At 38.2% G+C, this 107,042-nt stretch overlaps 3 protein-coding genes across 3 annotated transcripts; 1 reads left to right on the forward strand and 2 right to left on the reverse strand.

The window, feature by feature from the left end:
• Positions 1–43,129: 43,129 nt before the first annotated feature.
• RabGGTb (geranylgeranyl transferase type-2 subunit beta) lies at positions 43,130–57,246 on the reverse strand. Its single transcript, XM_089238214.1, has 10 exons — positions 56,880–57,246; positions 56,515–56,622; positions 52,130–52,327; positions 50,516–50,621; positions 50,327–50,379; positions 49,837–49,947; positions 48,157–48,268; positions 47,379–47,467; positions 45,082–45,156; positions 43,130–43,341 (listed from the first exon to the last, which is right to left on the reverse strand). Exons 1-10 carry the CDS (start codon positions 56,880–56,882, stop codon positions 43,198–43,200), a joined length of 999 nt encoding a protein of 332 aa, XP_089094340.1. The 5' UTR covers positions 56,883–57,246; the 3' UTR covers positions 43,130–43,197.
• A 187-nt stretch (positions 57,247–57,433) lies between these two features.
• Atg14 (autophagy related protein 14) lies at positions 57,434–84,507 on the forward strand. Its single transcript, XM_089238215.1, has 10 exons — positions 57,434–57,682; positions 63,582–63,644; positions 64,301–64,343; positions 64,439–64,520; positions 67,072–67,309; positions 72,065–72,231; positions 73,130–73,286; positions 81,480–81,656; positions 82,627–82,843; positions 83,404–84,507. Exons 1-10 carry the CDS (start codon positions 57,477–57,479, stop codon positions 83,485–83,487), a joined length of 1,434 nt encoding a protein of 477 aa, XP_089094341.1. The 5' UTR covers positions 57,434–57,476; the 3' UTR covers positions 83,488–84,507.
• Positions 84,508–85,063: 556 nt separating this feature from the next.
• On the reverse strand, positions 85,064–103,197 carry LOC149081399 (uncharacterized). The gene is made up of 6 exons (XM_089238216.1): positions 103,082–103,197; positions 102,869–102,985; positions 86,821–87,029; positions 86,611–86,693; positions 85,358–85,426; positions 85,064–85,175 (listed from the first exon to the last, which is right to left on the reverse strand). The coding sequence occupies exons 1-5, from the start codon at positions 103,152–103,154 to the stop codon at positions 85,405–85,407; spliced, it is 504 nt and encodes a 167-aa protein (XP_089094342.1). The 5' UTR covers positions 103,155–103,197; the 3' UTR covers positions 85,064–85,175; positions 85,358–85,404.
• Between the last annotated feature and the right edge of the window lie 3,845 nt (positions 103,198–107,042).

Here is a 107,042-nt window from a genome sequence, read left to right on the forward strand (position 1 = left end):
ATAAGTATGGACTTAAATAAAAATTTATTGATAAATTTAATTCATAATTTTTCTCAAAGGTCGTGAACTGCAGTATCGTGTAGAGGTCGCTATCAGTGGACGACGTCAGAAGCCCACCCACGGTCGTTGGACTCAATGCCTGCTGTTGCCACTCACGTAGCTTGCTGTCGATTCCAGGGGACGACCGGCCCAAGAATAGATTTTAAAATTTTCAAGCCGATTCAAAGTATTCCAAAAAAAAAAAAAAAATCTCAATTTTGCATCTTTAGCATCTCAATAAAATCTGCATTTCCAAAATGAAGATTTGTGACGGTCAAGACCGGGCGTATCCGTGAATGTAGGTGGCGCGCCCTAGATTCGCTCTCGTAGATTTTTTTCCCCCCTTCAAATGACTCCTCGGAGCAGGTTCTATATTTTATTAACAGGAAATTTTTGAACTTTTATCAATTTTTTTTGCAGGTGTTGCTGTTGTTCTTTAAAGGTTCCTCCCCCTTTACCACGGAAAAAAATTATAACAAAAAAAAAAAATGCCAAAAATTGCATCTCATTTGAAATTTTTCTTTTTGTAAGGCCGGTATTACACTATAAAAGTTTGATAAAAGTCCTATTATAAAACTTGAAAAATGCAGCCAATAAGGTCAACGGTTGCATTTTCTAGAATGTAACCAATAACCTTATCGGTTAGATTTTTCAAGTTTTATAAAATGGATTTTATCAAACTTTTATAGTGTAATACCGGGACTGCGCTGTAAAATTTTGATAAAAGGTCTTTTATAAAACTTGAAGGAAAAACACCAACCAATTAGCCTTTTGGTTACATTGGCTTGAATGTTGTTTGAATTCGCTTTTATTAGTTGTTTTTGTTTGTGTTTTTCCAATTCCAAGTCCATTTGCTCGAATGTAACTGATACGCTTATAGTAGTAGTTTATTTTATATTTTTATGGTGACGGTGCGGTCTCGGGAGAGAGAGCGCTCATTTATTTTATGTCGCTTCTCAAATTAATTATTAATTCCATTTATTTCTTGATTTTAATCAATTTCTGCATTATTACTTTTATTAATTCTCAATTTTCAATAGTTCTGGAATTATTTCTTTTCTGTTAATTCTAAATTTTAATCTATTCCGAAATTATTTCTTCTATTAATTCTGAATGTTCATTAGTTTCGGAAACGGTTTCTCACATTAGTTTAAAATGATCTCCATCGATTTTTGTGTTAATTAACATTTAATTGTGTGTTTGATTATTTTTTTTTTTGTACGGATATTTCTCAGCGCTAACCGGGACATTGAGAATGAGTGATTTGAAATTATTATCGTAATATACTGCCGAAGTTTCGACATGTAGTACAAGTTTCATGGCTTTCACATGAGCTTAAAAATATTCCCTTTCAGACTAAACACCCCTCCCCCTATTTAATAGCATGTAGCAAAATTGCGTTTGGAGTTTTTTATTAAAATAATAATAGAATAATGAACTTAAATCACTGTGTTTCACACTGTGCGAATGTGTTCAATTCCCAATGCTCCATAAATAAAACACTATTTCGGTTCGAACATGCATTCGATAGAGAATGGCTCAAACTTTTTTTACCGTATATGAAAATATTGGAAACATTTTAAATTTAGTACTTACGCAACATGAAAGAACGTGAATCAGAACACGCAACATGCTTCGCTATATCCGACATGCCCCCCCCCCCACCACACACACATGACCCCTGGGCTGGGATCTTTGGTAGGTTTCCAGATCTGGCTTTTTATGGGGATCCTGTGTAGTAAATTTATGGAGTGAAAAAAGAGATAATAATCGTCTTAGTTCCCGGGGCTGGTGCTCTGTCATCACTCCGCCACTGAATACTATTCGGTGCTCTGCCATCTCCTCCCTTGTGAAGGCCATGACATCGGACATTGCTGTTCAAGAGACTGATTTTGGCAATAAATACTTTAAATTATCGAATATTGTTATGCAAACGGAAAAAACGCTCTGGGAGACTAAACACTTCCAACGATTTCCACTATATTTGTCACCAATCGCAATGTGCAGAGGGGCGAATTCTGGGTTAGAAGATTCTACATACGTACACAAAGTGGGATATGCTGTTTCCATGTAATTGTGAGAAAGGGTAGTACGTATACACCCACAGCTGGGGTCTTATCGGAATTTGACACCATCTGCCCCAACAGATGACTGCTGATTCTGAAAAAAAGAAAGGAAAATGTATGTGTGAGGAAGAGAGTACTCTCTCCACAGGTATTTTTTACTTTTTCAGTGTCTTTTTTTCTCAATATATCTCTCCAGGAAATTATTCCCTCTCTGCCAACGGCATATAAACAAAAAAATATGTATACACAGTCAAATAGCACCTGCCAGGCCATCTCTCTTCCAAGTTCCTGTTTGGTACATACAAAACAATTTGGTGGAGGTTAGTCCAAATTAAAAACACCACACAGAGACAGAAGGAGAAAAAAAATTGTATGCATATATGGATGGATTATTTACAGTAGGAGTATTTACTTTATTCATTCCATACATTAAATTGTTCTACACATCTATTAAATATTTTAGAATTTACATTTAAAATTGAAAACCCAAATAAAAAACTTTGCAAAAAAAAATAAAGATTTTTCTTGAACAGTTTCTTAATCTAAAATTTTCAAGTAAACAATAATTTCTTATTAACGCCTGGATAATCTCAAATAAATTATGGCCTCATAGCGTAGGGAGAAGATTATATCACAAATTGAAAATGCAAAATTAATTTGATAAAATTTTATCTGACTTAAATGGAAGCGTAATAACTACACAAATTTTAACATCTTATCCATGAGACATTTGTATTTTTATAAAATCTGTTTTGCCGTCCCAAAAAATTGAATTCAGTGCAATAGATGTGATTGTTAATAAAAATATTTTGTATAAAACCTTCATTTATTTGCCCCAAAGCACTCAATGCAATAACTTTTTTTTTTTACCCATTTTTTTTCCTCGATTTTGCATCTTTTCTTTTCAAATTCTCCTCTTCTTCTAACGACAGGGCTATCATAGCCAAATCACCATTACTAAATTTGCTGAACAGTTTTGAACCGCCTACGTCAAAATCTTAAAGCAAACTGACACGGTTCGATGGCCAGCATACGGTGACGGCACGGGCTACACGCGGAAAGGTGTGGTCTGAAGGGGGACGAGCCGAGTCACGGCCAACTGATGCCCGAGCTACGCTCCTGGCACGGTGCGGATATGTGTGTCCAGACCTTTAAGGGATCAGAAAATTCGGTTGTGGATGCTCTGTCGCGAATTGAGGAAATTACAACACTATGCTCCATCACAACTACACTGAAATAGCGAAAGCCCAAGAAACAGATGCGGAGCTAATGGACTTGTTATCGACACAAACTTCATTGGACATAAAAAAAGGTGGCACTGCTCGACTCTGTATTGTATATCCTCCGGGAAAGTCAGAAGACCGCGATACGTTCCGAAGGACTTCCGATACCAGTTTTTCCAGGCGGTGCACAACTTATCACACCCGAGCCACTATCAAACTCGTCGCCGATCGATTCGTCTGGCCCTCGGTCAATAAAGATGTCACCAGATGGGTCAAGTCTTGTATTCCGTGCCAGAAAGTGAAAGTTCGCAGACATAGTATCAAACACTAAAACCAGCAGTTTAAGTTCATTTGAACTTCCAACCGAACTCTTTGCACACGTGCACCTTGACATTATTGGTGCGCTTCCAGAATCACAAGGATTTTCATATGCACTCAGTATGGTGGATCGCATCACGCGCTGGCCAGAAGTGGCACCGATCGTGGACATTAGTGCTGAGACTGTAGCGAAGGCATCAGTTACGTCAGCATCATCTCGTTCGATGATGACGTAATACTTGAACGGCCCCTTACAAAATTTTATATTTGTAGCTTCAATGATTTCGGCTCGGTGTGGATTTCTCTGTGCAACCTTTGAACCCTCCCAGTGATCGAATTTCGAAAATCACATTCTTAGTGAGTCTTTACATCATGAAATAAAACTATTACCAATTTCATATTTATAGACTCAGCGGTTCTTGTTCGGCGATGGTGATTCAGTGAATTAGTCAGTTAGTCAGTCGGTTAGTCAGGATATGTCATTATTAGGGATACGTAAATAACTAAGCGATAAATGCGAAATTTGCCAATTTTGACGAGCAAATGCTAAAATTTGATTGTTTTACTACTTTTCAGCGAAATCTAGGTAATTTAGACTTTTTCAACTGGGAAAGTCATAATTTTGGTCGGTACTTGTGAACGTGCTTGAAAGAGAAACCACAAGCGCCACCTCTTTCCCCTCTGATATTGTGTTAGATGTGAATACAGTCAATTTCGGTTATAGCATAGCCCCTAAGTGATTCGAGAAGCGTTTGTAATAATCACTGTGTATGCTATAAGCGAGGCGTTGAAATTAGCAATAACATATATATGAATTTTTGAGATTGTCATAGACAAAATAAACTTATGCGACACATAATTGAAATACGTAATATTATAATAAATAACACGGTCGAATCTCGTTTTAACGAACACTTTTCTAATCCCTCCCCAGATAAGTTTACACAGGAACAATGCAAAAACCTGGAATTCCTTTATAACGAAATTTCGTTATGACGAAGGGATTCCTCCGGTGTGTTGGAGTTCGTTATAACGGCACTCGACTGTATAGCATGAATATAGTTTTTGACTGATATCTGAAAAGTTTTAAAAATTTATTAGAAAACGCAAGCTATACAACAACATGCAGACATTTTTGGAAACGCTAATGAGAGATTTTCTTGAGTTTATGAAAGCGGTTTTTTCCTTTAAAGTTAACGGTATTGTGTAATTTGTAAAGTTTAGGAAAAATAAGCCCTCTGATGTTTATGAATTTTGTATCGCCAATCAATAATACACTTGAATTAGCAGAGCTTTTCAACGGTGAAAGAGCTGGTGTCAAACAATTTTCTTTAATCACCGCCACCAATAAAAAGATCACAAAGTAATAAAAACAAGTGAAAAATTCAATAATTCGAAAAGCATAGACGATACACTTTTCACACAGAAAAAAGATAGGATTTTATTAAATGCCAAAAATTTTTAATTGCCAAAATAGTTGCATTTATCATCGGCAGATGGCGCCAAAGTCCCACATTCCATGCCATCCGTTGATGAGAGATATAACTATCCCGGCAATGTGAAAAAATTATTGGAAAAATTTTAGGGTTTTTTTTTGCGAGAAAACGTTAAGATATATATCATAACCCGTATACAATAAATGTTGTACAAAAAAGGTCTGTTTTTGACTATTTTTCGAGGGTTTTTTTTTTTGCAGTATGTTATATCCGGATTATTTCTTGGTTGAGACCATTCTTTTGCTTGAATACAATACAGAGATGGTGTGTCTCTTCATTATAACTTTTTCTTTGACGTTCTTGATTATGGTTATATGACTGATGCTGGCTCTACGCGCACTGCCAGCATACATACCAAGAAAACTAGAAGTGCGCGTCTGCGCGGTGGGAGCGATGACGAGTTCAAACCGGCAAGAGCCCCAGTCGAGGGCGTAGCGGGGGGGGGGGGGGGGGGACTTGGGGGTCTGGTCCCCCCCCCCCCCCCCGAACGAAATTTCTGGCTACGCCCCTGGTCCCAGTGATTGATCTTAAGAGGAAATATGATCTTCGACCACGGCGGCGTCAACAAAAGTAACCGATAAATGGAAAACAGAAGCAAGTTCACCTGCAATGAGATGATCAAGTCACTGATAGCAAGGACGAATTAAGTGCTATTTACTCGGCTATATAGTGAATTGTGCTGATCTTAGTTCACCCGGTGACGATTCCGGTAACGACTTGCGGCCTAGACGATGATGATCTGCGACTAATTCACCGTGATTCGAAATTTTATATTCCAAGATTATCGGCAGTCATTCGATCAATTGGCGATTACTATATTCTTATGGGATGGACGGCTATACACCGCCATCTTATAATCCCGTTTATAATTTTGATTGCCCATTGGCGTTGATTGTTTAGATTTTATTTATTTGTTATATGACTATCAATTTTTATGTAAATTATTTTACTTTGCTGCCTTCGTCTGAGGTGGTCATGTTATGTTGTTTTTAATAAAACTTTCCGGACACACCTATCCTTCGGGAACGCTTCGATATCTCTCTGAGATGGGAAGCGGTGTGTGCCCGGTCTTCAAAGGTTCTACAATGTCTGTACTGCTGATTGAACTTGTTTACACAAAAAATTTTGTCATGAACAAATCTTTTATTGATTTAAACATCTCTGGTGTCTCTCGATTATATAAAATTTTATAATGTTTGGGGTTTTTGGGTAGCATGCCATCAGCTACTTCCCTTATGACATTTCCCCTTTATTCTTCGATTGTGTTGTGTTTTAATTGATAGTTTTTGTCGCAGCACCATGGTCATTTTCTGCACACGAGGGCTAATTAGACCGGGTCCTACAATTTATTGCCGATTCCGAACGGCAGGTTTGTTTTTTCATACTCGTCGAGGGGTTGGTGCGCTAACCCCTCGATGGGGGTGTTTTATTTTATCCGGATGAACATTCATTTTGCTCTAAAGATTTGTAAATAATACTCTCCTGGCTCTTTCATTCTCTACACATACGTACACTACACACCTTACACACATGCACAAACATGTCTTTTTCCCTTCACATACCACCCCTGGTGATGTGTAAGTCACCACACAGCCTGCAAAGGCTGGGCAGCGACGGAAACGTTCAATTCTGGTCTGGTCTGGACCATTATTTTGATTTGTTATATCCACAGTGCTTTAAATAGGGTATGTAGTGGGTGCAGTGCTTTAAGTAGGGTATGTGAGTAGGGGTGTGCTTTAAGTAGGGTATGTTACAACAGAGGTAAAAATATATAGACGTGAATAGGCCAAATTTTGATTATTTCACATCCGTATGTTATATCCATGGTTTGTTATATCCGGGTTATGTTATAAGTGTACTAGAATATATATGCAACTTTTTGGAATTTCGAGGAAAGGATGCTTTTAAAGCATTTGAAAAATAAGGTTAAATTAGGAGAAAGTAGAGATATATATTACCACAATGTTCCACTAAGTACTTTAACACTTTCCAGTAATACGGTCGGTTTTTCTTTAAATGTGAAATTTTTAATTTCAGCTGTTTTATGTGTCCAAGTTCTTTTTTGGGTGTGTGTGTGTGTGAAATTTGCCATTTGGAATTCGTTACCGCGAATAAATTGAACATTGAAGGACCGGACACGCCCCGCTTCCGATCTCAAGGAGATATCAAAGCGTTCCCGAAAGATGGGTGCATCCGGAATTTTATTAAATATGTATATGTATATATATATCTATATAAATTTGTATAACAGAATAACAAGTCCAATTACAGGAGTATAAATCAACGGAATAATTAGTCACTAGTCGTGTAAGCCGTACAACGACGAATCGATGTCATGTTTTCGTCGCATGTCCTGGTCCAAGTGTCCAAATCAGCCAATGTTCGGACATCCAGAACCGCGAATAAATGCGAAATTTCTGATTTTGAAACTTTTTTTGCGAAGTTTTCGTATCTCTAGTCATTATATTATGTGACTAGCTGTTACCAGCGACTTGCGCTCGCGTGGATTTGTTTATGTAAAAATTGCGCGCTGAGTGATGATTTTCCTCCCATATAACATTTGAACCCCTCATTATATCCTTGGGGGGGGGGGGGTTGAATTGCCAGAAATCCCGCCTCGGCGACGATTGCCCCATACAACATTTGAACCCCCCCTCCCCCATGATACCCGTAAGCCCCGTTCACATGTGCAATAAAATATCCCGGGAAGTTCCCGGTGACGGGGATTTTCGCTACAAACCATTCACATGACGTTTAGTTTTCATGCCGGTAATCCCGGAAGTCGTTACTGGTTACGTGAGTTTAACGGAAGTGTTGATTCAAGATGGCTGACGAAGGAGCTTACAGTAGTTTTCGCGGCGCAAAGGATTATGGGAGAGAAGGCCGATGTCGACCACCAATCCACCCCAAAAAAGATGGGCTTTTTTCTTTTTGATGAGCTTCTCTCCCACTTTTTTTCCCCTGAAGCCCCGTTCACATGTGCAAGATTGGGGGTCGCTTTGGTGATAATTACCGGCATGACAACTTTTTTCCCCTCGTAGGGAAGAAAAAGGTGGGAGAGAATCTCATAAAAAAAACCCATCTTTCTTGAGGTGGATTGGAGGTCGACATCGACCTTCTCTCCCATAATCCTTTGCGCCGTGAAAACTACTAATAAGCTCCATCGTCAGCCATCTTGAATCAATCACTTCCGTTCAACCTACGTAACCAGTGTCGACTTCCGGAGAGAAGAGGGAAAGAATTAGTTCATGCCGGAAAGAACCGGCATGAACTAAACGTCATGTGAATGGTTTGTAGCGAAAATCCCCGTTACCGGAAACTTCCCAGGATGTTTTATTGCACATGTGAACGGGGCTCTAGAAAAAGTTGTCATGCCGATAATTATCACCAAAGCGACCCCCCAATCTTGCACATGTGAATGGAGCTATAGAGGTTGAATTTGAAAAATCCCTCTCCACTGAGTCACTACATTACAAAATAAAACTATTAACCAGATTTCATAGTTATAGCTTCAGCGATTTCGCGTCAGTGGTGATTGCGGAATATAACCTTTGAACCCCCCCCCCCCCTTATGACCTCCCCCCAACGGGTCGAGTTTCGCGGAACCCCTTCTTACTAAGTCTTTATATCATGATATAAAATTACTGATCAAATTTCATATATATATATATATAGTTTTAGCGGTTTAGGCTCAGCATGATTTCTCTATTCAATCTTTGAACCTCATTATTATCATCCCCTTAGGGGTTGAATTTTAAAAAAAAAACCCTTAGCGAGTCCTTACATCTTAAAATGAAACTTGCTGACCAAATTTCAGATTTATAGTTTCAGCAGTATCGGCTCTGCATGATGCCTGTATAGAACCTGTGACCCCTTTAGGGGTGGAATTTCGGAAATCCTTTCTTTTCATCTTAAAATGAAACTACTGACCCAATTTCATATATTTGTGTTCACATCATAAAACGAAACAACAGACTAAATTTCGTATTTATAGCTTCAGCGATTCTTGTTGCAAATTTCGATTCTTTTTCCGGTGGCAATGGCACGGAGTCATACGCATCCCGTTGATGCTCGTAAATTAAAACAATAACAAAAAGTTAAAATTATATATTCAAACAATTAAATTCTAGTCAATATACTATAATTAGTAAAGCTTGTCGGGGTTGCTACACTAATCATGGCGTACAACAACATTCAGATGTGTTTACCATGCAGTACATCTATTCAATCTGATGAAGACAAAATTGTGTGTTCGAATTGTAAGGCAATGTTTCACTTTTACTGTGCTGGACTTGCAGAAAAAAATTTCAGAAAATTAACAGTGTCGCGTAAATCGGCATGGAAATGTGGCAGGTGTGTTTATGGTGCTCCTACAACTTCTGGTGTTTCGACGGTAAAATCAGTGGCAAGTGATGTGACTATTAATACAGAATCAACAAGTGTCGCTGAATTGGTGCCGCGTATAAATGAAAATCTCGCTAAAGAAATTGGTGAAATTATAACCGATTCATCGCCGGAATCTACCAGTGTCATAAAAAACGTTATCGCAATATTCGAAAAGCAGTTTCAATCTCTGATGGTCTATATCACCAACCAATTTACAACTTATTCACAATCTGTAGATTCATTGAAATTGTTGCTTGAACAAAATTGTAATGAACTGAGGGAATGCAAAGAAAAACAGCTTCTCTTGACAGAGGAAAATTCAAGCTTAAAAAATGAAATAAAACGATTGCATTCCGAAGTTGTTGAACTTCAACAATATTCTAGGAGGTGTAATGTTGAGGTTTTGGGTCTGCCAGAGACAGCTGATGAAAACATAGAAACGATCAAGACAGCTTTGTTCCAACACCTAAAATTACATATAGCTGAGAGCGTTACAGCCATTCATAGAGTACCAACTTCAAGAAAGGACAAGATTAAGCCTATCATAATCCAATTTGACTCAAAAAAAACCCGTGATATGTGTTTAGCTGCGGCTCGTGAACTGAAATTATGTGCTTCGAAAATTAATTCTAGGCTGAGACCGAATACTGTTTATTTCAATGAACATTTGGCTCCTTATTTAAAACAGGTATTGTATCACGCTAAACAATTCAAAACGGAGCATGATTACAAGTTTTGTTGGGCAAAAGGAGGTAAGATATTTTTACGTCAATCGGAGGGTTCCGGAGTGTACAGGATAAGTACTATTGAGGATTTAAATAATATCGTTCATTGATAGAGAAATAGATTGTCTTGTACTGTGCACTCTGGATGATCTCCGAAATTTTTTATACCCGAAATGTGATTTATCTTGCCCAAAACTACAATTTAACATACTCCATTACAATATACGTAGCCTACGAACAAATTTTGACGAATTAATTTTAACTTTAACACCTGTGTTGAAATATATAGATGTTTTGGTTTTGAGTGAAATATGGGTTTATGAAAATGAGATTGCTTTGTACAATATCCCCAATTTTTCAAAATTTTTTCAGTGTCGTAATGAAAATAGATCTGGAGGGGTTATGGTTTTTGCAAAAAAATCACTCAATTTCAATCAGATCACCTTTGTAACTATGCAAACCGCTGAATATGTTGTAATTTATAGTGATCTCTTGGAATTGTTGGTTTTTAGTGCATATAGATCTCATGCGTTCTCCTCTGACTGTTTTGTATCTGAAATTAGTCCGATTTTACAAACACTTAAATATCGGAATGTTGTTCTGATTGGTGATATAAATATAGATTTATTGAATGTTAATGATAACGTTGTCATTGATTATCTTGATTTTCTCTATGGTATTGGTTTCCAATGTTTCATCAATAACATAACCAGATCATATTCTAATGGCAGTGGATCATGTATTGACCACGTTTTCATCAGAATGAGCAGAAACATGGAATGTGTTAATTCATTTGTTTTCCAATCTAGTTTGACTGATCATTATGCAATTGGTTGTAAATTAAATTTTATTAACAATACTTACAATTCCAATAAATTGAGAAAGAAATTTATGTCTGTTGATTACCAAAATATTACTGATTACTTAAACAATTATGAATTTGCATATGTAGAAAGTGATCCCAATATTTCATTTGACTCTTTTCTCAAAACTCTTGAAATTATCACTATGAATCATACTAAATGCTTTAATAAACCGAAAAACAGAAAAAAAAACAGTTGGGTTACAAAGGAGGTTTTGGATCTTGTAAAACTAAAACAAAGTCTCTATTTGAAATGTAAAAAATTTCCATTTGATGTCTTGGTGAACATTGCATATAAATCGGTTACTTCTTGTGTTAAAATGAAAGTTACTGAAGCAAAAAATAAATTTTTTCTTCATGAATTTAATAAATGCCATACATCACAACAACAATGGAAATTTGTAAATAAAATATTAGGTACCGATGGGCCAAAACAATCTTTGCCTATGGGAAGGGATCCAATTTTAACTTTAAATAATATTAATACCCATTTCATCACGATGTCGGGTGGAAATAACTCTTCATATCAAAATTATGTTCCTGCCTATTCAATTAACAATAACTCCCAATCAATGTTTTTTTCTGAAATAAGTTATACTGAGGTCTCGAATATTATATTTGATATATCTCGAGGTAAAAATTGTTCTAACATTATTAATTCAAAGATACTAAGAGTGCTTCCAAATAATGTGGTTTCTTATATGACCCAACTTTTTAATGACTGCATTAAATACTCTATTTTTCCTGATGTTTTAAAAATTGCAAATGTTACACCAGTTTACAAATCAGGAGATGTGAATGTTTTTAACAACTATAGAGCAATATCTGTTCTTCCAACATTTTCGAAAGTGTTTGAGACCATCATAAAAATCCGAGTATTTGACTTCCTTAACAAAACAAAATTCTTTTCTGATAATCAGCATGGGTTTCTACCTAAAAAAAATACTGAAACAGCATTATTAACTTTTACTCAATTTGTCTATGAAAACGTTGATAAATCCCACAAAGTAATAGCAATATTCTTGGATATAAGAAAAGCTTTTGATTCAATAAATCACGATATTCTCCTTTCGAAAATGTATTCAATTGGCATCAGGGGTGGTACACACGATTTGATGAAATCATACTTGGAAAATAGAATCCAAAGAGTCAGATGTTCAAGTTTCTACAGTTCTCCTTTAATAATTAAAAGGGGAGTCCCTCAGGGCTCAGTTTTAGGTCCCTTATTGTTTCAAATATTCATAAATGACTTTTGCGACATTGATATTTTTGGTAAAATTATCTGCTTCGCAGATGATACGGTGGTCATGTATGCAAGTAATGATCCACTAGAGGTATTGAACCAAAAAATAAATGAAGATCTTTTAAAAATTCGGAATTGGTTTCTTATTAATGATCTGGAAATTAATATTGAAAAGAGCAAATACATGAAATTTTCCCTACGAGATAATTCTCCTGACCCTATTCAATTGATATACCATACTAACCAATGTAATCTCACTTCATGTTCATGTAACTGTCTTAAAGCTGTCAAGAGTATTAAATATCTCGGCCTCTATTTCGATAATAATTTAAAATGGAAATCACACGTAAACTTTCTACATAAAAAATTGAGGTACATGATTTTCAAGTTTTTTCATCTCAGAAGTCAGGTTAATAAAGTGTTCATCAGAAATTTGTATTTTTCGTGGTTTCAATCACACATATATTACGGTCTTTGTATATATGGTGGAGATTACAATAGTAATATTCGTCCTATAATTAATCTACAAAAAAAAGTAATTCGACTAATATATAATGACTATAACACCCAGTCTAATATTCTTTTCCGTAATGCTGACGTCTTAACTGTTCGTCAGCTGTACTTGCTAAAAGTTACAATTACTCTGTACAAAAAACAATACCATTTGCCCATGCGCACTACAGTAAATCCACGTAGACCAAATTGTATTTTTTCTATTCCACATGCACACAAAGATATTTTGCAAAAACACTTCATTTTCATAGCGCCAAGGTTCTTCAATTCAATACCTTATGAAATGCAAACAATTACAAATCTGCCTCATTTCAAAAGAAAACTTAAAGAATATCTTCACTCAATAAATGATATTGAAATTTATTTTCACATAGCTCCATAACTGCAAATCTTATTAATCCCTTTTTATGTGTAATTAAAGTAGCACTCCGAAAGCCAGCCACAATATGTACATGTATATACACACACACATTTCTTCCCTCCCCCTTTTTCTTTTTTACTTCAATGTAATGAACACATTATAAATATTTACTAATTAATTTCGAAATACTTGTACTACTAATTAACTTGATTTTGTATTTATGATTATTTTTGTGTTTGAATTTATGTATATATATATATATTTTTTCCCATGAAACGTTGTATCAGTTTTTAATTTTTTTTTTTTCATGATCATAACCCCAGTATTGGCAGCCATTTGCCTCTTGGGTAGTGTTATTTTTGCGAATGTAACTGTTATTTAATAAAATAAATTGAAATTGAAATTGAAATAACCCATGAAACCACTTAGGGGTTGAATTTTGAAAAATCTCTTTCCAGTCAGTCTCTATAAAACAAAATAAAAATACTGACCAAATTTCATATTTGGGGCCGTTCAAGTATTACGTAAACAAATTTTTGGCCATTTTTGACCCCCCCCCCCTCCGTCAGCAAAAGTCAGCAAAACGCTGACCCCCCCCCCCCCCGGCAGCAAAATTTCGTCATCAGCTCTGGACCTCTGAATCCAACTCATAATTTCATAAAGGGTGGTTGATGACGTCAGCATTATCCAAACCGCCCCCCTTGTCATCAAAAGTCAGCAAATCGGAAACCCCTTCCCCCCCCATCGATGATGACGTAATACTTGAACGGCCCCTTTATAGTTTTAGCGGTATCGGGGTTCTGTGTAATAACCTGTATATAACCTGTGACCCCTTTAGGGGTGGAATTTCGGAAACCCTTTCTTTAGTGAGTCTTTTCATCCTGAAATGAAACCACTGACCCTATTTCATATTTGTACCTTCAGCGATTTCATCTCTATGTAACCTTTGAACCTCCCTTATGATCCCCTTTAGGGGTCGAATTTTGAAAAAAGCCTTCTTAGTTCGTCTCTATGTCATGAAAAAAAACCCACTGGCCAAATTTCATGTTTAAAGCTTCGGCGGTTTTGCCTCGGCGAGAAATTTTGAGTTCTTAGCCTTCGAATAGCATCGAAATTAACAGAAATTGATTATAATAACATATAAAGGGATTTTCGTTCGAAATTTTAATTTTTTTTAAATATATTTTTTGCATTAAAAAAATAAATTTTTGATCCTCGGGGGGGGGGGGGCAACACGGGTCCCCCATGCCCTTCCCCACGTGTACGTCTCTGATCCCACCAATATGCGTTAGGAGGTAGGGGACAGAGCTGACGAAATTTTGCTGACAAAGGGGGAGGGGACTCAGAGTTTTGCTGACTTTTGCTGACAAGCAGGGGTCAAAAATTTTGCTGACGCAATACTTGAACGGCCCCTAAAGGATGTTTATAAACTGTTTAGAAAAAAAATTGAGGGGAGTGATAGTACCATAAAGACAGAAAATACAATGGAATCAGTGCCGTCTCGACACATGGGCCCACCCGAGCACAACCCGAGGGCCTCAAGTGCAGAGGGGCCCCTCATTACGATGAGATCCAGTTTAAATTTTCGAGGATATGTATGCAAATAAGTAGGCAAATACTTTTGGCCGGTGAAGGGGGCCCCCAGAAAAAACACCTTGCACGTGCGAAAGGAACGGAATAGAGAGCGGATGAAACAGAACTGATATTTCTCATCTCAGAATGAAAAGTCACTATTTCGTTGAGAGGATGAATCGGGACATCACACTCCGCCATTGCGAAAATTATCTTATTCAAAATCTCTGAAATTGAAGTTTTCTTCTTAGATGCGTGCTATCTCTCTGAGAGAGCGCGATAGCAAATTTTCTCAACCACAATAAATTTAACACTTTCACGGTGATGGCATTCCACGTGGGCGGTTGTTCTCAAAAAAACCCCTGCCCTCAGGGTCTAATATCACATGATAAACCTCTCAGTTTGTTTTCTCCCGGATTCTTCAGAAATAAAAAAAATCCCAAAAATTTTTTTAATATCCGGTTGAGAAACGGGAACTCCAATCATTCGAGATTACATTAAAATTCGTATATTAAAGTCTTATTCGTCTTCCCCCTTTTTTGGTTATGATATTAGCATGAATTTAATGCCGGGTGGGAAACTAATAATCCAGTGAACTGAACGAGTTCATTATCCGTAAAACCGGAGTCCTCAGGCACACATGTAAAGGGCGTTTCAAAAGATTTCGATGGGAAATGAGAGATTTGTTATGTTCAGAAGAAAGAGAAAAGGCAGATTAAATTATGGTCTGACGAAATTAGAAAAGTCATATGCATTTGTTGAGGAGTATTTTACGCCTCATAAATGGTGGATAAAAGGAATGCTGAAATCCTGAGACGATGAAGTCGTGCATGGCATTCGTGATCGTTGATAGCCGACCAACTTGATGCTGAATTTATGCGTATTTATGACGTGAAGTCATTTATCTCTTTACCATAAGAAGGGTCTAATAATATCTTGGCTTCTGAGTTGATGCGGTTTCTTCAAAATCATTTTTCCCTTGGATTTATGAAGAAGTGGAAGAAGTGGATTCAGAAGTGAAATCATCCAGATATTCACGTATTGAATATCCGGTTGATTTTACTTCTTTAGTAGGCTAAATCAGTGGTTCTCAACCTTTTTTTGTCCATGGCCCCCTTTCAACCATTTCTCGTTCCTGTGGCCCCCTTGCGAACATGAATAACTTTCTACTCCCCCTTCCTTTCTCCCCCCCCCCCTCCCCCGTTTTCCCATTAGAAGATAGTTATTCAAAAATTGTCTGAAGTATAAATATTTTTGAATTTAATTTGATTAATTTTTAATTTATGAAAATAACGAAAAAGCAAAATAAACATAATAGAATACAGTAAAAATAGAATAAATCCCTTGGGGTCACAAAGGGTCTGTATTATCGTAATGTTACTTTTTGTGAAGTTTATTGTTTTGTGTTTTTCTCAGTTTGATTTGTATGTTTTATGCGTTGTGTCAGTTCAATTAAAAAAAAAAATATTTTTAATCAATGTAAACTCTGCGCTTGAAGACGGCACAATGTCATCAAGTTACTCTTTACTGGATGGAATTTTTATTATTTCAAATTAGTTTATCTTTATGTAAATGATTATGGTTTCATTGAGAAATGTCAGTTGTAGCTTCCAAAATACGCATTCTTATAATGATAAAAATCGCAAAAAGTAGTAGCAAGCAGTTTTATTAATGGCCAAGACGGGCTCGGTTGTGCGTAAATGCCTTGAAATTCCACTTGTGCGCAAGGGGATTCGTGCCTCACTCTCAGTTTTATGACAAAATTTCACATTTATGATACGTATGACTACGGGCACGAGATTAATCTCTATATATATAGCTTTCAATATTAAAATATTTCATTTATACCAAGCACAATTTCAATTATTTGACATTTTCATTTTGATTCGAACTCCAAATCTTTGGCATTTAGACATTTCCAACTATCAAATTCCAAGCAGTTTTTGCAGATTGTGAAAACGCGTCGCTGAATTGGTTTTGCATGTGTATTATCAACACTAAAAACCATAAATTTTAGGTTGACAGATACAGAGACGCATTGAGGGGGTTATAGGCATTTCAAAGTGAAGACTTACGTGAGAATTTATTGCACTTTTCTTAGAAATCAGCAGATGCAGAGTCTCTAATTAACGGATTTAAATTGCTTTAAATGTAGTCATACGCCTTTTAAGAATTTTTTTTCTAATGCCCACAACATTGTTCTTGCAGGATAGGAAAATTGCATTGAAATTATTTAGGATGCTGCAGGCCAGTTAAAAGGAAGCATTACAGTATCGATTAAAAAAACTTTGATGTGGTGTCAATCTTGGATTAAGTCCCAATACAGGGGCGGCTCGAGCTTACCTGCCGCCCGGGTGCGAAGCCTCATGTGCCGCCCCTACTGACGACCCTGCCAGGAGGCTGATAGGGATTCGGTAAAGGGCACCTGGAGATAAACCTGATTTTTTTTTCAGAAGAAAGCCGCACATAATTGTTTACCGAGCAAAATGTGCGTGACCATACGTCCCGCTTTTGAAGTAGAAAAAAATTTGTTCTAGCATTATTTTACCCTTCTTAATAAATGCCAGATAACTTAATCCTTGAAAGAGCACTTATTTTTGTGAGCCGTCATCACTTATCCTGTAAAGATGATATTTAACCGGGTAATTTTTATTAAGAAATTTTTTTCAAAGGTGTTTCTGGTATTCCAGGGGCTGGACAAGTGAAAAACCAAAATTTTCCTTTGCCTTCATTTGACTATTGTGGATCAAATTCTGAGTGAGGGTATGGGCCCCTAGGCTGGGATCTTTCGCAGGCCCCGTCCCAGTCAGATTTCTCAAGGCCCCTTCTATAGTTGATTTATAGCCTGAAAAAGCCAAAAAATTGTGAGAATTATCCCGGGCTCTTGTGGGGGCCATGGGTGAGGGAACTGAAATGGCCCTTGTAATAGAGTACAGGGGTGGCGCTTGGCCACGCGACCCATTGCGGCCACACGGGGCACCGCTTGCTAAATCCGGGGTGAATGGGTAAAAAAAATTAAATTTGCCAAAAAAAAAACAAACTGTCGGCTCTGGAGGGGCGCAAAATCGGAAATGAAGGGCCGAAAAAATGTTTTGTTAGGAATTGTTTGGATAAATTGTGAGGGAGGGTCATGACCTTCCAAGGGTAGGGCTGACAGGGCTCCAGCTTGAGGCCCGGGACTAAATCTTATAACTTTTCTTTTTTCACTCTATAAATTAACTGTAGAAGGGGCCCCGTGGAAAATCGGGCATGGGCCCTACGAAAGATTCCCTGACGCAGGAGGTAGGGGCTATGGAGGGAGCATTCGGTAGGAGGTGCAAACAATAAGTCCCACACGGGTACAGGTTTTGTCTCGAGCCGCCCAGATAGCTTACATTCCTGTTTCTGGTATTACGATCAGAGGCCTCGTCTATTTTCTCAACGTTTCCGTTGTCGAGGTATAGTAACACTCAAAAGCGTGATGTCGTGAATTTTTACTGTGTTAAATTTTGTTGTCGTAAGTAAAGTCTACGCTGCCGCCCCTTACAACCTGCCGCCCGGGTCCCTTGCACCCTCGCTTAAGCCGCCCCTGTCCCAATACATTATCACAGCAATGTAGTTTTAAAAAATTTTTAATTTCTCGTGTATTTTTCCCCATGTATAATTTGATCTCTTGGAGTTCGTTATTACTGAATTCGACTTTATTTCTTTTCAGCAGCGGCAATGTATTGGCACCCCCCCCCCCCTCAAAATTCATAAAAAAAAATACCCCAGTGCAATCATTCTCTATTCGATTTTTAGAAATATATTCCCCATCAGACCACTCAGTGCTGGCTGAAGATAGCTTTGTGCTAAACTAGATGGCTATCCGTCTGTAATTGCATGAAAACGATGGGTTTTTTTACAAGCTTTCATTTTTCACCCATCTACGTCTTGGATTACATTTACTATCAGCACTCTCAAAAGAATATCAATGAATGGTCAAAAAAATCTTTGTTTGTTTTCTTTATGGCAGCCCTCTTTGAATGAAAAGTCTGAACACACACAATTTTCTGTCTTTACAGTTATTCCATTTTGCTTAAACCTCTTCTATAGTTTGTGTCAGGGCCTACTATCACCCCCAAGCAGTGCCGTCTTAACGCATGGGCCCACCCGGGCACGGCCCGGGGGCCTCAAGAGAAGAGGGGGCCCCACAAAAATTAAATCTGGTTGAAATTTTCTATAATTAACCAGGTGAGGCCTCAAAAAAATCACTTGGCCTGGGGACCCATGATGAGATTACATGAACCACTTTTTTTTTTTATTTCCTTCTTCCTCATGTTAATGTTACTTGAATGGGGAAAAATTACGAAAAATATATTCTATGCATGTGATGTGAATATTTCTAAGCACAGGCATTTTGAAAGTCTCTACCCCTCCCCTTTTTTACTACTTGCAAATTCTTTGATATCTCCTGAATTTTTTTTCTTCTTTTTTTTGGAACATCGAATGTTGGATGTTTTTGGATTTGATTTTTCGAACATTGGATGTTTTTGGAGAATTTTTCTTCCATATTTTTCCGAAAAGATGGATTTTTTTTTTTTCAAAATATTTTGAAATCCCATCGACTACTTGTGAGGATCGGAATGAAGACATCTTTATTCCCATATTCTATGTGGCTCTAGATTGAACCACCAAAGAATGCCTCTAGGCTGCCTATGGCCACTGAATCAGGGGTGAAGGAGAAAAATAATTGCAAAAATTGCGAAAAAACAGTTTTTATGCACGAATTTCGAACTAAAGATGCGGGCGATTCGTCCGCATCTTCAGTGCTCGTTTGAAAGGGTATGCGGACCCGCATCCGCTCCGTGTGAAAGGGGCCTAAGGTCCCAAAAAGATCCCAGCCTAGCGACCCCTGCTGCAGGATGTGGGTGCGATAAATGCATCCAATCTTCCCGACTAGGGCAGTACGTCCTATAGATATTGTATCTGGGAAGTAACAATTTTAAGGAAATTAAAATTAATTTAGTACTCCAGAATACTTTAAGACCTTCATTTTTAAAAATATTGTTGGTGCTGCTATCTACTTTCAAAATCAGAAGTGCCTTATGTAGTAATGACGAAGCTATAAAAGGTTTACGGAAAATTCACCGCCAACAATTCACCGCCGGAAAATTCACCGACAACAATTCACCGCTAGGAAAATTCACCGACCAACGATTCACCGCCATGCAATTCACCACTAGGAAAATTCACCGACCAACAATTCACCGCCATGCAATTCACCGACGACATTTCGATGCGAGTCAGTTAGCGAGGGAATGAGCGATTGAGTTACTGAATGAGTGACCCAGTGAGTGACCGAGTGACCGAGTGAGTGACCCAGTGAGTGACTGAGTGACCGAGTGAGTAAGTGATTCAGTGAGCGAGTGGGTTACTGATTCAATGAGCGAGTAAGTCAGTCCGTGAGTGAGTGAGCGAGCGAGCGAGCTGCTAAGTGAGTGAGTGATCTATTGAGTGAGTAAGTGCCATATCCTAAAGATATGGCGGAAAGTTTAAATAATGACTTTATGAGAAGAAACTCAGATGATACGGATTCGGGTTGCTGTATTTTTGAAATATATGACATCCATATTTATTGTGGGCATCTTTTTCTCAGTCACCTCGCTTCATGCAAACACATATCTATCTACAAACATGTACACATTTTCTTCTTCACAGGCCTTCTTGGCCAGTTTTTATGCCGGCAGTTGGCCCTCGCGGGCTGGGAATCGGCTTAAAGTTCAATTCTGGTCTGGTCTGGTCTGGTCAGCCACCTCGCTGGGCGTTTTGCCTGTTGTGGCCTTGTATTTGTATAAATTACAAATTGCTGTTGCCCAATACAAGATAGTATATTCAACAAAATTCCATTAACTCTGTTTTACTCAGAAACTTCTAATGGAATGTTAAAAGGGATAATAACAGAATTAAAAGATAATAAAGTAAGTGGATACGCAATGAATTAACTTCCTAAAAATGCTTAAAATCATCTCCTGTTATCACTTTGATGTTATAAAAAACATCGCTGCTCATCAGTAACCAATGGATTTTTTTTATGATGAACTAGCTGTTACCCGCGATTTCACGTGATGAACTTTCAGAAATCCCGCCTTAGTGCGTATCTAGTATATGTACTCTATATTTACTATATACGTATATATATACTTCCTATGCAACGGAAATTAGTGACGATTTTTTTATTACTGGAGTCGGTGACGTTTTTTGAGTGATGGAAATCTGTTACGATTTTGGGATCAAGTTTTCATTTAACTCTTGCATATATCGGGACCCATTTGACACATCGGGACCAAGTTATGTGCATGTACCCAGAGGTTCCCACATCCTACAGCAAGTCCCCTAAGCTGAAATAGATGGCGGGCCCCGAAACCAGCTTTTTTGGGTCCCCGTTACTGGATGTGGGTCCTGGATTTTATTCGTTTTAAAATTGATAAAAATTAAAAATTTTCGTTTCCCCTCACCGAGGAGGTGTCCGACAAGCCTTCAGGTCAGAGCCCCATGAAAAAGTTGACAGGTTTCATTTCGGGTGTCCCTGGATGAATCTCATTGATTTTTGTTGTTTAACATTGTAAAATTTGCAACACATCGGTAGCCCGAGATAAATCCAGTCAGGGCCCCCACTACAATTCAACGAATTGGAGTTTGGGGAGCCCCATGGGGAAGTTTTCTGGGGTTACTTGATGAATCACATTTGTTTTTTGTTGCTTTATTATTATAAAATTCGCTTCTTTAGTAAGCTGGTGCTTTCACGTGTCCCTTTCCATAGCACGCTGATGAAGTAGGACGAAATAAACAAGATATGTTGTGAAGAGAAAAGGGGGGGGGGGGGGGGTTGGCCGCCAAAGGTGGTAGGGGGCAGAGCCCCCTAGTACTGTATATAAAATACCATGTCCTGACTGATTCATCATCGCCGAGCCAAAACCGCTGAAGCTGTAAATATCAAATTTTGTGAATAGTTTTTTTCACGACGTAAAGACTCACTAAGAAATGGTTTTTCCATATTCGATAACCTAAGGGCGTCATAAGAGGGGGGGGGGTCAACAAGGGAGGGGGGGGTCAACGTTGAAATTATGCCGAGCCGAAATAGCTGAAGCTATAAATATGACATTGGATCAATATTGTAATATAGACTCATTGAGAAGGGATTTTTCCAAATTCAACCCCCTAAGGGGGGTTTCAAAAGTTATATGGAGCAATCAGCACTGAGCCGAAGTCGCTAAAGCCATAAATATGAAATTTAGTTAGTATTATATTTTATAATGTACATACACACTAAGACAGAATTTCTGAAAGTTCATCTCCCATGGGGGTTATGAGGTGAGAGTAATTTTGAGATTGCAAAATCCACGCGAGCGAAGCCGCGGATAACAACTCGTAATAAAATATAATGCTTACTAAATTTTATATTTATGGCTTCAGGGATTTCGGCTCAGTGATGATTACTCCATATAACCTTTGAACCCCCTCTCTTTATTAGGGGGGTTGAATTTTGACATTTGACTTACAGTCTTAGACTTAAAACGAACATTCGATTATGTTGATTTAAATATTCTAACAAATAAAAACACTTCTCAGCAGGCAATGTGCTATATTGGTTTAAAAAATATTACTACAATAGGAAACAAGCTGCCATAATAAATGGTAAAATCAGCACATTTGAAATATAATGAAAGGAGTCCCCACAAGGATCGGCCCTTGGGTCATAATTATTTCTAGTTTATATTAATGATTTATGTAAAATTAAGTAGAACGGTAAAATAATTTCATTCGCAGATGACACAAGCCTATATGTTGAAGACGGGGGTGGATTTAGAGCTCGCTGTTGGTAGGGGTGATTTTAAAAATCTTTAAAAATCTAGTCTAAGCATCGGTGACCACATGTCCTGCATTTTGTCTCGTATTTTCCGTGACAGTCCGGTTTTTCTGTTTTTTCTTCTCCATCCAGACTTTTTCAAAAATGTCACGGTTTTACTCGTTTATAGTCGAAGTTTTCTTGAATTTGTTGTTTAATTTTTTGTTGCAATATTACCATATAGAAGTTTCGAAAATTTCATAAAATATCACAGTATTTTAAATACAGTTAAACTCGGTTATAACGACATCGAAGATTCCGCGGGATTTCGGCGTTATAACCGAGTCTGGCTGTATTGCTTTCACTTTTAGAATATTGTTCTAGAGCTCTTTTAGTTATTTTCTAACATTTACCGGTGATTATGTATGATCCCCACCTCATATTAGTTCACTACGACGCAGTTCGTTTTGTAGAGGCCATATAATATAGAGGTCCTACTACTGATGCTGGAAAAAAAATTAATGGAATAAAGTGAATATAAAGATAAGTTTGATTTTCTCCATCAGCAAAACTGGTAAAATAAAGCCATAGCCTCATATTGTTTAAAATTATATGCGTGAGTTCAAAAATCGTATGAAATTATCTCGTTTTAAACATCCAATTCTTGGACATAAAACCTCTTGGGTGACAAATAACATTTTCGAAAACAAACTCACGGAACCACAGCTTCAAAAAACGATATAAAACATGGCATTCTTTTTGGGCAATGTTAGAGGAGTATTTTAGAAGGATAATTTTCACACAGCTTTCATTACATGCATATTTAATTGGTAATTTTCAATCAAAACCTACAACATTTAATTAGTAATATCTGACATAATTTTCATTCAAAACATACAGTATTTATTTAACAATTTTCGACATGATTTTCTTCCTTACATATTTATAATTAAAGGGTTCCAATCTACTAATCTAGAAAAACAGATAACACGGAAATGTAAGGAAAAACGGGAGAAAAATATTCATTTCTCACAAATATTGATATCATAATTAAAATGATACATTATGAGCTATACCTCTCAAATAGTCTTAAATGTCACATCCTTGATGATACTTATCAACTAAATTCTTTAATCTCTGCGTCCCGGTAATCTAATTAGTCCCGGTATTTCTTTCTCCTAATCAATGTGATGTTTTTGTCCACTTACAATTTGCTCCATCCGAACTTCATTCAAACTCTGTCCTCTTTTTATGGCACCGATGAACTTCCATATATCTGGGTGGTGAGCAGATAATTGCTGTTGCAACGCTCGATGCCATCCTTCTATAGAATTGTTGGTATTAGGGAAATCGTTACGCGATCAATCACTTACTCACTCGGTCACTCAGTCACTCACTGGGTCACTCACTCACTCAATCACTTACTTACTCGGTCACTCACTCACTCGGTCACTCAATCACTTACTTACTCGGTCACTCACTCACTCGGTCACTCAATCACTTACTTACTCGGTCACTCACTCACTGGGTCACTCGGTCACTCAATCACTGACTCTGTCACTGGATCAATCACTCGGTCACTCAATCACTGACTCTGTCACTGGATCAATCACTCGGTCACTCAATCACTGACTCTGTCACTGGATCAATCACTCGGTCACTCAATCACTGACTCGGTCACTCAGTCACTCACTGGGTCACTCACTCACTCGGTCACTCAGTCACTTACTTACTAGGTCACTCACTCACTCTGTCACTCAATCACTTACTTACTCGGTCACTCACTCACTGGGTCACTCGGTCACTCACTCACTGGGTCACTCGGTCACTCAATCACTGACTCGGTCACTCAATCACTTACTTACTCGGTCACTCACTCACTGGGTCACTCGGTCACTCAATCACTTACTTACTCGGTCACTCACTCACTGGGTCACTTGGTCACTCAATCACTGACTCTGTCACTGGATCAATCACTCGTTCACTCAATCACTGACTGTCACTGGATCAATCACTCGGTCACTCAATCACTGACTCGGTCACTCGCTCAATCACTTACTCACTCGGTCACTCAGTCACTCACTGAGTCACTCACTCACTCGGTCACTCAGTCACTTACTTACTCGGTCACTCACTCACTCGGTCACTCAGTCACTTACTTACTCGGTCACTCAGTCACTTACTCGGTCACTCACTCACTGGGTCACTCGGTCACTCAATCACTGACTTGGTCACTGGATCAATCACTCGGTCACTCAATCACTGACTTGGTCACTGGATCAATCACTCGGTCACTCAATCACTGACTCGGTCACTGGATCAATCACTGACTCGGTCACTGGATCAATCACTCGATCACTCGCTCAATCACTTACTCACTCGGTCACTCACTCACCTGGGTCACTCGGTCACTCAGTCACTCACTGGGTCACTCACTCACTCAGTAACTCAATCGCTCACTCCCTCGCTAACTGACACGCATTGAACTGTCGTCGGTGAATTGCTAGTCGGTGAATTTTCCTAGTGGTGAATTGCATGGCGGTGAATTGCACGGCGGTGAATTGTCGGTCGGTGAATTTTCCTAGCGGTGAATTGCATGGCGGTGAATTGTCGGTCGGTGAATTTTCCTAGCGGTGAATTGCATGGCGGTGAATTGTTGGTCGGTGAATTGCTGACGGTGAATTTTCCGGACACGGCTATAAAAAACTAAATTCTTCTCTCATTCAGTTTTGCTCCTTATAAACAAAGCTTATAAATTGACCTGAAAGATAAAACTTCCAGTTCAATAATTTCTTCAGGACCCAAGGAGACATCCAAAACAAAGGAAAAAACACTCTCCACACCAGCAAACGACAGGTAAGATCGTAAAAAGTGAATTTTTCCACACTACACTTTATAGTATTACACTTTACACTATTACTGTGCTGCCATCTAATCCTAAATTTAAAAGTTCAATCAATCAATCAATCAATGGTTTAGTTTTAGCAGGGTTTTTGGCTACAGCAAGGCCCTCTCCCTGCGGCTGGTAGAGATTTTCTACATTAAAGAAAAAAATATATATATAAATCATTGTCGACTGCTCCCAGAAATTAAGAGCAAAGGAAAACAAAATAAAGGGAAAGGAAGAGTGGGATATCTTCAGCTGCATAGGGCAACGATGCAGCACTTCTAAAGCTAGAGGCCCTCTATTTTAGTCATGATAGAACAGAAAGAAAAAACAAACAATCAATCAAAACGCTGGGATGCCCAAATATATTTTTGGACCAAACAAGAAATAATGTTGGGAGGAAGAGAAATCAGATCTGACCACTCTAAAATGTAGTTTTTTGAAACAGGATCAATGAGGATAAACTTGCGAATATTTTGATAGAAAGGACACTGGAAAAGGAAGTGATAAGCAGATTCTTCCATTGGACAATTGAAACAGTAGGGGTCTCTATGTCTTTTAATAGTGTGTAAGTACTTGTTGAGCGGAGCTCGCTCGCAAATGAGTTTGTAAAGAAGGTTTTCAATTTTTCGAGATGACATCTTTCTGGAGATTTTTTCAACAAAATTGAGGAAAATGGAAAATTGAGATGGACAAGCCACTTGAAGTTGATTCCGCCAAGTTGATGTGAGAATGTCTCGGGTTCTGACTTTGTAGTCTTCAATGAAGAAACCTGCTGGAGTTGTCAGAGGAACAGAAGTGGTGGCTAAATTATGGACTGCTTTATCAATAGTTTCATTCAGAGAGATGTTGACATGGCCTGGAACCCATACAAGAGTTAGCGAATTTATCTGAGAACAAATATGAGCAATAACGTTATAGAGCAACAAGATGCCAGAATGTGAGTGGATGCTAATATTATTCAGGGCAAGGAGAACTGCTTTTGAGTCTGAAAACATTGTGATGTTTGGGTTGTCTTGGATGTTGAGACAGTTGAGGCCATATGCAATTGCAAGAGCTTCAGCGGAGAAAACAGATGCATTTGGATGTGCAGTACATGTTTTCGTGACATTAGCCTGGGGGAAAAAAGCACCAAGAGTTGTATATTTGGCTTTTGAGGCATCAGTAGCAATAATGATGTTGTTGTTCACCGATTCAAAATATTCATTGAAAAGAATTGAAGAGAGGTTGCTTTTAGGCGTTTTTTGGAATTCCCAAACATCAGTTTGAATGAAGACATTGTTGACAGACCATGGAGGAACCTTGTACATGAATGGGATAAATGAGTGCAGATTTAAGAAAATAGATGAGTTGGCGCATCTATTTTTCCAAAAAGCAGTATTTCCAAAGACAGAAGAACGATTCATAGTAGGAAGAGTAAATTTTTGAGATGGAGAGCTAACTGCGGTGATGAGAGCCATATAAGTTCTGTTTAGAATAATGTTCTCCAATGATGGAATTTGAAGGAGGGATCTCATCTTAATGACCGAGGTGCTTCTGGGAAGACCAAGAATAGAGCGAATGGCTGAATGATATATGGGATCCAGAGAAGATAGAAGGGATTTCGAGCAGTTTGCCCAAGCAATTGCACCGTATCCCAAGATATTTGAAATAATGGATAAGAAAATCGGTTTTAACATTATGTAGGGTATGGCTCTAGCTGACCGTGCAACAGAGTGGCAGATGTTATTTGAGAAAGCTCCTGTAGATTTGAGATGAAGAATTTGTTTCTTCCAGTTCAAGGTTTTGTCGAAATAGATTCCCAGGATTTTGATGAAAGGGTGGTAAGGAATCTGGGAGTTATGAATTTTAAACGAAGGATGGTGATTAGTTTTTTTGCGAGAGAAAATGCAGAATTGAGATTTGCTAGGTGAAAGTTGAAGACCATTAGTTTGTGCCCAAGAATTAAGAATGCTAATATATTTCTGAAGAAAAACTTCTGCTTGGTATCCTTCCGGAGAGCTGGCATATAAAATCAAGTCATCTGCATATACAAAAAGTTTCACAAAATTTGGAATTAACGGGATCAGGTCTAGTGTAAAAACCGAAAACAGGAAAAGCGAAAGGCTAGAACCCTGTAGCAGACCTTTACTAATATGAAACCTGGGCGACGTATGGCCCCTCCAATGAATGTGATGATTTCTATTAGACAGATATGAATGGAGCCACTTGCAAAATACAGTACCAAAACCAATGTTGTAAAGTTTACGAATCAGAATATCATGAAGAACATTATCATATGCGCTCTGTATATCCAAACCAATCAGATAGCCCTGGTGGCCTTTCGAGAAACTTGTATAAATACAGGCAACTATATCTCTAAGACAGCTTTCAGTGCCTGTTTTAGGACGAAATCCATAGATATTATGAGGAAAAAAGTTGTGCTGAAGAGAGATCCATTGAAGACGAGAGAGAATGATTCGTTCGAACAGCTTTGTAAAGGTATTGATCATAGTGATGGGTCTATATGAATTAATATCAGTAGAAGGCTTTCCTTTTTTTAGGATGAAGATGACTTTTCCTTCTTTAAAAGATTCGGGAACAGAAGATGTAATCCAAAGAGAGTTGAGATTTTGGAGGAGGAATTGAAGGATATCTGGAGGAAGTTGTCGAATGGCTTTGTTGGGGATATCGTCTGGACCTGGAGCAGAGTCTTTACCTCTTTTGATTGCTGATTGCAGTTCCTTAAAGGTAAACTTCTTTTCCAACTGGCTGTTAAATTCTCTAGAGCAGCTGGAGACTTGAGAACTTGTATATTGGGGTTGTAGGCATTGGAATCTGGACATGAATGCTTTTGTTTGCACGAGAGGGTCAATGAGCGTTTCACCTTGAAAAAGAATGACTGCATGTGCCGAGTCATAGGTATGGGAACCAATATACTTGAATTTTCTCAAAATCTTGTAGATATGTACTGAATTGTTGTTTTGTCTGAGTTGGGAGTCAAAAAACATAAATTTGAAACAACGAAATTTGTGTCGAAAAGTAGCATGAGCTCTTTTGTATTCAATCCAATTCCCGACAGTAGGTGACTGCCTATATCTCTTAAAGGACTTCTTTTTTTTAACAAGGAGTTGTCTGCACTCTGAGTTTAAAGGCAACCGCTGACTTTTAGTAGCGTCACAGATTACTCGAGCATTGTGAAATTGATCTTTGATAAAATTATATAAGTGATTAAAGGAGTTAAACACAGGAAATCTAGTGTTTGCTATGCCTGTGCTGAATTTGTTCCAATTGATGAAGTAGTGAGAACGTTGATGCGGGCAATAAATCCCGCCCAGAAAAATCTTAATGGGAATGTGGTCACTACCATAAAGGTCTGACCCAGTAAACCAGGTTATATTGCTAAACAGATTAGGGCTACAGAGACACAGGTCAATAAAAGAATTCCTCTCAGCAGAGAAGTAAGTGGGGCTGGATGGAATAATGAGGGCAATATTATTCAGATTGAGCCAGTCATAAATTTTATTGCCAGAGGAGGAAGTTTCTCGAGACATCCAGGCTGGATGGTGAGCATTAAAGTCACCTGCCAGAATAAAAGAACCTCCCATTTTTCCTTTTATGATACTGAGGTAAGAAGTGGAGAAGGAAGATGAAGGAGGTCTGTAACAGTTTGTAATATATATAATTTTGTCATTAAAATAGACTGAGATGACGAGAGCTTCAAACTCGTCGTTGCAATATTGGAATTCCAGTTTTGAAGGAATGTGTTTCTTGATAGCAGTGAGAAGACCTCTTTTATTTGAAGAATTGTCTTGACGATAAATATGGCAACCAGGCAGGAAAAAATTTTTCATTGGATTCAAATGCGATTCTTGAATGAGAATGATGTCAGACTGTTCAAGCAAAAATTGTTTCACAGAAGAGATTTTGTTTTTTATACCCCTGGCATTCCATTGTGTGATAGAAAGACCAGATGGGCTATTAAGTCTATTGATTGAAGTGTTGAATGAAAAAAAAAATTGTGAAAGGACAAACAAAAAGCCAGGGGAGAACTTATCCCCTAAGATACACTAAAATTACTTTTTTTTTCTTCACTTTTTCTTTCCCGGACGTGAAGAACGGGAAGAGGACCTTTGATTTTGTGATGGGATGAGGTCAACTTGCTCAATTTCACTCGAATCGGTGATCTTTCTTTTGCCGCCAGATTCTTGAGTAATTTTTGCTGGTGGTGAAGAAAAGGGTTGTAACAATGCTTTGATTTCATTTATCAATGCTTCCCTAAAAGCACGAAGTTCACTTTGAAGAGTGGAAGTAATCTGAGTGTTTTCAGGAGGAGTACTTTTGGATGTAATCGTGGCATATGATTCTGTGTTAATAGATCGTCGTGCCACAGCGATAGAGACATGGCGCTCTGCTTTGACCTGTAAAACTTTACATTCTGTATTGTATTGGGCACACGATTTATCAAGCGCTGAGTGAGAGCCTTTGCAATTGATACAGGAGAGTGTACTAGCTGTACACACTGATACATGGTGCTGCTCCCCACATTTGTCACAAAATTGGGCCCTTGCTGGGCAATATTTTGCAATATGTGTGAATTTGAAGCATAGTTTACATTGTCGCGGTCTATCAATGAAAAGAGAAATCTTCTGGCGAAGGAACCAAAGCTTTATGTCCTCAGGTAGATGTGTTCCCAGCTTTGTTACTAACACAGTGGAGGTTGGAACTCCTTGCTTGATAAAACGCCGGAGCTCAAGAGGGATTATATTATTCCCTTGGATTTCTTCTGCTAATTCATTCACAGGGATGTCTGATTCTATGTTTCTGACGAGGAATCTCGTGGAACAGTTTTCCAGTAGGAATTTAGTAGATACTTTAGTTCCAAAAAGTTGGTTGATCATGAGTGCCTCCAGTGTTGACTTCGCTGTTGATATTGTTAGAATGAGGCACTTTCCAGAGCGAGTAAATTTCACCTCTGAGATATCTTTGCTTTTCCTGATGTAGGTGTTTAGCTCCTTCTGCAGGGCCCGAGGCTTCGAAGCTGGGATAATTTGCGGGGAAATCACCATCACTTGGAATGATGAGCAGCCAAGAGCGGCCGCTTGAATGGCTTTTTGACCATCTGACATGGTAGAAGTGAATACATTATGTTCGTCAGATTTTTTCTCAGAACCACTAACTTCCATTTTCTCGTGAGACAGAGACTGTGTAATGTTATCCGATGAAGTCGATGCAATAATCTTCATACTGTCAGTTTCAGAAAGACTTGTCATGTCCGAGGTTAGGCTTAAGCGCGCCACCCCTGGGGCGTGCTATTTAATTCTCGCCACTGCAAGAGGGGAAAAAAAAAGAAAAAAACCACAGACAAAACTATTCCGGAATAAAAAATAAAAAACCTGACGAACTTGTCAGCAAAAGAAAGAGATGCAAAAGGACAAAAAAATTGAAAATATTGGACACAAGAACAAAAACACAACCAACCGCAGGTCGACCGAACTACTAACTCCCAAATTTAAAAGTTACTCACGTGGTGATGATGAAGTTTAAAGTAAAAAAAACTATCTTCTGTATTCCGCTCAGTTCCTTATAATCAAACCTAATAAACTGAACTGGAAGTTTAAACTAAAAGTTCGGTTATTTTCTTTGAGCATAAGGAGCCGTCCAAAACAAAAACATCTCCACGAGCAGACGACAGACATTTTGTTCGGTTCCCTACAAGCTAAGCTCACGAACAGAACAGGCAGTTTGAACTTCCAGTTCAGTAATTTTCTCAGGACACAAGGAGACGTCCAAAACAAGGAAGCTGGAGAGAAGCAGACGACAGAGATTTTGAGTCTTGATTTATATACTGTTGGTGCTGCCATCTAATCCTGAAATTTCAGACAACTCATGCAATGATGAAAAATAGAGAGATATAGAGAGTTCTTTGTTAATTTCTAGCATAAAATTTTTTTGAGACGAAAATTTCGGTTACAAAATTCGTACATTGGCAATAATCGATTTTCTTAATGCATAAAAAATAGTTATTTCGTTCCACAAAGAAAAAATCGAACAATATGGATTATCGAACAAATAAGTGAAAATACGGATTTATGTGATCTTCAGATAGGGTTACCAGATTCAAAACTGAAAAAGGAGGACTCCTGGTGCGAATCTTAGACAGTGCCGTCTTCATGCATGCCTTCCCCCTTCCACGGGCCGTGCCCGAAGGGCTTCAGAGAAGAGGTGCCTCAGAAAAACGAGATATACAGTCGAATCCCATTTTAACGAATACCGTTATTGCGGAAATCTCGTTTTAACGAACGTTTTTTTCTAATCTCCGAGATAAATTTACATAGGAAATGCAAAAAACTGGAATTCCTTTATAACGAAATTTCGTTATAACGAAGTGATTTCTCCGGTCTCTTGGAGTTCGTTACAACGGGATTCGACTGTAGTTGAATTTTTCGAGAATTTTTTAGGTAGGGTCTCCAAAAAATCCCTTGGCTCGGGGGCCCATAACGCTCTTAAGAAGATCCAGCCTGTCAGCCCCACCCTTGTGGGGGTCATGGAATTCCAGTACTTGATTCCTTTTCTTCCATTAATTTACATTAATTTTGCAAAAATAGCAATAAAAAAATTCTAAAAATGATCAGTTATCGAATTGCAACGTATATTTGATAGAGATGATGAAGCGCTTTTAAAAGTGTGACAAAATTTTATGACTGTTCAATATGATTCGAGCCACGATGAAGTGTCAGCAGATGGACCACGCAATAATTATTATTGATAATTTATGAATTTTGCAAAATTAATTTAAATGCCATTCCCTTTCAATGGATCGTGTTTGATTACGATCCAGATCATCAACGTATTCCTGAAATAATAAAAAAAATTAGTGTAATAAAATGCGTTCTTTCTGGAAAAAAACTTCCTCTTTTCATGATTTATGTTCGTAACTCGAAAAGCTTGTAAGTCGGGGAAACAACTGCAGAAACATTTTTTTAGAGGGGCCGCAAAATGTTTTTTTGCCATGGGCCGCGAAATTCTCCTAAGCCCGGACCTGTCTCCGATTTCTGAATTTAAATAACTCAGGGAATGAATGAATTCATGAAATTGAAAAAAAAAATAAATAATAATAATAAATAAATAAATAATGCAGTTACAAACATGTAACTTGGTTTGTTGGGCTCAGAAGAGAAAGAGCAACAACTATATCTGATTGGAAGTTAGAGGACGCGGGGGATCGTATAAGAATTTACATTTTTATATTTTGTGTACACGATTTTTTATTCTGTGAAAAGCTAACCGAAAAACTCAGCAATAATGTGAAGTCTAGTTTGCAATGTTATTAGCAGAGCCCGGATTATATGCAATTTGCATATTTTGGATTTTTTTTTTTTTTTAGCATTAATGCATATAAATGCATAAAATCGAAGAATTTTTAGAATAAGTGCATATTTTTGAAAGTTCATTTAAGCGTAATCACTTTTTATGATCTTTCAAATAAATATTGCTAACAGTTAAACCTCTGTTTTGCGTTCATCGGCGGGATAGAAAAATTCGTTCGTAAAAGCGGGGCGGCCGTTGATCAGGGATTTGAAATGAATACTTCTGTTATACAAGGAAAAATATTATTTGGCCGTAAAAGAAGGGTGACCGCACCTGGGGGGGGGGGGTGTCCGTTAAGAGTTTCAGGGTTTCACTGTATTTTTATAACATCGGTTTTTCTGCCGCAGGTGGAATTTAGTGAATTAATACACTGGTGTAAGAAATTAAGAGAATTTGCAGACTTCGTCTATTATCTCCAGAACTACTGTACCGATTTTAATGAAATTTGATATGTACATACATTGATACAATACAAAACAAATAACCATTCAATAATTATAATACACATGCATGATCGTGTGTAACACTCGTTGGAGGCGGAACGTATGAAACAGCGGTTGCAGAATAAACAAAAAAAAATGGGTTAATAGGGGGTATGGTCCCCTCTTACAGATATACAGGTCTAGCAGCGTGATTTCATACTTGAAATAAGGCAGTTTATCATTTCCTGTGGCAATTGGTCCCCACTCGTTCAGCAACGCTGTTTTCATTCCCTGGATGGTTCCCGGAGGGGAGTTGCGAGTTGCAATTGCCCTCCCCAGAGCGTCCCAGACATGCTCTATAGGGTTAAAGTCTGGAGATCTGGCTAACCAATCCATCCGGCGAATATCCTCCCTCTCTAGAAAATCGTCGAGCAGAAGAGCTCTATGTGGCCTCGCGTTATCGTCCATTAAAATGAACTCAGGGCCAACTGCACCCCTGAAAAGGCGAACATAGGCCTCCAAGACCTCACACCAGTCACAGTGCCTCTTTCAAAGACATGGAGAGGTGTGCGGCCATCCAACATGATGCCTGCACAGACCATTAAACCTCCTTCGCCATAATGGTCGATTTCGCGGACATTGGAGGGTAGGTAGCGGGTCCTTGGTTCTCTCCATATGAACGTACGGCGAGAATCGGTGCTTAGGCTGAACCGGGACTCATCAGTGAAGAGAACGGTCACCCATTGATCCATACTCCAATCTCTATGCTCTCTGCACCATGATAAACGGATTCTCCTGTCCGTAGAAGTGAGCGGGACGCAAACAGCAGGTCTTCTTGCAAACAACCCTCTCTCATGAAGTCTTTTGGAAAGTCTCCCTTGATACACGGGTTCCTGTGGCTGCATACAAGTCACAAGAGAGCTGAGAAGCTGTAGTACTCCTGTTATGCCTCACTATAATCAACAAATGGCGATCTTCTCTGGCCGTCATGGCTCTTGGACGACCTTGCCCAGGCTTTCTCTCGATGGATCCGGTATCCTGGAACTGTTTCCATAAGTTACACACGACGCTGGGCGTTAAATTGAACTCTCTGCAAATCTGGACTTGAGATTGGCCTGCTTCTAGCCTCCCCACAATTCGCCACCTCATTCCATCGTCTAAACGTTGGTGGTTACTCATTTTTACTGTTACAATTTGAAATTAACCGATTACTGCAAAATAACACCAAGAAATTCGCCGAGGTGTGCTAGCGAACGAAATGCGTCTTAACTTACGCGCGCTTATAAAGCCTGTTTCTCTACTGGCTCCGCCAACACACACGTGTACGCTCACGTATTTGACGTATAAGATTTGCATTTTTGTCTAGAAGCAGTGGTTTTACATTCAGTTCAGCTCTTTTCGTGAAATTCGATAAAATATGCAAATTCTCTTAATTTATTTCACCAGTGTAGAGATGTTCGTATTTTGCAAATAGAAAGTGTTTCATTGTTCAGGCTATTTCTAGTAATATGTCAAAAGCGTTCAATTTTTTTAGAAATACGGTTGATATCTGGTATATCGTTACTGAGCAGGTACAACAAACGAGAAATCAAAAATTTCTAAATAAAAAATATGTAGAAGTTTTTTGCAAATGTAGGTATATGTGGGGATATTTTTTGTAAGTTAATATGCACTAAGGAATAGAAAATTTTCATTTCTCTGCTTTATTTGCATGGTAATTTTTTAAATGCATATTTTCTCATTTTTGATTAATTTTTAACTTTTTCATGGTTTTTGTGTATATTTTGGGTTTTAATGTATATTTTAGCATTTTTAAGTGCATATTTCGGCATTTTAAGTACATATTTCGGCATTTTAAGTGCATATTTCGGCACTTTAAGTACATATTTCGGCATTTTAAGTACATATTTTGGCATTTTAAGTACATATTTCGTCACTTTTTAGTGCATATAATCTGGGCTCTAGTTATTAGTTTCTCATCTTTTGTGCCACCTTGTGATAACGATCTTCAACTGGAGAAACTGGAGAAACCGCGAGACACCCAGGCTCTGTCGCAAGAAGCAACGTAAGCACTTCGCCCCCCAGGGGAACAGGGCATCTCCGGTAAAACCAAAATTTATTGATACGTCAAAGATTACATATAGTGCAAAGAAATCAAAAATTATGTAAATCGAAGAATCAAATTAATCAAGTTAAAGTAAAGTGCAACGGGCACGGATAATAAATAATCATGGAAAGTTGTATAAAAATCGTATCGCAAAAGGCGCAATCAGAAATTTGATTGATCAAGGATTGTATCAAATGACAAGAAGGGCAGAGCACCTCATTGCACTCCGGCAGTTCAATACAGTCAGTCTAATTTCTCCGAGACGTCATTAATTAGGTTTGGGATTCATCCTGCTCCTCGCTCGCAAACAGTGCCACCAGCGCACTGTCAGGGTGAAGACGCGGCGATCTCCTTAACGGCGCTGGTACTGGAGTTGCAGGAGCTGGAGGAGACGGATCCCTTATCTTCTCGGGATGTTCCTCAAGGAATTTCACCATTTTTCTTATCTTTTCCTTTGATTCCTCTCGACGTAGTATGCCAAGCGCATCCATGGTCTGTGTAGATGGGCAGCCGGCGAACGGAAGTGATAGGGTGTCGTTTCTGGACAGCATGTGGCGTAGTGCAGGGGCGTGCCAGGCTCAAGACAAGAGCATTTATCGCTGGCAATCACTTTAAAGCGATGTAAGGTTGCCGGGAAAGGCCCATGACCGGTGACAAATAAGATGAGCTCTCGTGACCAGCCCCTGCTCCTAGTATCTACTTTCTTCATAACTTCATGAGTTGATCTTCCTGACGCCTCCGGCATATCCCAATGCAATTGCCAATTTGCTATCATGTCTCTCCAGAGGAGTGATTTTGCGTGAGAAGCTGGATATAAGAGTTCGTCGTAAAAGACTCCGGTATTGGTCGTTTCTTTGGCCGCCACATCCGCAAGCTCGTTTCCCCACTGGCCGTTGTGGGCTTTTACCCAGGAGATGCGTATTGATGGGTGAGATACAAGTATACTTCAACTATACATTCAAGCGTTCTTAAAATTTTAGGATCTTCTATCGGATGATCGATGTTGAAAAAAAAATTGTACATTTAGAACAAATCCCCCTTTGATATGTTTTTGTGGTGCCCCCCCCCCCACTTTTGTACTGATACCCTAAGCACTTATTTTGCTTAATGGTTAATCCGGCCCTGCGGGCAATATTAACTATACATGCACGACATACGGCACAGTTGTGATATCTATACCAGAGAATCCAATACGTTTTATGTTCGCTCGCGGTGGATTAAGATAGTCATCTTTTGGAAGACAACTCGTAAGAAACCATGGATTCTCCTGCCAATGTGAAGGGTGCCTTATAAATTCGTAAATAGTTAAAAATTTCATTTAAAAAATTAAATGAATTGGTATATTTGAATGCCGGTTCGCGAAAATATGGTGTTAAGACGGGGGGGGGGGGGATTTTTCTTTTGTCAGAAAAAAAATATGGTTAAAATTTTTATCGATAGAGGACGCTGCATGCGAAGAGTGATTGTACCTGAACCTTTCTCAAATCTCTTCTGTGTCCGAAACGTTCGTAAAGCTTCAACCAGTGATTCGTGGATGAGGTTAAAAAAAACATCACCAATAGCGTTTCATCCACCAATGTCAAGACCACAATGAAAACCTTATGTAAGCGCCAGTAACAGGAAAATATTAAGAAATGAACTGTTAATCGTACACCCTGCATTTTATAAGACTCTGATTTGCTTATTTCTTTTTAGTGCAGTGTTCTCTATCGATAAAAATTTGAACTAAATTTTTTAACTGTACCTACCAAAAAAATTCTCCCTTCATGAGAATAATATTTCCGCTAACCCCTCGTACATTCAAATATACCATTCACTTCACTTTTCATGAATTTTTACAATATTTACGAATTATAATGTAATATTGGATAGCTTTCTTTCTTTCAAACGAGCACAACTCAGTTCTATCGCCATGGGTAATTTACCACCTAGTGAGTTGTGCCGGAGGTGTAAGTATTGTGTCGGATTTTTCAGTGCTGTCATCAGTGAAATGTAATGATTGAATATTTTTACTGTTAATAGGCCTATTGCTCTCTTTAACGAGGCTTTTTAACGGGGAGACTGGCTCGCATTCACCGGAGAGCCTCGGAGCTTGAGGGATTTTGTCCCTTCTGTTGTGCATTGCCGTCCACTCAGTCGTTGAGGAGAGCTTGAGGGATTTTATCCCTGCTGTCGTGAATTGCCGTCCACTCAGTCGTTGAGGAGAGCTTGAGGAATTTTGTCCCATCTCTTGTGCATGGCGTCCACTCCCGTCGTTGAGGAGCTATTGGTAGCTCAACGATGGAGTAGAATTCCTCAAGCCAATAGCTTTGGCTATTAGCTTGAGGAATTTTGTCCCTTCTGTTGTGTGCATTGCCGTCCACTCCGTCGTTGAGGAGAGATTCAGGAATTTTGTCCCATCTGTTGTGCACTGCCGTCCACTCCGTCGTTGAGGAGAGATTCAGGAATTTTGTCCCATCTGTTGTGCACTGCCATCCACTCAGTCGTTGAGGAGAGCTTGAGGGATTTCGTCCCTGCTGTGTTTGTTGTGCATTGCCGTCCACTCAAACGTTGAGGAGAGCTTGAGGAATTTTGTCCCATCTGTTGTGCATTGCCGTCCACTCAACCGTTGAGGAGAGCTTGAGGAATTTTTCTCCTGCTGTTGTGAATTGCCGTCCACTCAGTCGTTGAGAGCTTGAGGAATTTTGTCCCATCCGTTGTGCATTGCCGTCCACTGAGTCGTTGACGAGAGACTCTTCGACTCACTTGCTCACTTATTTACGCACTTGATCAGTGATTCACTCCCCTGTTCATCCACTCACTCATCATGTCACTTGGTCGATGAATTGTTCGTCATTGAATTTTCCTAGCAGTAAATTTTTATGTCGTTGAATTGTGTGGCGGTGAATTTTCCTTTCAGTGAATTTCGGGGCAGTGAATTGTTGTCGGTGAATTTTCTCACAAGTATTAGAAAATTTTAAAAATCATTCGGGGACATTGCAAAATGACCAAGCTCTTTGTAACAAGTCGGATTTTTCGATTAGCTTGCGGCACATATATTGGTATTGCCATTATACGATCCTCCGGGAACTAATTTGATTGATAATTTATTTCAAATCTGTATCATCGGGGGATGAAAAGGATCACTTTGAATATCAAGCGTTCATTTTCTAGATTTCTCTTGAATCTGGATTCTGATTCTCTTGATCCTGACGTTATTCGTAGCAAAAACCCTGAATACACCCACGCTGTGTCCGGTTGTTAGCACGAGCTCTAGTTTGTTAAAACCTATACCCCACACACGCACATGCTTATATCTCTCTGAGGAAACCTCTGATGCTTATTAGATACTGAAGTGACAGCAAATAGCCTCTCACCCAGAGTTTTATTGGCAGTTCCCCTGACTGTCGAGTGGTAAAATGTTATCAACGCGATAAATTATCTAGATGTCTGTGGCACAGGAGCTGTCGTAAGACCATCGGAGTGCAGTCATAAGTGATCGTTATGCCATAAACCAGTGATTAGAACCGGGCAATAAAATTGCGCTTTCGAGCAAGTCAGAAGAGAAATGGCGCGTCCTTCGTGATCATCTCCGCATGTTATAAAAAAAGACGAGACGTTCGTGATTTTTCTCTCTATATATTTTCCAATGTCGATTGTTACCCGAATTTATACCATAACTAGCTATAATACCCGGCGCTGCCCGGATTTTTCGCTAAGTATTTGCTAGGTATTCTAAGTATTCGCTAAGTTTCCCCCCCCCCCCGAACTTCAAGTTATCCACATCTGCTTGTTGCATGTCCCTCAAAGAAAGTGGTAGATATCACGTCTTTCTAACAGCCTCATTGAAGAAAACCCGGGCAGCGCCGAGTATTATAGCTAGTAAGTTATAACTGACAAGCAAATATGCAGCATTACAGCTGTCATGGCAGTTGAAATGATAATTTTTCAAGCACTCCGAATATAGTCATTGATAGAGGGAGATGGAAATAAACCTTTTTTTTTCTTTTGGGGGGGGGGGGGTGGGGGGACAAAACTATAACCCATGTTCCAAATAAAAACACAAAAACCATAGTTTGACGACATAAGTGTCAGGAGAACGCCTCTATTGCTTCCTTTGTTATTACACTGTTATTACATTTAACTTTTTTGCAAAATAGTCCACTTTTCTTCAAACGATAGAATAGTACTCCTTGATTTTATTCTGGCTTGAATGAAGCTTTCACGACTCTCGGTTGTTGATACAGCAAATAATGCTTCAGTTACGAGTCGTACGCACCGTTCAACTGCTTGTGTGTGACACGGAAAATTCGGTATAAATGGAAAAGCAGGTTCAGATAATTTTTGTGGGTCCATTCCTGATTTTTTATTAAAAAAATCAGGTGGTTCAGTCACTCGCACTTGATCCCATGCAATTAGTTTCGAATAGTGCTTAGCAGAAAAATTTATTTTCGGAACATGGAATGTACGGATTTCTGCTTCTGATACTCCTTCCTTTCTAATTTTCAGAATTCTCTTGATTCCCAGTTCTTTGTAAATAAGAGTCTCATCTGAGAGTAATGAGAACAATAAATTCTCTGGGTGGGCATAGAAAGCGTTCCTTTGAATAACTGGGTCAATGATGCATAATATTTTGTCTGGTAAAAGCCTCGTTAACTCCACTAAATTGAACAAATGTCTTGCTCCATCAGCACACGGTGACTTTATCTTAATGTTGAGAACCACATTGGTGCATAAACTTTCGTTATGTACTCAGTCAAAATGCTAAAATTTTCATTGGGCTTTTCTGTTGCAGAGTATAACCGTAAAATAGCGTTAGCTGTCATTAGCCACCTAGCATGGGAAAGTTTACCTGGATCCCGATGTGATAACGAAGCGGGTAAATCACCCATTTCCATTGCCCGTACTATTTCCACAAGATATCTCTGATCCGCACTTAAATCACTGTTGTCACTTTCCATTATTGGAAGGTTATTAGAGATTGGTTTAAATTTTACAATAGGTAATCTTTCACAATTTTCCAAACTTTTCCCGATATCAGTCAGTGGGAACTGATGGAACATCCATCTAGATCAGTGATTCCCAACGTGGCCGTTAACGCACCCTTAGGGGCAATGGAAAGTTCCAGGGGGGCGGTAGAAGCTCTACGGGTATAACATAGGATCCTATGAATTATATTGCGTTGGGGGGCGATGGGAGAAAAAAAATTCTGAAGAGGGCGATGGGACAAAAAAGGTTGGGAAACTATGATCTAGATCAGTGTTTCCCAACCTTTTGGAGTTCGAGGCACCATCAGGAATAACATTAGAAACGTGGGGCGTCCTTCCTTTTGAATACATACAAAGTAGTTTACTACAACAAAAATCGCCGAGTAAAAAAATATCAATAAACTTTTGTTCGATTAATCATTAATATGAAACTTGTGATTGATGCTTAGAGCACAGATACTTGAAATCAAGCCTTATATACAGCAACGAAGCCCGTAAATTGGCCTCAAAATCTTGTAGTCTTATTTCTTTGCGGATGGCAGCACTACACGTAACAAGCGTAACAAACTTCACGTTACATTCGCAACACATACACGCACGTTCAGGCATGTACCAATTCGTTAGAAATTCCGTAGAGGAATTTGTGCGAGCTGCATGTACGCTTGAGTAGTAGTCTATTTCTTGCTTTGTATTTTATTGTCGCCATAGCAGAGAAATCTTGCTCGCACAGACATGCTGTTGCTTTGTTCATTAGATTATGATGCTCCTATCTCAGTCCAAGCCATTAGTCTTGGTGAACTTACCTTTGAGCGTGGAATAGGAGCAAAGATCAATAAATTCATCTCGTTCGTAAGCAGTGAAATTTATTTCCTCCACACTGTCTGCGAAATCAAATGGTGAGACAACCCAGTTGAGATTCTCAGTAGAAAGAGATGGAAAGTACATACCTATTGTATCTTGCAATCTTGATAAATGTTAAAAAATGAGGTCTTTCTGATTATCCGAAGGTGATGTCACTCTCCGCAATTACTACGACGGTTTCGACAGCTGGCCGATGTGAAGATAAATCCAAGAAAGAAAACTCAACTGGCTTTGCTGGGAATCGAAACCACGTCCTTCCACTTGCCGGGTGAGCGCCCTGGGCCAATAAACTACAAAACCAACGAATCCTCTTTTCTTAGAGCTCGTGTGCGCTGACCCAACACCTGTAGCAGAAAGCCTCCGCGCGAAGCTCATGATGCCACTGAAGAAGTCCATTTCACCTGTAACTATTGGGTATGGAAGGCCAACGCATGCGATATCTTTACCTTTTTTTTTGCAGTATATCCAATGATTATAGGTGGAATGGACTTCTTCAGTGACGTCACGAGCTTCGCGCGGATTCTTTCTGCTATAGATGATGTTGGCTAAACGAGGCCGTACGTGGACAGCCAGACCAAACTCAGGCCAAAGCTCACATTGCTGACATTTCCACCAGATGGTGACTTATCGGATGAGTCTGTCATGAATGAGAGAGTAATCAATTTGACTTATTTTTATTTTAAGACCTTAAGTGGACTAATTAAATTTTTTTTATCCCCATAATATCTCGCGACACCCCTTAGGCGATATCGCGGCACCCTAGGGTGCCGGGCACACCGGTTGGGAAACACTGATCTAGATGATTCACAAGATACCTTAGAGGTAACTCATTAAAGTGAAAAAGACAAATAAGCTATTGCAAGGGATGGAATATTGATTTGTTCATTAATCTGATAACACAATTTTATAACCAGTATTGGTAACAGTTCCATCGCATATGATCGCCATCAATTCTTTCATATCAAAATCTTGTTTCAAAAAGTCTAGGATTGATGACTTTATATCCCTTGCTCTGCTGCTTGGAGTTGTGTGACCGAGATAAATTGACCCGAGTTCCTGCAATATAGTTATTTGTTCTTCAGATATGGTTCTTCTATGGAAAGAATCACCTTCTTTGACATTAGCTAAGGTTTTGTCTTTTCGACCATCAAAATACATTCCTCGCACATTTTGTTCTAGGAATTTTATCTTACAAAAGAACTCTCTGTGATGCTCTTTCACGCCTTATTTTCATCCGGCCTATTGTCATATTTGGCTTCTCTTTCGTCAATAACCAAACATCTTCCAGCGCAGCATTCGCAATAATTGCAGCTAATTGATCAGACACACCAGTTCTATCACAAGCAAGAGCAACATTTGGTAATTCAGTTCTCATCTGTGAGGATGATAGTAGAACTTCAAAAGCAAATGGAGTACTTGCTTCGGTACCGATTGATAGACCAGCTTCAGTACTGGTAGATGGAAATGCTAACTTCAACGGTAAACTGTGTTTTGGCTCATATAGATCACTTTTCTCAGAATCATTGGATATCGAGAAGTTTTTGGTGGTTGATGAACTAGTTTTTGTCATTTCTTCTCGAGATGACTTCAAATGGGATACCATTTTCATTTTCCTTTGTTCATTGTTTTTCGAATTTCTTTGTTAATTGGACATCTACTCGACCAATGGCCATCTTGCATGTACTTCTTTGATCTTGCAAGAAATCTCTAAATTTGGGACCTCTCTCAACTTGTCACACTTAAAGTCTTCAAAATCACATTTGCATGCTGTAATGTCGAACAATTTCCACCAATTATGTGCTAATGCCATGGATGGTGTTTCTTCAAAAATAATTACTGGCAAATAATGCAAATGAAAAATTTCCTATTAATAATATGGAACTGTTTCCCTAATTTTTCAAAATATAAAGTAAGAATCCAAAACTAACTGTACAAAATAATTCATACTTTATTAATGGAGACCAGCTACACAAAAAAGAATTAAATATCAGTTCATACTCTTAACATCTGAACGCTGATTCCATGCCTTTGAATAACCTTTTGTGCCATGCAAAACACAGGATTGACCTCTTTGATCTTTGTGTCACCAAGTAATGATAAGCCAGTAAGGCCAAATAGTGTATGGAATGGATCGACCTGTGAAATTTGGGAAAGGGAGGGAAAGAGATAATTACAATATAGAAAAGATTAAACTCTACTAAATACACATGCTAGTAGAATAAAATGGTTTAATTCAACTTGATATGTGTTAGAAATGTAATCGCACTAGTTTATGTTATATATGTATTTGTATAGATGACGCTGCATGTCCATGAACCAGTCGTTTCTAGTTATTTGCATAGGTGTGTGTGTGCTCGTATATTGTGTCCTCTCTTGTATAATAAATAATCTTCTTCCTGACATCGACTCGTTCGCACCTCTCTCTTTAACAATATGATCATTTTTTCAATGTCTCCCTCCCTCAACTTGTATGCCTCAGCATGTCCGCCATTCATGAAAGACATACTGAAACCTGTTTTTTTTATCTGACTCTCAAACCCATAATGTTCTTTGAAACTGTCGCTATTGAGTGAAACCATTAGTCTTACAACTCCGATTTTATTCAAGGAAATAGAAAAAAAAAGTCACATGAAGAAAGATCAGAACAACTACTACTTAACCATACATGCATCTTGTAACATTCCTCAAGGGAAATTCCCAACAAATTGGTAAATGTTGAATGTGTGTTGTGAGCATGTATATGCATGGCCCTAGTGTGTCCACATTGTTAGAGTTATGCTTGTTTCTTGTTATACTGTTGAAGCCATCTGTCTTCCATATTTTTGAATTGAAAACGAAAAATGCCAGAATTTTCATGTTATGTAAGTATCGTTTTGAAGGTCTGGCTGTTCTCTGCAGGGAGACTTTTTCGAATGGGAGACAGGCTTGCATTTCCACCTCAAAGTTTGAATCAACACTGCATGAAGAGGGGCATGATGCACATTCAATGTTTTTCTGAACCAAATATAGGGATTAAACTTTAATAAGAGTTGCAAGAACCAACTATTTTACTCATTAGCATTAGTATTGTTACCCATATCTTCCCGTGAAGACTTCCACAAAAACAAAACAATTGTGTGTGAAGTCAGACCTTATTCCGTAATAACAAAAAAGCCTTACAGTACCAAAGCATAGAGTTCAGCTACCAACTTTTCTAAACATCACACCAAGCATCCATATATAGCAACTACTGCTATCGCCTAAATCAACATGCTCAAAACAGTTCCTTGACTGCTCTTATCTCAAGATAATATCTTCCCCTTCTTTTAACTTTTCTGCCACTCAATAAATTCTTACAGTACCTCTTTCAAGTACAACAAATACACTAGTAGGGGCACTAAAATCAAAGTTCATATAGGCCAAAATGGACATGAAAAAAGAACAGAATGACCCTACTAAGCCAGTCTCTAACTAATGTCTTCAAGCAATTAATCACTTTCATTCTTTTTTTACTAGCCTTCTTATAATCTAGTACCACAAATAAATTAGAAAGTTTGATGGACTTTCTACAGTGAACATCTGAGACAAAGCTAGCCAACTTTTTCAAATTCAATATCACATTGCAGCGTTTATATCGAGAAAAGTTTTGAAATGCTAATAATTTTTGTGTTCATGATCATGTGGCATGATTTTTTTGAGGGGGTTTGGAGGATAATTTGGAGCACAAGTTGCATAGATGAGAACCATTGATACAATATGAAAGCCCAATTAAACCACTATCAATCATGGAATTTGCTGTGATTCGTACATGCTACCCACCCATGCCATCATGCTATTGGTAACTGGCATGCAGCAACTGATGCCATCTTTTACACACAAGATAAATCTTTTACTCACCATGTCACCTGGTCTATCAGAAAAGCCACCTGTTTCTTCATCCTGAGCAGCCAGAATGAATTTCACCAACTTGTCCTGAAACAAGATATTAAAAATTTTGACTTTAAAGTAAACATTTTAAGACCCCGCAGAAGTAAAATCTCATCACACAGAAACTAAAACAATAAAAAAAATTTAAAAACTGATATCACAAATTCGACAATTCAAGGATTTTTCTTCTGAAACTTGGCTTTCTCTATGACACAGAGAAATTACTGATAGATATCATTATTTTGTATACATGTGCATATACAGCAAAAATCTATGATGCCCTAAAAAACAATAATCACCTGCAGTGCCCTAACTAGCCATTCCTGTGCCCTGTGCAAAAATTTGCATTTAGGCCCCTTCTGCCCCCCCCCCCACCTTCCAAATGGGCCCTGTGTGCGGGTGCACCTGCCCAGTAACAGCACTGATCACCTAGATATCAATCTCTAGTCCAATGCCTTTTTCATAGCAGTAATATATTCCACCCATAATAAATTTTTCCGGTCCCTTCAATATTGTTATAGGGGCCATTCAAAGTATTACGTCAGCATCGATGGGGGGAGAGAGTTTCCGATTTGCTGACTTTCAATGACAAGGGGGAAGGAGGTGTTTGGGTAATGTTTACGTCATCAACCACCCTTTATTGAAATATAAAATATTTTTAATGGCATCTTACTCGGTGCGCCAAAAATGAGAAAAATCTTTTGATAGTTTGTGGGCACCTTGAAATAACATTTCCCCCTATTGATAAGTGCCTTACACAGCCACTTTAATGATCTCTAAATGTTTTGCGGATCCAAGCGTTCTGGAAATGTGCCATGCATCCCTCAAGTGATCTGTAACTATGTGTCATGGATCACTTAAATAATCTGAGAATGTGCTGCGGGTAACTTGAGTGATGTAGAACCGCACTGGGGGGGCCACTTAAAGGCTCTAAAACTAAGTCACATGTCACTCAAGTGATCTCTAAATGTGTCACGGATCGCTTAAGTGTTCTGGAACTGTGTCCCAGGTCATTTAAGTGATCTGAAAATGTGCCACGGGCTGCTTAAATGCTCTGGAATTGTACCATGAGACACTTAAGCGATCTGTAAATGTGCAGCTTAGTTCATTTTTACAAAATTAAGTTTGAGGAGGGCAGGCCGCATCAGATAACCCCAGGGCCATATTTGGTCTGTGGGCCAAGGGTTTTTATGCGATTTATGATTATATGGCTTAGCGGGTGGGTCGCAATGAATTTATTAAAGATAAATTTTGAGTTCATTCGAGGCCAAAAATGGAGTTCTCAATCAATGATTTCAAATGGTGTGGTGGATTTGAACAGTAGTGGATTTCATACAGTTTGGCTGCAGTTCTAATTGTTTTTTATGACTTTCTGCACCCCTTGGTGATATATAACTTTTCTAAATGATAATACTTTATATTAAGGAAAATGAATTAACATTATTCAGAAGAGGTTTCATTTAACTGACCTAGCTATGATGTCTGTGGACCAATTTTGCATTTCTGACTTTTGTTTTTCAATTCTAACGCTAATATACCAGAGCTAGGCAAATCTATTGCCTGACATGCCCTCATGTAAAAGGATGTTTTGACCAAGAATATACTATGTTAAGCAAGAATATGCATGTCAATTTTTGGAGATTTGTCCGCAGTCCTGGTATATACGCTACCTACAAATAATTGTCTGGACGCATGCAAAATATGTGGAGGTTTTTGTTATTTAAGTGAAGGATGGGTCCATGAAAGAGTTGACTTGAAGTCGCAGAGAAATTAGCAGTTGTTCAATAATCAACTAGCTCACCTGCTCAGAGGAACTTATGAAATATCTCGCCTAACTTAATGTTTTTTTTTGGCAATCCCACTATACCTCACCTCTTTGAAACCCTTTTATTTTGCCAATGATGAGCCTAGTTAGTTTTTATTGTAGGCTTCATCTCTGAGCATGTTCTTCTACCCCCCCCCCCCCACACACACACACACACACACAACCTGTCGATCAGATTGATCAGAAAACAGTAGGCAGAGTAACCTTTTGTTAAAATTTTTATAAAAGAAGGTGAGAGGAAGTGTTTGAAATATAAAATTTTTACATTCCTTTTGTTGAAGGGGGGGGGGGGAAAGCACTATCACCTGCACAAAATTGAAATTATTTTTGTTGAAAATGAAAGTGTCATTTTTTCAGAGGGTTTAGTCAGTTACGCTGTGCGAGTTATAACTTGAACCAGTGAAATTTACAAAACTGCAAAGTGAGTTTAGAAACGGCTTACCTTGTCAACCCAGTGGATCCTCCCAAGTATCTTAAGCGATGCTAAAACCCACCAGGAATAGCAAACATCTGGTAACTTCTCTGGTCTACCTGCAAAACACAGAATAAAAAATATGATTGTACAATTAATTTATCAAAGTATTACCGATTGAATGAAATAAAGTTATTCGGAATTCAGCACATTGTTCATGAATCCAATTTAATTTCCATTTGCTATTGAGCGCTATAGTTTATGCTGTTCTTTTCTTCGTCAATGTTTGCTTGATTTTTGAATTCTCCGCAAATATTGCACTTGGAAACATGAAATTTTTTTCTGGTTGGCCTCAAGAGACACAGGGCAACAACTTTCTAATTAGAAGTTGGAGGATAGGGAGGGACTGTGTAAAAAATTAGATATTTTTTTATTTTATGCAACACCATATTTTCCCTCTCAAAACTGGCACCAGGTGATATCCGAACACATTTTGAGCATTTTTTAAATTGGAACTATACCTTGATGACAAACGGTTGATGAAATAAAGGCTGCATTAGGACTTACAGGGTATCCTGTATATGGCATATGATCAGGGCTGAGCTTAGGGATTTCATGGCCCGGTGCAAAAAATGTTTCACTCTTCGACTAATAAACTTTTCAAGTTACGAACAAAATCTTAAGAAATAAATCTTGAAGAGGGAAAAAATCGTTCAGGAAAAACACTCTTCAGCTACTTTGCAGCAGACCAACAGATTTGAGTTTGCAATCTAGGTTCAAACATTAAGAGTAGAAATCAGAAATTTACCATTAAGACCTCCTGAAGGCAATTGCCGTTCACAAAGCCACCATCCCAATAGATCCGCTTTGACATTATGCAACTGCCCAGTTATAGATAATGTGCCTAGGCAGCAATAAATCTAGAATAAAAATGGAAGAAACTTTTACCATCAAAATATGAAATAAAATAAACTTCAGATAGCCTAGTGTCAACAATTATCTGTCCCTTAAGATTGCAGTACAGAGCATGAGCCCCCTCCCCCCTCCCTTTTGAGCTTTGCTAGTTCTGGCAATTACAAGGAAATAACTAAAAACCAATATTTAAATGATGTCAGAAACCGCTTTGGTAAAAGAATCGACAACAAAAAATCCTTTGAGGGCCTGAAGCCAGGGGCAGATCTTGGCGACCCGTGTAGGGTACCAAATCCAAGTTGAAAGAGAAAAAAGTTTTATAAACCAAACAAGTGTGGTTGGGGGGTTCCAAAAATAAGTCCCGCATGGGTAGATATATTTTTCTCAAGCCTCCCCCTTGCCGGAAGGAATGGGAAGAACCTTTTGCACAAAGATAAAACTTTTGTTTTAGTTTTATGAATAAAAAAAGAAAAGCGCAATGTAGTCTTGGCTTATATAAAAAAAACCTACTGCACAGCCCAAAACGACCAAAACAAACTTCTTATGGCAAATTTTGGTGAGTTGTAAGCTCAATTTTCAAAGGACTAAAAAAATATTAGATGGAGAAAACCCAAAAATGTTGTCTTTCAGGATAGGCAAGTTGTTAACTCATTTATCTAATGAATCCTTTCATTCCTTTGCTGGTGTCTGTCGTTGAAGGCCAAAATATTCTCTGGTCTTTTCTCTCAATGATCTTCAAGAATGGTACAATGGGGCCTCAATAACTCAACATCCCAAAAGTATTGATGTACACATCGACTTAAGTGGATGTCAAGTTAACAAGGTTTCATTTGATCTCACCCTACAATTTTTTAATATAATTTACGTCACATACTTGCACATGCAGTTAAACAATTCCATTCTATCATCTGTAAATTAACAAACAAAAATTATCTGCAATTTCCTATGAAAAGTCTTCAAATAATCTTGAATTATGGTGGAGAAAAAAAAAAGCATAAATTATTTATGTTTTAGGCGCCAAAAAAATTTTGAAAGTAATTTCAGAATTGTAAAAGTAATACATGTAATTCATGAAAAAAAAATGAAAGGTGAAAGAAATAATTTAATACTTATTGAAAATTTAAAATTAATGAAAAAGTAATTTCAGAATTATCAGGAAAAATTTCGGAATAAATTTTAAAAATCTTGGAACAGATTAAAAAAATCCAAGAAATTACTTTAAAAAAATCAAATTTAATGAAAGAAATAATTTTAGAGTAAATAAAAATGTTTAATAGTTTGGGGAATACCATAATATGATTTGGTGGGCCGCAGGCTCCATGGAAAGTTTTAATTTGGCCTGCAATGTCTAAAACGTTGAAGGCTCAGAGTTAGATTGTATAATGAGCTATTATTTGATTCTCTGAAAGTTCATTATGATGAGATTTGGCTCCACGGCCATCATTGCACACAGAACGTTCACAGTCGATAACAAAGACAATATACATGCAATATTTTTATATAACTGATTCTTCAAGAACAATTCAATAAAGATAAAGTATATATATATATCAGAAATAGTATTTTCAAATCCTACCTGGCCTGCGTGAGTTTCAGAACCTGGTCGACAACCAAATCCACCATCAAAATTCATGCACGATAGGACAAACTCCACTGCTTTGTTTACATCGATAGCATCAAGCTTTTTCTGCAAGAATTGTGAAGAAAATATTTGAACATTATAGTCGAATACTGTTATAGCAAAAATTTTGTTTTAACGAACACGTTTCTAATCCCCCCAGATAGGTTTGCATAGAAACAGTGCAGTAAGCTGGAATTCCATTGTAAAAAAATTGCGTTATGATGAAGTGATTTCTCCAGTCTCTTGGAGTTCGTTACAACGGGATTCGAATGTATAAGTGCAACTTTGCATAATATTTCATTTCTTACATGAATGTCAAACATGGAACCAAATAAGTGTTTGCACATTTTTCATTTTCTCATGTGTTGAAAAAAAAACTTATGCACATGCAACAAATAGGAATTCGTATTAAGTTAATGAGGTTTGAAAACAGATTCACACTCACCAAAAGGGCCAAGCAAGCGACTGAGCAGAATGTGAACCTTGTATCTATTTCACCTAAATGCATACGAGAACAATATAACCTACATTATGCTTAAAAAAGTGGAATCAAAGCATTCATGGGTTTTTCACACATAAAACATCTATATATATCGTAACTTAGATTAATCACAAGCAAGCATGTGCAACTCACCCCATTTATCACCCATGAAACTACCATCAGGAAGTTGTAGTCCTTTGATGAATTGCACAGTCTTATCAACATCTATCACATCTACTGAATCATACATCGTCAGGATCTGAAAAAATAATAAAGAAACATATAGGCGGACCTTGACTTTTGCGAAATTTGCTATCTCTCACATTTTAAAAATTCAATTTTTTAAAGATATTTGTCGATAATGCAAAAATTGTTTGCTCAAATGCAGTTGCTCCCACAGAGCATGGTATAGCTTGTGCTCACTCACACATTACCTCCTAGAGTAGTGGCCTTCTTATTACTATTGTTGTGACATCACTAGGGCTCCAAGCCCCAGTGGCAGGGCCGTGAGGCTGAATGTTTAACTTGTTTAGTCTCGCATTAGAGTGTGTGTCGATGTGTTGTGTGTTTTGCCAATTGATTTGTTAATGTTTAAATATTTTGCCCTTATAAATTTATAAACATGAGTGAGAAACTGCAGTGTCGATACCAAAAAAAAGAAAATAAGAACTCATAAACTTCACAGGAATCAAGACAAAGATGGAAATAATTAGACATTCTGAAAACTGTATCTTTCGCTTCAAACACCTGTTTGTATGACATAAACAGGTCTACAATATGTTCAATTTTGAAAAACAAGAATAAAATTAAGGAATACATTCAAAATTGACATATGTTCATTAAACATGTCTCAATAACCTAATTATGTATATTGTGCAATAAATATTTCAAAATACATGTACAATTTTTGATGTTTTTTTACATCCCTCTACTTTCAAACATTTAACATTAGCACACACTTTCAGGAACCAATTGTGTGCAAAAGTCTACGGCTATCTGTATCTTCAAATATTCCTTCATGCTGAATGGTTAATCCTCTTGTATACGAGGTAATTAAAAAAATTAAAGAACTTTGTGGCGACGAAGAAAAAATTTACAAAATGAACATGCTTGGTGTGCACTAAGTAATATATATGTCTTTGCACTGAAATACATTCATCTCTTTGAAAAAAGTTCTTGATCTCTCTCCTTGCTGAGCCAATCCATAGGATTCCATGTTTTATCTGTAGCATCCCTATTCTCCTATGGGGGGATATCGCCTACACTAGGGCTTGACAAATCAGAAAAAATATTTAGGCACCAGCTGAATTTCTTAGGAGTCAAGCATATGGTATTTTGCTCAAGAAAAACAGTCTTAATGTCTTCTTTTACTTTTCCCATGTTAAAAGATGTGGTATAATGAAATTAGAAATTTTTGTGTCACCCTTAGACATTTGGAAACCACGTTTAAAAACTTTAAACGCCAATACTGATTTTCTATTTAACCTGGCACCTTAGATTTGTCCAGTCCTGGCCTACATACACTAATTTAAGGCATCAGATTCATTGCAAACAGCTCTTACCGATAGATTGTGACATTTTCTGGTTAAATGTACATTGATAAAATAGTAGTAAATTGCCATACAGTGATACAAGGTGGCTACACACATAAGGAAATATGATTTCATAGTACTGAAAACTTTAGCTGAAACAATCAAAACACAGTCAAGTCATGTTAATGTGACTCTGGAGAGTTCCTTGAAAAAAAATGTGTTCACTTTCACTTACCTGAACAGCGCTTAGTGTATACAGTATATGAGGATCGTGTCCTACACTAGCACCAAATCCACCGCAGCTGTGTTGACAGCTTTTCACAAAATCTAAAATCTCTTCTTTATTCAGCTTGTCCAAGTGACCCATCAAGTCTAGAGCTGACAAACCCCAGTACATTCCACTCATACGTAAGTATTCAGTCATACAGTACTCCTATAATATTAATAAAAGTAATAACGAAAAAATTCATTAAACCAACAACGTACCTTACCAATAGTAAAACCTGTAAAAGCAAACATAGCAATGTATAAAATAAACCAATAAATTTGGACAAAAACTAAAAATTCATTGGGGGCCTGATACCAGTGTTTTAGCTGCCATGAAACACATGATTTAGCTGCCATGCTGACCTATCAAATCAAATTATGCAAATTATGCTTTCTATGGAATTTTTGTTAATATTTCATAACTCAACAAACTTAAATTTGCACAATATTTTTCTATGATTATATAGTTGAGCCCAGATATAATGAAGTCGCACACAAGAACGTGATAAACATTAGCCATATCCGATACTCGTTATAACTGACACTATAAATACTTGAGTTTAACGAGGGTGTTCTGTTTGCATCTGCAAAAGAATAAAATTCTGGGTTTAAATGAAACAAAAAACTTTATTGAACTTCGAATCGATCAGATAAAAATTTAGGTGTCATGCTTTTGGAACAGCGGTAACAACAACACTCTCTTGAGTGCAAGGCTCAAACATTCCAATGACAGAAAATTAAAGAAAAAAATATATAAAAAAGGTGAACACAATGCCATCTGATGGCGCGTTACCAAACTGTAAACATACTCCTTCCTAATTCCGGCCTCCCAAAGCCCTCCAAAATGAGGAGAGGAAGGTGGTATCATGTGCCACTGAATGGAACATTGGTTGAGGAAATATGAGATTTTTGAATTGTTGTTTATCTACTTTGCAAACAACATTAGTTCATAGAGCTCATGCCATGCACCAATGAAGGTCATTGCATTATCGCAGTATATATTCAATGACACGCCACACCGAGCATATAATCTCTTCAAGGCCTCAATGAATGAATCAGATGAGAGATCACTCACAATTTCGAAGTGTACAGCCTTAGTTGCCAAGCATATGAAAAGACCAACGTACCCCTGGGCGAATTTGGATCCACGACCCTTATTAAGCTTTAGCTCGATAGGGCCACCAAAATTTACACCACAGTTCATGAATTGTCTGCTCATGGGGACTTGAGGACCTGGTAAATCAGCCATCAGCTGAGAAGTTGATTCGCAATGGAACCGGAAACACACAATGTGTAACAATAGTTAGGAACCCTTGGGGAATTTGCCAAACTTGCCTCAATTTTGTGAACTCGAAAAGTCAGCAATATTTCAAATATATCACATTGTGGTTTGGGACCAACACCAAGAATCGAATTCAAAAAGACTGAATTCTTACTTGCACACGAGCCGTCAAAAATGACTCTCGACTTAGTAGTTGAACTGGAATGCTTATGCACAGCATGATGAGGGAGAAAAAAATTTCGATCATCTGGGGTCATCGAGCAGTCATCATCAGCAAAGTGCATGTGACCCAAATCCACGTATTTTTGCATAAACAATCTGTATTTCACAGAAAATTCTGAATCATATTTGAATTTTTTTTGCATTGACTGCAGATGCGAGAATGCAGAGTCATAAGAATTTCCCAATTTCACATCAGGTTTATAGATTGGAAGCTTCACAATAAAACATTCATTCTTGTTGATCATGACATTTTCCTTGTGTGAAATGTCTTTCACAGAATTCCTCCTCAGGAGTTAGTTCAGGAACCTTTTCACAAGGAATTGATTTGATCTCCCAAAACTGTTTCAGTTCATCATTCATGCTGAGATTTGTGCCTGTCAATTCACCAACCGCTGAACTGACTTCCGTTGATGTACAGTCCTCCAGTGATGCTGCAAAACTGGCAATGGGAGTCAGAGCAGCCTTTTCTTGTCCTCGTAGCTTGATGATTTCCATCTGAGTTAGCATTTTCAGGCAAGATGATCTGATTCAGATTCAGATCCTGGCTAAGCCCCCAAAAAATTTTCTGTTCGCGTTGAAGAGTTCTGAGAAAGAATAGAATTCCTAGTTTAAAAGAAACAAAAAACTTTATTGAACTCTGAATTGATCAGATAAAAATTTAGCTGCCATGATTTAGGAACGGCGGTAACAACAACACTATCTTGGACACAAGGAGCACCGAGGCCTAAATATCTCAATGACAGAAAATTAAAGGAAAAAATATATATTAAAAAGGTGAACACAATGCTATCTGGTGGCATTGTGTTGGCGATGTGTTGACTGTAAACAGGGGAAAATCCACTTGAGCCAGCATTTCTCAACCAATAGTCTACAAAGATTATGCAGATGGTCTGCAGACAGACTTGAAAATGAAAATTATTCAAGTATTTCACAAATAATAACAATATTCACATAGGTTTGAATTAAATTTGATATCTATACCAATATTGCAGGCCAGTGACTCTCAAGATGTGCGTCATGGCTCCTAAGGGCATCGCCAACCTTTTTGTCAGAGGCAATCTGTCAATATTGATGTGTGTCTGTTCTATGAAGAGTTCTTGTTGTATGCTTTCAAATGATAATTAGACTTTTCTGGGGAGCAGCATGTATGCCTGAGTGGCATGGTGGTAAGATGGTCATCTGCCACCATGAAGGTTGCTGTCAGCGCCAAGGTTTGATCCGGGGAAAGAATATAGATAACAAGATATTTTCTCTCTAAGGAGTTTGAGGCAACCATAATTTCCAACCTGTTGATAGATAGTAAATTGAGTAAAGCAATATGGTCGGAGTTAGTGGGTGGTGAAGTAGACATTTTAATGGCCCCAAAGTTCACGAAGACTGCGAAATTCTACCGTGAATGAAACTGTAATTTTGTAATTTACTTTTATTTGTAATTACGTTATTTATTGTTACAGATCAAAATCTATGATATAGATGACGCTAGAACACACTCATAGCCATTCTCGGAATGGTACAGTAGTAATTACTTCACTTTGTTTCTAAAGGAAAATTTCTGATCTTAAAAGGCTTAATTGTATAAAAAAATGATTTCCTTGCTAATAACTTAGTTATATCCACCATTTGTGAATATGCCAATTCGTTATAAGCGATATTTTTAACATCATTTAGCTATTGCAGGTTCACTGGGATAGACAAAAATTCATCACAACCGATACTCTTATTAATATTTTATTTCATTATAAGCGGACTTGCCTGTACTAAACCACACACATGCACCTCTTATTCGAATTCTCCAAAGAATTTCTAATGATACCTAACATAAAGATCATTCTTAACAAAAGAATGTTATATGTTTGAGAAGTGTTATCACCTGCCTCTCAAATTCAGAAACAATAAGTTGCAGGTTTTAAATTAGCCAGTATCTTGTTTTCTGCAACCAGGCAAAAAAATCAGTTTTTACATGTTGCCAAATTTTTTTCATCATGTTTTTGAATTCTCTCAAAGCAGCGCTGTGAAGCATGACGATGAATGCTGGTGAAGCACGACGTCATTCAAGAACCAGCATTCAAGTATTGAGCTGTGATTGCTACACATGAATGCACTTGCACTCATGCTGCTAGCTAAAGTGCTTGTGCAACTGTGCTAAAGCATTCTTACTCTTAGGGCTTGGCAAATCTACAAAAAAAATTTAGGTGTAGCCACATTTTTTTAAGAACCAAGAATTTTTTCCAAGCAAACAGCCCGAAATCATCAAATCTGTAGACTTTCTGGATATTATGCCAAGGTGAACTTGGAAAAAAAAGTAGAGTTGTGTCTTTCATGAATGGAACCCAGGATCACTTGCAAACCAGGCAAATGCACTCACCATTATAATCCAAAATCAATTTCTGCCCTCACTCGAAGCCTCGCCGCAGAGAGCAACAGGCCTACAATGTACAATTATTCAATCATTACACTTTGCTCGTAGTTAGAAAAATTTATGGCAGGTGGCAGCACTATACATAACAAGCATTACACAGAAACAAACTTCACATTAGGTTCGAAACATGTACCAATTAATTAGAAATTCCGTAGAGGAATGTGTATGTACAGTTATGTTGTAGTAGTGGCTACCTGAAGCATGGGATTTTTCAAGCAATGACTTACAGTATTGTGGCCGATGGCCCTTCCATCGAATTTATGATGCTTCATTATTGTTGTTAATTGAACCATAATTGTTAAGTTTTAATCGTCAGCTGTGTCTATTAGAGTTAAATTAATTGTCAATGAATGTGAAGGTGTTCAAAAATAACTAAAATGGGTGTTCCTTTGCCTTGCCATCGGGGCACCTAATTTGTATAATGACTTACATAATCATCTTTCTTTTTGCCATAAGTGATAATGTATTCACAGTGCTTATCGAGAAATAGTTTCGATGGATGCTTGTCAGTTATCATGACATCTTTCATCAGCATGGCCTAGAAGAAAAAAAAAGTTGATAATACTTTAATTAAGATAATACTTTACTTGAAGGATTCGCACTCGCAGATTCATCCCTGTCAATTGTTCATTGACAAATGAACAATTCAATGAACATTGAAGCACCTAGCTATCCAGTGCTTCAATGTTCAATGCCCCTCAATCTAACGATGAAAGTATTACAACTACATATGGAATAATTTGTTTACTAATGAATTTAATTTTTTGAATAATGTGCATTCCAGTGATTACTCACCATATTCCTCCGTTATCACTAGCTAAGATTTCCCAGAGTGCAGTGAGATAAATATGAAACTAATAAGATAAATAAGAGATTAATGATGACTCATTTAAACGTTGGATTTTATGCGGCAATAACCCAAGGGTGTTCTTCCTATTGTTTACAAGCTCCTCCGGACGGCCGTGATTTACATTTAACACTACTTCCTTTCTCAAATATTTTGAAACAAAAACTCAATACTTTTGCATTAATACGTGTATTTCAAAAATAATCTTGATAAATTTTCATAATAAAATTAACAATCAGTACTTTTTTTTAATTTTATAAATTTTAATAGTTTTTTCAATTGCAGTTTATTTATTTGCTGTATGGCAACAAATTCATTCGGACGACTTTGACTCGCATTTGATATGACTTTTTTTTTCACTTTGACACAAAAATTTGATACTTTTTCCTCCTAAAACTGAGATATTAATGAATAATATCATCAAATTTATAAAATAAAATTCACAAATAACAATATTTTTGATACAATCTGATTTTTTTTTTCTCAATCGTAGTTTATTCTTTAGTGTGTGGCAACACGAACTCCGTGTTATTTGGTGTTTGTTTATGGCGAACATAAGTAACTGTGGATCTTGTAACTCAACTCCCGAAGTTATTTTCAATTACATCAACGAGTTCGGAACCAGCGAAGAAAGAATAGAAGCGCCTTACGGCTTGTGCCCACTTTGTTTGAGGGCGGAAAAATGCTTCTATTGCACTGGGTGCATACGCAATGGCGCATTCACGCATACCAAAGACAAATCCCTGGAGAGGTAACAAACCATTTTGTGTGTGCAATTCACTCTTGTTTTCGATCCGAGTTTATTTAATTGAAATTCATTCCTTTTCCCTATAAAATAAAAGGGAACAGGTGCTGTATAATCCAGAGATTGGCGATTTCTGGCGACTTTTTTTTTCGGCGCCAAACATGTCCGACGACCCGACCAAAAGTCGCCAAGGCCGTTAGACACTGCGGACGCCGAAAAAAAAAATCGCCAGCATGGAAAACAATAATAAAAACCCATTCAAATATGAAAAATATCATGAAACACAAATGAAACATAATAGTATATTTAAATAAACAAGGGTCATGCATGGTGTAAAAATAAGCATATTCTACGTAAAAAAAAATTTAAAACCCGGACTATTTCCGGGTATCCAGATTCTTTTAAATAAATAACAAATAAAATAAAATAACGAATATTAATAAGAAAAATAAATAAAAAGGATACAGCCCTACCGTTCGACGAAAATGTAATCCTAACGCTTGGAACGAAAAACACTAAATGACTATTCAAACATTTGAAAAGACACGCTAAAAACAACTAACGAAAGGTAATCGCATCGGGAATAATCCAAGACAACGACGCTACTGCACAAAGGAAAAAAACGCTGTTATCCGTTTGAATCGCCCGCGCTTTAAGCACCATCTATAATGGATGAGTAATGGAAGCTACGGAGGAACAATCTAGAACAATGACAACCCGGCAAAGCAAGTGAGAGCCCGATCGGCATAACTGAGAGCGCCGGCGTTGGCGACTTATAGCGCTCTTGGCGATCTGGATCATATTGGATTTGGCGGTCTGGATTATACAGCACCTGTTCCAATAAAAGTGTCCCTATAAAAAGGTATCAGTATTTATAGCACCCCCCCCCCCTCTTCCTGGCGAAATGGTGTGGGGGAGCACCAGGGTTGTTTGGTTTAAACCACGTTGGTTTAAACCATGGTTTAAACCTTAGTTTTAACCAAGTGGTTTTTTTAAAAAAACCAGTTTGGTTTTTTTCAAAAAATCAAATAAAAGTTGCCTCAATATAATTTTTTTTCTTGAAAAATATCATATTGGTTCATTATTAGCCAAAATGTTTCATTTTTACCACATTTTATATCCTTGGGTACATTCTGATGGTATATCTTTAAATGACAAGATTTTATAAGCGGGTTTTTTCAAAAAGTCTCATAAAAGTGGCCAGAATATATATTTTTCATATGAAGTATCTTAGTTATTTAAAGTTATATACAAAAGCCAAAATTTCTCATTCTTACAACATTTTTTACCCTTTGGCTACATTCTGATGCTCTATCTTTAGCAAATTCATGAATAAGGATTGCATCACACATCAAAATGTAGTGGTGTATTATCTCACAGGGTTTCTTTTTCCCTTCATAAAGAAGCAGCAACAGTAGTGACACCATCATGCTAGGGGCAGGTGGTCCTATAATCCAATAAAGACATCAGCTCACACACATTTTCATTTTCTTTCCCATAAGAATTAGCACGTCTCCTACTGTATATCTCCCAGTTTTAATATTCAATAGTAGTTTTTTTTATTATTTCACACTGTTAAGCCCAGTTAATCAGGGTTCTGCTGAATAATAATAACAGATTTATGAAAAATAATCAGCTATATACAGGGAGATTATAATTTGAATTTTGATTCTCCAAAACTATACAATAAGTACTGATCAGAATGACTGACTTGAAAATTTGCATGGATACTCCTGAAGCAATGGAAGTTTCTTTCGCAAAAGAAAAAAGTGCAAAATGTGCAAAGAGATGATGCTGTACTTGGCCAGCAGTATAATCTATTTTGTGCAACCACATCATTTCAGCACTTCCACAGCATCAGTGTGTGGATAGAACAATTTCTATCAATATGCACATTGCAATACCAGCAAAGCAGCTGCTGAAGACCCATTTTGACAGGATGCACCTTAACCCTTGCAACTTCTGGCTGTGGGTGTAATAAACAGTGGTCAGATTGCAAACTTTGAATTGCAATCTCCAGCACATTCCCTATATGTTAGAAGTTCCTCAGGAATATTAACGGGGGGGGGGGGGGGCATTTGGTTTAATACAGCTGAATTGCAAGCACATCCACATCATGACCATGGCATACTCCGATTCTGTTGTTGAACAATTTTTGTGCTTTCAACCTCAGGTTGGACAACATATTTAACATTTCTTAAGTAAGTTGTAATTATTTGTTCAATTACTTCGTTTTTTGTGATGTTTCCATGAATTATGAAATCGTGGAATGCTATAATTAAGGTATCATTTTGACATAACTGGCTATCGTTTCCATTCTGCGAGCAAATTTCCCACATGTTGGATGATGTAATTAATTTTACATTTTTAAGTATTTTTTCCCCTTTACCAAATAAAATTGCATTTTTTCATGAATATTCATGTCAATTTTCAAGTCATTTTGACAATCGTTCTTTTTTTACAGTGTTTTGAAATCAGAACCTTAGTTATAATCACCCTGTATATCGTAAACCATTGCTAATTAATCTGCATTATTTATGCTTCATTAAATACATTATATTCACTTAATTTTTATTACTTTTTTCAAAATAGCTTCCTAATTAAGCATACTGAAAGTAACTGGAGAAAAACCTTTATATATTATATGATTAATAATAACATTGAAAGAATTTTCAAACACACAGTAATCCATTGAGTTGAGCAAAAAATAATTAAATTGCAAAAGTTGGTTTTTGTTAAAATGTAAGAAATATTTATTGATTAATTAGTATGGGAATAGTGCTAATTACATTAATAACCATTTCATTTTAGTTAATTATTAGAAGTTTGAATGATTTTTCAGAAATTTCATTGTTTTTAATGTTAATACTATTTGAAACAAAAAACCTGGTTTAAACCAAAAAAACCCGGTTTTTTGGTTTTTTTTAAAAAAAACGGTTTTTTTACCAACCCTGGGGAGCACTGTATCTGCCTACGAATTCGCATAGGACCGTTCAAAGTAGCAACCTTTCTTTCTTTTAAACCGAGCACAACTCAGGTCTGTCACCATCTATGGGCAATTTACTACCTGGTGAATTGTGCCGGAAGTGCAACTGTGTGTGTGTACCTAACAGTCTGAATGGGTATGTAGCGTTGTGTTTGATTTTTCAGTGCCGCCATCTATATTTCAGAAGTGAAGTGAGTGATGTGTTATAATTGAATTTGTGCTGTTTGTAGGTCTGTTGCTGTCTGTGGCGAGACTTTTTAAAGAGGAGATCAGCTCGCATTCGCGCCTTGAAGTTGCAAAGTAGCACCCTGATTATCATAGCTAATGTGTAGACTGGACTTAACACAAAAATACAAATAATTGTCTTGAAACAATACATGCTCTAACAAGAAACGGCCATTCCGCAAGCGTGAAAATACCATTCCTGATTAAATTTATCGGGGAAAAAAGAACACCCTGCATGCGTTCCTCGCTATAAGTCGCCAAGACCGTCATAATGGGGCTCTGGGTTGCCGTATTTTTTAACATCTTTCCAGTTTTCGCTGGGTGATACCAGGTGGCGCCGGCTTTGCCAAACAGGGGTTTTCTTTTGTTCACCGTGTTTTTTTTTTTCAAAAATGCAAAACAGCCGTTGTTCCATTTCCAGCACGTCTCTTGAATTATTATTCCTCCCTTCTGTAGCTTGCGTCATTTGGAGTTTTATCTGCTGCTCAGGTTGTATCATACCGTTTTATTATTTTATTGTATTTATTACTTATTCATCATCTTATCGGTTTATTATTTAAAATGAACCTACCAAATTTTTGAACCAAGTAAAAAGGGGTCCGGGTTTTAGTTTTAATGCATAGAATATTTATTTATTCAACATGAACGGAATTCCTTACGCCCCGATCTTTTTATTGTTAAAAAAATGGTCCAGGTGTAATTTTTTTTAACTGATATTTTTTTGTATTTTTATGCTTGGTGATTTCTATTATGTTTTGCATGCTGATGGTTTTTTTTTTCATCGTCTGTAGTGTCTGACGGCCTTGGCGACTCTTTGTCGGGCCAAAGGCATGTTTGGTGCCTAAAATCGCCAAGTGGCGGACCATACGACAGCTGTTCCCATTTGCCGCTGTGGTGGTCGAGTGGTCATAGTAACGGGCTCGCATCGCTGGGATCCAGGTTCGAGCCCCACCGTCGCCACAGTGGTGGTCGGCTGAAGTTGGTTTTCTGTGGTTCAAAACTTCGAGGTGCAAATGCGAGCCAATCTCCCCGGTAAAAAGTCTCGCCACAGAGAGCAACAGGCCTACAAACAGTACAAATAGTCAGTCACTACACATCACTCACTTCACTTCTGAGATATAGATGGCAGCACTGAAAAATCATACACAACACTAGATACGCACTCATGATTCCGGCACAACTCACTAGGTAGTATAGACCTGAGTTGTGCTCGGTTTGAAAAAAAAAAGCTGTTCCCATTTGCATGCATGGTGTTCTTTCTGTCAAAATAAATTTCAACAGAAATGCCATTTCGAAACACGTTTGCATGTTTCATGTTAAACCATACATTCTTTAATGTAGACCTGCGAACTCTCTGGATTTAGGCTGGAGACTCCGGATTTTTCATCCTTCCTCCTGCTCTCTGGATTTGTTAAAATTTCTTCGGATTTTGGCAGAAAATTAGACTTGACTTGAATGATTAATGTCCTCTATACCTGCTAGGGGCTTTAGGACAATTGATAAATCACAGGTATTTTATAACAAAGAACTTAGAGAATAAATAAAAAAAATAGACTTATGAAAAAAAAGACAATTAGATTTTACGTTAGCTTTCACGTTGTCGTGACGTCAATGACTACCGTCATCATTAGGGAAAAGACCCATAGAGGACAGCTGTGGTCATTTCCATTGAGCAGCTGTAAAAAATCTTGGTGGCGGCATTTAAGCAACTGGAAAAGACATGACTTTGTTTGCGTAGCGTTTATCGGCAATCGTTTATCAGGGGCATGACCTTGGTTGCCGAAATTCCTGTATAATCTTTTTTGTATTCCATTAACAGCTGAGTGGCAAACATAAGTTTTTTTTCATCAGTAGCTTTGTATTTTGAAGTTTTTTAAAGTTTCCTCTGATTATATAAATGTGTCTTCAGAAAGAAAATATAAAACTTTAAGCTATATAAAGCTTTTAAGAGTTCATATACCCAAGATTATCAGTCACTGATAGCATCCACGAAAGTAAACTTATGTTTTATGAACAGTATGTCAATGTGATTTCTCTATTCTGCATGGAAAGACTGACATGGAATTATATTCTGCTCAGGGGCAATGCAGAACCTGCCTTTGGGGGGGGGGGGCGGAATGTAACTTTTTCTTAATTGATTTAAAAAAAATTCTAATTTTTTTTTTATCGAGTCTTGAGTGCCTGGGGGTACCCCCCCCCCCTCGGGAAAATCTCCAGATTTCTTGTTGAATTACGATATTTTGCCAACCTTGGCGGTGACTTGTCGACCGAAACATGTAGTACCGCGTAGTACATTCGCTCGTCAGTCGAGATCTGAACTCGCGGAGTCTGGGTTGTGCATGTGCTAAGCGTCATGTAATATTTGTTTTTTTTATTGTTTCACTTTACTATTAATTAAAGTAATAATTATCTATGAACCACTTCGTAGTACTTTACAAACTCTGTTATCAACTCTGCTACACCTTGCGTCTGTATAAATCGCAAGATTTCTGGATTCCAAAAGTTGGCACGTGTGTTTAATGATAATTGTTTGTATTGGTGTGTACTATCACCTCAAAGTTTTTCATCTCTTCTGATCACCCTGTATAATCGCATAAACTGTAAGAATTGTGATTTCTCTGGATGGAATTCTTTGAGTTTCATGCAATTTCACCAGACTGATTTTTTCCTAAACTTTTTCTTTTTAAATCTAAGGTTTGCTGACAAAAAATTGAAAGCTTACAAAATCAATGAGAAGAAAGAAAGAATCTTGCAGAAGTGAGTACACGAATGTCTTCTGTATGTATGGTCGCTGCTTGATTTTATAAACTACAGTAGGCTCTTGCTAATCTGGTGCATAATAGACCAGGTTGTGCCGAAAGCCAAATTATTGAAATCGCCAGATTACTAGAAGTTAATTGAAAAAGCCCATTCGAATAATACAATAGACTCCATTTATTAGAATCACTAAAAATATAACGGGGGGGGGGGAATCATTTATCAGTATTTCAGTGTGTTTATAAATTTTTTTTGCTCGAATGGTTTTTTTTTTTTTTTTCATATTTTGATGCTGAGGCTAGAAATTTTTTTTTTTTTTTTGAGTCCAGCTGTGATCACATTAAGTGGCATGCACTGTATAAACTTCTGCGCACAGACTTGCGTTGCTTAAAGAAAAAACGCCGGATTACTGGACAGGCTGGATTAGCAAATGGTCAGATTATCGAGTCCACTGTAGTTCACTGATTCTAAACAATGTTCAATCTCTTGTATTTCTCATTTACAAACTAATTTTCCATCTGAAAATAAGTGCCATGTGCAGGTACATATTTTTATTGCAGTGACAAGTTTTCCACTTGCTGGAAAAATGTTTCACAGGTTTTTTTTATGTAGTCTCAAAAATATTACTTTAATGTTTTGTTGTTTTTTCCTTTCAGGTATGATAAGTTCTTGGCATCAAGGATAAAAGCTGAGAACTTGGTATGTGCGGTTTTTTTATGTATGAACAGCTTTTTTTGTTTTTTAATTTTATGCTATTGCCGATGTTAATGCTGAATTAACTTTCATAATTTCAGAAGCTTGAAATCAGTCAGTGCGCTGAAAGAAATCGATTATTGAAAGAATGCATCAAGCAAACTGCAGAGAGGGTGCAGAAATGTAAGATTAAAACACTTTTTCTGTTCATAAAACTTTTATTCTAGTTTCTTTTTTTATTTGATTTTTTTGTAAAATTTTTGTGGTCAGCTGAAGTTAGTTTTCATTGGTTCCTAACTTCAAGGCACGAATGAAGCTGAACTTCCCGTTGAAAATTTTGACACAGAGAGCAATATACCCACAGCAGTCAACCATCTTTTACCCTTTCTTCACATTTTGCCCCCCCCCCTTTCCCGTGCTACAACCTTGTATAGAAATCGTCTCAAAGTATGTTGAATCAAACTGAGGTAATGATCAAGAACAAACTCAAAAAGAAATACATCATTTTAAATATAAAATGGGTAAATTCTGGTAAAAGAAACAAGATCAATCGTTCAAAAATGCTTGAAACTGAAAAGAACAAAAGCACTGCTTAGACTTGCATCAGCGGCAAAAACAAGAAAAATAATTAATTTTGTGATGAGTGTTTCAAGCCTCTCCTGTAGTGATTTTTTTAAATTAGTGATTACCATGTCTACACGCTTAATCTAAAAACACTTTTAGCCTCTCATTTGTTGATACCTTAGAGAATGTAAAAATATAAAGAACAAGAAATCTCTCAATTTTTTTGATTTAAAAATTAAAAAAAAAAATTATTTCTTCTAGAGAAAATCTCTATGTATTTTGTACCTTGGGAGTGGGGGCCGCCCCTTCTTCTGAGCTGAGATAACACTGTTTTTTGAAGTAAAAGTAATACTCTGTACACTACCGCATATGTATATAAAACTGTATTTTATTTATTGCCAAAATTTTAAAGTGCTGCAAAACTGATTGCTGCTACGAAAATCAAATTTTCATTTTCCACCCCTAAAATGTAGCTATATACTAAAAGTGTGTATGTTAATGAAATCATGTCTGCTGAAGCGAAAGCAGAACTGCACATCACCTCGAATAGAATTCAGTCTGACCCCTGAATCGTGGTTTTCGCACCTGCTGTTTCTTCCCCAGTTTTCTATAGTTCGTTTCAAGTTAACTTTGCTGTAAAGGGGAAGCTACGAGAGAACCACATCACACGTTGCTATAACAACGAAAGCCTTTCAACCAATGTATTGATGTGTGGTCTCGGTAAGGTATGGCTAATTATCAACAATTTCACTGAGAAAAATCCCTTTTTTTTACGTATAATGGTAACCAATATTTTTTCTAATTTAAAAATTTTAAACTAATAAAGATCGCTTAAGAACGATATTTTCTCAGTATTTTTTTTCAATCATTCAAAAAATTGAAATATTCTACATAAATGATCATCGTAAGCCTCTGATACATGGGAACTATATTTTGCGGTGAAGGAATACATTCTCTACCTTTCTCTGCACTGCAAAGTTAACCTGAAACAGACTATAGAAAACACTTTTTAGTGCTAATTCTCATATCGGAACAAAATATAAGTTGTATGTGTTATAAATAAATGATAAAAAAGTTTACCTGGTGCTTCTGAAAGTGTTTCTACAAGACCATGCCATGTCCTATTATTACAGTATCAAAGAATGTAGTAAGATATTTTCAAGCAAAACTACTTTAAATTTGATCAACTTAAAATTCTGTTGCTTTAGTTGCACCTGCTATTATATAGCCCTGGATCCATGTCCCTCATGTTGAAAGTTTTTTTTTCTTCTGGATTGATAAAAAAGTATGCAAGTTATGTATTGAATAAATTGTGTACTATAACTGTCATAATTAAATTATTTAGTACCACCTGATCATCAAAAGTGTTGAAGTTTTTTATCAATATTTTTTGTATGCGATACAGAGTGTATTGCAATAAATCTCTGTACAGGAGCAATACACACACACACATCTAACTGAATTTTGTTTGCTAATAAAAAACAACTAATCAATTAAAAAAAATTTTGCACCAAATAACTCAAAAGTTTTTTTTGTTTTTTTTTGTTAGTATTAACTACACCAATTTGAAAAAGTTCCCAACAGCAGCCTAAATTTGATGGCATGTGATGATAATATTGCCTCTCAATGTAACAGCAATCCCTGTACAACAATATTTTTTCTTTTTCCGCAATACATTGTTGTATCAAGTTATCACTATAATAGCTTATCAGTTGAAAAGTTAAGCTATCAACGTGCACTTCCCTCATGGGTTAACCTCTTCCCATACAGGGACTTGATATATCAGCCTAGAGTAGGTGGAAGAAATACACACACACATGGGAACTGTATCTTCCCCTCTTTCACTACTCTTTAATTGGTAACCCTGTGAATGGCAATTGTTTTTTTTCCCCTTTTACGCCAGCATTGCATTTTTTAGTTAGCTTCCTCTCTACGGTTTGATGAGTGAAAAAAAATATGTATAGTATTTTATAATGTATGGAAGGGGATGTCGGGGGGAGAGAAATCTGCTCCATTTATCTTTTTTATAACCTAAACAACATCATGAAAAATATAATATTTTTTCAACTTCACTAAATTTCCTTAATTCTCACTTTCTTTAGAAGGAAAAAACAAATCTGCTTAATTTAAGAAAAGGGTATTTGATTTCTTATCTTTTCTTTTTCCTCAGCTCAAAAATTGGTTGATCACGTGAAGCTAAAAAATGAACGATGGCGCTCAACACGACCAAAATTTACCGACAAGATTGCAGGGATGGAGAAAGCAGAAGATAATTATAGGAATCACATGATAAAAAGCAGAGTGAGACTCAGAGAGTTGAAACTGAACTTAAAAGATGTCATTCGAAAGAGCATCAAGCAACTAGTAACATATATATTCCCTATCACCGAAGTAAAGATGTCTTTAAAGTATGGAATATTTAATACATAACTCTTTTTTTTTTTTTTTATGTTACTGAAATAACATGTAATGATCATCCAATGCAGTGGTTGTTAACCATAGGTTTGCATGTGGGTTTCGATTTTGAAAAAAAAAATTGTCCCAGCAAGCAGCACAAACATCCAGAGTTTCTATTATCAATCATCATTGAATAGGGCCTAATCATGGTCATGATAATCTAATCAGCTTGATTTCAGGGGGGAATAAAAAATTGAAGTAAGCCTTGTTGAAAATATACAGGGAATATAAATGAAATGGGACAATTTTTATATTAAAAAAGTCAGGCGAGCCAACATTACAGGAAACGTCCTGGAAAATTATGTGATATCGTCGCCCTACTAATTTTCCATGTTATTTGTATGATGTTTTACTTTTCTTTGGCAGCAGAATGTTTCATTGCTTGACAAACTACACATTTTTCTGGCAATGGCATTGACACCTATGAAATAACCGGGTTCCGTTCACAATCCCGACAGACGAAATCCCGACACGGTCAGAATCCCGACAGGGTCGAAATCCCGACAGTGTCGAAATCCCGACAGGTCAAAATCCCGACAGGTCAAAATCCCGACACTGTCGAATTTAAAAATTCAATTTCGCCGTATAAGCCGCACTTCGTGATTTCTGTCGGGATTTAAATTTCTCGCGGCGAGGGGCGTTGGGGCGACGATGAGAATGATAAATTGCGATGAAATAAATTTTTCAAATTTTAATTTCGCCGTATAAGCCGCACTTCGCGATTTCTGTCGGGATTTGAATTTCTTGCGGCAAGGGGCGTTGGGGCGCCGATGAGAATGATAAATTGCGATCAAATAAATTTTCAAATTTCAATTTCGCCGTATAAGCCGCACTTCGCGATTTCTGTCGGGATTTGAATTTCTCGCGGTGAGGGGCGTGCGGGCGCCGATGAGAATGATAAATTGCGATCAAATAAATTTTCAAATTTCAATTTCGCCGTATAAGCCACACTTCGCGATTTCTGTCGGGATTTGAATTTCTCGCGGTGAGGGGCGTGCCATGTGCCGATGAGAATGATAAATTGCGATCAAATAAATTTTCAAATTTCAATTTCGCCGTATAAGCCACACTTCGCGATTTCTGTCGGGATTTGAATTTCTCGCGGTGAGGGGCGTTGGGGTGACGATGAGAATGATAAATTGCGATCAAATAATTTTTTTTAAATTTTAATTTCGCCGTATAAGCCGCACTTCGAGATTTCTGTCGGGATTTGAATTTCTTGCGGCAAGGGGCGTTGGGGTGACGATGAGAATGATAAATTGCGATCAAATAAATTTTTTAAATTTTAATTTCGCCGTATAAGCCGCACTTCGAGATTTCTGTCGGGATTTGAATTTCTTGCGGCAAGGGGCGTTGGGGTGACGATGAGAATGATAAATTGCGATCAAATAAATTTTCAAATTTCAATTTCACCGTATAAGCCGCACTTCGCGATTTCTGTCGGGATTTGAATTTCTCGCGGTGAGGGGCGTTGGGGTGACGATGAGAATGATAAATTGCGATCAAATAAATTTTCAAATTTTAATTTCACCGTATAAGCCGCACTTCATGATTCCAGAGGCCTGAGTTAGGTCCGACCGTTCATCGCATACAAGTTCCAAGGAAAAATTGATATTCTTTACTTTTGTAGTCTAGTGGGCTCACCCAGAAAGCTCGAGAACGTGGGTTTGATTCCTAGCAAGAGCACAGGTGAATTTTTCCTTCCTAACTTCATCTCGCATCAGCCAACCGTTGAAACCTTCGTATAGATAGCGGAAAGTGATATCATCCTCGGAAAATACAGTGTGTGTGGCTCAAAACAAAAAAATCTAAATTTTTCTTTGATTTCCCGTCCTTTAACTTCCAATTTGAAAGTTGTTGCATTGTCTCTCCTGATGCCAACAGAAAAATTGCATGTTTCTCAGTGCAATATTCGCTAAGATATTTGAATTCGAAAACTGGAGAAAAGTTATGAAAAGACAGCAAAAACTAATCGACAACGCTCCTTCCCCAAATTTATGCTGTCCTTTCCGTTCGAATTTTGAATTCAAATATCTCGGCGAACATTGTACTTGTCAACTTAGATTTTTTTTGTTGGTCTCAGGAGATACGGTGCAGTCACTTTATAATTAGAAGTTTTAAAAATTTATATTTTTTTATTTTGTTACACACTGTGTTTTCACTCTCAAAACTGGTACAGGGTAATTTTTGAACGCCTTTTGAGCATTTTTTCAAACTGAAATCATCTCTACCACGGATGGTTGAGAAGACAATGGCCGTACTAACTCTTAAAGGACACCCTGTATGCAACTACACTACTACACAATTTGCATACTCTCTTCAAAGCCTTAAGACCAACTTAGAGATAGAATTTTAAGAAATTTTTTTGGGAGTCTCAACAGTATAAAATAAAACTACTGACAGAATTTTATGTTTATAGCTTCGTAGTGAGAAGGGGGGAATTGGGGATCCGGTCCCTTCGAAATGAGAGAAAATGATTGAAATAAGGTAAAACATGGCCAAATATATTATTTGACCACCTTGTTCCCCCCCCCCCCCCCCCCCGAATGGAATTTCTAGATACGGGCCTGACCTTCAGTGGTTGCGGCTCGGCGATGAATCAGTGAATTAAGCTGTCAAGACATGTAATTTTATACATATGAATAAAAATATTTCTCTACTATTACATTGCTTTCGAAAAGCTTGAAAATTTTAAATTAAGATCTTCATGAAACGGTCTAACTTTGTGCAATATCATTTGACATTTTAAGTCTATTTGAAACTTGAGCGAGAAAGAATTTCGAAAAATTCTCAAATAAAATAATAAGGAATAGCAGTGTTTGTGGAGGATAGAAAAATCGATAAATGCCAGAAAAAGGCAACCCTGAATCCCTTGCTTTTCGCCAAGTTGGAAAAGTAAATGAATTTCCAAATTATTGATCTCCATTGATCATGGTATCCGCCACAAACCACTTGCAGCGACAAACGGAAATCCCGACAGAAATCGCGAAGTGCGGCTTATACGACAAAATTAAAATTTGAAAAATTTATTTGATCGCAATTTATCATTCTCATCGTCACCCCAAGGCCCCTTGCCGCAAAAAAAATTCAAATCCCGACAGAAATCTCGAAGTGCGGCTTATACGGCGAAATTAAAATTTTAAAAAAATTATTTGATCGCAATTTATCATTCTCATCGTCACCCCAAGGCCCCTTGCCGCAAGAAATTCAAATCCCGACAGAAATCGCGAAGTGCGGCTTATACGGCGAAATTAAAATTTGAAAAATTTATTTGATCGCAATTTATCATTCTCATCGTCACCCCAAGGCCCCTTGCCGCAAGAAATTCAAATCCCGACAGAAATCTCGAAGTGCGGCTTATACGGCGAAATTAAAATTTTAAAAAAATTATTTGATCGCAATTTATCATTCTCATCGTCACCCCAAGGCCCCTTGCCGCAAGAAATTCAAATCCCGACAGAAATCGCGAAGTGCGGCTTATACGGCGAAATTAAAATTTGAAAATTTTATTTGATCGCAATTTATCATTCTCATCGTCACCCCAAGGCCCCTTGCCGCAAGAAATTCAAATCCCGACAGAAATCTCGAAGTGCGGCTTATACGGCGAAATTAAAATTTTAAAAAAATTATTTGATCGCAATTTATCATTCTCATCGTCACCCCAAGGCCCCTTGCCGCAAGAAATTCAAATCCCGACAGAAATCGCGAAGTGCGGCTTATACGGCGAAATTAAAATTTTAAAAAAATTATTTGATCGCAATTTATCATTCTCATCGTCACCCCAAGGCCCCTTGCCGCAAGAAATTCAAATCCCGACAGAAATCGCGAAGTGCGGCTTATACGGCGAAATTAAAATTTGGAAATTTTATTTGATCGCAATTTATCATTCTCATCGTCACCCAAACGCCCCTTGCCGCAAGAAATTCAAATCCCGACAGAAATTGCGAAGTGCGGCTTATACGGCGAAATTGAATTTTTAAATTCGACCGTGTCGGGATTTTGACCGTGTCGGGAATTTGACCCTGTCGGGATTTCGACCCTGTCGGGATTTTGACCTGTCGGGATTCTGACCGTGTCGGGATTTTGACCTGTCGGGATTTCGTCTGTCGGGATTATGACCCACACCCGAAATAACCCCTAGAACAGTAATCACCTATATAACTAAATTACTCTCAGGTCTCTGTACACTCTTGCCGGATACACCCATCCTTCAGGAAGGCTTCGATGTCTCTCTGAGATGGGAAGCAAGTTGTGCCCTTCAATATTCAATATACACTTTCCATGATATTAATATAGTCTACTGTAGCTGCCAATAAATCGAAGAGACTCAAATTTATACTCACTCTCCTGGTCTCTCTGAAAATTATTTTATCTCTCAAATTTTGACAGTGATAGTAAATATTCCTTACATTTTGGACGAAAAAAAATTATTCCCAAAGAATTTTACCTTGGAAAAATTTTGTTTCTTGTGTTTCCCCCCCCCCCCCAAAAATGACATCATGTGCGTGATGTAAATTGTCACTATTGCTTCAAATCACAAAGAAATGTATAATTTTGGAGAGAAAAAGACCAAATTCATTAAACACAATCAGCATCAGTTCGGCCAAAACTTTGACCATATATCGCATTCTGGAGTGTTGTAGTAAAATTTAAATTTTTAATCTCCCTTGATTCAGTCCAAGTTAAAAATCATTCGCTATTTACAGTGTTGACAATTGTGGTGAAATGCGCACAGAACTCCAGGAAGCTCAACAGATTATGTTTGTGCAAGACCACTGGGAGTTTACTGGTGATTCTTGCAGCGATATACAGTACAGTGTTGTTGGACCTTGTTTGCCAGCTGATGGAGATTATTCTACTCATATATATTGGTGTAAGTTTCAACTTTTTTATATTTCAATTTATTTTTATTTTCCCTAATTTTCTACAGATAACCTGCAAATTTTATAGTATTTGAATTTCTCTTAAAGCAGACTATAGACTGGAGAACTGGAGAAACCGCGAGACACCCAGGCTCTGTCGCAAGAAGCAACGTAAGCTCCTCGCCCCCCCCCCCCCCGAAGGTGGGAGGTCCAGGGCATCTCCAGTCTATAGTCTGCTTTAAGAGAAATTCAAAGGTACGCCACTAACAGAATCTTTAGGAATGGAAGAGGTTATGTAGTCTATAGTCTCGATTCAGACTATAGACTACATAACCTCTTCCATTCCTAAAGATTCTGTTAGTGGTGTACCGATCACTGCAAAAAATAATGATTGATGCAATGTTTCGCCGTCCCAGATTAAAGACAGGAAATCACTAATATTCAACTACAATCGATGTTCGATTTTACAAACTGCATGTTTTCGATATAATCTGGTCTCAAACAATATAACCTTTAACCGTCTTTCCCATTTATGAACTTTCAATTTTACGAACTATTTTTCGCATCCATACATCCATCATAACAATGATGATTGATTGTATGAATATAGAAGTTAATAGTTTTAAGTTAGCAGAATTATTTAATTACATTTTTTTCAAGCAAATTAGTTTTGTTTTTGTTGTTTTACTCTTTGCGAGTTTGTATATAATGAAATAGAATGTACATAGAATTACTATTTCAAATTTCTATCACTTCTTTAATGTACTTCATAGAATATTCCCCCCCCCCATCCTTTTTACAGATACTCTGTCAAGCATAATTTAATCTTTTTTCCCTCTTGTTTGAACAATATTTTCAATGGAAAGACTTTTTCACTTTCAAAGGCAAATTCACATTTCATTTTTTCAGCATCCAAAGGACCTGACTCCTTGCCAATGACAGACAGTGGGAGGTATCAAACAGATGTAGCCACTGGAATCGTTGCTGCTCTTTCTTATGCCACCCAATTTGTCATGGTGCTATCATTTTATTTAGACGTTCATGTGCCTAAACGTTTGTGTTACAGGTGAGTTAACAGAAAATGTATGTGTTTAGAACATCTGCCTAGAATCCGTGTGCATGAATGATTCGTGAATGCTTGTATTTTACAGCATTACAGGCATGAATCTATTGGTATAAATTTTAAAGTGTCATACTTTCCTGTGTATAATTCACAGATTATACGTTAGAATACATTGAAATTCCTTAGTCGAATATGCAAAATTTCGTAGAGGAATATGTACGAGAGGAATGTGTGGTTCAGTAGTAATAGTCTGGATTATACATTGCCTGGCAGTGCAAATGGCTGTATCACTTCACTCACATGCCATCATTGTGTCTCTGATGCAAACCAAGGAGGACCGGCTGGCTATCCATGGTGATGGCGCCCCAAACCATGATGCTACTACTACTACTAAACCCAGACATGCACCTCGTCCATATTCCTTTGCGGAACCTCTAACGAATTGGTACATGCGAGAATGTGTGTGTACATGTAGTGAAACCTGACGTGAAGTTTGTTTCTGTGTAATGCTTGTTATGTGTCGTGCTGCCATCTGCCACCAGTTTTTCTAACTGTGAGTGAAGTGTAATGATTGAATAATTTATCGTTGTAGGCATGTTGCTCTCTGTGGCGAGACTTTTTAATGGCTCGCATTTGCGCCTCGAAGTTGGGAACCACAGGAAACCAACTTCAGCCGACCACCACTGCGGTGACGGTGGGGTTCGAACCTGGATCCCTGCAATGAAACCATGATGCTGCTTTGTCTAAAAGTAGGGTGTTCAACTCTTGCAGCCGGATTGGACCTGTCTTCACATTGCCTTCACATTCTTATTCGGCGAGTGTCACTGGTAAAAACAGCCGTGAGACTCGTCACTGAACACACTATTGTGCCATTCAGTCGTCCAAGCTGCTCTTGCTTGACACCATTGCAATCTGTGGCATCTGTGTTTGTGTGTCAATGAAGTAGCAACCCGTGATCACAGTCATGTAATGACTGGTGGTCGGCTGAAGTTGGTTTTCTGTGGTTTCCAACTTCAATGCGCGAATGCGAGCCGATCTCCCCGTTAAAAAGTCTCGCCACAGAGAGCAACAGGCCTACAACGCAACACTTATTCAATCAATACACTTCACTCACAATTCGAAGTATAGATGGCAGCACTGAAATATCAAGCACAACACTAGCTACACACTCAGACTGTTAGGTGCACTCACTTTGTTCCAGACTCTGCCACTGGGGGCTGGAAGAAGCCGGGCTGGAAGAGATCTCGGCAACGGGATAAGTCCAGTGGCAGAGCCCCTGGCGTTCATTCATTCAGTCATGTAATGACAAGGCAAAACTATGACAGAGTGAAATGCATTTAGAAAAATAGTATTTAATAGTGTAGCTGTTAAGTTTTCCATATTTTTCTGGGGGCTGCATAATTTCTATTCCATTTCCTGGACTTAGGGATAATTCTTATGTTTCACGAATTCTGACTATGATTGCAGAAAGTATCCACTTTTGGGGAAAAAAATCATTCCCAAAGAAATTACCTGGAAAAAAAACATTTTGTTTTTGTTTTGTTTGTGGCGCTACTTGTCTTGTACAATTTTTATATTTTTATTATATTTTTTATGCCACTCACTAGCTAGGCATTATCTAGTGTGTTCTTGTATTGGAGTTCAGTCTGGCTTCAACTGTCGACCGAACATGTCCTAAAAGTCTCTCTCTCTTCTATTAAATAACTAAAAAAAGAAAGGAGTCATGACTGTATGTTTCCGAAATAACAACCAGTCACATCCACCAGCACTAGCATCACCATAGTACTGGTGACCCGCATAAAGCAGATGTTTGACAGCCACGAACGCGCAGACGAAACTACTCTTTCTCGCTTCGTAATATGCGACTTGCTGCATTTTTTTCCCCCTGTGTGTGGTGTGTTTGCTGACTGATTGAGGGGGCATCTCCTCAGTTCTCTTCCTGGATTGTGCTGAACTTTTTTTGGATATGCCGAACGCTACCGAAGAAACAGGTATGTCTTCTGAATTAGAACTTTCGCGTGCCTTCGATTTGGAAATCCGATGTCGATCTTTGGTTTCTTCAGATTGAATCGAACTTTAAAATTGCCGGAATTACTGATCCTAAAACGCAATTTCACTGTGTTGTGACAGCTCTCGATGTCGAAGTGTTATCATATGTTAGCGATTTGATCAGAGCTCCTGTTACAGACGATTCTTACAACCAGTTAAAAACACGCATTTGTCAACAGTTTTCACTGTCGGAAACTTCCCGCTTACGAGTTCTACTCCAAGAGCTCACTCTTGGGGATAAGCGACCTTCTCAGTTGTTGCATGAGATGCATACATTAGCTGGCAAGAAAATTTCAGATGAAGTGCTTAAAACCCTTTGGTTACAACATTTGCCTATCCATACACAGCAGATACTTTCTGTTAGTAAGGATACATTGCCGGATTTAGCAGAAATGGCAGATAAAATTACAGAAGTCACTGGGCACACACCGACTATTTCTGAGGTCAGCCGTAATGAAACCATCAGCTTGCAATCACTTCAAAGTCAAATTTTGACTTTGACCGTTGCTGTTGACCACTTATCCCGCTATAGAGAGGAAAATTTTAACAAAAAGGGAAGAGTTTGTTCAAATTCTCGGTCTAGTGGTGATGGTACACCCAAACGTAAACCTTATTGTTGGTACCATTTCAAATTCGGTCGAAAAGCATCAAAATGCATTAAACCCTGTGACTGGTCGGAAAACTAACTGGCCCATCTGTTTTGGCGACAGCAGGTGATGGCCGGCGTTTAGTTCGCCTTTTTGTTCATGATCGAAAATCCGGTACTGGTTTTTTAGTGGACACAGGCGCTAGCATTTCGGTTTTCCCACGAGATACACAGGTACATAAAGCAGCAGATACAAACTTTTCGCTATACGCAGCTAATGATACTAAAATTTCTACGTATGGTTGCAAATCTTTATCAGTGGATTTAGGGTTACACAGACTATTTAGATGGTCCTTCGTTGTAGCTGATGTTAATCGCCCGATATTAGGTGCTGATTTCTTAGAACATTATGGTCTATTAGTTGACGTAAAAAAGTCTCGTTTGATTGACAGTTTGACTTCACTTTCAATCAAATGTAGCAATGCCAGTTGCCCTACATTAGGCTTAAAGACCATTAGTGGAGATTCGCCCTACTTGAAAATTTTATCTAAATTTCCTAATCTAACGAATCCTTCTATGCTTGGGGCTACTTCTAAAAAACACTGCGTTACACATTGCATTACTACTAAAGGTTCTCCTGTCTTTACCAAAGCCCGCAGACTTTCTCCAGAGAAACTTACTATTGCAAAGCGTGAAGTTCAAACGCTAATGGATCAGGGCATACTGAGACCTTCAAAAAGTCCATGGGCAAGCCCGATACACATTGTTCCTAAACATAATGGAGAATACCGTTTATGTGGGGATTACAGAAAACTTAATTCTATAACGTGTCCAGACAGATATCCTATACCACATGTTCATGATTTTAGTTACGGTCTGCAGGGAAAAACATTTTTTCTAAATTGGACTTGGTTAAGGCTTATCATCAGATACCTTTAGATCCCGAGTCTGTTGAAAAAACTGCCATTATTACCCCATTCGGACTTTATGAGTACTTATATATGTGTTTTGGATTGTCTAATGCGGCACAATCATTTCAACGGTTCATAGATATTGTCTTAAGAGACTTGAACTGTTATGCATATTTAGATGACGTACTAGTTGCATCAGCAACAGAAGAAGAACATCTTAAAGATCTTGAATTAGTTTTTGAACGTTTAAACAGTTTTGCCATAATTCTTAATCCTGATAAATGCATATTTGGGAAATCTGAGATAAGAGTTCTTAGGATTTTTGGTTAACAGCAACGGCATTTCTCCTTTGCCAGAAAAAGTCGACATTCTTCGTAATTATCCGCAACCAAAAACGGTTGATGAACTTCGAAGATTTCTAGCAATTCTCAACTTTTACCACCGTTTCTTAAAAAACGCAGCATCTGACCAGGCTCCCTTACACGATTTGTGCAAAGGAAAGAAGAAAAAAGATAAATCTTTCATCGCTTGGTCGGGGGAAACTATTGCTGCTTTCGAAACGTGTAAACAGGCTATTACCAATGCCACGCTTTTGGCTCATCCTAAACATGATGCTCATCTTTCGTTGACAGTCGACGCATCAGATTTCGCTCTCGGAGCTGTTTTACAACAAACTTCCAATGGTGTTGTCGTACCACTCTCATTTTTTTCTCGAAAGTTAACGACAACTGAAAAGAACTATAGTACTTATGATCGCAAGTTGCTTGCGGTTTATAGTTCTATTAAACATTTCAGACACATGTTAGAAGGCAGACCATTTACGATCTACAGTGATCATAGGCCTCTAACATATGTTTTTCACAAAGTTAATGATAACAGCTCTCCCAGACAACGCCGTCATTTAGAATATATATCTCAATTTTCTACGGACATTCGTTACATTCAGGGTGAGCGAAATGTTGTAGTGGATGCTTTTTCCAGATTATCCAAAATTAATTTACCTGACTCGATTGATTACGCAGCTATTGCTACTTCACAGAGTACATACGCCGAATTACAGGCCCTCCGACAACCAGGTGGGGTACTCGATATAAAGCCTATCAAATTCTGTCCTCAGGGTACAGAACTTTTTTGTGATTTATCCACTGGAATTATCCGTCCCTACGTACCAGAAAAACACCGATACCACGTGTTTACGGTCCTTCATAACCTCGCCCATCCAGGCGTTAAATCAACTGTAGACCTTATTCGTCAACGATTTGTGTGGAGTTCAATACTCAAGGATGTCACACGATGGACCAGGGCGTGCATCGTCATTTTTCATTTTTCAATGTTCTTATATGTATATTATATGTGTTTATTATCTATTCTAGTAATCGTTTTTGCATTTACATACATTTACTAATTTTTGATCATTTGTAATTTATTTTTTTTGCTCGACTATTAATTTGTGCATAAGGTATTTTCGTATTGCGTATTTTTTGAATTTTTCGAACAATATTTTTTTTTTGCACATGTCAATGCCATATTAGTTGCCATAACTATATTGTCAATTCGTCGTAACTATACTGTCATATCGTCGTAACTATATTATCATATTTTGTACATTGTGCCATATGCTGTCCTTCAGACTCGTGGGGGAGTACTGTGGCGCTACTTGTCTTGTACAATTTTTATATTTTTATTATATTTTTTATGCCACTCACTAGCTAGGCATTATCTAGTGTGTTCTTGTATTGGAGTTCAGTCTGGCTCCAACTGTCGACCGAACATGTCCTAAAAGTCTCTCTCTCTTCTATTAAATAACTAAAAAAAGAAAGGAGTCATGACTGTATGTTTCCGAAATAACAACCAGACACATCCACCAGCACTAGCATCACCATATGTTTTTCACTCCCTAAAACAAGGATGCAAGCTTGATTCAAATTGTTGTCATTTTGTCAAATCACAAAATGTTCCATTTTAAGTTATTTCACCTTTTGCTTCACTATGTTTGCATAATGTCATGTTTTTCTTCTTAAATAAGGGCCACACTTTCCTGGTTCAATAGTCATTCACAAATATTTGCTTCCCCAACCTCCCGTTGCAATGAAGCACCAGCAGCATAGGCCGGCTTCTCCTAAAGTGATCCTTCCACTTTTCAGGGGATTACTGTATATACTCGTGTATAAGCCGACCCCCCCCCCCCACTTCAGGACCACCAAAACCACAATAAATTGACAACCCGTGTATTAGCCAACCCCCAAAAATCCGTGCATTTCAGAGAAAAAAAATTCTTATATTTTTATGCAAAATGAACAGCTTACAAAAATTTACAATAGAAAATGATTCAAACTTTTTAATCGGTTTCTTTTAAGTCTCCAAGCTCGTCGTAATTCATCAGATTATCATAGGGGGCGCGGCATCTTCGTTTTTATCCTCATCTGGGCTGTCATTGCCATTGTCACTTTCAAAGAGGGTATCATCTTCAGTTCCGTTCATCTCGTTGCTGATGCAACACTTTTAGAAGGATTTGCGGAAACAGAATTCCATGCCTTATGTACCCATTAGCACACTAGGCCAATGTCAGGTTTCTTGAAGGCCCCACTTAGTGTAGTTTCTTTATCATCGAAACTCATCCATTTAATTCACAAATTCCTCAAATAGTCTTTGAGAGGCTTGTCGATACTTACATCTAAAGGCTGTACAATCGACGTTAGCCCACCTGGTATCAAAGCCAATGATGTTTTCGATTTCTTTGCCTGTGCTTTGACATGATCCGTTCCATGTGGGGTTTGAACATATTTCACACATACCGATAATGCTGTTTTCTCGAACACTGCTGTTAAAATGACTACTGATTGGGGGGGTCGATGTTTTCTCATCAAAAACTGACTCGAGTATAAGCCGACCCCCCACCCCCTGAGGAACAAATTTTTCCACAAAAAACAAAAAAAACTTGGCTTATACACGAGTATAAACAGTAATTCATACTGAGCTGCAGTATACTGTACGGCAGTGGTTCTCAAACTTTTAACTTTTTTCTTCACACTTTTCTCAAGTGTGACCCCCCCCCCCCCCCTCTTTGGACAAGAATTTCGTTGATGACCCCCTTTTTTTCAACTTCGGTTTAAATTTAATCGAAAGATAGCACTGCACCAATACTATTCATATGTGCATAATCAACTGTGATTTTTCAAATTTTTTTCGTCCTTGCATATGTGCATGCATCATATTCATCATATACCTCTGTCTGACAACCAATGAAAGTTCGATGATTGTTAAATGGCTTCTTATCAAAATCTGCAACTGCAGTACATGATTTCGTCAAATTTGATAATTAAAATTTTACAGAGCTGTCTGCAAGCATGAAAAAAGAATGATTTCTTTCTTTTTCATTTACCATGTTTAAAATGATCAATTTTAATGGGGAATTTCCCCCCCCCCCCCAGATGCCCTGTAGTTTCAAATTTATTAGGCTTTACTTTTGACTAGTGAGTGCATACAGGGTGTTGTGTAAGTGCTAATGCTGCCTTTATCTCATCAACCGTCTACCATAGAGATATGATTCCAATTTAAAAAATGCTCAAAATGTGTTCAAAAATTACTCAGCACCAGTTTTGAGGGTAAAAATACAGTGTGTAACAAAATGAAAACCTAAATTTTTATATGGTCCTCCAACTTACAATTAGAAAGTTGTTGCCCTATACCTCTTAAGGCCAACAAAAAATTCTATGTTTCGAAGTGCAATATTTGCTGATATATTTGAATTCAATTTGAAGTTTCACTTCAAATTGAATTAAAATATAAAGTAGTCCATAGCTATGTAGTCCAAAGTAGTCCAATTTTCTATGGACACAAAGCCAGACACTATCACTTAAATCCAATACTGCTTGGGCTTATTTAATATCAGGTTGCGTATGGTGCATTTCAAAATGGGGGTATGACATTTTACTGGCGAACCATTAACCCTAGAGATATATACTTCCACTTAGAAAAAGTTTCCAAATAATGCATAGTACTCAGATGTGTCATTCATGTTTCAAGGGGTTGTATAGTTATTAAAATAAAAAAACCAACTTTTTATACAGTCCTTGTGTGCCGCAAAGCCCAATTAGAAAGTTGTTGCCCAATCTCTCGATGCCAATAAAAAAAAAATTCTGTTTCCAAGTGAGATATTCAAGTTCAAAAAAATTGAGAAAATTTGGGAAAGAACAGTGTTAAATGTAGGTTTAATGGTTTTTCTGCATTTAAAGCTGTTTTCCCAATTTTCCTCCATTATTCAAATTTGAATGTATCAGTGAATATTGCACTTACAAGCATGGAATTTTTTTTTATTGTCATCGGAGGAGAGACAGGGCCACGACTTTTAATGGGGTTTCGGAGCACACTGGGACTGTATAAAAAGTTTATTTTATTTTAATAACTATAGAACCCCTCGAAACATGAAAGACACATCTGAGTACTACACATTATTTGGAAACTTTTTCTAATTGGAAGTATACCTCTAGGATCAATGGTTCACCAATAAAATGACATACCCCCGTTTCTTATGCACTCTGTATAATAACTTTTGTCTTTTGATGCATAGGCTTATGTTATCGCCTCATATGTATATGATTTTATTTATAGCTCTTGATCAATTTTCAATATTTTTGTCTTTTCTTGCAGTGAATTTTTGGCAGGGGAAATTCCAGAGGATAGTTTTCTACATAAGGTGGCCAAACTCAATGCTAATGTGATACATTTGTGTCTTTCGCAAAATGTTGAACCAATGCTCATCAAACCCACACGCACAATTGATAACCTGCTTCTACTGTTGGACACTAATATTAGTGATCTAGGGAGGTAATGCTAAATTACTACTATTCACTTTTAAGAAAAAAAATCCAAAATGCATTCTAAATTTATACAATGCCATCGCTTTGCGTGAATTTATTATAAAGATTCTTCTGTTAAAATGTCTGGTGACTGTATTAAAAATTACTATTCTTATTGAAAATGTTATTTTTTAAAAATCTCAATGTATCGCATTCCACTAAAAATTAAAATATCACATGTGTATCATTGCCTAGCTTCTTCCAAATATTATTCAAATGTCTGAGTTGGGTAAAATCATTGGATGGATCATTTAACTCAAGATTTACATATTGTACATGTTTATCATGTAAAACATATTTTTGGTTTTCGGACAAGAAATTTTGGGATTTAACTCTTTGAGGTGATACTGGGAATTGATTTTACTTTCTGGTTGGCCAATGGAATATCCACAACCCTGGGAATATTTGACCTCAGAGACTGTGGACACAAGATAGAATTGAATTCGTCATTCAGTCCCACATAAACATAGATCAACTGAATTTATACCCTCACTCTCTCTGCTAATCCAATCTCACAGGGCTGATTAGATTGAGTCAGGGCATGATAGCTCAGGTTAAAGTACCAAAAGTTTACCAAAGGATGTTTAGAGATGTCGCGAGTTCCATACTCGGTTCTTTCTTGTCAGAAACTTTACTGATACAGTGATACAACAGAAACGACGACGTGACCGCCGTTGTTACTAACACAAGGATCCCACATCAAGGGTTTAGCTAGCGCACCAACCTTTCGGTGGGTATAAAAAAAGTTTTTAATCTACAATAAATTGTAGGTGTCTGTCTAATTAGCCCTCATGTGCAGAAAATGACTGTGGTGCGACAAAAATGATCAAATAATTAGATTGAATCATCTCTCAGCCACTCAATGCTCAATCAAACTCTATATAGACATATCTCTCTCCATAAAAGTAGTACAATCATTCATTATTTTATTTTTTAAGAATTGGACCTCTGGAGGAAAAGTATAGGATGAGTCGCTCCTCTGAGAATGTGGTCTCGAAGGACTTGACTAATGAAGATGATGATATGTACCAGACTTCTAATGATGATGTTGAACAGGACTGGGTGAAAGTGGAAGACGTCTGTGATTTTGATTACTCTGCTGTTCAGCAGCAAGATATGGCTGCAGTGGCTTCCAACACTGTTCAACCTTTACCTGTTCGTATAAAAATTATATTCAGAGTGCACAGATAATTTCTTTTTATATTATTATTTATAATTTAAAAACAGCATTTTTTTAATAGAGAGATAGTTAAATTATTTTCTTGATTGTATATGTAGCTGCCAAAATTCAGTAATCTTCATTTAGTTCTTGTTAATCTTCAAATTACTATATATTGTGCACCCACGCTGACTTGGCCTCTGGCTACGTCATGAAATGTCACGATGGGCGATTCCATTTATCTTCTTTCGGTTAAAAGGTTGCAGGGAAAAGGAGCAGGTTGGTATTTTCCATCTGCGTCTTTTGCACTATTTTAGCGAGTTTTTTTTCCCTTCCTTGGAAAATTAACTCTCCCTTTGCTCGTCAAGGTCAGAGGCCCAATCAGTATGGGCATACAGTGCTAAATTGTGATATCCTGTGAAAGAAATACTCTTTCTCTAACATAAGTTAATTTTATCACCAGTGTTTGTTAATGTTACTTGTAAAACTCGTCGTAAAAGGAATTTCATGTTAACGAGTAATATTTAAGTGTCTTGTTTCTTTTCCATTTTTATAGGCATCGCATAGAGCAACAGCAGCTGAGGGAGACTGGATGTCTTCTGTGGCTTCCATGTGGCGAGCCGCTACTGGACACAGGTAGTTCATTCCGGGAAGCAAAATTAGAATTTTAAAAACTTATTTACGACGGTGTTTTTAAATGTTGCCATGAAGGGTTTTTTCTTTTTTTTTATTATGATGTGATATTAATTGGATGTCATTTTGATATGTCTTATTTCCATCTTAATACTCGAGAGCCATAATTACTTTTTGTTTTTTTCAAAATCGTAAATTTCAATTTCGCCAAAACTGTTTAGATCTGTGAACATTTATTTCTGTACTTTGCTATATTCCAAAAATAATAATCAATCCTAGCTCTTGCTTTTTGAAATGTTTAATTTAAATACTTCAATTGTATTATATTTTAAGCAATTCTGCCGTATTTAATTTGTTTTACCCCACCCCTCAAAGTCTTATTTAATGAGTGGAATGTCTTATTTTGTGTTACTCTTTTTATTTTCAGCTGCCGAACATATTTAAATTCTATAAACATACCAATATACTTAGCTGAAAATTTGTTTCAATTGTTGTGATACGTTTTCACGATTAGACTCTTAAAATGTTAAAAAAATGTTTTCAAGTACCTAGTATGTATACCTATCGAGTTTTATATATTATTCCTTCGTATAATACATCTGCGTACCAATATTTTAGCGTTTCGTACAATTTTAGCGTTGTGAGTTCCAACCATTCTTAGTTTTTTTTTCCTTCTTATGGACATGTTCATATTCATGGATCTGTTTTTATCACTCTCTCTCTCATTGTGTTGGCTGGACCATACACGCATGATCATTCCCTCTCCTCCTTCCCTTTTTTTAAATACCTGTATGTTTTTATGGCATAGGTTTTCCACTTGGGAATTACCTGACTGTAAAAATTGTGTAATATTTTTCTTACAAAAAAAAACAGAAGTCACAAATTTGGTTAAACTAGATTTTTCTTTTTTCTATTGATGTTTTTTCGAAGATGTTTGCAATATGATTTAATCAGTTCCTAAAAAAAAAGCATGTAAAATATATTGATGCGTGTAAAAATAAATTTTGCTGATATTGTTACACTGTTACCATTCTGTGTGTGGTGTGACTCATTGAATCTTGGTTTCGCTTTTGTCTTTTTTTGCGTTTGGAGTACCCTTGTAGAAGTCTGTTGTAATGAGAGCTCACAATAGTGTGAAAAATTGACATTATTAGGGATCTTGTGTCTCCAACATTAGTTTTATGACGGTATTGGTTTAATAGCTTGTGATAAATTCTTGTTATAAGACATACTCATGATCTGACTTTTACAATATCAAGCAACAGCTTCCTTCGAGTCAGAAATTTATTTTGAAAAACTTGTGTTTTATGTCCTCATATTTTAGCTTGCCAAAAAAGACAGGGTGTGCAGTAAGGCTGAAAATTATCTGCACTCGTAACAAATCTTTACTTTGGTTATGCTGTCTATTGTGTATAATGCATTCTTATAGTTACCGCTGCTAAAAAAAGTGCAGGTAATTTTATGAAACACATACTTTCCCTGGTTCTAATGCAAGCTATACACATTGCCCATCTGCTTGCATATAGCTTTAAGTATGTGTTTCAATTCTCACTGATATACACAACAACAATTGTTTGTAAATGTTCAGTTCAACTATTTAATGATCATGACAAGTACATTTTTTTTTTCTTTACATTGGATAGGTTGTAGGTTCACTCGAAAATTTGCTTCTTGATGGTATTAGATGAATTATATCTGAAAATAGAACAAAAAATAGAGCTTCATTCAGTTCCTCATTTACATCGTCAAAATTGTATCAATCTACTCAAATGTTAGAAAATCACTGCTGTTTGTTCAGACTTTTATTGTTAATAAGAGCTCACTTATCCGAGAGCCTTAAGTTAAAACCCAGTAATCTGTGTGGAAACAATATTTACCTTTTCACATGGCTGTTGAACTTTCATTTACATAGTTTTAGGTGGTTCTATGGTGTAGGTGCAGGATCACTACAGAAATAGAAAAAAATGGCACTTAGTCATATTACAATTTGTGTAATATGATGCATTGAAAATTGATTTGAATTGAAATAATAAAAAATTCTTTATTCTATTTATTTCCACCCCCACCCCGAGTTTTAGTCTCTAATCTGTACTATTTGCGAGACCATCTCAACAGTTGCTATGCCCCGTCCATGTAAAGTGGTGATGTGGGTGGAGGGCCTCCAATATCTAGCTCAAATTACCAAATTTTGATACTTACTCGAAATTGTTGTACCAAATCTCATCATGAGTCCCTCTTATGCATTTGAAGCCTCTTTTGTCATGCCCAGGTGGCTTATACCTTTACGTGGCTTCATTTATAAAGGTAGGTTATTTTGATTTCTGCTGGGGGGCATCTTTTAGGAAAGTTATTAGCAAGATATTTCTCAAATATAGTGTAGACTATGCATTTGAGATCATGAATCCAAAACATGTATCATCAAATCCATATTATAATGCTTATTAATTATTATTAGAAATCACCATAAGCATTCCGACATGCTCATAGTGCTCCCAACATCTCGAGGCGAAGTCTGTGAAGAAAGACTTTGGTTGGTCCACTACCTATAGGAACTAATACCTCTTCTAAAGTCCATTACGGTGACACATTGGACAAGATCCATGAAGTCAAGAATTTGATTTTCATTGTCATTTTGTTGCACGACAATGCTTGTTATCGTACAGGGATGTCTTATTGCATGGGTCCACCCAGCCATGGCCCTGGGAGGGGGGGGGGGCAAGTGCATCAGGGGCCTCGTCATGATAAGATTTGGTACTAGGATTTTTGAGAGTAAGTATGGAAATTGTGGGTAGGCAGGTACTTATGCTAATCAGGGGCCTCAGACTACCACTTAGCACACCCCAAGGATGGGGGACCATGATGACATTAAGACAGTTCTGTTGTCATGTTGCAAACATTGTCCAGAATGCTTTAACATCTCAAAAAGGGTCGGAAATTTTGCACCCCTCCCCCTAGCCTATAAGTCCAATAGTCTTATTAATTCAGATCTCATAGGCCTCGGCCTGAAATAATGCATAAGTAATAACTAATAAGAAAATCCACTTCATGCAGAAGCAAGCCGAGTTGCTTATTCTTGAAGGCTATACACAGTTTATCCGTTGTGGCATTTATAGTGGTGAAAGGTACTTACATGAGCTCGACTGGAACTTCTTGGCACAGCATTTTGGCCTTGGTTTTCCTATCTATGAATGCGAACCTCACGCTAAGCTTGACCTTCAAGAAAAGGGGAAAAGCAAATTTTATTTTTTTGATGATAGAGGAATGGCACACCATCAAGGATGACCAAACAATCTGGATACGATGTGCGGAACGATTGAAAGATAAATCGGTTTTACTTTACCGATGGGTAAGTCTTGGACACTCCGAACGATGACAGGTGCTCGTACTTTGTCCCTTCCTTGAAGCCGCTGAGAGAAGTGCAGGTTTCGGTAGAATCGACGACCGTGGAGTTGGTGCACGCGTTCGCCGACCTTCCGTAGGGCACCGCGAAGTCGGTGAAAACTCCGTAAACCTTGAACTGTGTGTAACCGACGAAATCACGCGTCGGAGCTGTAAGCAAAGAAATAGCTTTCAAATTAATCATATACGAAATAGGATACTGTGAAGTATCGGAGAGTATCAATAGAGGGGGGGGGGGCAAGAACCCAACGACAAGGCTCCGAGACTGCAGCTAGGACAGTGAATTGGAGCCCTCGCCGGCGATACTCTAGCGGGCACCCCAGGTCCTCCCCAGCATGGCTCAACCCACGCGGATAAAGGGCTAATATCCCGGAAGGGACAGAGCCCTGGCCTTGTCTGATCCTGGATGTGGGGGAAATTTTTTTGAAAATGAAATATTCACTAAGAAATAGAAAATATGCTGCAGCTATTCAGAAAGACATCTGCTTTTTTTTTTTTTTTTTAAATGCATAATATCTACATAATTATAATCCTTGAATGCAATTTTTACACGGTGTTTAAATTGAAGCGTTGATCAAGCGCTCGGGAGCACGAAATCAGACATGAGCATCGAGCACTCTCGGTGCTCACGAGCAACAGGCTGAAGATGACTGACCTATAACGTGTGCAAGCATATGAGTGACCAAAACTGTGCAAGCATGTGAATGACAAAAGAGTGACCTAAACAGTGTGTGAGCATGGGGATGAATAAAGAAGTAACCTAGAGAGCAAGGAATCAGAACGATGTACAAGCATGCGAGTGACCAAAACAGCGTGTAAGCATGTGAATGACAAAAAAGAATGGCCTAGAACAGGCATCTTCAACCCGTAGCTCGCGAGTACCACGATGCTCCTAGAAGCACCCAGAGTGCTCGATGCCCGTGTCTGATTTTGTACTCGCAAGCACTTGATCAACAATTCCAACTAAACAACTTGTACACATTGCATTCAAGTATATAAATCATCCTAATTTCATTGCATGCGTATGTCAAACTTTCTGTAAGGGTGTTCTTCTTTTGATGATGCGTGCAAGCATGTGAATGACAAAAGAGACTTTTACGACTTAATCGACTAGAAAAAGGTTGAAGACCTCTGGCCTAGAGATTGTGTTAGCATGGTAATAAACAAAGGAGGGACGTTAAGAGCAAGAAACAAAAACAATGTACAAGCATGTGAGTGAAAAGCCATGCGCAAGCATATGAGTGACCAAAACAGTGTGCAAGCATGGGAATGAGCAAAGGAGGGACCTAGAGAGCGAGGAACCAAAACAATGTACTCGCATTTGAATGACCAAAACAATGTACAAACATTCTAATGGCCAAAACAATGTACAAGCATTCGAATGACCAAAACAGTGCACAAGCACGTGATTGATCTAAAGAGCAGGGGCGGTCTTAGGGCTGTGCAACTGCACCGGGCGCCAAATGAGAAGGGGCGCCGAAACGCGTTAAATATACATTACTAGAAAAATATCTTTGAGATACGTATTTATAAAAAAACTATAACATACACTGAAGAGCCAAAAAAACTGGTAAACCTGCCTAATATCGTCTAGGGCCCCAGCAACACGACGTGGCATGGACTCGACTAATGTCTGAAGTAGTGCTGGAGGTAATTGACACCATGAATCCTGCAGGGCTGTCCATAAATCCGTAGGAGTAAGAGGGGGTGGAGATCTCTTCTGAACAGCACGTTGCAAGGCATCCCAGATATGTTCAATAACGTTCATGTCTGTGGATTTAGGTGGCCAGCGGAAGTGTCTGAAGTCAGAAGAGTGTTCCTGGAGCCACTTTGTAGCAATTCTGGACGTGTGGGGTGTCGCATTGTCCTGCTGAAATTGTCCAAATCCGTCGGAATGCACAATGGACATGAATGGGTGGAGGTGATCAGACAGGATGCTTACGTACCTGTCACCTGTCAGAGTCGTATCTAGACGTATCAGGGGTCCCATATCACGCCAACTGCACACGCCCCATACCACCACAGAGACTCCACCAGCTTGAACAGTCCCCTGTTGACATGTAGGATTCATGAGGTTGTCTCCATACTCGTACACATCCATCAGCTCGAAGCAATTGGAACCGAGACTCGTCAGACCAGGCAACGTGTTTCCAGTCCTCAACAGTCCAATGTCTGTGTTGTCGGGCCCAGGCGAGGCATAAAGCTTTGTGTCGTGCAGTCATCAAGGGTACACGAGTGGCTCCGAAAGGCCATATCGATGATGTTTCGTTGAATGGTTCGCACGCTGACACTTGTTAATGGCCCAGCATTGAAATCTGCAGCAATTTGCGGAAGTTACATTGCGTTGCACGTCTGTCACGTTTAATGATTCTCGTCAGTCGTCGTTGGTCCCGTTCTTGCATGATATTTTTCCGGCCGCAGCGAAGTCGTAGATTTAATTTTTTACCGGATTCCCGATATTCACGGTACACTCGTGAAATGGTCGTACGTGAAAATCCAAATTTCATCGCTACCTCGGATATGCTATGTCCCATCTCTCGTGCGCCGACTATAACACCACGTTCAAACTCACTTAAATCTCGATAACCTGCCATTGTAGCAGCAGTAACTAATCTAACAACTATGCCAGACACTTGTTGTGTTATATAGGCGTTGCCGACCGCAGCGCCGTACTCTGATTGTGGTTCCATATCTCTTTATTTGCATACGCATGCCTGTACCAGTTTTTTTGGCTCTTCAGTTTATATATGAAAAAAATGACCGAGATGAGAAATTTTTTTTCAAAAAAAAATAAAGATTTGTGTGTATATAATATTAGTTACTAGCTATAATACCCGGCGCTGCCCGGGTTTTCTTGAATGATGCTTTTTGGATCACGTGATATCTCCCTCTTTCTTTGAGGGACATGCAAACCGTGTCTAAATTAACCAATATGGCGACTTCCTGCGCGACTTCATGAAATAAACAAATCTGGATTTAAAGAAACGTAGAAATTAATATATATATTTGTTTTCCTTTTTTAAGGGGCGCTAGTTATTTCGACCCCCCCCCCCCCATTTTTGAACTTCAAGTTATCCATCTCTGCCTGTTTCAGCTTCTAAAAATTCTTAATTAAAGCTGTGGAATTTTTTCGATGTACTTTTTTACGGGCCCATAATTAAGTTTAAAATATCTTACCCCACATGAATTTATGCAGTTTGACTATCAAAAGACTATACGGAGACATTAATTTTCATGCTTGAGAAGATATAAATAAAAAGTTGAAATCAATGTCATTGCATGAATATCCAACTCAAAAGTAAGTCCGGATAATTACTTCATATTTAATCTCTTGGGCTTCGTATATCTCTCAAAGCGAACTCAATGTTTCAAAAATCGAGAATTCAATGCAATTTTTAAAATTATTGATGTGACAGGAAACTCCCAGTAAATTTCCGTATTTATGCAGTAAAATCTGCAATTTTAACACTGATATCTATGGAGATCATCCTTTGCCTGACCTTCAAAGTGATGCTGATTATGATTCTGACGACTATTGAAAAAAGTGGCAAACCATTATAAAGGCATAAACTGTTATACATATACACTGGCAGCGTAAAAGAAGCGACAAACCATTGTAAAGGCATATACCCATATACGTCTGAAACGCATTGCTAAGGAACCAAGGTAACCAAAGTAAATGTTCGGAAAGTGATTGTTGAGCCCGAGAAACCATTGTTGCCCGACATTTTTTTGCTCATTTGGGGCACTTGCCCTGCTCTGACGAAATTTCAAAGTAGCCTATCGTTCAAGTTGGGTCCCATTTGGTATATATGCAAAATTTGGCGACGATCGATCTAAAATTGTAGATTTGTATAGAGAACATACACACACAGACACACACACAGAAAATCAATTTTATATATATAGATAGATTTTTCGAAAAGAAAATAATCGATGGGCAGTGCATAATATGGCCCCTTCCCCAGGGCCGTAGCGTGCTTTCTCGGGAGCAGTCTTTTCTTGGAGTCTCCTTGAAATGGTTATGCTCAGAAAAAGGAGGAGTTACAAGCGCCCCCCCCCCCACCTCCATTCGGGTCGTTGCACCACCCAAGTTGCCTCAGAATAGTTACGGGCCTGCCCAAGTTGCAGGGCCCGTTGCTTTAGCTGGTGTTTGCGTGCCCCTTCGGTTTCTTAGTACTGGGTCTGAAAGGGATAATTTCAAATGAAGTTTATGAGTTTTATAAATATGAAAGAAATCATACGGAAATATCACTAATTTAAGCACTTTTATTATCATCTTAGCCCGTACGTGATGCGTGCACTACACGAATTTTACCATAAAACTCAATTAACATAAGTATGAAGAAGATAGGTCCTTTGTGATGAGTATCCTGCATAAATGTGTGACGTTTTGCTTTTTTAATGTTTTTAAATCTCTTAATTAAATCAAACAAGTTGAGTTTTTATGCTTGTTTACAAGTTAAATAGCGGTGTGCCGGGGTCACCACACGAAGAGTCTGATAATATGGTAGAATGAATCTGTCCCGTAAAATACGGGACAGTAATGACTAGCAAAAATTGCGTCCTCTGGCACATCACTCTGTATTTTCGCCTGGGGGGGGGGGCGCTGACTACTGTTTTTGCACCAGGCGCCACTAGGCCCAAGTGACTAAAAGAGAATTTTAGAGACAGGTGTATTTATAGGGGGCGGGGCAAGCTAGTTATAGCACAGGGCGGCAAATTCGAGGAATGAGTGGACTTCAGGGCCGTAACTAGGCTAGGGCAACCGGGGCACTGCCCCAGGGCCCCCGCGAGCTGAATGGGAGGGGGGGGGTTATTTACACCTATTTTACATAAATAATAAACCTTTCAAGAAGGGCCCATAAGGAAAAGTCTATCCCGGGGGCCCCGAAAAGGCACACTACGGCCTGGTGGACGAGAACGGTAGAAGAGCGGCAAAACTATAAATGCGCCTCTGATTATAAATCCATCCCACCTCCTAGGATTCAAGAGGCATGTCAATGACCACTAAATCATAGACTGACTGACCATTGTCCAGCGCTATATCTAACTAATTACCAGAAGTGTGTTTTTTCGATTGAAGGAACTCGAGTTGTGATTAGCTAGATTTCTCAGACACAGTCTATCGTTATTCTCTTAACTCTTATCAAGGGTTAATGATAATCGGTGGGAAAATAACGGTTATTCCCCACTTGACGATTACTTATCTGATTGACCTCATCTCCAATTAAGGTTCGAAGGATATCACATTCGCATCGAAATCCCAATAAGAAAACTTTTTTTTTGTACGAAAAACAATTCGCCCCTTCCCCGGAGGTTGTTTGTGACAGCCCTTCGAAGATTCGAGACACATCGGGTCGCCAAATTCGAGCTTTTAATATTTCTAATGATCCATGATTAATATATCGGAGAAGTCGCCTATTTTTCAGTACGTAACGCAGTCTATGAGGTTTTCACTGAAAACCAGTTTGTGAAGTGTCATCTTAAGGGCCAGCTTAAGAACATTATGGGTCCTCCGTGCAAATCGATCTTTCTGAGGCCCTCTAGCTGACTAAAAATGTCTGCTTAACAATTTACATGCCCAATCTGTAAAATCTTAACCAGGTTTCATTATCAGGAGGCTTTCGGGTGGGGCCCATTCGTTAAAACGGCACTGGGTTCAAGGCCCAGCGACACGCCACTAAAACAATACCCCCGAACGATGTGCGCATTGTAACAACGACGACACGTCTTCGTCTCGACATGCGATTGAAACACGACAGTGTTATTGATGATAAATAAATACATGATGCTAAAACTGAACAATTCAAACTAAGACAATATAATATATTATATACATAATACAATGTATTACTACATGTCATAGGCGGAGATTGACTTGGAAGTCGGGGGGGGGGCGCACGATGATGATGTCAATTCATATATACATATATACATTAGATCAATTGACTCCACCTTTGACGTATCCCCCCCGTATCCACGCCCCCCCCCCGTATCTCCGCCCATACTACATGTATTTCTGAGATGATGTGACACGCTGAGACGTACAAAGGTAATGCGATGCTGAACTATAATGCAATACTCAGGGAGAGATGATACGCGTAGTGCCGTCTTAACGCATGAGCCCACTCGGGCACGGCCCGTGGGCCTCAAGAGGAGAGGGCCTCCCAAAAATGAGGAGTGGTTGAAATTTTTGAGAATTTTCCCGGTAAGGCTTCAAAAACATCAGTTGACCCGGGGGGTGGCGGGGCATGATGCTCTTAAGACGACCCTGTATACGCGCTGAACTATACCATAATACACAGGTAGAGATGATACGCGCTGAGCTATACTGGGAAAATACAACGCTGAACGATGCTGAGATAATTCAACACTGAAACATTATGGGGATAATGCGATGCTGAAGCATTCTGAGATCATGCAAAGCCTCCTTATAGATACAACTAGCGTCTATCTAGGAAGCTTTGGATCATAGGCCCTACGGGGGGGGGGGGGGGTGGCTGACAAGACTTTAGCCCGGGTGCTTGGATCAATTGTTATCTTTTTTTTAGGAGAAGTGGAGAGAGGCACTACTACCTAGCTAAAAATTTCCTACCTACCTATTTGTATATTTACCCTTGAAAATCGGGACCAGATCTAGCATGCATACATTACTGCATAGGCCCATGCAGTAAACCAAGTTCTACAGAATAAGGACATGATTTTTGTGTGTCGTTAGTGGATCAACTGTGTAGTTCATTGATCTGTAGAAGTAAAAGAAATGCTACCAGGTGTAAATTACAAACTTGAGAATGTTTATCTAAAAGAAAAATACCCTATAACGGTGACTCATCAGAAATAAGATACGCATTGGCAGGGCCGCAACTGGATACTTGGTTAGCCGGGGCAACTACTTATTTAAGCCGGGTTTTCCTAGGAATAGGTTTCTTGCGCCGCGTGAACCGCATTAGACCATTTCGCGCCGGCAGATACGTAATACATAATTACGCTACGTGTTTGTGTTTTCCTAGCGGGGAGCATCAGATCAGGACGGCTATATTATATGGCCTTGGCATGGCCCCCACATAGGGGGGGCTGACAGGGCTCTAGCCCTGGGGCCCGGGACGGTTATCATCATTTTTTTACTTTTTCATGCTATAAATTAACTACAGAAGGGGCCCGTTAAAAATCTGGCCGAGGGGCCCGCAAAAGATCCCAGCCTAGGGGCCCCACTACAGGATGGGGGGGGGGGGGCATGGGCCTTGGCATCAGCTACTCTGTCGTCTTCATGCTCCGGTTTGAAGGGAAGGGAAAGAAAACACACAAGAGTGAAGAGTATATCGGCAAAACCGCGGCGCACGACGCATTTGACTCCTTCAGAAGGAGTCGGCCAATCACGCCCGACGTAAAGCGACGTCGTGAGCAGTATTGCGCTCTGTAGGAAAACAGCCATGCTGCTTTTCTTATTGGTGAGTGGACGGCGTGTCGCGCTGGGCGAATCACGTTGCGCGCGGCACAGGAAACCTGCCCCTAGGAAAACCCGGCTTTAGGCGCCCCCTCTCGTATAATGCTGAAGGATAGGTTAATTAAATGGTATGGGTATATTAAATGGTTAAATTTGCGACCCCTTTTGTGATGCGCCCGGGGCACCAGACCCGCTTGCTCCCCTCCCACTACTTGCGGCCCTGCCTATTGGTAATATTATGGCCATTCTAAGATTCAATGGTTTCTCCTTGGAGTGTTGTTACAGTCTTTATCTCATCAACCGTTCGTCGCAGTGGTATATGGTTCTAATTTTAAAAATTCTCAAAATGTGACCAGAAATCAGCGTGTACGAGTTTTGAAAATGAAAATACAGTGCACGCAAAATAAAAAAATGTAAATTTTTAATACGATTCACTCCCTCCGTCCTCTAAGTTCCAATTAGACAGTTGTTGCTCTTTTTCTTTCTGAGCCCAACAAATTGCATGTTTTTAACTGTATTTAAATTCAAAAATCGGAGACAGGGCCGGGCCCCTCTAAAAAAATTGTATGCAGTTGCTCCCCGACTTACAAACTTTTCGAGTTACGAACATAAATCTGGAAGGGGAAATTTTTTTTTCAGAAGGAACGCATTTTATTACACTCATTTTTTCATTATTGCAGGAACGCGTTGATAGTCTGGATCGTAATCAAACACGATCCATTGAGAGGGAATGGCATTTAAATTAATTTTGCAAAATTCATAAATTATTAATAATAATAATTAGCGCGGTCCACGTGCAGACAAACTTTTGCCATACTTTTGAAACGCTTCATCATCTCTTTATCAAATATACGTTGCAATTCGATAACTGATCATTTTTCGAACTTTTTATTGCTGTTTTTGCTTAATTAATGTAAATTAACGGAAGTAAAAAGGAATCAAGTACTGTAATTCCATCTGACAGGAAGGATCTTCTTAAGAGCATCATGGGCCCCCGAAACAAGGGATTTTTTTGGAGGCCCTACCTAAAAAATTCTCGAAAAATTTAACTATGTCTCGTTTTTCTGAGGCACCTCTTCTCTTGAGGCCCTTCGGGCACGGCCCGGAGTAGGGAGGCATGCGTTAAGACGGCACTGCCTAAGGCTCGCACAAGGCATCCTCCTTTTTCAGTTTTGAACCTGGTAACCCTATCTGAAGATCACATAATCCGTATTTTTACTTATTTGTTCGATCATCCATATTGTCCGAATTTTTTTTGTAGAAATAAATAACTATTTTTTCTGCAGAAAATCAATTATTGCAGATGTACGAATTTTGTTACCGAAATTTTGGTCTCATAACAAAATTTTATGCTAAAAAATAGCAAAGAACTTTTTCTTTCCCTTTTTTTCATCATCGCATGAGTTGTCTGAAATTTCAGGATTAGATGGCAGCACCAACAGTATATAAATCAAGACTCAAAATCTCTGTCGTCTGCTTCTCTCCAGCTTCCTTGTTTTGGACGTCTCCTTGTGTCCTGAGAAAATTACTGAACTGGAAGTTCAAACTGCCAGTTCCGTTCGTGAGCTTAGCTTGAAGGGAACCGAACAAATCATCTGTCGTCTGCTGGTTGAGAGGTTTTTGTTTTGGACGTCTCCTTATGCTCAAAGAAAATAACCGAACTTTCAGTTTAAACTTCCAGTTCAGTTTATGAGCTTTGATTATAAGGAACTGAGCGGAATGAAGAATATAGTTTTTTTACGTTAAACTTCATCACCACGTGAGTAACTTTTAAATTTAGGATTAGATGGCAGCACATTACTATAAAGTGTAGTGTGGAAAAATTCACTTTTTACGATCTTACCTGTCGTTTGCTGGTGTGGAGAGTTTTTTTTTTTCTTTGTTTTGGATGTCTCATTGGGTCTTGAAAAAAATTACTGAACTGGAAGTTTTATCTTTCAGGTCAGTTTATAAGCTTTGTTTATAAAGAGCAAAGCTGAATGAAGAATTTAGTTTTTATACATGAGCTTTTCGTCATTACCACATAAGACACTTCTGATTTTGAAAGTGGATAGCAGCACCAACAATATTTGTAAAACTGAATGTCTTAAAGTATTCTGGAGTATTAAATTTTTTTTTAATTTTAATTCTCTTAAAATTGTTACTTCCTAGATACAATATCTATAGGACTTACTGGCTTAGTCGGGAAGACTGGATGCATTTATCGCACCCACGTCCTGCAGCTAGGCTGGGAACTTTATTGGACCTTAGAGGCCAGATTTTTCACTGTGGGGGGGTTGAAGCCTTTCAGCCCCCCACAGTGAAAAATCTGGAATTATAAGAAACTTTAAGCCCCCACAGAGGCCGTGCGGCCTGTGCAGCCACATGGGGCACCTCTCTAGGAAAGGGTGCCAAATCCAAGTTGGAAGGGAAAACAAAAAAAATGTTGAGCTGAGAAACGTCATCGGGGGCGCCAAAAATAGATCCGTCATGGGCAGAGATTCCTTTCTCTTTTCTGTCCCTACCCATTGGTATATCAAGGCCACCTTAAGACCATCCTGGACCCGGGGCCACAACTAAAGGTTTGTTCAGCTGTGTCAAGCAAGCATTTTGGCACCCTCTTGTAATGTTGAAGCGGAGATTAAACGATAAAATTTGTACCCTCCCTCTGGTCCAGCACTTGATTCACCAAACCAGCCGGCCCGCCCTAGTAGCAGCCCTGCATAAGCCCTGTGGCGAAGTGATTTTTCTGAGCTTCATACTTTTTTCATTTTAATTATTTTTTTTGTAAGGCCCCCCCCCCCCATTAGCTCGAGGCAGTACTCTGTTCGCCCCAGCCCTTTTACGGGTCCACCCGGGAAGGGAGCTCAGAATAATAAGATTCGGTGAAGTTTTTTTTCGGAGCATTTTTCATGCCAATTACTAGGTGATCATTCTTCATGCCAATTACTAGGTGAGCATTTTTTTTCAGCCAGGAGGGGTTGGGGCTCAGATATATCACTTTGTTCGGGTGCCAAGACCGTCTTAAGAGCACCATGGGCCTTTGGGCCCTCTTGGGCCAAGTGATTTTTCTGAGGCCTTACAAGGCAAATTTACATGTATGCTCTTCAAAAATTTCAACTATATCTCATTTTTGTGAGGCCCCCTTTTCTCTTGAGGCCCGTGCGTCCATGCGGTAAGACGGCACTGCTGACAGGGCTCCAGCCCTGGGATCCGGGACAACAACCATCATTATTTTTCGTGCAATAAATTCATTACAGAAGGGCCCGTGAAAAGTCAGGCTTGGGGCCCACTAAAGATCTCACCTTAGGAGCCCTGCTCCAGGATGTGGGGAGGGGGATGAGGAATTCACAAAAGTAAAGAAAAACATTCTGAAACATGTTAGAACTACATTTGAGAATGTAGATTAATTTAAAATTACTTACAGCATATTCCTCTTAACGTTCCCGCTTCAAAAGTTTTCTCACTTAGTACGACTTATTTTCGTTATCTCCTAACTTTTACTAACACTTATTGAAATTTCCCGTTGAAAACGTTTTCCCGTCAACAACGTTTTTCATGAGTTTTTGGAAAACGCTATAAATGGGATTCGCTGCATATGAGCTCTTCAATGTTATTACTTGTGTTTCTTGCCACAAACAAAATCCGAGATTGCAATCTCAATATTTGAATATTCAAATTCGAAATTCAAAAAGACGCTCTGGAATAGGTTGTTGTCGAATATTGACAACACCAGCTGCAATCAGCCTAAACCTCAGACATAATTTATTTAACAGTAGGCAATGAACTACCAGGGCTGTAAGCAACGTTCCCTACATCCTAAATGTTCGGAAATTTGTGCTCTCTTAAATGTTTTTATTGCATGAACGGGGTCGGTTCTGGACATTTTTCAAGTGTAAGCGAATGAAGTTTTGGTGATAAAAAAAAATCACCCCTTTTCAGTTGGCGCCTTTTGCGAACGCGTAGTTCGCAGGATTCGAGATCCGGCTCTGTTCATGAAACAAAATATCTCTAATGTCGGTCCTGTACTAGGTGAATAATTAGATTGGGAAAAAAGAGAAACGTTTTACCCTTTTTCGGAAGTTCAGTAGTAAAAATGATCAAAATTTAGAATTTATATGTTGTATGTCCGTCTTCCGGAATATATGAGAGGATGATTCGGAGATGAGGTGGTGTTTACGAATGAAAAGTTCGAAGAAGTTGTCAAGCCTTCTTAAGGAAACATCGTGGCATGACAGTGCAGAGGTTCCCAGGAAGGCATGCATTCAACTCCCCGAACGACAGTCGATGTTGCCTCGCCCCGGGGCAATCGTCATCTAGAGATATCCATGCTACAGTCTACTATGGAACATCAATAGAGGAAGCATCGCCGAATGAAACTACAACATTCACCTTGTGCCCACTATTGGTTCCTCCAGACTAGATGGTAACTCCAACGAGAGCTGGAGGTTTACAAGGGGAAAAAATTGCTACATATCTTTTCTAGCCTCCTTTTTCGTTTGATGCTCTAAGTATGTTTTTTTGGTTAATATAACCCTGCTATTCTTTAACGACAGAAAGAAAGGCCAGACTTTTTCAGGGATAAAAAGAATGCGAACACCTGCATAACATACTCTTGTTTTCTTTTACAAATAAGCCACTGCCATACCTAATAACGCTAAAAATGAAAACCTCCTTTCTCCAATCAATAATAGTGTAATGGGGGAAAAAAAATTAATTTTTAATAAAAATTTCCAAAACATCTGCTGAGAAAGGAAAAGGTTTCTTTTGAAAAAATTGCGGCCCCTAAAATTTTGCGGCCCGGAGTGACCGCGCCTTTCGCACCCCCCCCCCCCCCCTAAGTCCGGTCCCGATCGGAGACAAGTTGGGAAAGAACAGCATAAATGAGGGAAAGAGGCTTGTCCCTTAGTTTACGATGTTCTTTCCCAACTTTTCGCAGATTTTTATATTTGCAACAACCACCCCTAATTGGGTTTTTAGGACATAGGGTGTGTCCATGTAAAATCCAATTTTTTCATTTTGTGACACACTGTATTTTCATTCTCAAAACTGAAACAGTGGTTTTTGGACACATTTTTAGCATTTTTCAAATTGGAGCCATAATCCTACGACAAACAGTTGATGAGGTGAAGGGTCCATTTCCTCTATTAAAGTATGTAAAAATATATGATGGCTCATCTCTACTAAGTATAGACACGAATGTGGTAAAAGTAGCATTAGTTTTAAAGATGTTATCAAAGACTTTGAGCTAGAAAAAAGTAGGAAGCTTTTAGATAAATAAAGTGAGTGCTCAGAAATATCAGATCATATATTCAACCTTAGAAAGTCACGGATCCACAGCGATGAGTCAGGAGGGGTGGCTAATTGTGTATGATTGTCCCGTATTTTACGGGACAGGCCAAGTTTTACGATATTCGGATTTTGGGAAGGGGTGATTACTCCCCACCCTACATCTGGATCGACGGCTTGTCTTAGATTAGTTACTTCTGAAATGCAAAGTTTCATTCAATGTTGTTTTTTTCCATTGATATATTCAACATTGTGTAAAATATACGTACTGGGTGGAGGGCACCAAAATCATTTAGGTGCTTAGGGCCTTCAAACATCTTAATCTGGCCCTGGTGTTAATGAAGTTGCCGTGAAGCTGCTTTCTATGTAGTTCAACAAAGTATTGTGCGATAAACGACTGTCACACACAATGTGAAACAACCAATTGAATTTTATTGATCAAATAATCAATAAAAAAATTTTGTTACGAATAAATTCTTATGAATGTATTTTCTGGTGGCAGCAACAACGCCGATGCAGAAGAGATGCCAACAACAACAATACAAATTCGACGGTTATTGATGATAATGATAACACTCGATTAACTGACAATAACCCCTAAACAACAAAATATTTTCTTGATCCTTTGAGTATCATTATAACGAGGTTTCGCTGTAAAGACAGTAAATATTTTGTGTAGACTGTTTTCCTTTTCCACATAAGAGGACACAGGCTCTTCAAAGAGGGGGGGGGGGGGGTTGGCGTGAATCACCGTTGGTGTGTATAGTAAACGAGGAGAGGAAGGCGATGTCCGCCTCCCGCTACTGCCAAATGATACATTTGTTCCATAGTACGCTTCTCGTCATTCCGAAAGTATCACCGTTAAAGATTTGGAATAAACATTCTCTCAGAATGATAGGCATATAAAAAAATGTATGCTCAGTCAAAAGTTTTTACATGCCCCGGGCATGTCGGATAATCGCAGATTCGTCCAGCCCTGGTTCCTACTTTCAGAACATAATAACTAAGCATTACGAAAATACATTGCAATACACGCGGTACAAATTCGCCGCAGGCTCATTTCGTCGCTGTACAAAGTTGTAGCGAAGTCATTTCGTCGCGATGTCCATTCACGCGACAAAATTTGAATTGCTTTAAAATCCATATGCTTGTTGTGATCTTATAAATAGGGTAGTTGCTTTAGGCGTAAAAAATGGAACTAATTTTTTTTCTCATTAATTGGAAATGTTCCCCCTTCCCATCTGTGTTTTGATTTTTAACAAATGAAGGAATGTGTGTATTCATTGTGTGTGTGTAAGTGTATTCATTGAAGTCATCGGGGGACATTGGAACGTACACCAAGATAATAAATTGGGATCCAATAAATTTTTAAAACTTAATTTTCACCGTATAAGCCGCATCTTCTAAAAGACGGCGTGACTTACCAAAATAACCAAGTATTCTGTGAACTTTTGGGGAATTTATTTTCCGGATAAAAGGAACGATAGAAAGTAAAAAGGATATCACCAAGATTCGTACGAGTAAAATCAGAGAGCGTCATTTGAAGTCAAAGAGAGATGACGCTGAAAAACAAAGCTTATTGATCTTTGCACGTTTCATGGCTTAAGGTTCACGAAGTTGGGAGAGAAAATAGTATTAACCGATATTTCAGTTTTTCTCAACTTTCTTAAATATTGTTGAATTAACAAATTACAGTAGCCTACGTACTTAAAAAACAAATTGTTTTTTTTTAAAAGCAAATAAAAATAGAAAATTATCGTTTATGTGCAATCAGAAAGTATTGTCTAAAATTGACGATGGATGCCTCTAGTAAAACCGGAACTAATTTTGATTGAAACGTGTAATTAACGAAACCAAAACTTGAAATGGACGGAGATTTCAATGATTCAGATCACGATAACTAAATTTTTTTTTAAACTGATATTTGACTGTATATCGAATTTCACTTCTGATGAATCTCAATTATGATAAAAATTTCATATTTCTCCTAATAAAAAAGAATACACACATATCATATTGCTAAAATATGTATCAAATTCAGAAATTAGTTTTTTTTTAATCAACAACAAATGACACTGGTAAAAAACATTTTTCTGGCACGTGCATCAACACATGTTTAAAAGCTCTTTCTCATATTACACTGCCCCAAACCACTGGTGTAGAACAGTGTTTCTTAACCTTTTTTTGTCCGTGGCCCCCTTTGAACCATTTTTTTTTTCTCGTGGCCCCCTACCTTACCCTGAGTCTTCAACTCCCACCTAGAAGCAAGATCCTTTGTACGTGTTGAAATAATTTTTTCATTGAATTTATACTGAACGAAAATTTTGCAAAGAAAATTGGCATCCAGACCACTGGCCTAGAATTTATTGATCTCCCCGCTAGTCCGAGTTCTATCAGCACCGTCTCGCCGCCGCCGCCCCCCCCCCCCCAGGCAAAGTGATGCTATGGTAGTCCCATACTTAGCTGGAAATAAACAGCCTGCACATTTCCTACTTATTTTCAAAATTTATTGTACCATACAAATATCATAATGTCCCTACCTTACTTATGGACATGAGGGCCCCGGGCATGACCCCTCACAAGAGTGGGACAGTCAGAGCTGCAGCCCGAGGCCTGATATGGTTTTCATCATTTTTTGTTTTTCAGACTATAATTCAATATAGAGAAGGGGGTCTGTGAAAAATCTAGCCAGGGACCTGCGAAAAACTTCATAAGAGGGCACCCCCCCCCAAAAAAAAACGTTTTAAACTTGTATTTCTCCCCACCCACCTCCCGGACTCACTGAGACAACTCTGTGATTGAGATAAGACGACGCTGAAATATAACACCACAAGCAAAGGTCCACGGTGATAAAACGATACCATCTCCCGTCATTTGGCCGGAAAATGTAACACGTCACATAGACCTGAGTTTGTGACGCTTCAAAAAGTTTTAGATTTTCTTTGTTGTAAAAATCTCAGTGATTTTTTTTTGACAATTGGTCACACGTCAAAGTTGAAACCACTATGATTAGCATGATAATTTTTACAAATAATCTATCGACAATTATTTCTGAAAATGCTCGTAACTCTTCCCCAAATGAAGTAAATAATTACAAATCATTTTGGATATAAGGGACATGGAAATTTTTTTTTGAGGGTGGCAAAGGGATCACCAAATTGTCAAATCACTATCTTGAAATTATTCGAGACAGATTAAGATTCCAAGATGGCTGTTCAAATCCATCTCTCAATATTTTAAGCGTAAATAAAAATGCAAAACAAAAAGCACTTACTGAATCGGAAAACAACGCTGTGACTGTGGCCTTTGATCAGGGGGCACTTCGCATGATCCTTTGTGCATCCGGTAACTTCCACCTCGACATCAGTGGCGTAAGTGGTGTCATTGGCACCTTTCACCCCATCAAATGAAAAACAGCAATAATTAGTAATCGGGGAAAAAATATCAATGAAAATAACCTTTTTTCAAATATATACATATAACCTACACGTAATAGAGTTGACTAGATCGGCAGTGGCGTAAGCCAGACACGATGCGACGAGTAGGACTTTGAGGAACATTTTTATTTCTGCTTAACAACGTTGCTGTCTGCCTAACGAGTTTAGTGATAAATGCCCAGTTCGCAATCGCGTTCAGATATTTACACGTGGTTTCTTTCCCCCCCCCCCTCTTGGTCAGAGTTCAGTTCAATTCACTGACCAATGGAGATGAGGCTCTGTCTGAAAATGAGTTTTTGTGCGAAAAAATATATATTACACATACTGTAGTAATATTTTTTTTGTGTGTGTGTGTGTGTGTGTGTGTGTGTAAAAGGAAAACATTCCAGGAAGTCGTTGAGATCAGTAAACAACAGATTCTAAGATTATGGTCAATGCTTTCGATGCTCTTTCTCTACACAAATGTCTACCGGGTTACGATAAAATACGACCATCAACATTACAGCATATCGCTTTATTTTTTTAAAGAAATATTTCACATTTTGTTTCGTAAGTAATTTACTGTACAACGTGGAAGCAAAATTCTGAGTTTAAAGCGGCACCTACCTAGTATCTGTGTGCGATTTCATTACAGTATATACAGGTTGAACGTGACTTGTTCTGCCAAACGAAACAGGGTGATAGACGAGCCCAAGTAGAACATGAAACCAGGGCCGTAACTAGGATTTTTGCCGGCCCCCACAGCTCTACAATTCGATAATTTTATAACGGTGTTCTTTGTTCCCACCTAAAACTGCCGCCTCCTAAATTTTTCCGCCAGGGGAAATTGCCCACACCCCTCTAGTTTCGGCCCTGCATGAAACATCCTACCAAACCTGTCCTATCTCGAACCGTTTTCGAGTTATGGCGGATAATCGATTATGGGGAAAAAAAATACGTCAAGTCTGAAAAAATCCAAAGAGGTGAAGTTTCTGCAAGACCTACATGCAAACTAAGCACATACTTAGAAGTTATAGAAAAAATCCTGTAAGGTGTGACACCGATTCCGTCAGAATATCCGGATTTCATGGTGAGCTATGAGCGCTGAAAGATTGGTAAAGCTCAAAGTCATCTTGTCACCAAAATTTTTAATCACCAATTCCACAAATACCCTTCTAGCTGCAATATTGGGCACATTTATCAGAAACATTCCATCAGCTGTCGAAAGAGCCTGAGCCGATCTCCCCGTTAAAAAGTCTCGCCACAGAGAGCAACAGTCCTACAAACAGTACAAATATTCAGTCATTACACTTCACTCACTTCATTTCTGAGATATAGATGGCGCACTAAAAAATCATACACAACACTAGATACGCACTCAGACTTACTTACTTCAGGTACACATACTTACACTTCCGGCACAACTCACTAAGTAGTAAATTGCCCATGGTGATAGACCTGAGTTGTGCTCGGTTCGAAAAAAAAAACCAAACCATAGATATCGATGTTCCGGTTCAGGAGAAATTTAGCCTTTTGTTCGCAATATATATATCATAGGGCCTGTGGCCGTAAACCAGAAACAAGAACGGTTTCTGTCACTCGGGGCAAGTGTGCATTATATGGTGCTCTTCACCCAGTAATTTTTCCGGGAGCAGTCAAATCAAGGCAGAGAAAGAATTTGGACTGTTCATTTGTCCAAAGAGCAACAGGGGTGCCCCCCCCCCACTAAATTTCTACCCTGGGGACCTTGATGCAGCTATTTGGCGTTAATGTTCAACTCTATATTTGAGAATTGAGATAAATTGAAAAAGTCAACCCCACAAAAGGAAAGAAAATATGAACGCTCATTAACCATTTGCCTGACATGCCCGTGTCAGACCAACACCACCTATAGAACAAGGCCCCCGCACGAAGCCTGTGACGTCAATGAAGAAGGCCATTTCTCCTATTGCCATTGGATATACTACAAAAAAAAGGTAAAGATATCGCTTGCGTCGGCGTGAAATGGCCTTCTTCAGTGACGTCACGAGCTTCGTGAGGAGGCCTTGTTTTATAGGTGGTGTTGGTCAAAAAAGGACATCCCCTATTTTTCCCGGAATTGACTTGCCCGATCATAACACGGGCATTCTAAACTTTATCCACTAGATGGCGCTAACGAAAAGTAAACATTTAACCAAATTTGCACAAACGCTAGGGGTTATTAAAGTATTACGTCAGCATCGGCGAGGGGGGGGGGGTTCGGATTTGCTGACTTTTGATGACAAGGGGGGGGGAGGGGGTTTGAAGGTTGCTTACGTCATCAACCACCCTATTTTGAAGATATGAAATAATCCAAGCTGCTCACGAAATTTAGCTGACGGGGGAGGGGGGGGGGGTCAAAAATGGCTGAAAATCTGCTTACGTAATACTTGAATGGCCCCCTACGCGTTCATGCAATAGTAATACAGTCAAATCCCGTTATAACGAACTCCAAGAGACCGAAGATACCACTTCGTTATAAAGGAATTCAAGATTTTTGAATTGTTCCTATGTAAATTTATCTGGGGGATTAGAAAAGTGTTCTTTAAAACGAGATTTTCGCTATAACGGTATTCGTTAAAACGGGATTCGACTGTAATAATAATCTGGTAATCTAATTACCTAGATACATAATCTAGTTCAGTTACATAATTTATACCTTAAAACTAGATGATTTATATTCGATGCAAAAAAATTCAAATGAGAGCTTTTGAAGAAAAAAATTAATAAGTGAATATCAAAATATATTAAGGTTTTCAAATTAAACAATTAACTATAATTTTCTGTAATTCTCTCTGTTGTTCCTAATCATCGACATATGAATGGAATGAAAATATAAAATAAAAAAACTGACGTTTTTTTCCGTGCAGAGAAAAATTATAAAATTATAAACCCATCAAGCAAGTGTTAATAACAGTTGCTATATGTGGAAAACGTTATCTGGCACAATTGAGAACGGCATGGATACAAGTAACGAAATAAATATGGATTTCCTCAAATGTGTTAAGCAAAACGTATCCAAAAAAAAAACAATGCTAAATAGGCGTGAGTTGTTTTGAGTTATTTTTGAAAAATTTAAACTCTCTCATTTTTTATTATCTAAGGACGTAAACAAGTACAATTTTTCCCGTTAGAATTCAAATTCCACGACAACATTTTGTAAAATCGGAAATTCCTTAATACCGAATTGATTTATCCAGTGCCTTGGTTATAACGTTATAACGGTATTCGACTGTGTACAATATAAAGTGTCTAATTATTATAAAAGCTATTTTGTCTGAACCGTATTCAATATTATAACCGTTTTAGACCTGTTGGCATGGCTGGAGATACGTCAAAGGTGTATCTGATGTATATTACTGATATCTAATGTATAAGTATATGCGTATACAGTGGAACCTCCCTTAATAGACACTCCCCCGTTAGCGGGCACTTTTGTGATCCCCGGTACTACCGTGTAATAGGGCTTTAATGCATTTCACTCCCCGTTAGCGGACACTCTCGATCCCAGCGTGGCTTCGTTAACCGCTTATATCCCTCTTTGGGACACAGTGGGAGCTAAGTTCTGGTTTGGTGGTGGACACTCTCGATAGCGGACAGTATAAAATCAGGTAAACTCTAATTTTTTTTCCAAACTCTAATTTGTGAATATGTCCATAAATCGAGAATTCATCATATTCAACGGTGACTATGTATAATCTCAAGCTCATATTGGTGAATATGATAATCCATCAATTAATTGCTAGATTAACTGGACGTAACTATGGTCCAGGATGCTGATTCCGAATGGTAATGTTGGTTTTGTTTGCACATGTTAATACGTCAAAAACGTACGCGGGAGGGGGGCATGGGGAGCTCAAGCGCCTCCTCCCCCAGACGGAAATTTTTTTTTTTAATGCATAAACATTTTAAAAAAAATTGAAATTTCGAAAGAAAATACCTTTATATGTTAATTATAATCGATTTCTGTTAATTCCAATGCTATTTAAAGGGTAAGAACTCAAAATTTCTCTA

This window comes from Pholcus phalangioides, unplaced genomic scaffold, assembly GCF_987345545.1.
Source record: "Pholcus phalangioides strain wild (caught in Gottingen) unplaced genomic scaffold, Ppha-v1.0 ptg000010l_1, whole genome shotgun sequence".
In the NCBI taxonomy this organism is placed as follows: Eukaryota; Metazoa; Arthropoda; class Arachnida; order Araneae; family Pholcidae; genus Pholcus; species Pholcus phalangioides.

Bases quoted from the DNA above. Each gene is read 5' to 3' on its own strand.
- LOC149081399 (XM_089238216.1), bottom strand. From the start codon at position 103,154: ATGTTCCTCAAAGTCCTACTCGTCGCATCGTGTCTGGCTTACGCCACT. The intron at 102,986-103,081 runs GTAGGTTATATG...ATGGGGTGAAAG, and splicing joins TCTAGTCAACTCTATTACGT to GTGCCAATGACACCACTTAC. The intron at 86,694-86,820 runs GTAAAGTAAAAC...CTTTTCTTGAAG, and splicing joins TGTCCAAGACTTACCCATCG to GTCAAGCTTAGCGTGAGGTT.
- RabGGTb (XM_089238214.1), bottom strand. The intron at 48,269-49,836 runs GTAGGATTTGAA...TTTTTATTCTAG, and splicing joins CTGAAACTCACGCAGGCCAG to ATTTATTGCTGCCTAGGCAC. The intron at 47,468-48,156 runs GTAAATTTCTGA...TGTGTTTTGCAG, and splicing joins GCCTTCAGGAGGTCTTAATG to GTAGACCAGAGAAGTTACCA.
- Atg14 (XM_089238215.1), top strand. From the start codon at position 57,477: ATGGCGAACATAAGTAACTGTGGATCTTGTAACTCAACTCCCGAAGTT. The intron at 63,645-64,300 runs GTGAGTACACGA...TTTTCCTTTCAG, and splicing joins AAAGAAAGAATCTTGCAGAA to GTATGATAAGTTCTTGGCAT. The intron at 82,844-83,403 runs GTTCGTATAAAA...CCATTTTTATAG, and splicing joins ACACTGTTCAACCTTTACCT to GCATCGCATAGAGCAACAGC.